Genomic DNA, 131,378 nt, shown 5'->3' on the forward strand with positions numbered 1-131,378 from the left:
AATTTGTGAAATTTCTTAAAAATCGCTTCAAATCTTCCTGTCTATAGTATCTTATCTCCTACAGGTCATAAAGTAACCAGATAAAACACCCTAAATATGAACGCCAGGGGTCCACTAAATAGTTTGATGCCCAATATGTATAGGTTTACCTAAGTATGTGGCATGTAGGAGCCCCAATGTGAACATACCCCCATATGATCTATCATTTCTGTCATTTCAGCTTCTGCAAAATCAAAACATTTACATCATTTTTTCACTTTTAAAAAACATTTTATTGAAGTTTTGCAATAAACATGTAAGATGAATAATGACAAATTATTTAAACATAAGTTGTACAACAATAGTCACATTCGACAGTTTGTCCTTCAAAAAGATAAGAAATGAAGAAAATAGCATACTTACAGAGAAACACAATAAGTGATTTAAATAGAGAAAAGCAAAACAAAAACAAATTAACTAACTTTGCCGAGTGGATAAACTATAAAAAGAAAAGGAAAGAAAAGTTTCCTAGAGAGCAAAATCAAGGATAATTTTGCTTATATGTTCGTGAATTATTGAAATAAATCTATATATGCAGCATTTCATAAATCTGATCCTTATTACTTATATCTATAGCATTAAAGAAAAATGACCATGTATTTTTAAAAGGAATCCTGGATTTAGGTTCACTTGTTTTTGCTTTGATGGCCTCTTGCCAGCTAAGCTGATTAAGATAAGAAATAATTTCTGTTATAGGAAGGGTTTCCTCTTTTAACCAATAATAAAATAACGCTTTTTTAGAGGCAGCCATAAACAAAAATAATAATTTATCAATTTTTTATGCTAAGGAGACTGGTAAAATGCTTGATAACACCTCCTCTTTTTTTAATGTGTAATAGAGCGAAACTAGGAGATAACTTTATATTTAGATTCAACCTGTGGTTCAAGAATCTTTCCACAATGTTCCAGAAGTTACCAATCTTCGGACAAGACCATAGGTAGTGGAATAAATTAACACCAGTTTCGTTACATTTGGGGCAATAAGAGTTTGTTTTAAAGCACTTATTACAAACAAAAAGTTTTCCATATCCTAAATGGACAAGTTTGAATTGCTGAATCCTCCAGCTTTCAGCAAAAATCAGATTGCTGAATTCATGCATAGACTTAACCAATTGCGAAGCGGATATAAAGTGTTGTACATAAACAGACCACTTAGCAGACAAATTCTCAAGGGATGATTATCTTGGGTAAAAACATCCCAGAATGTACCAGAAAGTATGTTGATTTTTATATTATGTGGTTTGTCTTTAAATTCTAATATTGCCTCAGCCAGTCTATGTTTAGCGACCACAAAATTGTCTTTATTGTGAGTCACTGATAAACCACATTGGCAGGCTAAGTAAAAGTATTTATCAAATTCAAGTAACTCAAATTTTTCTTTAAACAATGGCCAGGGAATTAAAGAATAATTGTTTGGATCTAGTAGGTCTTTTATCAATATGATGTTTTTTTTTCAGATGTTAGTAAAAAGGAAGAAGACCTTAATGGGTCAGAGGTTTTCAATAGAAGTTTAACTGGCATGAAGGGAGTTTGAGAGTAACTGAAGCCATGTCTGGAGAATAGATATTTCCATACAAAAATAGTGTCCCGATATAGAGGATTCCTTTTAATATCTCTTGGTAAATTACTCTATTTACTATGTAATGCAGAAAATATATCAGAATAAGGTTCATGGAGTAATTCTACTTCTGGGTTGGTGTATTTGTTACTTTGAAAGATCCATTCAATAAGGTATCTTGTTAGAGCAGACAGGTTAAATGTTCTAAAATTTGGTATTTTTAGTCCACCAAGTTTAGCAGGTCCCCTTAATTTGGACAAAGCTATTTTTGATTTTTTTTTCATTCCAAATAAATTTCACAAGTGCAGAATCTAGCTTTCTAATATCTGAATGTCTAATAAGTAAAGGTAAGTTGATTAAAGAATAAATCAGTTTAGGAAAGATTAAAGTTTTGAAAAAGATCACCCTGCCTTTTAAATTTAATGGGGAATGCATCCATTTTTTACACATTGAGATGATATTATTAATAGTAGGAGTGATGTTCAAGGAATACAACTTATTTAAATCTATGGGAATAGTTAAGCCCAAATATTTGAGTTGTGTTTTTGGGGGTCTTAATTGCAGCTTTTTTTTGTAAACTTTGTTTTTATTGGTTTTTTTCATGTTTCATTGGTGCATTTATTTCACATGTTACATGTATATCATTTTGTTTATCATAGAAAAAAAAGGTTGGGGAAAATAGAAAGAGAGAAGAAAAAAGAAGGGAAAAGGAAAGGGTATAAGAAACAAAAAGCAGGTATTTATCATCCCTTACTAACATTTCAGTTTCACCTTCACTTATTTTTTACTTTTATCCGTTTTAGTTACAGGGGGTCCTACCCATTGCATTGCGCTCGAGAGAGATTGTCCTTATTTAGTATCCAGGTGTCCCATATCTTTAGGTATAGATCAGTTTCGTTGTCCAATTGATATTTGAGAGCTTCGTTGTGTATATATTCGATTTTGTCCAGGACTTTCTCTATGGATAGTAGATTTGATTTCCATTGGGCTGCGATATGGATTCTAGTTGCCATGCATATATGTTGTGTTAGGTGTTGTGCAGAATTGTTGAGGCCTTGTAGTTTGTGTCCTAGGAGCATTGTCTTAGGGCATGGTGGTATGTCCGTATGGAACAATTTAGAAAGGATAGTAGCTACTTTTGTCCAGAGTTCTTGCACTGTTGGGCAGGTCCACCATATATGCCACATAGTGCCTCATGTGGCGCATTTCCTGAAGCAAAATGGTGACGATGTGGGGTAAATTCGGGAAAGTCGTTCAGGGACATAATATGTCCTATGGAATAGTTTGAGTGAGGTTTCCATTATAGTTACGTTGTAGCTACCTTTAAATATATTTTGGTAGTTTTTAAGCCATGTTTCTTGGGGTATTTCTGTTTTTAGGTCTTGTTCCCAGTCTAGCATATGTTGCAGTTTATTTTTTGTATGTATATGATTTAGGTGGTGGTATAGTAGAGATAGTGTTTTCCGGCCCATTGGTGAAGCCTCGCAGATGGTTTCCATTGCTGTTTTATGCATGCTTGTTTTTCCCCATAGTTGTTGTATAAAATGGGTTATTTGTAGTGCATGGAAATGTTCAGTTGAAGGTACCTTGAATTTTTGCATTATTTGGGTTAGTTGTAAAGGGTTTGGATCCGTCTGTGAGTTGGTAAGCAAAGGATATTCCTTGCTCCGTCCACCATTTGAATGAATCCTTATTGTATCCTGGGGTGAAAAGGTTGTTTCTCCATATTGGTGTCAGTCTTGAAGGCTTTGATGCTAGCCCATATAGAGAGAGAGTTAGATATAGAGAGTTAAAAGAGAGTTAGATATAGAGCCAAATAGATTCATTATCTCAGTCTTGTCAACATTTACTTTATATCCTGAAAAGGACTGAAAATTCACAAGCATATCAAAAACGGCTTTAACAGATTTATTGGGATTTTTTATGATTAGCAGCAAGTCATCTGCAAATGCTAGTACCTTAAGTTGCTGCTTGTTAATAGTGATACCTTGGAAAGCCTTAGAAGAATTGAAAGCTCTAATCAATGGTTCTAAAGCTATATTAAATAGCAAGGGAGATAAGGGGCAGCCTTGTCTAGTCCCCTTAAAAAATTTTAAAGGTTTGGATTGGGCACCTCCTAAAATGACTTGAGTTTTGGGATTAGAGTAAAGATATTGAATGTAATGATAAAATGGGCCATTAATACCAAATAAATCCAAACAACTGAAAAGATGGTCCCAAATCAAATTATCGAAAGCTTTCTCAGCATCAATATTAATTATGGAGCAAGGAATCTTATGTTTCTTGGTATAAAATATTATAAGTAAAGCTCTTATGTTCTTAACACCTGATCTATTTTTAATAAAACCGTTTTGAGCTCCGGAGATAACAGAAGGAAGGATCATGGACAATCGATCAGCCAACATTTTTGATAATAACTTAATATCTTGACTTAATAGAGATATTGGCCTATAAGATGAGGGGAGAGAAAGATCTTTATCTTTTTTTGGTACAACTTTAAGGCAAGAAAGTTCACTAGAAGGAAGTTTTTTACCGGATAGAAGAATATCATTAAAAATATTAGTTAGGAAAGGAGACATTTTGTCCTTCAGAAGTTTATAAAAAGTGGGGGGAGGCCATCAGGACCACCCACTTTTCTAGAGTTTAAATTGTCAATGGCATAAGTAACTTCTTCAATTAAAATTGGTCCATTAAGATCTTTTAATTGTTTCAAAGAAATTTGGGGGATCTTGCAGTTAGAAAGAAACAATGTCTTTGTCCCAGAGTTGTTATGATTGTTATGTGAGTATAGCTTTTCATAGTAATTTTTGAATATATCAAGTATTTTATTGGGATCATTAGTTAATACATTGTTTTTATCTTTAATTCTAATTAGTTTAGTATGTCTATTATGTAATTTTGTTAGACTGAAAAGCATATAATTAGCTTTGCTATTTAAATTACTATATTTAGCATGTAAATATGAAGCAAAAAAAGTTGTTTCTAAAGTCAATCCAGGCCTTGAGGTCTTCAGTAACTTTTTTGTATTTTAAAGCATTCTCCAAAGAGGGAAATTGTTTAAGGCGAAGATATAAATCTTTTTGCCTTTTACTTAAGTTTAGAAAGTTTTTTTTGTACCTTACGATAATAATGAGACCTAAAAGATAAAATCTCTCCCCTAATCACAGCTTTCCAAGTTTCCCAAAACAATGGGACATTATCTAAATGGTCTTTATTATCAATTAAAAACATATCCATCTTCATCTTTGATGAAGTCAGGGTTATCTTTCAAAGGACTAGGGAAGGACCATGATACAAAACTTTTAGATGTTGTTGAATTGGAGAACTGGATACAAACTGGTGCATGGTCAGATATATCAATGTTACCTATATCAGCTCTTATAATTTTACTCTTATAATCTTATAATTTTACTCTTTTACTCTTATAATTTTAGTAAATTATTTGACGTCAAAATATAATCTATTCTAGTTCCTATATTGTGGGGAGATGAGAAAAAGGTAAAGTCTTTCTCTGTTGGATGGAAAATTCTCCAAGTATCATTTAGACCACATTTACATCATTTTGTGAGGGACAACGCTACAAAAAAGTATGCTCACCCCAGAAAGCCATATCTTTTTGGAAAGTGCACATCCTCCTGAATCTAAAATGGGTACCCATGTCTTTCTACTCCAAAGTACCAAGCCACAAAGCTTTTCTAAAGTTGGCAATTTTGATAATTCCAAAAATCCTCTCAAAGCTTCCAGTTTGTAACATCTTATCTCCCATGTATCATCAGGTACCAAGATGAAACACCCTGAATTTGAACGTCAGGGGTCCACTGAACAGTATGATGCCTAATATGTATAGGTTTACCTAAGTAGTGGCATGTAGGGGCCCCAATGTGAACATACCCCATACGATCTGCCATTTCTGTCATTTCGGCTTCTGCAAAATCAACACGTTTACATCATTTTGTGTGGGATAACGCTACAAAAAAGTACGTTCACCCCAAAAAAGTAATATATTTTTGGAAAGTACACATTCCCCGAAATCTAAAATGTGTACCCATGTCTTTCTACTCCAAAGTACCAAGCCGCAAAGGTTTCCTAAGTTTGCTGATTTTATGACATTTTCCAAAAATCACCTCAAAACTTCCAATATGCATCTTATTTTCTATAGGTCATTAGGTACCAAGATAAAACACCCTATATATGAACCCCAGAGGTCTACTGAACAGTGTGATGCCCACCGTACATAGGTTTATCAACGCACATGGCACTGAGAGACCCCAAAATATACCTTTTGCACACTAATTTCATGGCTTACCTTTACCTAATTAATTAACACATGGCAGATTTATGTGGGATAGAAACTGCAGAAATTGGGGGGCGTGGCTGAACGCCAACTAAGATGGACGCTTAGCTCAGGAGCTGCGACACAGCTCGATTCAATCGTGAGGAAATAACTTACCAAACATGGGGAAACACAGTAAAAACAGAGATCCCCAGAGGGAAGAACCAAAGGGGAACAGACTTACCGAATCACAGAAGTTTCTGAAAAAGTTTCTAACACCAGCGGAGCAAGACAGCAACGCACACGAGGGTAGCTCAGAGACAGGCAAACCGGATGGCACAGACGCAGAATCTGAATGTGAGTCCATTAATACAGATCAAGGTACTCTTTCATATCTTAAAACTCTGCCTACAAAACAAGATTTCCTTGATTTAGCGACGCAAATTAAAACGACGCTAAAGGAGGAAGTTGGAGACCTAAAGGCCGAGATCACTGCCCTGCATTCCAAGACAGCAGACATAGAACACAGAGCCGAGTCAGTGGAAAACACTTTAGAATCCTTATTAACGGTTACAGAATCACAAAGCAGGGCAATACAACTACTCACCCGCAGAGTCGAGGACCTTGATAATAGAGGGCGACGATGCAATTTAAGAGTGAGAAGCCTGCCTGAGTCGATAGACCAGCTGATTTTGAAACAAACAGTACAAGCAATATTTAATGATATACTAGGCCAACAGCCTGCTAACTATCTGCAAATTGAGAGAATACATAGGGCATTAAGGCCACGAGGTCTCCCCACTGAAAAACCAAGAGACATTATATGCTGCTTATTAAGCTATACAAAGAAGGAAGAGATACTAACTAAAGCACGCCAACTGAAAGTAGTTAAACATGGAAACACAGAAATTGCTATCTTACAAGACCTGTCCTGGTTTACCCTCCAACAAAGGAAACTACTGAAGCCACTGACAGATATGCTTAAAGAGAGACAAATCCTATTCCGCTGGGGCTACCCATTCTCCATCCAAGCAACAATAGAAGGGAAAACACATACCCTAACAACCCCAGAAGACGTACACCCATTCCTGCAAGCATGCAAAGCAGAAAATCTGGATTTGATTGAATGGGTCAAATTTGTGCAGCTTCCCAAACCCACTTCCCTACAACACAAAGAACCATGGATGGAAGTAACTACGCCCAAATCTAAAAGGAGAAAGATGAAACTAACACCAGAAAAGCTACCTCCCCAGGACAAAACTAAGGATACAGGATGAAAATTGATGTGCTATGTAACAAGGGAAACACACCCTCACGAACTTACAAACTTAAGTTTAATAAGTACCTGATGAGCTGAAGCCTAATCTGGTATGGCACACCCACCCCCCCGATATATGGGCAAGACAAATGATTTGTCAAGGAGAAACTGCCTTAGAGCACAAAGCCCAACTTCTGAAAGGTTACATAATATGTTTTTAATAACAATGCTATGGTTTAAACTAATGAATCAGTTTATTGTTATTTGTTTTATACAAGTTGAATTTTGCTATGAATACTGTCTTATCAAGGTAAAACTATACTGTCTGAAATGCAATAAGTACAATGGTAAATGTCATAGATGTGAACAAATATACTTACCACAATTTAGTAATGGATAACACTGTTAAAGTAATTTCTTTAAATGTAAACGGTCTCAATATTCCTGAGAAAAGAAGGCAAATAGTAAATATAATGAGGAAAGGAAAGGGTGATATTATTTTATTACAAGAAACACATTTCAAAAATACTCCACAACCAATGCATAAGCTAGGCACCTTCTCACAATGGTATTATAGTAATAACCCAGATCAAAAAACTAAAGGGGTAGCAATAGCAATACGCAAGAACCTAAACTTCCAACTGGAAAATACCCTAAGTGATCCCAATGGTAGATACCTACTCATTAAAGGTCAGCTATACCACACACCCTGTACTATAGATTGTGTTTATTTCCCAAATAAAAACCAGATTCCCTTCTTGAACAAACTCAAGGAAAAAAATACAGATTTTGCTAATGGGTTATGCATCATAGGGGGTGATCTAAACTTCCCTTTAGACCCACAAAATGACACCTCCAAAGGAAGCTCCGTACTTCCACTTTCTAAATTAAAAACAGCTTCCAAATCCTTGCAGTCTTTACGACTGATCGACACATGGAGATTTCATAATCCAACCACAAAACAATATACACACTATTCAAGCACACAAAACAGTTATGCCAGAATAGACTATGTATTTATTTCACAACACCATCTACACTGGCTAAAAGAAGCCAGTATAGACAATATACTATGGTCCGACCATGCAGCCGTACAAATAAAGCTAAATATCCCCAATAAAACCCCCTCCACCTGGCAATGGAGACTTAATGAAAGCTTACTAGAAGACTTAGACTGCCGCAAAGAAATTATAGATACAATTAAAGATTATAAACAAAACACACAAACAGATGGAACTTCTCATCTTACAAAACGGCAAGCATTAAAATGCGTCTTAAGGGGTATTTTGATCAAACACGGCACACAAATAAAGAAAGATAGACAAAAAAAGACAACCCAGCTAATTAGAGAAATAGGGAAGTTGGAAATTCAACACCAACAAAACCTATCACTAGACACCTACAGACTGCTGACGGAAAAAAGGAGAGAATTAAAACAATTATCCAATAGTGCTACCAAATATGCAATGACCAGACTTAGGCAAAAATATTACGAATACGGGAATAAAACGGGTAAACTGTTAGCTAGAGCATTAAGGCAGAAACAACAAGATACATACATACACAAAGTGAAAAATGAAGAAGGCATTATGCAATTACTACCAAACAGAATTGCAGAAGCCTTCAGACACTACTACAAAAACCTTTACAATATTCCCCAACATTCTAACCAAATGAAACTAGAACATAAGATACAAACTTATCTTACTGAAAATGCATTACCAAGAATAGAGAAACACATATTACAAGAACTTGATTCCCCCATCCAACTTCACGAAGTCATAGAAGTAATTAAAAACTTAAAACTCCAGAAGGCACCAGGCCCAGATGGATACTCTGGTAAATTTTATAAAAACCTATTGGATCACTTAGCCCCTATGCTGACAAACTGTTTTAACGAGATTGGGCCCGAAAAACCCCTGAACGAGGAATTCTTGCTAGCATACATTTCAGTCATACCCAAACCCGGGAAGGATCTCACCAATTGTAGCAGTTACAGACCCATCTCTTTATTGAATCTGGACCTTAAAATATACACAAAGATCTTAGCATCTAGACTCAACCCCATCTTACCAGAATGGATACACAGGGATCAAACAGGCTTTGTCCGAGGCAGGGAGGGTAAAGAGAACACAATGAAGATAATAAACATGATGTGCTGGGCGAAAGAACATCGAACGCACTCTCTGCTTCTTTCAACGGATGCAGAGAAGGCGTTCGATAGAGTTCATTGGACTTTCCTAAAAAAAGTACTTGAAAACTCAGGAATGGGTACAATGTTCATAAATAAAATTATGGCACTCTATACAACACCACGGGCTCAAATTAAAATTAATGGTATACTCTCAGAACCATTTACAATACGAAATGGTACCAGACAAGGGTGCCCACTCTCACCACTCCTTTATGTCCTTTGTATGGAACATCTACTGATTGCATTAAGGCAAAACCCAGATATAACAGGACTTACTATAAAAGGGGAACCGCTCAAAATAGCAGCATTTGCAGATGACCTACTCCTTTTCTTAACGAAACCACTCATCTCCCTACCAATAGCAATGAAGGAACTCAAAAATTATGGAGACTTATCAAACTATAAAATCAATATGACTAAATCGGAGGCACTTCCAGTAGTGCTCCCAGGGAAACTACTTACTCAACTAAAAAACAACTTCAAATTTCATTGGCAAACAGAGAAAATACAATACCTAGGAGTACACATACCGACAGATCTACACAAAATCTATGAACACAACCACAAACCATTGCTATCCAACTTATCCACCCTACTACAAAGCTGGAACCATAACCATTTCACCTGGACGGGACGGATTAGCATCATCAAAATGTCAATACTCCCTAAATTGCTCTACCTATTCCAAACACTACCAATCACTTTGCCCAAATCTTTTTTTCACCAAACGGAACACATGGTGTCACAATTCATATGGACAAAGAAAAAAGCGCGACTCAAAAAAACCATTCTATATAAACCAAAAGAGAAAGGAGGCCTAGGGTTACCAGATTTCTTTTCCTACTACCAAGCAAGTATTGTGTCTAAATTAGTGGAACATACTTATACAGCCAACGATAAACAATGGATAAAAATAGAAAATCAATGGGCAGGCCATCCACTAGCAAATGTAGTCTGGAACAAAGAGAAAAAGAAGGAACTACACATAGGCCAAAACTCACAAATTCAAGCGCTAACAGAAACATGGAAAAATCTTAATAAGGAATATAATCTTATCCCATTCCCATCTCCACTTATACCACTGGGAGACAATTTAGACTTTCCACCAGGAATCATGGACAAAGGCATGAACAATGCGTTTGGAATACAAAATTTACAGTTACAACATGTCCTAGCAACAGCCACAGAACCACCAGCAATAATGATCAACAAAGACACCTGGACTAAGAAAGATTCATGGAGATATTTACAAATAAAGAACTGTCTTAAAGAACTACATAACCTACAGCAACCTCTTAGACCCCTAACGGATCTTGAACGCCTGTGAAATAGGAACACAAGTCCTAAACATCTAATCTCAAGTGTTGACAAAATTATTATCCAAAGTAAATATGCTAACTTACCTCACTTCACCCGCACATGGGCACAGGAACTCCAGATCGACCTAGTGGAAGAAGAGTGGGAAAAAATCTTCAGAACTGTAGCAAAATGCTCCATAAGTAACAAATTCCAAGAAAATTCATACAAGATCTTATCATACTGGTACAGAACTCCAACACAACTTTACAAAATGCGTTTGATACAGAATGATAAATGTTGGAGGTGTAATGGTGAGAGTGGTACACATGTCCAAAGGTGAAAACCTTCTGGGAACGGATTGAACAAATAAGTAGTGAGATCCTGGGTTGCCAGATAAGGTTTTCCCCCCAAATGATACTGCTACTACATACAGATAAAGTCGAAAAAATATTTAAAAGGAGTCTATTGATGCAGTTGATATTAGCTGCTAAAATCCTAATTCCCAGGAAATGGAGAAACGATGACCCTCCCACCGTAGAGGAATGGTTATCGAATGTAAACGAAATCTATCTCATGGAGGAAATCACATCCCCCTTATCACCCACACCACAAAAATTTACTGAAACCTGGCAACCATGGGTCTCATACTTAAACATTCATGACAAATTGTGAAATATGCATTTACCGAATAAGACAAAGCAAAATAATAGTAGATAGTACTAATACAGAATTATCTCATAGCACTAAGTTACTTACCTTGTCCTACTGTATACAAATCTTGCAGAATAGACCTAAATGAAGAAATGTACAATATAAATGTGTTTAAGACCATAAGGAAATATGTATAAAACGAGTTGTTTGTTTTTGTGCATTATTAAAGATTTGAATACAAAAAAAAAAAAAGAAACTGCAGAAATTAAGGGTAATCCCTGAAAACCATATATTTTTAGAAAGTACACATTCTGACAAATCCAGCATGGGTAAATAGTCCTTTCTACACCAAAGTACCAATCTGCAAAGCTTTCCTAAAGTTAGTGACATTTCAGAAAATCGCCTAAAAGTGTTGCAATTTGCCGCATTTATCTCACACAATTTCTTGCATACAAAGGAAAATCATCCCAAATAGGAACACCAGATGTCTACTGAACAGTTTGATGCCCTATAAGCATAGATTTACCAAACTATGCGGAGTACAGGGGCACCCAAATAAAAATAGTACATCTGAATTTTCCGATATGGCACTCCGGCTCGTGCAGTTTTTTCACCCGGTATGTGTATTATGTGTCATAAGACCCCCTAACACTATGGAGACCCTAGAAAACCATACATTTTCCAAAAAGTACACATTCTGACAAAACAAAAATGGGTAAATAGATCTTTCTACTGCAAACTACCAAACTACAAAGCTATGCTAAACAGAACTGTTTTTATGACATTTCTGAAAATCGCCACAAAGCTTGCATTTTACCTCATTATGTACCCCCACAATTTGTAACGTATTAACATAAAACACTCTAAATATGAACGCCAGGGGTCTACTAAACAGTTTGATGCCCTATATGCATAGATTTACCAAACTATGCGGAGTACAAGGGCACCCAAATAACAATAGTGCATATGAATTTTCACAAATGACGCTCCAGCTCGTGCAGTTTTTGCACCCGGTATGTGTATTATGTGCCATAAGAACCCCTAACAGTATGGAGACCCTAGAAAACCATACATTTTCCGAAAGTACACATTCTGACAATTTGTAATTCTTTACAAATCTGTAAATACATCTTTCTACTGCAAACTACAAAGCTATGCTAAACAGAACGGTTTTTATAACATTTCTGGAAATCGTCACAAAGCTTGCATTTTGCCCCATTATGTACCCCACATTTCATAACGTACCAACATAAAACACTCTAAATATGAACGCCAGGGGTCTACTGAACAGTTTGATGCCCTATATGCATAGATTTACCAAACTATGTGGGGTACAGAGGAAGCCAAATTGAAATACAGCAGATAAAATGTCCATGTGCAAAGAACCAAGTACCAAAGAACAATGTGAAATGCAGTAAAATTGCTAAAATCCAAAAAAAAAACCTAAAATCAATTTTTTTTCTTCCTAGTGATAACTGCAGTCAGAATCACAGTTTGAGTAATTTGGCTTGGGCAAATTAGTTTTACAGACAAAGTCAAGCGAACAACAACTATGCATAACTCAAAATGCAATAAAATGGCTAAAAATGCAATAAAATGACTAAAAATGCACCAAAATCCCAGAATGGCAATAAAACATTTTTTTCAGGCAAGAAAAAAAACGATGCAATAAATATTTTTTTTTTTTTTTTTACAAAATTGCATGTGTGTAAGTGTGTGTGTGTAAACATGGCAAAATGTGTTTTGTGTGCATGTGTGTAAGTGCTGTGAATGTGTGAAACCCCCCAACTCCCCCCCAAAAAAATGTAAGTGTGTGTAAGTGTAAGAATAAGTGTGTATTAGTGTAATAAGTGTGTGATTGTGTGTTTCTGTGTGAGCGGCACATGAAGTGAGGGAGGAACCCAGGAAGGAGGGGAAAAGTAGCAAAAGCCTGACACGTAGAATCCAAGTGTCAGGCTTTTCCCATGGGACCCCTGGGCAATCGCACCCCAGGGGCCACTATTTACCCCCCTCTGCATGTTCCCTAGGGGGTTCTTTACCCTGCGCTCGCTCTCTGCACTCAGATTAAGCAGGGAGCGCAGAGAACGAGCGCAAGATAAAGAAAACGTAGCTCCTACGTGCTCGGCGTTTAACATCTTTTTATGCCAGCATGTAGGAGCTACGTGCTTGGCAGGGAAAGGGTTAAATATGTTCCATTTTCCTTCTGTGTCTAACCCTATGAAAAGCCTTTCTCAGTTGACACATTGCAGAGATGCCCTTATACTGGCAAAGTCTGCACGTCTAAAATTTTTTTTAGATGTTTTAGTTACTCCTTTTACTCCTTTATAGAGCTGTCTCTGCAGCATTATCTCAAAGGAGACCATGTTGTGATCACTGTTCCCCAAATTCTCACCCACACAAATGTTAGAGATGTGTTCAGTATTATTAGATATTACCAGGTCCAAAATAGAGTCATTCCTAGTAGGTTCTTGAACCGCCTGAAATAAAAAGTTGTAATTTCGCATATTTACAAACCTACTAGATTTTTCTGACTTAGCCACCCCATTACCACAGTCAATGTCCGGATAATTAAAGTCCCCCATAATAACAACTTGACCCAGTTGTGAAGCCTCCTCCATTTGCAACAATAGCTGGGTCTCATCCCCCTCATCTATACGGGGTGGTTTATAGCATATACCAATGATCATTTTCTTTGTGACCTTCAGTCCTACTGAAATTTCTACCCAAAGAGATTCAACGTTTTTCATTGGTAATGTCTTTATTACATGGCTTTAAATCTGACTTTACATAAAGACAAACCCCTCCACCCTTTTTAATCTCTCTGTCCCTCCTAAAAAGTGTATAACCATTTAAATTCACGGCCCAGTCACATTTTTCATCCCACGGCCCAGTCGCATTTTTCATGCCCTATCTTTTACACTCTACCGAAGATCCATAAGCATCTTACACATTCTCCAGGACACATAGTGAGTGCCAGAGATTCCCTTCTACAACCCTTGTCCGTGTATGTGGATTATTTTTTGCAGCCTCTAGTGACAAAGTCCTCTACTTAAATCAAGGACACTGGCGATTTACTACTCAAATTGCGGCAACTTTACCCTTTACCTGAAGGAACCTTACTAGCCACTATGGACGTTTCCTCCCCTTATACAGTCATCCCAATCAATGAAGGCATTGCCAATGTCAGAGCTTTTCTCATTAAACATCCAGCACCTGACAGACCATCTATTGAGTTTTTAACAACTCTACTCCAACACTGTCTGACTCTCAATTACTTCAAGTTTGAAGTTTCGCATTATCTACAAATCAGCGGGACCAGTATGGGCTCGAATGTTGCTCCATCTTTTGAAAATACAGATTTGTAATGGCACATTACAAACAAACCTACATCCTCCCTGTCTATGGTACCCATATCTACAAACTGTTTCGCTATATAGATGATCTGCTATTCCTGTGGACAGGCACAGTGGACCAATTCTGGAAGATGGTGCACGAACTTAACCAACTCCAGTTAACAATACGGTTCACTGCACACCTTGATGCGAACTCGACTGCATTCCTTGATCTCAACTTGACCGTGAACAATGCGACTTTAACAATACCTTACTACACCACATGTCCTGTCATCCTCCACATACTTACATACTTGTAGATGATGAGGATGGTAAGAAACCATTCAGATACCTGCACACTTCACCAACAGACTGACAATCTTAAAGCCCGCTTTCTTCAATGGGGTTACCAACCAAGAGAACTAGAACACAGCAGGCTGAGAGCCCTTGCTCACACACAAGAACAGGCTCTACACACCAATGACTTTCATCACAATCTATACCCCTAATAAGAGACCTTTGATTGATTCTATTTTTCACCATTGGTCAGTACTAGAGAAGGATCGTACCCTTCCTCCCATATTCAGGTCCCCTCGCCTGAGCGTACAGACGCGGGAGTAGCTTGAGAGACTTGCTAATGAAAACGGACCCTATCCACTGCTACCAGACACCAACTTCACAGTCCTGGCTGCCTACCACTACACTTGGGTGCTACAGATGTCCTAACTACATTACCTGTAACTCTCTCATCACGGGCCCCACTTTTAACCATCCACATTCTGGTCGGCCCATCACAATAAAACACAGGGTTACCTGTACTTCTAAATTCATTATCTATTTTATCAAATGTCCCTGAGGTCTCTTTTATGTAGGTAAGACTATAACGACTTTTCATAGTTACATAGGGTTGAAAAAAGACCAGAGTCCATCAAGTTCAACCCATCCAAGTAAACCCAGCACACACAACCCACACCTACCAATCTATACACTCACATACATAAACTATATATACAACCACTAATACTAACTGTAGATATTAGTATCACAATAGCCTTGGATATTCTGATTGTTCAAGAACTCATCCAAGCCCCTCTTAAAGGCATAACAGAATCTGCCATTACCACATCTCTAGGAAGGGCATTCCACAACCTCACTGCCCTCACCGTGAAAAACCACCTACGCTGCTTCAAATGGAAGCTCCGTTCCTCTAATCTAAAGGGGTGACCTCTGCTGCGTTGATTGTTTTTATGGGAAAAAAGAACATCCCCCATCTGCCTATAATCCCCTCTAATGTACTTGTACAGAGTAATCATGTCCCCTCGCAAGCGCCTCTTTTCCAGAGAAAACAACCCCAACCTCGACAGTCTAAACTCATAGTTTAAATCTTCCATCCCCTTAACCAGTTTAGTTGCACGTATCTGCACTCTCTCCAGCTCACTAATATCCTTCTTAAGGACTGGAGCCCAAAACTGCACTGCATACTCAAGGTGAGGCCTTACCAGGGACCTATAAAGGGGCAAAATTATGTTCTCATCCCTTGAGTCAATGCCCTTTTTATACAAGACAGCACTTTATTTGCTTTAGTAGCCACAGAATGACACTGCCTGGAATTAGACAACTTGTTATCTACAAAAACCCCTAGATCCTTCTCCATTAAGGATACCCCCAACAAACTACCATTCAGTAGATAGTTCGCGTTTATATTATTTCTACCAAAATGCATAACTTTGCACTTATCAACATTGAACCTCATTTTCCAGTTTGCTGCCCAGTTTTCCAATTTTGTCAAATCACTCTGCAAAGCGGCAGCATCCTGCATGGAACTTATAGTTTTGCACAATTTTGTGTCATCAGCAAAACAGTACTGTGTATGCCCACCTCCAGGTCATTAATAAACAAGTTAAAAAGCGAAGGACCAAGGACTGACCCCTGCGGTACTCCACTAACCACACTGGTCCAATTAGAAAATGTTCCATTTACCACCACTCTTTGTAATCTATCCTTCAGCCAATTCTCTATCCAATTACAGATATTATGACTGTATCGGTTAGAAATCCGTACTCTGACAACCGGTGGATGCTTTAGTCCAGGTCTGTGAGGAGATCCCTCAGGAGACCATCTGCCATCTCATCAGGAGCATGCCCAGGCATTGTAGGGAGGTCATACAGGCATGTGGAGGCCACACCAGGGCTGGAACTAGGGGTAGGCAGAAGAGGCAGCTGCCTAGGGCGCAATGATTAGGGGGCGCCAGGCAGAAGCCGCTGCTGCCTACCACTATTTCCCCTACTTTGCCATTGCCCCCGCCGTAATGACAAGCGGCGGGGGCAATGACCCACGGCATCGTACCCCCCCGAACTGCGCATGCGCGCCAACGGAGGGGGCAGGGCGGGCCAGGTGGCCGACCGGGTTACCTAGGGCGCCCAGATGGCTTGGCCCGCCCCTGGGCCACACACACTACTGAGCCTCATTTTGACTTGTTTTAAGGACGTTACATCAAAGTTGGATCAGCCTGTAGTGTTTTTTTCCACTTTAATTTTGTGTTTCCATTGATAAGTTTTGTGTGATTTTGTTGTCAGCACATTCAACTATGTAAAGACCGAAGTGTTTAATAAGAATATTTCATTAATTCAGATCTAGGATGTCTTATTTTTGTGTTTTTATTTTTTTGAGCAGTGTGCAAAAGTATTCGGCCCCCTTGAACTTTTCCACATTTTGTCACATTACAGCCACAAACATGAATTAATTTTATTGGAATTCCACGTGAAAGATCAATACAAAGTGGTGTACACGTGGGAAGTGGAACGAAAATCATACATGATTCCAAACATTTTTTACAAATAAATAACTGCAAAGTGGGGTGTGCGTAATTATTCAGCCCCCTGAGTCAATACTTTGTAGAACCACCTTTTGCTGCAATTACAGCTGCCAGTCTTTTAGGGTATGTCTCTACCAGCTTTGCACATCTACAGACTGAAATCCTTGCCCATTCTTCTTTGTAAACAGCTCCAGCTCAGTCAGATTAGATGGACAGCATTTGTGAACAGCAGTTTTCAGATCTTGCCACAGATTCTCCATTGGATTTAGATCTGGACTGTGACTGGGCCATTCTAACACATGGATATGTTTTGTTTTAAACCATTCCATTGTTGCCCTGGCTTTATGTTTAGGGTCGTTGTCCTGCTGGAAGGTGAACCTCCGCCCCAGTCTCAAGTCTTTTGCAGACTCCAAGAGGTTTTCTTCCAAGATTGCCCTGTATTTGGCTCCATCCATCTTCCCATCAACTCTGACCAGCTTCCCTGTCCCTGCTGAAGAGAAGCACCCCCAGAGCATGATGCTGCCACCACCATATTTGACAGTGGGGATGGTGTGTTCAGAGTGATGTGCAGTGTTAGTTTTCCGCTACACATAGCGTTTTGCATTTTGGCCAAAAAGTTCCATTTTGGTCTCATCTGACCAGAGCACCTTCTTCCACATGTTTGCTGTGTCCCCCACATGGCTTGTGGCAAACTGCAAACGGGACTTCTTATGGTTTTCTGTTAACAATGGCTTTCTTCTTGCCACTCTTCCATAAAGGCCAACTTTGTGCAGTGCACGACTAATAGTTGTCCTATGGACAGATTCCCCCACCTGAGCTGTAGATCTCTGCAGCTTGTCCAGAGTCACCATGGGCCTCTTGGCTGCATTTCTGATCAGCGCTCTCCTTGTTCGGCCTGTGAGTTTAGGTGGACGGCCTTGTCTTGGTAGGTTTACAGTTGTGCCATACTCCTTCCATTTCTGAATGATCGCTTGAACAATGCTCCGTGGGATGTTCAAGGCTTTGGAAATCTTTTTGTAGCCTAAGCCTGCTTTAAATTTCTCAATAACGTTATCCCTGACCTGTTTGGTGTGTTCTTGGGACTTCATGGTGTTGTTGCTCCCAATATTCTCTTAGACAACCTCTGAGGCCGTCACAGAGCAGCTGTATTTGTACTGACATTAGATTACACACAGGGGCACTCTATTTAGTCATTAGCACTCATCAGGCAATGTCTATGGGCAACTGACTGCACTCAGACCAAAGGGGGCTGAATAATTACGCACACCCCACTTTGCAGTTATTTATTTGTAAAAAATGTTTGGAATCATGTATGATTTTTGTTCCACTTCTCACGTGTACACCACTTTGTATAGGTCTTTCATGAGGAATTCCAATAAAATTGATTCATGTTTGTGGCTGTAATGTGACAAAATGTGGAAAAGTTCAAGGGGGCCGAATACTTTTGCAAGCCACTGTATATATATCTTACATACAGCATGTGAGTGTATACATAGGTTGGTATGAGTGTGTTTGTGTATATGTAGGTGTGTGTATATATATATGGGCCGAATACCGCATTTTTTTTGAGTATTCGGTTTCGGGGGAATCCGTGCTCGAACCGAATCCTATTGGAATCCTATTGGAACACGTGACCACCTTATCCAGTCTTCTCGTGCTTTAGACATTGCACAAAAAGGGCTACTTCAGGTGAGCATGCAAGGGTGAACAGGGGTCGGAGGTGCCACTGGGTGGGTAAGAGGATGGCTGCGCTGAGGAGTGCAGTCTGGGAGACACAGTTGGAAGATGCGCTGGCTGGGAGGCACAGTTGGAAGGCACGCAGGCTGGGAGGCACAGTTGGAAGGCACGCAGGCTGGGAGGCTGCACTGAGGAGTGTTAGAATGGGAGGCACAGTTGGAAGGCATGCAGGAGCATGCCCAGGCATTGTAGGGAGGTCATACAGGCATGTGGAGGCCACACCAGGGCTGGAACTAGGGGTAGGCAGAAGAGGCAGCTCCCTAGGGCGCAATGATTAGGGGGCGCCAGGCAGAAGCCGCTGCTGCCTACCACTAGTTCCCCTACTTTGCCATTGCCCCCGCTGCTAATGACAAGCGGCGGGGGCAATGACCCACGGCATCGTACCCCCCCCGAACTGCGCATGCGCGCCAATGGAGGGGGCAGGGCGGGCCAGGTGGCCGACCGGGTTGCCTAGGGCGCCCAGACGGCTTGGCCCGCCCCTGGGCCACACACACTACTGAGCTTCATTTTGACTTGTTTTAAGGACGTTACATCAAAGTTGGATCAGCCTGTAGTGTTTTTTTCCACTTTAATTTTGTGTGACTCCAAATCCAGACCTCCATGGGTTGATAAATTTGGTTTCCATTGATAAGTTTTGTGTGATTTTGTTGTCAGCACATTCAACTATGTAAAGACCGAAGTGTTTAATAAGAATATTTCATTAATTCAGATCTAGGATGTCTTATTTTTGTGTTTTTATTTTTTTGAGCAGTGTGTATATATATATATATATACTGTATATATCTTACATACAGCATGTGAGTGTATACATAGGTTGGTATGAGTGTGTTTGTGTATATGTAGGTGTGTGTATATATATGGGCCGAATACCGCATTTTTTTTGAGTATTCGGTTTCGGGTGAATCCGTGCTCGAACCGAATCCTATTGGAATCCTATTGGAACACGTGACCGCCTTATCCAGTCTTCTCGTGCTTTAGACATTGCACAAAAAGGGCTACTTCAGGTGAGCATGCAAGGGGGAACAGGGGTCGGAGGTGCCACTGGGCGGGTAAGAGGATGGCTGCGCTGAGGAGTGCAGTCTGGGATACACAGTTGGAAGGTGCGCTGGCTGGGAGGCACAGTTGGAAGGCACGCAGGCTGGGAGGCACAGTTGGAAGGCACGCAGGCTGGGAGGCACAGTTGGAAGGCACGCAGGCTGGGAGGCACAGTTGGAAGGCACGCAGGCTGGGAGGCACAGTTGGAAGACACGCAGGCTGGGAGGCACAGTTGGAAGGCACGCAGGCTGGGAGGCTGCACTGAGGAGTGTTGGCATGGGAGGCACAGATGGCAGGCATACAGTCTGGGAGGCACAGTTGGAAGGCATGCAGGTTGGGAGGCACAGTTGGAAGGCACGCAGGCTGGGAGGCACAGTTGAAAGGCACGCAGGCTGGGAGGCACAGTTGGAAGGCACGCAGGCTGGGAGGCACAGTTGGAAGGCACGCAGGCTGGGAGGCACAGTTGGAAGGCACGCAGGCTGGTAGCATGTTCAATGGCAGAGAGAGGCACCTACCTTGGAGTATGGATGGGAGGGAAGACAGGGGGGTTGGCACACAAGCCAGCAATGAATGTCTAAGCCACAGTGAGGCTGCCAGGCTATTCAGGCAACCAGGAGCCCAAATGAAGGGAGACTATGGTGCTGCCTGTACTGGCTTTGGTGTGCATTCCATGTAACTCAGGATGTAATGGGGAGAGAAACAATCTTTCCTGCCATGCCACCATCACCATTGACTTTCATTTGCAGCAATGTAGGTAGTTTTTTGTGGTGAGGGCAGTGAGGCTGGGATATGCCCTTCCTAGTGATGTTGTAATGGCAGATTCTGTTAATGCATATAAGAGGGGCCTGGATGAGTTCTTGAACAAGCTTAGTATCCAAGGCTATTGTGATACTAAAATCTACAGTTAGTATTGATGTTGGTATATATGATTTATGTATGTGAGTGTATAGGACAGTACAGCTATTGCTAATTAGATGGCAATAATGCCAAACAAGTGGCAGGTGGGATGTGGTGATTCAATGCATGCCCAAATGATAGCTGCAATCACATTAGCATATATTTATCATTGTGTTTGTATGTATATATTACAGTCAGAAACAAATACTATGCAGTCATGTCGGAATTGTTCCTATGCTGATTACCACTGGTGCTGTGCTGATTGGTTACCAAGTTTGTTGTAGATCCTCATTAGCAGTGGCACATAATCATTTCATTGCCATCAACATCCAGCCAAAAAGCCTTACTCAAAGTTGGTAAGGGAAAAAATGTTCCTCTAATGTTCTTTTAAGTCTAACTTTGTCAAATCATCAGTCATACTACTACTAGTTGTAATATTTCATTTTACAGTCAGAAACAATATTCCTGAGTCCTGTTGGAGTTGTTCTTGTGCTGATTACCACTACTGCTGTGCCGATAGTTACCAAGTTTGGCCCTGTGTAGATCCTCATTAGCAGTGGCACATCATCATCATTTCATTGCCATCAACATCCAGCCAAAAAGCCTTAGTCAAAGTTGGTAAGGGAAAAAAATGTTATTCTAATATTCTTCTAACTTCTTCTAAGTCTTCTAATAGTTAGTCTAATGTCTAACTTTGTCATAAATCACGAGATGCCATTGCTGCTGACTCTGAGCAGAAAAAGTAGTATGAACTCAGTCACAGTACCATTCTTTATTTTCTGTGGCAGCACTGTTAAGTAATATATATTACTGGGTTTTTTTGGTGCAAAGTGTGATGGAGGAGGCAACGTGGTGGTCTGGTCAGTGACACTGACAGTCTGAGAATAAGATTTTTCAATTTGTCACCTGCAGGTTATAACAACAAGTGCAGCTACTGGAAAAAATCTCAAAAATCACTCCAGTCTGGAAACATTTCACAGTTAAAGAGTGTGATTAAATAAAAGCAAAATGTAGTATTTGCTCTATAGAATTATAGGTACTACTTCTACCATTATCACCTCTACAATGGACAGGCAGCACATCTGCAGAGGTTTCCAGTACGGTAATTCCAAGTATAAAAAAATTCAATGTTTTGCTCCAGGTATTACTACTCCAGGTACTACGTCTACCATTATCACCTCTACAATGACGGCAGCACATCTGCCGGGGTTTCCAGTTCGGTAACTCCAAGTTCATCAGAAAACAGTGAGAAATTCATTTGTGTGAATTGTGGCCGAATTGGCAACTTAAAGGAAGCAACAATTATTGAGTTTACAAAAACTAGACATCAGTGGGCCTCTGATAACCTTCATGCAGTTAAAATTCACAATGCTATTGGTAAGATAATGGCAGTAGATTTGCAGCCTTACTCAATTGTTAAGGATGCTGGATTTACTGAACTGGTGAATCTCCTATAACCAAAGTACAAAATTCCATCCCATGGTTTTTTTCTGACAAAGTAATACCTGACATGTATGATAAGGTGATAAAGCAAGTTAGACATGCAGTTGACAGAGCAAATGTACCAGCTTTCACATGTGACACATGGACATTAGAGTACACTATCCAATCATATAACAGTTTGACAGCACATTGAATTGATGTTGAATTCAGTTGCAGAAGTGCAGTTTTGCAGTGTAAAGCTTTTAATACCAGGCACACTGGCAAGCAAATTGCAGATTCTGAGAATCATGAGAACATGGGACAATCCCACAAAAAATGTGCAGTGTAAATGATATGATAGCAGTATGCAGAAAAACAGTTGGTTATTTTAAAGTTTAAACACTCATCAAGTACAAAAGCAAGATTTACTGAGTTGCAGTCAGAGTTAGGCCTTCCAAATCATAACCTTATTCAAGATGTTGTTACTAGATGGAATTCTTCTTACCTGATCTTCAACAGTCTTCAACTGTTTTCAACTCAGTATGGCATTGTACAGTCTGGGGTATTCAAAAATGGAGTTACAAGTGAGTTTGGACACAGTTAAGGGTGTTATTGATACACAGTTGGGAATCCCCCTTGATAATTTAACCAAAGAGAAAGGAGAAAGGTTGGCATTTGTGAACCAATTCTCAGTAGTGAGTGAACCTGTGAGAAACATTATTAGTAAACACTGGAGGGTATTAAAAATGGGCATATCCAATGTTAAGGAATTTTCTATACCACCTCTAATGGCTTATAAAAGGAACAAAAATTTGAAAGAATTTTTGGTTAGGGCTGATATAGGTCCACAAAAGAAATATACACAACGGTTTTTGGGTACCCCAAAAATGGGAACATTTCCATGCTTATCTTAACACACACATACAGGTAGAACTATTCCAATTAGAATTTTTTTTACATGTGACTCTCATTAAGTGTCCTTGTGGCCTTGCATATATAGTGGAGACAACACAGAAGGTAAAGGATAAAATTAAAGGAACAGTAACACCAAAAAATGAAAGTGTTTTAAAGTAATTGAAATATAATGTACCGTGGCCCTGCACTGGTAAAACGGGGCTGTTTGCTTCAGGAACACTACTATAGTTTATATAAATAAGCTGCTGTGTAGCCATGGGGGCAGCCATTCAAGCTGGAAAAAAGGAGAAAAGGCACAGGTTACATAGCAGATAACAGATAAGACACCATTGTATTCTACACGGTTTATCTGTTAGCTGCTATATAACCTGTGCCTTTTCTTCTTTAGAATGGCTGCCCCCATGGCTACACAGCAGGGTTTATATAAACTCTAGTAATGTTTCTGAAGCAAACACAAAACTTTTTCCAGTGCAGGGCAGCAGTACATTATAGATTAATTTCTTTGAAATATATACATTTTTTGGTGTTACTGTTCCTTTAAGCAACATAAATCCAATATACATTGCAAACAATTGCAATTACCTATATTTGCACATTTTCATCAAATGAAACACTCAATTTCACACTTAAGATATCAAGTAATAGATAATGTCGATCCACTTAGACGGTGTCAAGTGCTTGTTTTTAACAAACACTTGTGTTTTATGTCTTAATTTTGCTGATTATATGTTTTGTTTCATCTTTCTTTAGGACAGTAAGATTTAAAGATGTGGGAGCTCCTGATCCATATTAGTTCTGGGGTTAATTATCCCCAGAATTTGGCATTGGAGCCAGAGTGATATTTGATGGATTAAATATATTGCAATAAGATACTGTCGATTTCAAGATCTGTTCAATTTGTTATGTGATACATGCCACAGGGCACTTATATTGAATACACAGGCACTTAGTTTGTATTTCATTGTCTGCACTAAATATATTCACAGAATACTATGGGTTAAATGGAGGTGAATATGGATGGATCCTCCTCTTCCTGTGGGTATTTAAACACTTGTTTGTATTTGTACTAATAGGCTTGATAAAGGGCTGGATTGAATCCCAAAACGTTGCCATTGGCATTTGAGTAAAGTTTCAGGTTAATATAGATTAAAAGTAAGTCTAAAGGCATTCTTTTTAAGTACTTACTGCATATCTAAATTCCCAGATCCCTGCTTGCTTCTCTGAGATATGGTGCTGACAGCGTACAGCAGTGTGAAGACTACAGTGACATCACTGAAATCTCTCTCCCCTTCCTGTGGGCTGCCAGCGGCAGCCTTCCTATTCTCTTAGCATGTTTGTAACTTGATCCTGTCTCCTGTTCTGAGCTACACATGCCCACCAGCCAATCAGAAGCGGATCTGCCAGAGGGGAGGGGGGGGAGGGAATGAAACACATGTGCAGTATGAAGCAAGGAGGGAAAGGAAGGGAGAATACCTTTTTAGAGATGGCTGCCTGTTCTAGAAAATGTGAAGTGTGACTGATTAAATATTTGATTAGGTGAGCCAAAAGTGTGGCGTTTTTACAAAACAATAGGAGGACTATTGGGCAGTATGCTTTTTAAATTTTGACTTGCATTCTCCTTTAAACCAGGAAATCAGTTTGTGTACATTTCCTCTTCCTTTCTTTTGCTCATTGCTATAGGCACAGCTGCACTTGCAGGATCTGCACCAACGTATGGACTGAGTTCACTTAAGGGAACCGTGAGTGTATGGACTTATTTGCATGACAGATTTAAGGCTGTGCTTTACTCTTACTCCATTTCTTAAATCACAGATTTAACTGTACTCCAAGGGATATTCAGTAACTTGGAATTTATTTTTTTGTATCCAACTTGTGCTTTTTAGTCACCTTTACACAAAGTTGGACCTTCTAAGTTTTTATAAATTTGTGAAATTTATACTGAATATGCTTTGTAATTTTATACTGAAATTGCCACTGAAATTGCCACCAGTGACATATGTGGGGGGGGTGAAGATATGTTAACTGTAATTAAATCATTAAGTCCCACAGAGCAGCCATGTTTGTTCCCCTCTTCGGGGTTTTAATTTAAATGCCTACCAAGTGAATAAATATGCCCAATCACAAACCTGCAACGGCCCTTCTGCTTTCAGCCGGTGTGTGACATAAGCTCAGCTCTGTTGTCTATGTGTAATGGGGAGGGGGGGAGGGAGAGCCCTTAGAAGCAGACAGGCAGGCAGGCCACAGCCCTTTGAAGTAGACAGGCAATGGAAAGATCAAGCCTGCCTGCTATCTAGTTCACAATGCCATGCAATGCAATGCAAGGGAGGGAGGGGGAGCTCCATGAAGCAAACGGCAAGCTGAATCCTCCCAGTTTATGATGGGTTGCCATCATGACCTATAGGTAGGTTTGGAAGTAGGTTCATAATTTTATAAGAATTTTTTTGGTGTCAGTATTACTTTAAGCCCATTTCTGCTGACCAGTGTAAAAATTCTTTGATTTTACAGTAAAACATTAAAACTTTTGAGTGAATATTTTTATGGTAGGCACTGTACATAGACATTTTTCAGTTCTGCACAAAATAAAAAGGAGGATCTACAAATGTTCTGAATACAGATGACGGTCAGTCAGATTACTGTAAAAGGTTACTCATTGCTCCACAGGACAGAAAAGAACAAAAAATCCAAAGTTTTTTCTGTTAAAAAATATCTAAATCTAACACCAAGATGAAAAGAGAAGGGGTGAAAAAGACAGAAGGGGCAGAATGGAATTTGAAAAGGAAAGAAAAAGGAAATTTTGAAAAGGAGAAGAAAAGGAAAGAGCCTTTCTATTTTAAAGAGGAACTAAAAACAATCGGTCCATTAAATGTCATGTTTATTACACACTATATAAAAACAACAAAACACAATATTAAAATGACTTGTGACAGAATAGATACAATTTTTCAAACACAATCTCAGTTGTAGGCCTTAAAAGATGCAGAAGTCAGAAATCAAATCCTAGTCTTTTATCCAGAGCATCCTCTGCAGCCACAGTGTGTGCATTCAATGATCCTTCCCTGTAGAAAACAATCACACACATTACATGTATTTAGTCAGTTCTTTTCACTTAGGCACAAATAATGAGAAAGCCAGCTCAGATGGCATTGTGATGCTACAGATAGCATTATTATAGCCATTTGCAATTTAAGGGAGACTAGCCACCTGTGGTAACAAAGATTAACTGTGGAAACCCCCTGTGGGCCATGGTCCTTAAACAACATGAACACACTGGTAAAATCAATAAGAGGACCGTTCTTGCTTACGGGAACAGGAATTTTGATTAGAGATCACAAATACATAGTAACATAGTAAGTTAGGTTGAAAAAAAGACATACGCCCATCAAGTTCAACCTTAATGCCTATAACCTCTGCCTAGTTGATCCAGAGAAAGGCAAAAACAAAAAAAAAACCAAAAAAAATCTGAAGCCTCTAATTTGCTGCAGAGGGGGAAAAATATCCTTCCTCACTCCAAGATGGCAATTCGTCCAGTCCCTGGATCAACTTGTACTAAGATCTATCGCCCATAACCCTGTATTCCCTTCACTTGCTAAAAAGTAATTCAACCCCTTCTTGAAGCTATCTAATGTAACCAGTACAACTGGTTCAGGGAGGGAACTTCCCAACTTCACAGCTCTCACAGTAAAAGTCCTTGAATATTTAAACCTAACTTGGTCAGTCTTTTTTCATAACTAAGAAGGGGAAGAATAGCTCCCTCCTCTAGTGAAGGATTCCAAGGTCCTTCTCCATTATGGATTTGCCTAGTGCCGTTAACCAACATCTGGGCCAAACATGATGTCACACAGGGGAAAGGGTGGTTGTAGCCCTAGACACCGAAAACGCATTTGATACCGTGGAATGGCCATATCTCCAGGCCCTTCTTTTACGATATGGGCTGGGAAGCCAGTTTATCACATGGGTGAGGGCCCTATATGACTCGCCAAGCACTAGAGTTCTGATTAATGCCGAATTGTCCCAGAAGTTTCCCCTAAAGCGGGGTACAAGGCAGGGATGTCCACTGTAACAGTTTTTATTTGCACTCGCCATAAAGCCCCTTGCCATCAAGATTCACATGAACTCAGCCTGCAGAGAGTGGAGGAAAAGTTCTCACGATATGCTAGTATATCTGGCTAATCCCAAACAGTCCCTCACAGAACTCCTAGCCAAGGTCACAAGTTTTGGGGGTCTATCAGGCCTCAGGGTTAACTAAGCAAAGTCCCTGTTGTTCCCCATAGATAGTGAAAATGCTAGAGACCCGCTACACGGACCCCAACTACAGTGGGTCACCCCCTTCATATACCTAGGCATAGTAATACATAGAGACCTAATGGAATTTACATAACTGAACTTCACCCCTATGCTTAAAGGAGACACATCCTATAAAAATTAAGAATGTACCAGGGAATTATACTCCTCTAGATATAGAAGGATTATGCTAAAAAAAAGTTGTGTTTCGGACTGATTTATTGAAAAATTCCACCAAACCCCAATAGCCCTGCCCATCTGTTCCCCTTCCTTCTGGCTGAATTCTCTGGATGAGCTGGGGAGCCGGCGGCCCTCCGTACCCTGCACTGTAGGATAGGAACCAATCAGCAGCTAGGCTGACCTGATAGGGAACTGAAGCCTGTCTGTGCTTGTGTGACTGCAGGGCTGTGATTGGCTCTCCCCCTCCTACTGTGCTTCTGGCAGGGACCGTTAGGACACGCCCACCCCTCATGTGAAACCCAGACAGGGACCTGAGAGGATCTATAGGGAGCTCCAATAAAGGGGCCATTGTTACAGATAGGGTTAATGTTTAGCCCAAAGGGAAACCAGCACCGGATATTATTCATAATTGCCTAAAGGGTTAGGGGTTTTCCCATTTATCCAATATGTCTCCTTTAAGTCTCTCAGGGCCAAACTACATCATTAGGCCAGCCTGCCACTTCCCCCGCCTGGTCGTATTAATATCCTAAAGATGATCTGGCTACCGAAATTTCTTTATATATCAGCACCAATTCTGCCTACCAAGAAATGGTTTAGTTAAATAGATGCATGTGTAAGAGAATTTATCTGGGTGGGGAACGGCCAAGAATTAAGATGCCAATGCATCAAACCTCAGTCAAGAAACAAGGATTAGCCCTCCATAACTTCTTGTTATATTTCTATGCTAGTCAACTGGTATATGCATGGTGGTGGCTCAATCCAGACCCCAATAACCAAGCCGCAGTAATCTCTTCGTTTGAAGCCTTGGCAAACCAGTTATATAGAGGGCTACCATCAAATATACCCTTTAACACCTCCAATTAAAACAGTAACCCAAGTTTGTTCCAGAACAGTAGGAACCGATCAAAAAGCAACTAGCTGGTCCAAATGAACACCACTTTGGGGTAATAACTCCCATATAACATTTAGGTCTTTCCAAGATGCTAACCTCTGGGCTGCTGCAGGGGTGAAGCACTTAAATGATGTGGTTGAACCAGGAGCTATTAAGTAATTTGCTCAACTAAAAGAAGAATTTTGTCTGCAAAATCACATGTTGTTCAGGTACCTCCAACTGAAACATGTTTCAGGTTCAGTTTCCTAGGGGAGCCCCCATTATAATGGAAAGTACTCTTGAACGATATCTCCATAGGCCCAATCTCTCCAAAATCCAGCAGCAATTCCTCACTGGCATTTCCAAATATTCAGACACATGCATCTTGCCTACTGGGATATACCGAAGGCCTTACTCTATCCTCCAGCATCAGGCTCTGCCTGCAACAACTCCTGCACTATGCCAGAAAGGCCATTCTGACGACTTGGAAAGCCACAGAGCCGCTTACCCTGGGATTCTGGGATCAAGACGGCGGATGACACACTTCCACAGCAGAAACCCACCTACCTGGCATGAGGGTGCCCTGCCAAATTTGAGAAAATCTGGGACCGTTGGCTGGCATACCCACGAACAAGCAGTACGACATATTAACATAGCCCAATTGGTTGCCGAAGAAACCTTCGTTATGTAACCATGTAATGCTAAGCTTGGATTTACCTGTGAAATAGGAACACACACCACCACTTTCTATTATATTTCCGCTCTTTTCTATTCTCTTTAACTTCTTACCGAATTTCCCTGTTTGCATAAAATCAATAAAGAAAACATTTTTATTTCATGAAAATACTCACCACTTCCAGTTTGGTTTTTGGGACCCTGCAAATACAATTGGTTCCAAAGTTGGTGTCTCTTGTCTGTATACAACGCAGGCAACAAAGGTTTTCATACCCCTGCTTCTTCCATTTTGCAATAAGGTTCTTATCAGCATATCCTTCTCTGATGCAGTAATCATATAACTCTGTAAGAAAGGCAAATACAGAAAGAATGTAGAAAAATGTAAAAATCATAAAAAGTAGTGTGAGGCAATACAATTGATTGGCCTGCTGACCTCGTTGCTCGCATTCAACGTGCAGCTGCATAATTTTGACCCAAAAATGTTTTCTGCCCTACCTAATAGCAATCTTTTTTTTTTTTTATAGTTTATCCTTTTATTGTTTTATATAACATACATAAAAACAAAAACAAGAAAAAAACAAAAAGCAGAGAAAAAGAAATAAAAATAGGAAGGGAGGTTATATATCACTGGTAACAGTATTGCGGTAACATATTAAACATGTTTCAGTTCTGTTATGGCAAAAGTAATACATGTATGGGATCTCTTATCCGGAAACCCATTATCCAGAAAGTTCCGAATTATGGAATGGTTGTCTAACATAGACTCCATTATAAGCAAATAAATCTAATTTTTTTTAAAATGATTCCATTTTTCTCTGTAGAAATTAAACAGAACCTTGTATTTAATCCCAACTAAAATATAAATAATCCTTATTGGATGCAAAACAATCCTATTGGGTTTCATTAATGTTATATTGATTTTTTAGTAGACTTAAGGTATGGAGATCCAAATTACAGAAAGACCCCTTATCCAGAATACCCTTGGTCCCGAGCATTCTGGATAACGGGTCCCATACCTGTATAATAAAATAGGTTTAGGTTGGTATGACAAAGATCTCAATTGTACAGCGCTGGTCCATTCAATTATATCTTACTAGGTCTTGATGTAGTGCGGACGTTTTTAAAGTGACTGTTGCATGAAGAGTCTAGTTAGGAAATTAAGGTCATCTGTATGTGCAGATTGGGGTATTGCATTTTATGTCAAGGAGCCTTGTCCACCTAGGCCTGCCTCCCACCATGGGCTCCAAACTTCTTTTTGGAACCTCTGGCTAGCAAAGTAAGTTTAATGAGGGGCAAAACTTGATTTACCAGGGTAATCCAGTTTTGAACTGTAGGAGGTTCAGGTCCCATCCAAGCCATTGCAATCATTTTCCTTGAGTAGTATAGGAGTGTTCTATATCTGGTTCTAGCATGGTTGGTAGTTATTAATTCATTCAGGATTCCCAGTATACACACCTGGGGTGTCAGAATTTTGGGAAATTCTAGTTTGTCTGCTAGGACACACAACCTCAGACCAAAATTTGGCTACATGTGGACACAACCAGGCCATGTGTAAGAAATTTGCCTCCTCCATTCCACATCTATGGCATCGTGCATCAGGGTTGCTTCCCATGGACCTCAGTTGTATAGGCGTGAGATAAAATTGGTGCAGCCATTTAAATTGGACAAGTTTATCTCATACTGAAAATAAGTAATAATACCTTCTATCTGTTGCTTCTTCCCAGTCTTCCTCTGTAAGATCTGGGACATTGGACAACCATTTGTGGTGTGCTGTTTTGAATGGGGATGGAGTTGTTTGTAGTAGACTCTTATACAATGTCAATGTAGGTTTGGTTAAAGTGGGGGACCAGAGTGCAGTTTCAAACTGTGGTTGGGAGGTTTGTATGTCAACTCCACCAAACTGTGCTTGAAATACCTGCCTAAATTGGAAGTATCGGAATTGGGAGAGAGTGGGTTCTGCAAGTTTCTCTTTAAAAAAACTCATATGTTCCCAGTGTAGAGCCATCAAGTGTGTCCTGCAGACGCCTGATCTGTTTGCATGGCCAGTACAAGAAATCAGGGAACTTATAGAAGTGGGGGAGTCGAGAGTTTGCCCATAAAGGTATACTGGGTGTTAAAGTTGGGGGGTGTTGTGGATACATCTTGAGTGCTAGGTTCCAGGCTGTCCTCGGAGTTGCAATTACCGCTGGAAGGTTTTTGTGGTCTGTGGTTGTCTAAGGCCCTCCACTGACCCTACTGTTACTGCTTGCAGATTCATATTTGGGTCAGGGTCAAACCACCATTTAATATATTGCAACTGACTAGCTAAGTAGTAAAAGGTATAAATCTGGTAATCCCAGTCCCCCTTCTTTGGTGGTGGTGGGGGGGGGGGGTTAGTTTCTTCCAAGCAATTCTAGGGGTTTCGTCTCCCCATATAAAATGTATTAGGGTCTGGTTAACGGCTTTTAAAAAGCTTTTTGGGATGTGAATAGGAGAATTGTGGAATGTATATAGAAAGCGTGGCAGGTAAATCATCTTAAAAATGTTAACTTTCCCCCAAAGTGTTAAGGGAAGTTTGGACCACATGGGTAGGATATTATTTAGGGAGGATATGATTGGATCAAGGTTTCTTGTCGTATAGGCGTTTAGGTCTAGGTGGATTTGGATTCCCAAGTACTTAAATGAATCTACTGTCATTACGGGGATATCTTGTGGCAGAGCAGGGAGGGGTGGGGGGGGGGTCGGGTCTACACACATCAAGGCAGATTTATCCCAATTAACTTGCAAACCAGAGAGTTTCCCAAAATGTGTTATGATATTGGCCAGTGTAGTTAATGAGGGGCCTGCGTCTGCCAAGTAGACCAGCAGGTCGTCTGCATATAAGGAGACTCTTTCCTCTATTGGTCCCAAGCGCCAACCTTCCAGTGCTGTGGTTTGTCTAATTAGGATGGCCAGGGGTTCAATAGCCAGCATCCCTGTCTAGTGCCTCGTGTGAGTGGAAAGGGGTTTGATGTTATTCCATTTGCCTTAACTTTAACTGTAGGTTTCTGATATAGCATGCGGATCCATTTTATAAAATTGGGCCCAAAGCCAAATTTGGAAAGCACAGCGCACAGGTAGGTCCACTCCACCGAGTCGAACGCCTTGGCAGAGTCTAGTGAGAGTACTACCAGTGAGCCTGCATTGTCATGTATCGTTTGTAAATTAAAGAATAATCTCCTTAGGTTGACATCTGTTGTCTTGCCAGTCATGAACCCAGTTTCGTCAGGGTGAATGAGGTTTGGCATGACCTGGGCTAGTCTACTTGCAAGAATCTTGGCTAGTATCTTAGCATCCGTATTAAGTAGGGAGATTTGTCTATAGAAATTACAGGTATGTGGGTCTTTTTTCAGTATCAGCACAATAATGGCTTCCATAAAGGAAGGTGGGAGAGAGAAGTTTTGAGTCGCTGTTGTGAGTGTGTTTAGTAAGTGAGGGGTTATTTCATCAGTAAGACTCTTATATTGGTCTGCTGGTAGGCCATCGGGCCCGGGAGTCTTACTGGGAGCTAAGCCATTAATAGCCTGTTGGAGTTCTTGTTTGGTAATGGGAGAATCTAGAGTGCCTCTTTGGGTTACTGTTAATGCGGGTATGGGAATTTTGCTAAGGTGTTGCTGTATTTCTGCCTCGTTATAGGTGGCTCTAGTAGTATACAAAGTTTTAAAGTATGTTGCAAAAACTTCTGCTATTTCTTGAGGTGTGGAGTAGTGGGTGCCATCTGAATCTACTATCAAAGGGATTGCAGTTGAGGGAGCTTGTTATTTGGCTAGATAGGCTAGTGTCCTGCCACTCCTGTCCCCAGTTTCAAATATGTGTTGGTGTGTATATAGTTGAGCTTTACGTGTGAGGAGAGTTTGTTCCTTAGCTAGAGTGTGGTGGGAGTTTACCAATTTGCTGTAGTTGGTTGGGTTTGGATTGGCTGCGTATGTGGACTCTGCTTCTTCCTGCTTTTTCAGCCTCTGCTACTTGAGCTTTGGATTCTATTCTGGCTTTTTTAATTGCACTAGTGAGTTGCCCTCTCATATATGCCTTTGATGCATCCCATACAATCTGTGGAGAGGCTGATCCTTCATTTGTCTCCCAATATTCAGTTACAGCTGTGGTTGCACTTTCTAGCACTGTGTTGTTCTTGAGCCAAATTGGACTGAGTCTCCAGAGATTAGTTTGAGGGGTACCCATTATGTTTAGAGTGAGGGAAAGGGGAGAATGGTCGGACAAGGCTCGAGGGAGGTATTGTGTCTTTGTTATCTTAGGTAGGAGTTCAGATGTTACTAAAGCTAAATCGATTCTTGTGAGAGAATGATGGGTAGAGCAGTGGCAGGAGTAAACTTTCTGGTTAGGATTTTTCCATCTCCAGGCATCTGTGAGTCCTAGCGCTTTTGCCCACATTAGTTTGTTCCCAGTGGGAAAGGGAGGATTTAATGTATCTATTTGCAGGTTAATTAAGGCATAAAAGTCACCCATAATACAGGTGGGAGCTGTAGGGAGGTCAGCTAGTTTTTTTACTGATAATATCTAGTGTGGTTGTGGTAAATGGAGGTGGTATATATAGGTTAACTATAATTAGAGGAAAATTGGCTATAGTGCAATGTACAATGATGAACCTGCCGTAATAGTCCATTTTGAGTGTAATCAGGTTAAATGGGATTGACCTCTTCACTAGGATTGAGACCCCTCTGGAATATGTATGTAGAGTGGAAGGCATAGCCCACCCATCGTCTCTTTAATGCTAAGATTTTTTTGTCCTGTCAGGTGGGTTTCTTGTAAGAGGAGTATAGATGGGAGGTGCCTCTTAAGGTAATTAAACATTTGAGCTCTCTTAAATTTGTCGTTTAGACCCCAGATATTCCAGGAGATGAGTGTAATGTCAGTCATTGATTATAGGTATGTAAAGGGAATGTAGGATGGTGTAATTTGGGGGGTCGCAATCCAGTGAGTAGGTCTCTATATTCTGGAACTTGCTTATCATACCAACTGTAAATGTATTACATTGTGACTTGTTGCCGCTGAGCATTTTGTAAACAAACAAAAAATACAACATCCCAAACAAAAAACCCCTATCCCACCCTACCCACTTTCCCAACTTAGGTGGGTCTATTACCCAAAACTGTGCCATGCTTATAGAAGCTTCTAGGGGGTGTGTCTACACCACACTATTTAACATTTTGAAGAAAATCAAGTTTATAAAGATAACTTCAGTATGAACAAAAAATAAAATAAACAGGAACTACCATTCCCTCAGAGCTCTGTATTAGGGGTAGACCCATATCGTTACTAAGGCTTGCATGAGGTGTATATTCAACGGTTACGTTGCCCTCAGTGTGGATTTAGTGGCCCAGTTAATATTGGATTTATCCGGCGTCTAAGTAAAGTCACTCTTTTAACCTTGTACGATGAACGTTTTATGTCCCTTGTACATTCCAATTGCAGAGAAGGTGGTTCAAAGTGTCCAGTGCGCCAAATCTCAAAACCCAAGGTCCTGGTGCGCTATGGCACTCCTCAGTATACATCCTGTCAGGGAAACGCCACTCACAGACGCGCCTGACACCGGGACGGGGTTCAAGGGGTTACACGCAGTCACCTTTCACACAGGTTAGACTAACATCCAGCACCCCCAAACAAATCACCACCCCAAATACAACTATTCGCTGCCACCATCTATCATTAACAGGCGATAGAAGCCTAGTTACCCAAATATTTCATACACAAACGTTCCTACTGCAGTGAGGGTTAGTTCTACTATACACACACACACCAGCAGCCATGGTTAATTTACATACATACTGCCCTACTGACAGTCCCCTAGCTAATTAGCATGCACACAGCCAAACAATTAGTACACCTCTAGGCCTGAGCAGTCATACAAGTTACGTGGGAATTGATATAGAGCCGAAGGACAGAACTTATTAAATTTTATATTTAATATTACAAGGGTAAACAGTGCATTAAAAGGATATTACAAAAGAGACATGTACAAACAGTAAATAAAATAAAGGGGATAAAAACACAGAGAAACGTTACCGGGATCTTGTGCCCTCCTGAGGCCAGAGTTTAGGAATAGTGAACCCACAATCCAAAAAGAACATGGATGCCCCAAATATGAGTTAACTGGCACCTGGGTCTGTGCCCTTTTTTTATCCTACTGCTGGGACCCTCCCTCATTACTGTATTCATGAGGAGGGAGTGCCCAGGGGTGTGTCACAGGACCTCCCCTGTAGAGAGCTATACTTCTCCTGCCAGTTTCTGGTCATATAATATTGGTACTTGCCAGTACCCAATATTATTATGATAATAGGGGCTTGTCTTAACCCATATGGGGGAGATCAAAATGATACCAAACATGGGGGGTGTCTCATGTCCCAGTCCCCCAGAACCCATCCCTGCTCAGAGAGGGGTATAGGCTGCCCCTGTTTGGTATCATTGGGAAGCCTGGGCCCTCCTCATAAATCCTATGTGAGTTATGAGGATGTGGACCCTAAAGCAGCGGAGATATGGAACCATTTTTCTGATAGCTGCACCCCCCCTGCTGCTCTGGGTCCCCAGTTGGCCTCTTTTATCATAGATCAAAGAAAGCAATAGCCCCAGGTTTCCCGCCCACCAAATGGCTGGATACGGATAGTCTGCTCCCTCTGTTGGAGTTGCCCCCTTCCCGCAGCCCCTAAATGCATATTTAATTAAGGGTCTAGATGCAGGAGACTAGATGGTGATAGGGGTTAACCCGTTGCCAGGTCAGGGCCATATGGTGCCTGGCATGACACATCCCAAAGAAAGTATTCACCCAACTAAATTCATTGACTAGCAAATTCATCTGGGGCACCTCCAGGCCCCGTTTACGCCTAACCACTCTTATGAAACCTAGAGATGCAGGGGGGCTGGCACTCCCAGATATGTACATCTACTACGTGGCTGCCCAGTTAGCACACATCTCTCACATGGTTCGCCCAGATATCTCTCCCCCACTATACCAATTGTGGGCTTTGGTATCTAGCAATCAAGGTTCCCCCTGGCCCTCACTACTGCCCAAAAAATTGCCCAAGAATGCCTCTCCTATGTTGGTACTCCAAAACAGATTACTACAGGCCGGACATAAGTTAGCCAAGGTGGAGCAATATCCACCCCAAACTCCCCTCTGGCATAACCTAGATTTCCCTTTACTGGCACCGCACAACCCTCCCAGAATCTGGTACACGCTCAACCTTACCACAATTGGGGATGTCTGGGCTGACAACAAGTCATACCTCTCCAACAACTATGCAATAACAGACAGCTCCTGTCTGCGCAATGGTTAACGCACCACAAGCTGGCAAGGGCCCTCACCTCCCAATCTGCCCACTCTAGTATCAGGGTAGCCAACTCTCCAATTATTGATACCCTGTCAATACCAGCCCACAAGGGAAAGATCTCGAACCTGTACAAACAACTATATAAACCACAGCACATAGACCCTGAGTTGAGAGTGCGGGATGCATGGGAGGGCGATTTGGGTGTTCTTTCCGACAGCCAGTGGGAGTGGATACTTGCCACCCCAAAACTGGTGTCATTCGCGTACAGGCATAGTCTCCTACAATTGTATCTAATCCATAGAGCTTACTATACTATACTGTGCAAACACTCTATGCTATGAAAGTACTTACTTCACCCTTATGCCTGAGATATGGCACTGAGGTAGCCACACTAATACACACCCTTTGGGACTGCCTGTGCTTAAAACAATACAGGGGTGACATCCTGGGCTGGCTCACAGCTGCTATTCCGGGCTGGGGCACAGGCACGGCCAGAAATTGTCTATTAACAGTTGATTTAAATGAAAACCTGGACAGCCATACAAAAACGTTTATTCTGAAAGCAATGTTTCACGCCAGGAGAATACTTAGCCCGCACTGGAAAGACAAGGATACCCCCAAAATCTCTTGAATGGAAAAAAGCCATGGATGACACCGCAGCCCTAGAACGGACAATCCTGGACAAAACAGGGAAAATACTTATCTATATGCAAATCTGGAGACACTGAACTGACTGCCTCAGCACCCCAATCCCCTTCTCCCCAGGCGACCCCCCACCGATAGCTACTGCCCCTCAGTAAAAACCCCCCAAGGCTCTCAACTAAACAGAACTCTCAGGGACTGAACTCTCATTATTACCAGCATTCATTCATACCAATGCTATTTTTGTATGTTTGTTGTTCAATAAAAATATTATTGAGGAAAAAAAAAACAAAAAACACCCTTTTCCGAATTTTTTTTTTGTGCAAGCGTACGCGCGGCACACGAAAAGTCGTGCGCCGTACAAAAAAAAATTTGTACGGACGCCTGGAAAAGTCGGCGAAAATACGCTCGGAGCTTTCATGCTTTGGTAAATGTGCCCCTTACTAATGCTCTCATTTCCCCCCCCCCAATTACAAAACGGCTAAAAATCAGAATCCAACAATTCGCCAGCTAAAACTTGCAGAGATCATGTAGAAGTCAATGTCAGATGTCCCATCCCTTCCCTGGAGGATCCTTCTTTTGCTTCATAACATTACAGTTTCAAATAGTCGCACAAAAAACAGTGCCAAAAACGCAAAAGGTTTCACAACTATTCTGTGACTTTTTCATTTCAGACTTTTAAATAATTGTCAGACATTTGTGGAAATGAGTTTATCAAAAATTTTTAAAAATAAAAAGCGTTTTGTAAATGTCCCCAGGGCACAAAGATAGAAGAATAATTTCAGATCCATATAAAATTGGGAGAAAGTCAAATGCTGGTCTCATGACTTTTGATATAAAGATTGCTGGTTCTTTTGCAGAAACATTCTGGATTAAAAGTAACCACTGCTTCAGAACAAGGATACAGAACTCTGCTTGCTGGTCCAATTCCTGTGGCATCTGAAAAGCTACCAACCTTGTCAAGTTTTGTTCTGCCCAGCACTAGGTTGGCACCTTTCTAGTTGCTTATATTAGCCACAGCTGTAGCATTGTCTTAATGGTTCTATACTCACTTTTCAGCCACATTTTGAAGAAAAAAAAACAAAACAACACAGCTTGATAAATAGCCCTTAGTTTCAGAATATTGGAACTATGTGGGCATGCCCCCATACCGGATTCTGAAGTGTCTGCGGTAGTGTCTGCATGCCTTGGGAGAGATTTAATGGTTCCATTTACCACCTGAGACCCTAATTCTCTTCTCTGGTTACCAGAAAATGTAAAATCAAGTTCAGATGATTGATTACCCCAGAGCTGATGGAAAAACTAAAGAGTGTTCATATGCCACCTTGCCCATCTCGAAGACATTAAAGGAACAGTAACACTAAAAAATGAAAGCGCTTTAAAGTAATAAAAATATAATGCACTGTTGCCCTGCACTGGTAAAACTGGTGTGTTTGCTACAGTAACACTACTATAATTTATATAATAAGCTGCTGTGTAGCCACGGGGGCAGCCATTCAAGCTGGAAAAAAGGCACAGGTTACATAGCAGATAAGCTCTGTAGAATACAATAGTGTTTTGTCTGTTATCTGCCGGTGCCTTTTCTCCTTTGAATGGCTGCCTCCATGGCTACATAGCAGCTTATGTATATAAATTATAGTTGACTTTCTGAAGTAAACACACAACTTTTACCAGTGCAGGGCAGCAGCACATTATATTTTAGTTACTTTTATACACTTTCATTTTTTGGTGTTACTGTTCCTTTAAGCCATTTAGTGTGATATTTTCTTAAGGCTGAGAGATTAGAACTGTACTTGATCAGAAATGATCAGATTCTGTTTTGACACTCACTATACTGAGCGATTGTTGTAACATCAAAATATCTTGAATCTTCTACTTTAGTGGACACCAGCAAGACGACTTCTACAATAATTGTTGTCTGGAATGAACTCTTACAGCAGCTATGTTTATTACAAGAACTTTTAAACAGTTTGTTTGAGAAACAAAGACTGAAAAAGAGGCAGGTTAACTGTACATGCTGGTACATTCTCTGTATGGTTATAAACTAGCACATGAAAGCAGACATCCTTCAGATCACAGATCACAAGCCAGTAACCTGGGGAACAGCTTTTAAAAATGATGCTAAATATACCATTTTTGAAACAATTTTGCTCCTGAAGCTTTCTTCTCTAAAGCGCTCAGAGAAGGAACCACTTTTCCACTTTTTCCACAATTTTAGAATGACTGATGCTCAAATTACACTGCAATTGGGAACTCTATGAAACTCAAGACGATAGCCCTCAAGAAACATCTTAAGACCCAATAATCTTTGATGTATGAAGCCAACACCTTTTGGAAGAGTATGAAGTCAAAACCTTTTGTTAAGATTTGGCAGGTTCAGACTTTGAAAGGTTATTTTATTTTGCTTGAAGACATGGAAAAGGAAGAGCTGTTCTTATTGTAATTACGGCCATCTCTATGCAAGGATTTCCAATTGGACTTCTCTGGACATGAAATACTAAGAGGTTCTACATAATATAGGGTGACTCTGCTTTCCGTCTCTGGTGCAAATTTTTTTTTTTTAGGAAATGAAAAGATTTTTGCCCTTGGAAACATTCTTAATGACAGAATTTTCAAAATATCTGGGAAGGAAAGAAGTTATATGGTCCTCTTATGATTGATCTTGTAAAAAAAAAAAAAAATATTTTAGGATCTAGAAAATCAGTATGGGAAGAGAAACTAAAAATAATCAGATTTCATGATCATATGAAATTGGGAGATTACTATTTAGAAAACACATCTTGAAGAGTAGAGATTATAGCTTTTCTTTGTTGACTTCTCCTGCCTTCATATTAGATTCTGGTCAACTTTTTGTAGCTGCACAGTCAGAGAAAGCTAACTAAATCAATATATTCTTTTAGTCACCAAACTGTCATTTGTAAATTTGAATGAAAAGCTAGGCCTTGGGTTAGGCAAAAAACAGACAATATTAGAGAAAGCACAAATCATGGGAACAGTATAGGAAATCTCTCTTACACACACACACAAAAGAAGTCCACAACTGGTGAGTCCACCAAATCATTCTTTAAAGAAAAAGAACAAGCAGCATGCATCTATAACTTTATTTTTAAAGCACTACAATGAATCACTTTGCTGTACAATCTTAAAATGTACAGAAGAACACACTGAGGACAAACATTATAATATATAAATTACAGATATTAAACGGACCCTAAGCTATCATTTCAAATTCTTTTCTATTGTGTTTCTCAAGAAAAATAAACTTCACTTACACTATATAAATAATTTAAACCCTGTTTCCTTCAATATTGGAATTACACAATTACAGCAAGCAGGCAGGCACCATTTTGTGTACACCGTTATTAAGGCAAGCTTTGCATTACCGCAAAATCTTATATGTGCCAGAATAGGAAACCCGATGCACGTGTCCATGCACAGGATACACAATTAGATGGTGAGTATCATCCGACTGTATAATCATAAACATACAGCAAAATCCACAATGCAGTGGCATGCTGATGTTGCGTACAGCTGTTCACCCACACCTCAAATTTTATGATTGTTGTCTGGATACATTTTGGTCATGTAGTGTAAAGAAGTGGGCAAAAAAAAAAAATAAAAATAAATAATGAATGTATGTATGTATACACACACACACAGAGCTGTAAACAAAAACTGTGTAAACCAGTAGTCAAGAGCTTGAAAGAGTTTAAATTAGGTGAAGTGAAGTGATAAGCACTGAAGTGAATAAGAATCTTGCAGAAAGTGCTGAGATTCAGCAAAATTCCAAACAGTTCTGGATCCTAGAATTAACCAATTTTAGTTTTCAAGATTCTCTCAATTTAGCAGATTTATTAGAAAAAAAAAATTATGGGCAGAATGTTATTTTGCTGCTTAAAAAAAAAAAAAAAAAAAAAAATTATATATATTATATATATATATATATATATATATAAAAAAAATTTTAATAATATTTCCCTCTCCGGGTTTAAAATCCAGATTACTGTACCTCTACTGATGGCTTTTCTCTTGTAAAATAGGTCAAATATATAGCGAGTTTTCTGATGATGAATCCTGAAGATAGGCCACAAGGACTCCACTTTTCTTTTTCCCTCGTGAGGCTCAGTTTCCGCTGTGTATATAAAACAACTTTTAACATACAAAACAGGGAAGTAATAGAGGGAAAAAAAGGAAAGCTTTTAAGAAATATAAAAGTCAGAGGGGACAGTAGCTGCATTTAATGAATAAACACCATAACAAGTGTTGTAAAACAGCAATTCGGAGCACATTGTGGCAGAGGCCAAAACTAAGGCTGATGCCACACGTGGCGTTTTTACGCTGCGTTTTTTCTCAGCCTCAAAACGCCGCACAAGCCACACAGCCCCTGACTATGGCGTTTTTCAGCCTAGTACTGGTGACGTAGCAAATCCCGTTTCCATGGTGCCAATAGTGCAAAATAGTAAAAAACGCAGCGTATTTCCGCTAGGTCTGGCAGCTGCCTTTGTGTATACATAGGAATAGCTTGCTGTGCAAATACTGGCGTATTTCAGCCAACGCTTAAAAAATCCGTGCTAAGGCGTTTTCTAGCGTATTTCCGCATTGTGTGGTTTGCTTCGAGTCTTTTCAAGTTATTTCTATGGATGATGATATCGGGCGTTTTTCAGCCACTGAGAGAATTAGAAAATATGCAGTGTAAAAACGTCACGTGTGGCATCAACCTTAACCCAAAAAGTTTTTTCAGTAAAGATGCAGGTTTTGAGGGTGTGGCCCCATTGAGTTTTAGTAACAATATTGTTACAGTGGATACAGAAAAGGCAGATGTGCTAAACCAGTTCTTTTCTTCTGTGTATACAATAGAGGAGCCAGAGTGCCAAGCCCCACCCAATAGCGGCACTGTTGCCTCAGCTCCAACTAAGCAGTAGTTGACACAGGATATGGTGCTTAAAGGAACAGTAACACCAAAAAATGAAAGTGTATAAAAGTAACTAAAATGTAATGTGCTGCTGCCCTGCACTGGTAAAAGTTGTGTGTTTACTTCAGAAAGTCTACTATAATTTATATAAATAAGCTGCTATGTAGGAGAAAAGGCACAGGCACATAGTAGATAAGCTCTGTAGAATACAATAGTGTTTTATCTGTTATCTGCTATGTGCCTGTGCCTTTTCTCCTTTTTTCCAGCTTAAATGGCTGCCCCTGTGGCTACACAGCAGCTTATTATATAAATTATAGTAGTGTTACTGTAGCAAACACACCAGTTTTACCAGTGCAGGGCAACAGTGCATTATATTTTTATTACTTCAAAGCTCGTTCATTTTTTGGTGTTACTGTTCCTTTAACCCTTTCACTGCCAGCCGTTTTGGACCAAAGTGAAACTTCTACTGCCACACAGTTTTTGAACATTTTGCACTGTTTCACTTCAGGGGCCTTTCCTCTGGGGGACTTTTAGTTTACCAAGGAAAACAATATATTGTGTTTTTAAGGACAACCTAAGCTTTCAAAATATGGTAGAATTTTGGCGTAATCCCAATTCTATAACAAGACAGTGTCTAAAAAATTTAACACACACACCAGAAACAAAAATTATTTTATGCACAGAAATACAACTGATTTGGAAAGTCCCATGTCTCCTGAATGTACCAATGCCAAATATATATAGTTTTGTGAAGATTTCTTACTTTAATGGGTCAAAAACTCCCAGCAGTACACTACCAAATTTCCAAAGCACTGCTCCAGAAAGCTGCATACTTTATCCCAGAAAATTACACATTTCTGGAAAGAATAGATTCTGGGGAATCCAGATAGGCACAACTGTCTGTCTACTCCAAGCTATCAAGTCACAATGCCTTCCTAAAGTTATAGCAAAACATGTGAAGTTTTAAAAAAAAAAAAAAAAAAAAAAAAAATCGCTTCAAAGCTTCAAAGCTTAGTATCTTATCTCCTACAGGTCATGAAGTAACCAAATAAAACACCCTGAATATGAACGCCAGGGGTCCACTCAACAGTTTGATGTACAATATGTATAGGTTTACCAAAGTATGTGGCATGTAGGGGCCCCAGTGTGAACATACCCCCATATAATCTATCATTTCTGTCATTTCAGCTCCTCCAAAATCAACACATTTACATCATTATATGTGGGATAAAGCTAGTAAAAAGTACGTTCACCCCCAGAAAGTAATATTTTTGGAAAGTACACATTCCCCTGAATTCAAAATGGGTGTCTATCTACTTCAAAGTACCATGCCGCAAAGCTTTCCTAAAGCTGCCAATTTTGATGAAATTTACAAAAATCCCTTCAAAGCTTCCAGTTTACAGCCCCTTATCTCCCACATAGCATTAGATACCAAGATAAAACACCCTGAATTTGAATGCCAGGGGTCCACTGAACAGTTTGATGCCCAATATGTATAGGTTTACCTAAATATGTGGCATGTAGGGACCCCAATGGGAACATAACCCCATATGATGTGTCATTTCAAAAAAAATCAACACATTTACATCCTTTATGTGGGATAATGCTACAAAAAAGTACACTCACCCCAGAAAGCCATATATTTTTGGAAAGTACACTTTCCCCCCGAATCTAAAATGGGTACCCATGTCTTTCTACTCCAAAGTACCAAGCCGTAAAACTTTCTTAAGTTTGCCAATTTTTATGATATTTCAGAAAATCGCCTAAAAAATGTTTACGTTTGCCGCATTTATCTCACACAATTTCTTGCGTACAAAGGCAAATCACCCCAAATAGGAACACCTAAGGTCTACTGAACAGTTTGATGCCCAATATGCATAGATATACCAAAGTCTGTGGTATGTACAGTGGAGGAAATAATTATTTGACCCCTCACTGATTTTGTAAGTTTGTCCAATGACAAAGAAATGAAAAGTCTCAGAACAGTATCTTTTCAATGGTAGGTTTATTTTAACAGTGGCAGATAGCACATCAAAAGGAAAATCGAAAAAATAACTTTAAATAAAAGATAGCAACTGATTTGCATTTCATTGAGTGAAATAAGTTTTTGAACCCCTACCAACCATTAAGAGTTCTGGCTCCCACAGAGTGGTTAGACACTTCTACTCAATTAGTCAACCTCATTAAGGACACCTGTCTTAACTAGTCACCTGTATAAAAGACACCTGTCCACAGAATCAATCAATCAAGCAGACTCCAAACTCTCCAACATGGGAAAGACCAAAGAGCTGTCCAAGGATGTCAGAGACAAAATTGTAGACCTGCACAAGGCTGGAATGGGCTACAAAACCATTAGCAAGAAGCTGGGAGAGAAGGTGACAACTGTTGGTGCGATTGTTCGAAAATGGAAGGAGCACAAAATGACCATCAATCGACCTCGCTCTGGGGCTCCACGCAAGATCTCACCTCGTGGGGTGTCAATGATTCTGAGAAAGGTGAAAAAGCATCCTAGAACTACACGGGAGGAGTTAGTTAATGACCTCAAATTAGCAGGGACCACAGTCACCAAGAAAACCATTGGAAACACATTACACCGCAATGGATTAAAATCCTGCAGGGCTCGCAAGGTCGCCCTGCTCAAGAAGGCACATGTGCAGGCCCGTCTGAAGTTTGCCAATGAACACCTGAATGATTCTGTGAGTGACTGGGAGAAGGTGCTGTGGTCTGATGAGACCAAAATAGAGCTCTTTGGCATTAACTCAACTCGCTGTGTTTGGAGGAAGAAAAATGCTGCCTATGACCCCCAAAACACCGTCCCCACCGTCAAGCATGGGGGTGGAAACATTTTGCTTTGGGGGTGTTTTTCTGCTAAGGGCACAGGACAACTTATTCGCATTAACGGGAAAATGGACGGAGCCATGTATCGTGAAATCCTGAACGACAACCTCCTTCCCTCTGCCAGGAAACTGAAAATGGGTCGTGGATGGGTGTTCCAGCACGACAATGACCCAAAACATACAGCAAAGGCAACAAAGGAGTGGCTCAAGAAGAAGCACATTAAGGTCATGGAGTGGCCTAGTCAGTCTCCGGACCTTAATCCAATAGAAAACCTATGGAGGGAGCTCAAGCTCAGAGTTGCACAGAGACAGCCTCGAAACCTTAGGAATTTAGAGATGATCTGCAAAGAGGAGTGGACCAACATTCCTCCTAAAATGTGCGCAAACTTGGTCATCAATTACAAGAAACGTTTGACCTCTGTGCTTGCAAACAAGGGTTTTTCCACTAAGTATTAAGTCTTTTTTTGTTACAGGGTTCAAAAACTTATTTCACTCAATGAAATGCAAATCAGTTGCTATCTTTTATTTAAAGTTATTTTTTCGATTTTCCTTTTGATGTGCTATCTGCCACTGTTAAAATAAACCTACCATTGAAATGATACTGTTCTGAGACTTTTCATTTCTTTGTCATTGGACAAACTTACAAAATCAGTGAGGGGTCAAATAATTATTTCCTCCACTGTACTGACCCCAAAATGAAAATAGCGCATATGGATTTCTCGCCTGCCAACTCAGCTTTTGCACAGAGCCCCCTGTCAGCGTATTATGTGCCATAACCCCCCTAACTATACAGAGACCCCCAGAAAACCATATATTTTTGTAAAGTACACATTCTGATGAATTCAAAATAGGTAAAGTTATTTTTGTACACCAAAGTTACACCTGGCAAAGCTATGCTAAAAACAGATTAGGAACACTTATACAGGGATAAAATGCGATAAAACCACAAAAATTGTGCAAATCAGTGAAACAACAAAATAAGTCACACGACAGTGTAATTAGTGGCCAGAATATCTGATCCAATAGTCACGCTGTCAAAATAAACAGTTTTTAGGGAAAAGAAACTAAAAAAAAAAAAAAAAGCAGTAAAATGGAAAAAAAAAAATATACAAAAAAAAGAGTTTGTGTATACACGTGTGTACATATGTAAAAGTAGTGTGACAATGTGTATATGAGTGTATAAGTGTTTATTTGTGACCAGATGAAGAAAAAAAAAAAAGTGCTACATTTGTGCTGTATGTAGGTATAAATGTGTGCAAGTGAGTAAATACAACAAATAAAAAACACACTTACCTGTCCAGAAGCAGGGATCGCATGGCTGGTCGTCCTGTGCAGTCCTGGTGAGAGGGGGCGGGAGAAACAGGAACCAGGAAGTTGGGAGCAAGCCGCAGATGCGATGTGATTGCGTCTGCTGCTTGGGGGGGGGGGGGGCTTTGCAACGATCGCGTCACAGGGCCGACATGACAGCCCCCCTGTCATCACTAAAAACTCTAATCTTTATCTGCCAAACGACGTACGGCGCATGCCGTTGGCAGATAAAGCCTTTTCCTGCCACGACGTATGCCGTACGTACTGGGTCCACTTTTGTTTAACTTGTTCATAAATGACTTAAGGTCCCCATACACGGTAAGGTCCGCTCGCTTGGCGAGATCGCCAAGCGAGCGGATCTTCCCCCGATATCCCCACCTACGGGTGGGCGATATCGGGGAGCTTGAAGTTAAAAAAAAATCCAGTTATGTAGGTGGCAATGGGGCAGTCGGTTCGGGGACCGCATCGACGAGCCAATGCAGCCCCCGATCCGACTGAATCTTTTAACCTGGCCGATCGATATCTGGCCAATTTCAGGCCAGATATCGGTCGGCCAGTCCGCTCGTTTCTGCCCCTACAAGGGCAGACAAGCTGCCGAGTCGGTCCAAGGGACTGATATCGGCAGCTATTATCGGCCTGTGTATGGGGGCCTTTAGGGGAGGGTATTATAAGTAATATATCAGTGTTTGAGATTACACAAAACTCTGCAGACCAGTCAATTCTATCCAGGATGTGGCATCCTTGCAGCAAGATCTTGACCAACTGGCAATCTTGGCGGCTAAGTGGCAGATGAGATTAAATGTGGATAAATGTAAGGTCATGCACCTGGGATCTAAAAATATGCAAGCCACTTATACCCTTAATGGGAGTGCACTAGGCAAATCCATAATGGAGAAGGACCTTGGAGTTCTTGTAGATAATAAACTTGGCTGTAGCAAGCAATGCCAGGAAGCAGCTGCAAGGGCAAACAAGGTTTTGAGCTGTATCAAAAGGGGCATAGATTCACAGGAGGAGGGGGGTTATTCTTCCCCTTTACAGAGCACTGGTAAGGCCCCATCTAGAATATGCTTGTTCAGTTTTGGTCTCCAGTGCTCAAACAGGACATTATTTAATTAGAAAGGGTCCAAAGAAGGGCAACTAAGCTGGTAAAAGGGTATGGAAAGTCTCAGTTATGAAGAAAGACTGGCCAAGTTGGGTTTGTTTACACTGGAGAAGAGGCGCTCAAGAGGTGACATGATAACTATGTATTAATATATAAGGGGATCATATAATAACCTCTCTAATGCTTTATTTACCAATAGGTCCTTCCAACTGACACAAGGGCACCCACTCCAATTAGAAGAAAGGAGGTTCAGTTTAAAATATTTAGAAAGTATTTTTTACTGTGAGAGCTGTGAAGTTGTGGCATTCCCTCCCTAAACCAGTCGATACATTATATAGATTTAAAAAGGGGATGGATGGCTTTTTAGCAAGTGAGGGAATACAGGGTTATGGGAGATAGCTCTTAAAGGAACAGTAACACCAAAAAATGAAAGTGTATAAAAGTAACTAAAATATAATGTGCTGCTGCCCTGCACTAATAAAAGTTGTGTGTTTACTTCAGAAAGTCTACTATAATTTATATAAATAAGCTGCTATGTAGCCATGGAGGCAGCCATTTAAAGGAGAAAAGGCACAGGCACATAGCAGATAAAACACTATTGTATTCCACAGAGCTTATCTGTTATCTGCTATGTAACCTGTGCCTTTTCTCCTTTTTTCCAGCTTGAATGGCTGCCCCCGTGGCTACACAGCAGCTTATTATATAAATTATAGTAGTGTTACTGTAGCAAACACACCAGTTTTACCAGTGCATTATATTTTTATTGCTTTAAAGCTCTTTCATTTTTTAGTGTTACTGTTCATTTAATACAAGTTGATCCAGGGACTTGTTCAAATGCCATCCTGGAGTAAGGAAGGAATTTTTTCCCCTCTGTGGCAAATTAGAGAGGCTTTAGATGGGGTTTTTTGCCTTCTTCTGGATCAACTAGAAGAAGTTAGGCAGGTTATATATAGGCATTATGGTTGAACATGATGGACGTATGTCTGTCTTTTTTCAACCTAACTTACTATGTAATTATCCATAAAGGACAGTCCCTATGGGAAGATTTGGTCTAAGAGAAACCTATAAAATATTGTGCATGCACAGGCATGGGATTTGTTATCCAGAAAGTTCCAAATTATATAAAGGCAATCTCCTCTCCCATAGGCTCCATTTAAATAAAATAATTCAAATTAACATATATTTTTATATATTTGTTTGTAATAACACCTACCCTGGCTCAGCCTTGTATGATAAGATACCTGTATTACTCCCAAAGAAAAAAAAAATTAAAAAAAAAAAAAATGCATTTAAACCTTAGCTGCAAATATCAGTTAATTCTTTCAATACAAATTATTTGGTTGTAGTTTATCTTAAGAAAAATGGTACACGAGGCAGCTCTTACTCACTGCCAGCAGCTCTTAACTCACTCCATCCAGCACCCGACCTGTGTGCCCAGGTTCCATGGCGGAAGGTAGGACAGGGGGACCCTTCACCAGGGGAGGGGGGGGAGCAGAGCCACCAGCGCAGCAGCGGCGCAAGTAAAGCACCTCGCTTGCACTAAATGCCACCTCAAATTCCAAGTGGGGCAGAGCGACCCCACATGCAGATCCTGCTCTCTGGAGGGTGGGCCTGCGCCACTGCCTAGCAACCCCACTGCCCCTACCTCCATTCCAACGGCCCACCCAGATGAGGAATCCTCCCTGAGCACCTCAACTACCCCCTCCACCCCTCCATGGATCAGAGTGCCCCCCTATGGGCAATACAGCTTTCCAGCGCCCTGGCCTCCCTGCAAGGGATCCCCTCTCTTGCGGACACCCTGGGTAAGGCTCTCACTAAACTCACAGACCCCCCGGGTAAGCGCAAACGCAGTGCGTCCAAGAGAGTGGACAGCCCTCTCTATAGGTCAGTCACCTGACAGGTCAGAACCCTCTGAGCAGATGAGTTCCCCTTCCGATTCTGACTCTCTATCTGATGACGACGAGAGCGAGGATAAGGATCACGACCTACATCATGACATAGAAGGCATTGTTCGGGCAGTCACCAAGACCCGGACCTTATGGCTGAAGAACTGGTCCGCCGACCTAAGTTCTAAGAAATCCCTCACATCACTTCCATTCAAAGGCTCTCGCCTATTCGACGAGGAATTGGAGAAGATAATCTCCCAGGCAACAGGGGTCTCGATCATCCAATGCCCCCGAGACGGGGGAGATTTTTTCGCACCCAGAAAAATCGACCTGCCAAACGAAGCACTTCCCCTCGACGACCTTCCTTTCGCACCAAGAACTATGACAAGGGGAGACCAGGATGGCGATCAAGCAAGCCTATTTACTCCAATCTTTTCATAGTCCCAAAGAAGGATGGATCCTTCTGGCCCATTCTGGACCTGAAACACCTCAACAAGTCCATCAGGTCAGTTCGATTCAAAATGGAGACACTCCGATCGGTCATCCGCGGGATGGAAAAGGGACGACTAATCTCCCCGTGTGCCAGAGCCCTTACAGGCCTATAATTGCCAGGCTGAGATCTTACTCCCTTTTTAAATATAGGAATGACATTCGCCTTCTTCCAATATGTAGGTACCATACCTGATGAAAGAGAGTCTGAGAATATCAGAAACAAGGGCCACTGTAATTCTGCCCCTAGCTCTCTCAGTACCCGAGGGTGTATTCCATCTGGCCCAGGTGCCTGGTTTACATTTATCTTGTGTAACCCTTTAAGCACCATATCCTGTGTCAACCACTGTGTAGTTGGAGCTGAGTCAACAGTGCAGCTATTGGGTGGGACTTGGCACTCTGGCTCCTCTACTGTATACACAGAAGAAAAGAACTGGTTAAGCACATCTGCCTTTTCTGTATACGCTGTAACCATATTGTTAGTATAACTCAATGGGGCCACACCCTCAACCTGCATCTTTTTACTATTAATATACTTAAAAAACTTATTGGGGTTAGTCTTGGCCTCTGCCGCGATGCGCTCCTCATTTTCTATCTTTGCCTTCCGGATTGCTGTTTTACAAAACTTGTTATAGTGTTTATATTCATTAAACGCAGCTTCTGTCCCCTCTGACTTATATTTCTAAAAAGCTTTCCTTTTTTTCCCTATTAACTTCCTTACCTCAGAGTTAAGCCACATTGGGTGATTCCTAACACTTCTACTTTTTCTTATTAATGGAATAAATTGAAAACAGTAATGATTTAATATCATTTTAAATGACAACCATTTCTGCTCTGTGTTTTTATCAGGGGTTCAACCACTTGCACATTTTCTATACGTTCTGGGTCATTAGAGAACACTAGATCCAATATAGCATGGTTTTTGGTTGGCTCCTCAACAACCTGTGACATAAAGTTGTCATGCAGCAAGTTTATAAACTTGTTCCCATTTACTGTCCTGGCAGTACTATGGCTGCAGTCAATATCAGGATAATTAAAATCCCCCATTATTATCACCTGCCCCAAACTAGCAGCCTTTTCTATTTGCAACAGTAGCTGAGCCTCCTGCTCCTCACTTACATTAGGGGGTCTATAGCATACCCCGACAATTAGTTTGGTAGATTCTTTACTATCTGTGAGAAGCTCAACCCATAAGGATTCAGCTCCCTGTTACCCCCATCACTTCCTCTTTAATATTAGCTTTTAATTCTTGCTTAACGAACAGACACACTCCTTTTTTATTGCCCCTGTCCCTCCGAAACAATGTATAACCCCCAATATTAACTGCCCAGTCATGAGACTCATTCAACCAAGTTTCAGCAACACCAATCACATCATATTTCCGCTCCAATGCCAGTAGCTAAATCTGTATCTTATTAAGGTTATTTATATCTGCTTTATTGATATTGTGAACTTATAACCGGAGTGGAGTGCTGACTTCTGTGTAGTTGGGACAGTTTATCTTGCATCCTGTCTCCATGGTGACTCGGCACGTCACTTTCGGTTTTAAACAAATGCACGTTACATGCCATGAGGACGCCACGGTAACACGCTTAAAGGGAAACGAAAGTCAAAGTCACTTGGGGATGCCAAAATGTTAGGCACCCCCAAGTGACTTTAACCGCTTACCTCGTACCCCGGGCTGGTGCCCCTGTTAGGAGAAAACAGCACCAGCCCGGGGCACCTGGAGCGCAGCGCTTCCGTCTTCCTCGCTTCCTTTTCCTGAGTGCCAGCGGTGGGCGCATGCGCAGTAGAGTGAAAAGCCGACTTTAACATTTAAGTTCGGCTTTTCACTCTACTGCGCATGCGCGCGCAGCGAATCAGCAGCAAGGAAGCGCCGGCAGCTACCCCGGGCTGGTGCTGTTCCTTCCTCACAGGGGCACCAGCCCGGGGTAAAAGGTAGGCGGTCAAAGTCACTTGGGGGTGCCTAACATTTTGGCACCCCCAAGTGACTTTGACTTTATTTTTCCTTTAAGAAAGGCATTGTGGTATTACCGAAACGTCAAGTAGAGGTGGCAAATGGGCTTGATAAGTATTCACTTTGCTATTATGTTGCATCGACTGTATGCTTTTTTTTTTTTATGGACATTTCAATAAATGCTACGTTTTATATATGGAGTGCGACACACACTTTTTTTTTTTTTTTTTTTTTTTAAATGGGCACACACATTTTTTGCAGAAAGCAGTTTAACTATACCCACCCTTTTAAGTGAAACGGGAATTGTTTACATATTGCACGGTGGCTCCGTTTCTAGCATTTTTGCCATGCAGCACTGGTTTGGGCACTCCAGGAAGGAGCTTTTATGTTCTCCCATTGTCTGCAAGAATTTCCGTCAGGTACTTGGATTTCCTCCCAAAATCCAAAACATGCAGGCAGGTTAATTGGCTTTGATAAAATTGAACCTAGGGTATGTGATAAGGTACTTGGGGAAGGGGCAATATAAATAACAATTATACTCAATCTGGCCAACTAAGTCAGTCATTTTTTGTCTGGCCAGTCCTACACTTAATTTTATCCAATTAAGAATTCTACTACAGTATTTAAGAATTTTTTTTTTAAATATTCATTCAAATTCATTCAAAGCTAAGTTTAAGAAAAAGGAGTTAAAAAAAATAATTAAAAGCAACTAAAAAATAAGTACTATTATTATTATGAGAGACAACAACCACACAGCAATGCTCTGTATTTGGTGACCAAATACAGGAGACACTTTTTGGCTTGATGGTTGATGCTAGTGGCAAGGAGAAAAGGGGCCTAGAAATTACAATCATAAGTGGTTTAATTCCATTTTAAGGGAATCTAAATAACTTAACAGTCACAAACTGCACCTGTGTTAGAGTAGTGAGCAGTTACCAAATTACTTTTTAAATGGTGCTAAAAGTCTTCTTGACTGTGCATATATTTTATAAGCTTCTAGAAGCAATACACTTACCTTCTCTCATTTTCTGGTCAAGTTCATCCAAGGTTGGCTCAATGAGCTCCCAACCATCTGGTGGAGGCTTTCTGCTCCGCTTCACTTTTGGCATGTTTGCTTATGATATGGAAGAAAAAACAATGTAACATCAATGCTTTATTCTTTAGGACCATTACCAAGAACCAATCAAAGTTTTAAAAAAAGTTGACACATGCATCCTATTGCAGAATAAAAATAAAATACAGGGATGGTCTCACTACAAGCTTAAAGGAGAAGGAAAGGCAAAGTCACTTGGGGGTGCCAAAATGTTAGGCACCCCCAAGTGACTTTAATCGCTTACCTTGTACCCCGGGCTGGTGCCCCTGTTAGGAGAAAACAGCACCAGCCTGGGGTACATGTAGCGCATCGCTTCCTCCTTCCTACTTGCGCTGCTGCAGTTTGTCCGGGACAGGCGCATGCGCAGTAGAGTGAAAAGCCGACTTCTCTGTTAAAGTTCGGCTTTTCACTCTAAGCGCTCGCAGCTACCCCGGGCTGGTGCTGTCCTCTATGAACAGGGGCACCAGCCCAGGGTAAAAGGTAGGCTATTGAAGTCACTTGGGGGTGCCTAACATTTTGGCACCCCCAAGTGAGTTTGACTTTCCTTCTCCTTTAATACTTACCACTATATTCATAATGAACTGGAAGGTTTTGCCCCATGGTACACCAGGTTTGTGTTTTACTGGGGGAAGATAACCTTGTCATTGCTGCCTACCATTTAGGCTGAAAAATGTTAGTTTTTTTGTGGCTAAAATAGGAGTGTCATTGCTGGTGACAGGTGGTTGCCAGTCAAAGCTCTGACTGCAGCCTGATACGTGGCAGATAATATGCATATGTAACAAATGCCCTTAGCCTTAAAATATTAAATAAGTATAAGTATTTGGAGGGAGCTTCACAATATAATGAAAACAAAGTCAGTTGAAGATGAACGAGCTAATCCAATTACAGTAGAGGGAGCAAAATCAAGTCAACCAAACTGCAGCTTCAATAGCACTCCACATTACTACCTCTTTCATCAGGGAATACTCTGTTAATCACCTGAATTTGCAACAATATCTCATCCCCATTACAACAGTTAATAAAATGCCTTGAGACCGGACCGTTTCTATTCTTCGCAACAATGTATGCAATTTGTTCCCACATTCTACACTTAAGTGAACGAATCGTACAGCCTACGTATTGGATGGAACAGCGAGCACAAGTCAGTAAATATACCACATAATGAGTATTGCAATTTGTGTAAAAACGCATCTCAAATGACCTATTGGTAATAGTACCTTTACTTCCTATATACATCCATTTCAATCGAGGTATCAACACCTCTTGACTTAAGAGGTGTTAGTACCTTGATTGAAATGGATGTATATAGGAAGCCTTGTGCAGGGAATTCCCTTTTGAGAGCAGATTTTTTTGCCATCCAGATCATCTTTTTAGGGGGATGCCTTTAGGTAAGTTTTGTAGACTGTGGAGGAACTGCAGCACTGATGAGGTTTTGTCAAACAGGCCTGTTTTCTGAGTCGTGGATATACTATGAAGCAATTGTTGCCAGCTTTTGCGAAAACCTTGCATATGGGAGATCAATACAACAGTACTGATAACAGGCTGGCGGTTAGGCAAACTATGGCTGCTAACAAAAGAGAGAAATGAAAGAAACTTGAAGTTGAGATGCGTTTTTACACAAATTGCAATACTCGTTATGTAGTATATTTACGGACTTGTGCTCCAATACGTAGGCTGTACGATTTGTTCACTTAAGTGTAGAATGCAAGAACAAATTGCATACATTGTTGTAAAGAATGGAAACAGTCTGGTCTTTTTATTAACTGTTGTAATGGGGATGAGACTTGTGTTGTGCAAATTCAGGTGACTGACAGAGTATTCCCTGATGAAAGAGGTAATAATGTGGACAAGACTCTTACGAATGGTGAAATGGATTTTTATATTAAGCACACACCATCCGAATGGTCTAAATTCTATATTTGATTGTTATGTTCCCTCCAAGTGAGTTTGCTAGGATATCAATTTAATTTGCCTTTTTTCCCCCTTTTGTTTTGGTTTTAATTGTGTAATTAAACCGTGTATTTTCTCTTCATTATATGCCTACGACTAAGTACGCTTGCACACAAAATGCATCAGGCGTGATGGTTTTAAAAGAACAGTAACAAAAAATAATTTTTAACAATATCCCTTCTAAATACTTTATTAAGATATGTAGCATTTACAAAAATGCAATATTCTACATGGTTTTAAAATAAATTACATTAGCAATGCTTTACTGTGCAGAGCTTGAAAAGGAGATACGGTGATTGCTAGACTTCCGGTTTAATCTGGAAGTTAAATGCTGCATTCCTCAGAGTCCATTTTGAGCGATTTATGGGCTATTAGCAGTTGGGGCATGGAGAGGGAGAGGAGAGTTATCAGAGACGTACCGTTTCTTCTTTTTTTCAGCTAAGTCTGCATCGCTGTTTGAAGTGTGCCTGCATGAGGAGAGGGGAACGGAACGGAAGGGAAGCGTGGTACAAGACTTGGGAGTGAACTGCAGCCTGTTCTCTATAAATCAATGCTAAAGTAAGATTTCTAAAAAAAAAAAAAAACACTACTGCTATTAAAATTTCTGTATGACATATTTGATAATCAAATTGTTTAGAAGGGATTTTTGAATGTAAAAAAATTGTGTTACAGTTCCTTTAAGGATGTGAATAAAGGTTGAAGTTTTACGGTATCCTATGGCTGTTCAGTGTGCTATTGAAGCTGCAGTTTGGTTGAACTGAAGATGAATGAGACAACTTTTGTAGATATGGGAATGATATTATAAAAAAAAAAAAAAAAAAAAAAAAAAAAAAAAAGCTCAATAAGCTTCAACATAAGGTAAAAAAAAAACTGCCATTCCCTAAGTAGCAAACCATATGAGGAGACTACTGGTTTTCTAATGCTAAAAGAAAAATATCAAGTGTGGAGCAGCTCATATACAAGGGACTATTAATATCTTCCAAGAACGTTAATGATTTTTTTTTGTTAGCAAAAACGGTACTCTACATAGTTGGTTGAATTGCAGGTCTTTTAGAAGATCCCTGTTGTTTTATAGACCCAGTGAGCCTTTTTGTATGACACTATTTCAGTTTAACAAAACCAACAAACACGCTGTATAAGAAATAATGAACCCACTACATGTAAAGCGTTGAACAAAGTTGTTGTTATACAACTAAAACACATTTTAAAAGCATTCATCAACATACAATGTTTAAGCCTTACTGTTGTACGATTCTACTACCGTACGTAGCCTTCTCTCTCCTTCCGCTTCCTGTATACGCACCCTCTTCCTGTAAGATAATTATTCTGCACGCTGCTTGGGTCCTTTGATTTTCAAGTCGGTGTTCAACTACGTCATATGCCGGATTAGCCACAATACTTTCAGAATCTGCGCATTATTGTGATGTTATAGCTTTAACCATGAATCAGTTACCTTTAAAGAAATACCGCTGTTGCAAACCACACGAGAATAGGCCTCGCAGGCTTTGTATCGTTGCATCAGACAAGCTGCCCGAACTATTGCCTGCGTAAAAAATTAAAGTTTGGCGTTCTCCATAACCCATTAATTAGTGTTCTGATAGACGGTAATGGGGAAATAAATGAATATATAAATAAACCGACATAATGTAAGTTGAAATTAGGAGTCTGTATCTAGGCAGTGTCTAGGGCAGCTGTTTCCAGAGGGCCCTCCTAGAGTGTGCCCGCCAAGGGGGGTGGGCAGAGGAAGAGGAATCTGAGAGACCCGTGAACATGCCGAAAGGAGGTGAGAGGATATAGTTTAGTAGAGATTGTGCTTTTGTTAGGACTATTAAGTTAAGTATAGGGGTCATGAAGAGGCTTGTAAATAATATAAAAAAAAAGAGAGACCCCGTAATTAAAAGATCGGAGATGCGATGATGTCACGAAAATACAATGGGCTAAAATAGATTCTTTGTGAATGTAAACAAAATTTGTGCGATTACCCAAGGAATTATTGTTGTACTCTGCACAGGTTTGTTGGGCACCGTGCATTGTTTCGCTGAGCTGTATTTAGGAAAATCTTAGCAGTGTATATAACGTGTTACTATATTTAATTTAAGCAGTTAAGTGATTTTTAGACACGCCCATAAAAACCGGTTAATTAAGTTTACCTTGACGAAAACCAGACCATCTGTTAAAAACCAGTGGTCTAAAACTATCACATATTTTATAGCGATTTTTTTCCCGTGGGGCTCAAAGAGCTTAATACATTGTAGGTTGAAGAGATGCTTCTTGTATTCGAAAAGCCTGAACGAATATCTGATTTTAAAGATCTAGAGAAGACGCCTCTTAGACTGTTTATGGCAGAGTTCCAAACAGTGGTTGCAGAGCTGTCAAACCCAGGAGACTGTCTCCTTACATCGTTACAGCTTGCGCAGCACGTCACTGATCCGGTGTAGTGTGACATGATAACGCCTGTACACCACGCTTGTGACATCATGGTGCCTATACACTGTGCTTGTGGCATCATGGAATGCTCACAGGGGGAGGGAGGGATTTCCTTTCGACTATTGGTTAATCTGGAATGCTTGACAGCTCTGGTGCTGTGTGACAGTGCATGAGATCCAAAAGATTTAGAAAGGGTTTGCAACAGGATATGAGAACTGGAAGTTCTTCCAGAAAAACAGGGCTTTGGTTATTTATATATAATAAGGCAAGAAAGTTGATTTTGAAGGGAATCTTCCATTTAATTTTAAGTCACACATGTAGAATTGGTTTTATGTGGTATGTGGCATTGGTGTTGATGGGTGAGTGGCTGCTGCATTTTGTACCAACTAATCGGTGCAGTTCTTTTTCTAGGAGACCGGCAATGCAAGGCATTTCAGTAATCCAGTCTTGAGGATACAAAAACATGCATTCATCTTGGCATGTCTGAGGTTTTATTCTTGCAGTGTGTCTGGGATGAAAGAATGCTGATCTGATGGTAGCTGACATCTGATTTTTGAGGGAGAGCTCACTATCTAGAATAGCAAATCAAGATTTACACTCACAGCCACTTAAAGAACCTAGCACATAAAAACAAGCAAAGCATTGTAGTATAAAAACTTCAGTGTAGAAAAAAAGCTAGACATGTATATTAAGACAATTAAATAATAAATTAGGTTAAAGAATCTGCAAGTTATATCCAACTGATAGGTCCCGAATCAACATATGAATAAACAGCAGAAATTTCAGTGGAATAAAAACAACATTTATTGGCTCAAATTAACAGAACAAAAAACTAACATATAAAGTATACTATACCAAACAGTGGATAGGTGCATCTATTACTATCCAACCCTGTAGCAAGCTCATAGTATATCAAAAGCTTAAAATATACATAGTTAAACTTTTTTTTTAACTACCGTATATACTCGAGTATAAGCCGATCCGAATATAAGCCGAGGTACCTAATTTTACCTAAGAAAACTGGAAAAACTTATTGACTCGAGTATAAGCCTAGGCTTTCGAGCGCAACAGATGCAAGACACTTACGTCTCCAAATCCATATACTCGAGTATAAGGCAAGTCCTAGTTAATGAACTCACAAAGGAATTTAGAAAATTGGTATATAACATCTTACATAAGAAAGTTGATCTGTGGCAAGTTTATCCATTTGCATCGTGTGCCAAATTGGTGAGATTTAGTGGTGAGACTTTAGTGGCTGTCAGTGGCCCTGACAGCCCCATGACACAGGGTCCTAGGTTAGCTGAACTCACAGACTGCACACAGAGTGCAGAATAAATATGTTTCACACACTGAAATACAAACTAAAAAATATAAAACAAAAATACAAAATACAGTCAACACCAATACTAAATACAGTGACACCACTTAGACCCAGTTTAACAGTGCTCCCCATTAAGGTCTTGCTATATTTCCATGAAACAGTTGCACTAGGGGTCCAATCATAAAAGTGCTTGACACTTAAAGTAGGGACATGTTGGCAATATAATATATGACATACTGTACTTGGTCACATGCAGAATATTTAAATATATTATTTTTACAATTAGCAAGAGGAAGAAGGTTTTAAAAACTTGCAGTTTTATAAGCGCGATGTAGGAGACGTTTGTGCGACTCGCGTGATGCCAGCTTTTCTGTTACAGAGTCAATAACAGGAGTGCGGGGTGCACAGCATCACGGCCATACATGCATCCGTCCGCGCACGAGTGAGCATGCGTCTGTCCACAGGGGGTGCGATGTGATTGGGTTGGGTCCGTCCATGCATCCTTGCGATCCGTGCGAGGTGACAGCTCTTCTGACACAGAGGCAGTAACAGGCGGGGGGGTAAGCAGCATCGCGGGCGTCCATGCATTCGACCGTGGTGGTGTGGGTGTAGCGGTGCGATGTGATTGGGTCGGGTCCGTCCATGCATCCGTGCAGCTCGCGAGATGACAGCTCTTCTGATACAGAGGCAGTAATAGGAGGGGGGGGGGTGTGCGCAGCATCACTGACTTCATACATCCGTTCATGTGAGTGCGTGTTAGTGCCTGCGTCCGTCCACGGGGGAAGGGGGGATGCAATGTGATTGCCAGACTCTTACTTTCAAATCCATATACTCGAGTATAAGCCGAGGGTGCTTTTTTCAGCACATTTTTGGTACTGAAAAACTCTGCTTATACTTGAGTATATATGGTATGTATATTTTAAGCTTTTGATATACTATGAGCTTGCTACAGGGTTGGATAGTAACCCTGCACACTGTATAAATTAAATGGTAGGGGTATATAAAGGAAGTGACACAAACATACCACACCTCCGCGAAACGCGTTAGGAGAGTGGGTTCCATGAGGCACTGGGATGCACCTATCCATTGTTTGCTATAGTATACTTTATATGTTAGATTTTGTTCTGTTAATTTGAGCCAATAAATGTTGTTGTTTTATTCCACTGAAATTACTGCTGTTTATTCACCTGTATATTAAGTATACACACAGCCCAACATGAGAGGGATAATGTCTTCAGGTCAAGATTCTGCAGTCTATATAAACCTAAAGGCCTCTCATGCAAGGATGGCAAGGTGCATATTTTGTACAAAAAATTTAATTTATAGATTGATAAACAACAGATTGCCTCTTTACCCTTCTTTTTACTTTTTAAAGCATTATGCAAACTGTCATATGACTAAGTATTTTCCTTAAAGAGCTTAAAAACACAGGCCATTAGTGGCAGAGAAAGACACATTATGGCTTGATTCTTTCTCTGAATGGGCACTTAAAAGGGAAGGAAAGGTGTCAGAAATTTCTATGTAAATACAGGTTTAAAGGACAAGGAAAGGCTAAGTCACTTGGGGGTGCCAAAATGTTAGGCACCCCCAAGTGACTTAAATCGCTTACCTTGTACCCCGGGCTGCTGCCCCTGTTAAGAGAAAACAGCACCAGCCCGGGGTACCTGTAGCGGAGCGCTTCCTCCTTCTGCCTTCGTTTTGGAATGACTAAACGACAGGTGCATGCACAGTAGAGTGAAAAGCCGACTTCTCTGTTAAAGTTTGGCTTTTCACTCTACTGTGCATGCATGCGCGACGGAAGGAGGAAGCGCTACAGGTACCCCGGGCTGGTGCTGTTCTTGCCTAACAGGGGCACCAGCCCGGGGTACAAGGTAAGCAATTTAAGTCACTTGGGGGCACCCCCACTTAGCCTTCCTTCTCCTTTATGCACTCACAGAAACGCTGCACTGAGTCCTCTATCAAAAGAAACACAGGATTTCTTGTCTTCCTTTGTGTAAACATGTCCTTCAATAACAGAGTTTCTCTCTCAGAAAAAAGTCTGCCCTAGTCTGCCCAGCTCTCTCCCTTCTCCTGCTCTCCCGTACCATAAGTATTCACTCCCCCTCCCATCAGAATGTGTGATCTGAGCTACAGCATGGAAGCTACTGAGACCAAGCTAAAATGGCAGGTGCTATCTTAAAGGAGAAGGAAAGGCTAATAAAGAGTTAATCTCAAGCTGTAGGCATACCTTCAGTCCTCTCAATAGTGTCCCTTAAGTCTCCCCATATTTTTCCCGTTCAGATGATCAGAAGCCTCATAGGAAAAAAAAAAAAAAAAGCTGAGCTCTGTCAAGAAAGTTGCCATAATGCCTCACTCCTGCACCAAGACCGGTGTACATGCTCTGTTTGTAAGACTGTGAGGAAGCTTCCTGCTGATTGGCTCAGATCACACATTCCTAAGGGGAATAGGCAGTTCTTAGCATTCTTGAGGGAGGGGGGAGCAGGAGAGAGGAGAGAGCTGCGTGTCACTGGCAGAGGAAAACAGACACAACAAATCTTATCACAGAGAACCCAGTGCAGCGTTTCTGTGAGTGCTTATGGCTGTATTTACATAGACCTTTCTGATAAAGCTTACTTAGTTTTTACCTTCTCCTTTAACAGCTTCTAGGGCTGTGTACTCTGGTATGGTTAAGCTTTCTACAGATTAAATATACAGTTCTAGCATGCACTAATGTGGTTAATCTATTGACATTAAGCCTATAATTTAGTGCTCAATAGAGAAGCAAAAACAGGCTAATTTACTGATGATTGTCTCTACATGTGTTTTAGCAGAGAGAGTTCTCTATGGCAGGTTATTTTCCAGTGTTTTGTAGCTATGGCAATTAGCTGCTACTAAATAGCTTGTGTGTCTTTGCCCTAAGGGTACACATCCAGGCACACTAAGGAACACATTTGTGGATGAGTAAATTCAGTTTGGAGAATTTGCGCCATACTTCTGTAGTGTGCCAACATTGTAGCTCCTAGTGCATCAAGGCATTAGAACTTAGTTACCAAGGAAAATGCTACAGGCATAACTAAACCCTATCCTAAATACCCTTGTATGTATATGTGGTAAGGTCCTAATGAACCCAAACTATACTTTTTTTCCCTGCCGTAATGAGGCACCACCTTGTTTCTTACCTTTCCCAAGTATCCTTTCAGATTTTTACTGGACTTATGCTAGTTTAAGACTGTGCTAGAAATGCCTAGGTATATCCAGCTGCACCCAAAACGTGAAACCTGATGTTTCCCTTCCCTGTAACATCACCTTCTTGAAGCATCATTTTATATGTGTATATATATATATATAATATAATATATTTACAGTGGATATAAAAAGTCTATACACCCCTGGTAAAATGTCAGGTTCCTGTGCTGTACAAAAATTAGACAAAGATAAATCACTTTAGAACTTTTTCCACCTTTAATGTGACCTATAAACTGTACCACTCAATTGAAAAACAAACTGAAATCTTTTAGGTGGAGGGAAGAAAACAAAAAAAACTAAAATAATGTGGTTGCATAAGTGTGCAAACCTTTAAACTAATACTTTGTTGAAGCACCTTTTGATTTTATTACAGCATTCAGTCTTTTTGGGTATGAGTCTACCAGCATGGCACATTTTGACTGCAAGACTTGCCCACTCTTCTTTGCAGAAACACTCAAATCTGTCAGATTGCGAGGGCATCTCCTGTGCACAGCCCTCTTCAGATTACCCCAGATTTTCAATCGGATTCAGGTCTGGGCTCTGGCGGGCCATTCCAAAACTTTAATCTTCTTCCGGTGAAGCCATTCCTTTGTTGATTTGGATGTATGCTTTGGCTCGTTGTCATGCTGAAAGATGAAGTTCCCCCTCATGTTCAGCTTTCTAGCAGACGCCTGAAGGTTTTGTGCCAATATTGACTGGTATTTGGAACTGTTCATAATTCCCTCTGTCTTAACTAAGGCCCCAGTTCCAGCTGAAGAAAAACAGCCCCAAAGCAGGATGCTGCCACCACCATGCTTCACTGTGGGTATGGTGTTATTTTGGTGATGTGCAGTATTGTTTTTGCGCCAAACATATTTTTTGGAATTATGGCCAAAAAGTTCAACCTTGGTTTCATCAGACCATAACTCCTTTTCCCACTTGCTTTTGGGAGACTTCATGTGTTTTTGCAAAATGTAGCCTGGCTTGGATGTTTTTCTTCATAAGAAAAGGCTTTCGTCTTGCCACTCTACCCCATAGCCCAGACATATGAAGAATACAGGAGATTGTTGTCACATGTACCACATAGCCAGTACGTACTTGCCAGATATTCCTGCAGCGCCTTTAATGTTGCTGTATGCCTCTTGGTAGCCTCCCTGACCAGTTTTCTTCTCGTCTTTTCATCAATTTTGGAGGGACGTCCAGTTCTTGGTAATGTCACTGTTGTGCCATATTTTCTCCACTTGATGATGACTGCCTTCAGTGTGTTCCATGGTATGTCTAATGCCTTGGAAATTCTTTTGTACCCTTCTCTTGACTGATATCTTTTAACAGTGAGATCCCTCTGATGCTTTGAAAGTTCTCTGTGGACCATGGCTTTTGCTGTGGGATGTGACTAAAAAAATGTCAGGAAAGACCAACTAGAGCAGCTGAACTTTATTTGGTGTTAATCAGAGGCACTTTAAATGATGGCAGGTGTATGCTGACTCCTATATAACATTATTTTGAATGTGATTGCTTAATTCTGAACACAGGTACATCCCCAGTTAGAAGAGGGTGTGCACACTTATGCAACTACATTATTTTAGTTTTCTTCCCTCCACCTAAAAGGTGTAAAAAGTTCTGAAATAATTTATCTTTGTCTCATTTTTTGTACAGCACAGGAACCTGACATTTTACCAGGGGTGTGTAGACTGTGTATCCACTGTATATATATATATATATATATATAACGCCAAATGGGGAGCACACCAGACCATTTCTTTGCAATACCTTGGTGCCCGAGCGGGGTTGTAAAATAGCATAGAGAGGTGTCGGCACTCACAGGATTTACACAATCATATTGAAGGAAATACTCATGGATAATTTTTCAGCTTCCCTTTTTTCCTTGCTTGCCTTGTTCTTTGCATGTCATTGTCAACACCATGTCCGCCCATAGATTTCTGAATCTCCAGTAGTTCTTCCTGTGCTGCACAGAATGTTCATGTTCTAGTAATTTTTTGTACAATTTGTGCCACTTTGATTTCGTTGGATCAAACCCTTCCTTCCTGCACAAGACACTTCCTGTCTTACTGCTAGAGTCTGATGAAAAAGCAAGACACGGTGTACAGTACAAGGCTTTCTTACCATCACTGCATCTAAGCCAATCCCTTAGGATCTTTTCACGTCCATTTGATGATTTTGAATACAAGTGAAACTCACTAAAGGCTTGGCCGTCACAATCCTTGGGCAAATACTGCACCGTTTTCAACAGCTCTTCACTCATTAATCCAGCAAGAACAATGCACTCTCTAGCTTTACCTCTTAGAGTGTCTGGCCATAATGCAGGGTCTTTCCAGTTTACACCTTCTAAACTTCCAAGACTTTCAAAGGACTCACTGGCACCGATGCTTGACAGACTACATGACATACCTTCTTCCATCAATTTGACTTTAGTAACATTAGAGATGCTGCAGGAAGCAGTTTCTTCAACTTCTGCACAAGTAGTGGGACTGGAAGTCTTGTTACAGGAAACAGTTTTGAAGACGTACTGTCAATTGCTCCAATGTTGCAAAAATTGTCCTGTTCCACTATTCCAGAAGAGACTTTGCCTGCATCCACACAATCTTCCCCTGCATCGCGGTCACTTGATTTTTTGAAGAACTGGAGCAATGGTTTCTTGTTTTTCATCCTTTCATCTTCTTGCTCTCTCTCTCGCTTCTGCTTGGGTTTCTGAGATCCAGACTTATGGTGATACATCCTGGTGTGTTGTGTGTTAAGTCCTTAAACCTTTTTAACTCAAAATGAAGGAGATGAAGCCCACTTGTTAGAAAAGTGCAACCAATATACCTCTTCACACACCGCAAATAAGTTTTGCTTATTTTATGGACACAAGGGCAAGTACAAAAAGCAGCAGAAACTTAAATACTTAAATATGGATGCAAAAATTAAGTGCAAAATGAAGCTAAATAAAAAAAAATTAAATCAAAAGTAGTGCAAATTTTGCAAGGTAGAAACCAAAAAATCCGGCACACAAACCAAAGTATCTCAAAACACACAGTAAAGTGCAAAATGAAAATAAAGTGCAACTTTAAGCAATTCAATGAACCTAAATGAACCTAAAAATGGAAACTACCAAAATTGGAATAAAAAAAAAAACACAAACTGTAAAGAGAACACCAAAGTATCACAAAGCACAAAGCAAAATACAAAATGAAAATAAAGTGCAACTTTTTTTTTATAAATGTAAGTGCTACAGAGTAGCTAAGCAATTCAATGAAGAACCTAAAAAGGGAAACTACCAAAATTGGAGCAAAAAACACAAACTGTAAAGAGAATACCAAAGTATCCCAAAACACACAGCAAAATAAAAATAAAGTGCAACTGTTTTTGTTTATAAATGTAAGTGCTAGAGAGTAGCTAAGCAATTAAATGAAAAACCTAAAAAAGGGAAACTACCAAAACCGAAGCCAAAAAAATGGAAACCAAACACCAAAAACCTATTAAACGTAAAAAAAAGTGCAGATAAATAAGTTGAGAAATAAATTAAATAAAAGCAAAACCAATTTAAGTGATTAGAACTAAAGTGCAAAACTATACAATATATATATATATATATATATATATATATAATTACTATTAAAGCCATGGACCACAGCTGCAAACCAAAAATAGCAAGCGCAATAAACGAAAAACTACTTACCTGCTGTTGTCTTCACTTCTCTTTCGCAGGGGGCTTCCAGGCTGAGAAATGAATGACAGCTGCGCCACTCCCACAGCGTACTTGCGTTGCACGGTGCTTCACTGCATACTTGCATTGCACGGTGCCTGTCCAGCTCTTTTGAAAGAAAAAAAAAAAAAAAAAATCTTAAAATCTTAAAATCAAAAGCACTTGCAGTCATGCAAACAATAGGTGGTCAGGAGATTTTCAACACCTAGGAAAAAAAAAATCTGCAAGTGGCCAGAGGATTAGTAACAATTTTTTCAAAAACAATTGTTTTCAGGGGGACTCTAACAGATTAATAAAAAGAATAGGTGGCCAGGAGACATCTAACAGTTTTTTTTTTTAAAAACAATTGGTTTCAGGAGACTTCTAACAGGTTTGTTTCTAAGATTGTCCCATAAAGTTAAAAAAACATTGGTGGCCAGGGCCCCTACACCCTATACATAAATAAACATTGGTGGCCAGGGCCCCTACACCCTATACATAATTAAACATTGGTGGCCAGGGCCCCTACACATAAATAAACATTGGTGGCCAGGGCCCCTGCACCCTATAAGTAATTAAACATTGGTGACCAGGGCCCCTACACCTTATCAATAAACGTTACATTGGCAGCCAGGGCCCCTAAATAGTTTGCAGGCCACCCCCCCCCCCCCCCACACCAAAGACAGTGCCAATACATTAACCCACCATACAGCAAGCTGGCCAGGCGCCCCCATAAAATATGCAGGATTGCAGGCCAGGCCCCCCCGAAGACAGCGCACATTGGTGTTTAGTGGAACTTACTGATACACTTTCTTTCCTTGTAGCCTTCTACAAGGCAACCCATGGCACTGTAGCTAATCTTCCTGGGGCGTGGATGGAAGAGAAAAATTGATGAAAGGTTGCAACGCAGGATAGTCCGGATGGTGGATAAGCAGCCCCAAACAAGTTCCAAAGAAATTCAAGCCAACAATTTCGGCCATGACTGTGTGTGTGTGTGTGTGTGTGTGTGTGTGTGTGTGTATATATATATATATATATATATATATAATATACAAAAATTGCTGGAAAGCTGCACACCAGGATTTCCATAAAGGAGTCGCAGGATCAAAAATAGAATAAATCAGAGGTTTATTGTGACCAACGTTTCAGCTCCACACAGGAGCTTTCGTCGGGGATATAACACCCCCGTGAGGGACAAACGGATATACACCCAAAAAGGGCTCCAATGTTGTTGCTAGGCGACCCATACACAAAACAAGTGACCAAAGAAACAAAAAACAAACTCAAATATACTAAACGCTATAAATCACATATAGCTTGTTCTTGGCAATATATGTGTCAAACACCAATAAAGTGAAAAATTGGCACATGATCGCACTGACTCCCAAAGGCGGCACCTACCAGTTTACCAGAACTCCCGTCCGAACGTGCAGAGGATAACCGTGGCTGCACTGTCATCCCACATGACCAGGGTATAAGAGCAGCCAATGGGCGCTATCCACGAATGTTACTACAAAAATACCTACTGAACTTTTGACATATCTCCTTGAGCTCACACTCACTAGAAACTTTTTTCGATTTGAAAATAAATTTTACCTGCAAGTGGCTGGCATCGCGATGGGTAGTGCCCTTGCACCATCCTATGCGAATCTTTATATAGCCGAGTTTGAGAATGCCCACCTATTACCACTACTTCACAAGTCTATCCTAATATATTTTCGCTATATCGACGACCTCTTTATGATTTGGACAGAAGGAGAGGAAGCCCTTCTCTCCTACCACCGCTATCTGAATAACCTTGATTGTCCTATCAAACTGATATTGAACTTTCACAAAAAAAATATTGACTTTTTAGACCTTAATATCTTTAGAGAAGGTTAATAGACTGGGTACCAGGCTATTCCGTAAGCCGACTGATCGTAACTCCATCCTGCATGCCTCCAGCAAACACCCACCAGCAACGATTAGAGGTATCCCGTACTCCCAGTTCCTCAGAGTTATTAGGAAAAATAGCTCAACCGATACGGCTAATACTCAACTACAAGAAATGTTCGACAGATTTCTAGAACGTGGGTACAAGGAGCAATAAGCTGCAGGCACAACTTCAGAGGGCCCTCTGCCACACTCAAGCAACACGCTGACCAGCCGTCTTCCGTGGAATATTACTCTACATTCCCCAATGTGGGTATGTTGCAGATTGGTTCATTCTGCACTTTTAATTCCGGCATACAATGCTGGTAATTTGTCCGGGTCTTAGACTCACAACAAATTTTTTTTGCTGTCCAGCTAACGATACTGATGATTACGGCTACTGATGCCTACTTGTAAAATTATTTAATTGCGATGCAGTGCTACTTTTGCTGGTAACTTCGCCTAGTGATGCCGTACTCATACCTAATACTAATGCAGTTCCGAGCCACCGACGCTGCTAACCCGGCGTTTTGTGCTGATTTTATATTTAATACCTTTGCGGGTCTGTGCTTACGCAATGCAATATATGCTATAATTTGGCTATACTTATAGGCACCAATCGGTGAGTTGCAGTTCAGCTATGGAGGATCTCCGCTCCCTTATTTCCTTTCAAACTTATATCTCTCCTACTATTTTAGTGCTCTCAATACTCACTCTTACTCTTTCTATTTGTGTATATTTTTTTTATTTTGATGCTCATTCATTTTTGTCTGTTTTTGACTTAATTAGCTTGCAGTTTGTCTCACCTGATGATGTCACTGCTGCTTTCCTGCCACTTTGGGTTTTTCAGGGGGGTTGTTTCCACTCACTGTAACTTTGGCAAAGGCTGTGGACACAGCCGAACCTTTAGTTCCACGTCACAATAAATTACCACTTTTATTTAAGTCCTGTGAGTGCGGAATCTGTCTTTATGGTTTATGTGATATCGGCTATACTGAACCCAGGCACATTAGCTCCACAATTATATGTATATATATATATATTATATATATATATATATATATATATATTCCAAGCAGAGGTAGCACACCATACAAAAAAGTGGTTAATACCTGGGTTCCTGTGCAAAATAGCAATATACAAACATAGAAAATGACGGCACTTACAGGATTTGCATGATTTGAAGTGACAAAAGATCAACAGGAACACATGTCAACAGGAGTAAACAAAATACCAATAAAGCCAACAAAATAATAAGTAAATGGAGATAAAGCAAAAAGAGGGAAAGTAGAGAGAGAGTTAAACACATTGACGCACATTCTGCTTTATGGAGACATTACTACAGCCCATATTGTCCATATGCCCGTATGCCAGCAGCCCCCCAAGCGCCCAGAGCTTACCGAAGATCAGAGTGGGTTAAAGGGAGATAGGCCATGGTAGATGTAGGCATTGTGCTCGGTCCAACTCAGTCCAGCAGTAGCCTGCTAATGCCCCAAAGACCTGAGGTATTCGGCCAATGTTTCCTCGCTAGAAGCTGCCTTGCCCAGCGATTCTCTCGTATACAAACTAAAGCGCCCATGGGTGACTCCTGGACCAACTTAGATTAGACCAGGGTTCCCCACCTTTTGTAAAGGGGCAAGCTGGGAGTGAGTGCAGCAGAAGGATAAGGCAGGTGCCTGAGCATGACTGAGATTACCCCACGCGGGGTAATTCCTGCACATTGCCAGGGATTTTATAGCCTCCCAGGGTAAGCCTGCTACCCCGTCCCCCCACTTACACGCATAGCACACAGGGGACCCATAAAAGGGCAAGAGACATCAGGTATAGTGAATCCATGATGGGGTAAGCGCTAGTGCAGTTTCAGCTGTGTATAGCAAAGAAAGCAAAGGGAAAGTAAAAATAGAAATAAAATAAACTTTTATGCACATTTTATTTATTTTTATTTTATTTTTTAATTTATTTTATGCACATTTAAGCAATCTGCACTCACACTGTTGGTCTCCCTGACGAAAGTTCCAGTATGGAACTGAAACGTTGGATTTAATCAATACCTTTTAAAGAAGCTCCTGTTGACGTGTGTTCTTGTTGATTTTTGCCTCTTCAAATCATGCAAATCCTGTGAGTGTTGTCACTTTCTACATATATATATACAGTGGCTTGCAAAAGTATTCGGCCCCCTTGAACTTTTCCACATTTTGTCACATTTCAGCCACAAACATGAATCAATTTTATTGGAATTCCACGTGAAAGACCAATACAAAGTGGAACAAAAATCATACATGATTCCAAACATTTTTTACAAATAAATAACTGCAAAGTGGGGTGTGCGTAATTATTCAGCCCCCTTTGGTCTGAGTGCAGTCAGTTGCCCATAGACATTGCCTGATGAGTGCTAATGACTAAATAGAGTGCACCTGTGTGTAATCTAATGTCAGTACAAATACAGCTGCTCTGTGACGGCCTCAGAGGTTGTATAAGAGAATATTGGGAGCAGCAACACCATGAAGTCCAAAGAACACACCAGACAGGTAAGGGATAAAGTTATTGAGAAATTTAAAGCAGGCTTAGGCTACAAAAAGATTTCCAAAGCCTTGAACATCCCACGGAGCACTGTTCAAGCGATCATTCAGAAATGGAAGGAGTATGGCACAACTGTAAACCTACCAAGACATGGCTGTCCACCTAAACTCACAGGCCAAACAAGGAGAGCGCTGATCAGAAATGCAGCCAAGAGGCCCATGGTGACTCTGGACAAGCTGCAGAGATCTACAGCTCAGGTGGGGGAATCTGTCCATAGGACAACTATTAGTCGTGCACTGCACAAAGTTGGCCTTTATGGAAGAGTTGCAAGAAGAAAGCCATTGTTAACATAAGAAGTCCATAAGAAGTCCCGTTTGCAGTTTGCCACAAGCCATGTGGGGGACACAGCAAACATGTGGAAGAAGGTGCTCTGGTCAGATGAGACCAAAATGAGAACTTTTTGGCCAAAATGCAAAACGCTATGTGTGGCGGAAAACTAACACTGCACATCACTCTGAACACACCATCCCCACTGTCAAATGTGGTGGTGGCAGCATCATGCTCTGGGGGTGCTTCTCTTCAGCAGGGACAGGGAAGCTGGTCAGAGTTGATGGGAAGATGGATGGAGCCAAATACAGGGCAATCTTGGAAGAAAACCTCTTGGAGTCTGCAAAAGACTTGACACTGGGGCGGAGGTTCACCTTCCAGCAGGACAACGACCCTAAACATAAAGCCAGGGCAACAATGGAATGGTTTAAAACAAAACATATCCATGTGTTAGAATGGCCCATCAAAGTCCAGATCTAAATCTAATCGAGAATCTGTGGCAAGATCTGAAAACTGCTGTTCACAAACGCTGTCCATCTAATCTGACTGAGCTGAAGCTGTTTTGCAAAGAAGAATGGGCAAGGATTTCAGTCTCTAGATGTGCAAAGCTGGTAGAGACATACCGTATATACTCGAGTATAAGCCGATCCGAATATAAGCCGAGGTACCTAATTTTACCTAAGAAAACTGGAAAAACTTATTGACTCGAGTATAAGCCTAGGGTGGGAAATGCAGCCGCTACTGCTAAGTTTCAATAATCAAATTATTTAATAAAAGGACACTCACAAGTGCTTACGTGACTACCATATTAATAAACACAAGGTATGGGCTGGAAAATGAGGCGCATCCAACATAAGATAACCACATGCAAGGTTGTACAGGTTAATATCTCAATTTAATTGCTACATTTTTTTAATCCTATCATTTTTTCTTTTTAGGAAAAAAATGCATGAGCCCGAGGAAAAAACTAACACTGCTCTATGTTGCCATCTTACCTTTCCCTGGCCAAATTTAAGCTTGCATATTTACAGTAGCGTAAAATCCTAGTTCTGCCAAGTGATGTCTGGTGAGAGGTAAGCGGTATTGTGCTTTGTTAGTTTTTCCCCAGGCCAATGCGGAAAATGATGGGCTGCACTCTGCACCATGTCCCAGATAATATATATCCCGGCCAGTGCAGTCTTTTTCACCGGCCGGTTGTTTCAGGCAAGCGGTTTAGCCTTTCCTTCTCCTTTAAAGAAAGGTCTACAGAAAGATAAGGGGTAATTTACACAAAAGCCCATGTGCCCCTCCGACCCAAATTAATATAGCACTGCTGAATGCAGGCAACACTGTATTCTTTGGCAGAACTCAAATTAATTTACTGTGTAGACCTTCTGTGCAAAAGAGTACTGCAACCCCGAAATCTTTACAAACTCTGCCCAATTTTTTTTTAACAAGTACATTTATAAATGTGGTATCATGTGTGTGTTTTATTAAGATCTATGTATGATGATATATATATACAGCTTAGCTATCGATGAAAGCTGAAATAGCGTTAAAAATATGTACCTTACAAAAACTGCCATCCATAAAGAATTACGATTCTCCAAGTAGGTGCAGACCAGGAAGCACACACCGGCGCCCGAGCGCGGCGTGCCCCAACCCGTGCATCTCCCAAGGATTCACACACGGCGCAACTCGTTGTGGGGGGTGAGCGGCGCGCACGTGTGACGAGTAGTCCTGGCGGCGCGCCGTGTGAATGCTTGGGCGATGCAGGGGGCGGTGCGCGGGCGGGCCGGATCCGCCGCTGTGTGCTTCCTGGTCTGTAGCACCTACTTGGTGAATCGGAATTCTTTATGGATGGCAGTTTTTTTAAGTGCATATTTTTAACACTATTCCAGCTTTCATTGCACAGGCGCCGGATCCGCCGGTGTGACAAGCAGTCTTGGCGGTGCTATGTGTGACGTGCGGTGGTGCGACATCAGTGGCAGGATAAGATACCTTTTTAGAAGGATGCTAAATTAACAGCCCCAAGCTATTTGTAAAATGCAGCTCCCAGAATCAGATAGATTTAGCCAGTTTGATGTGTAAATAGTCTGTGAAATGGGAAAGCTGCTTCTATTGTTTATGCCATTATGCCATTGCCTTGGTTTTTATGGCGCATGTGTGACTTGTTTCCATTTCTGATTTTTTTTTTTTTATCTTCCAATAAATGCATTCTGTACGTGCATGAAAACTCCTGTAGTGTGTATGAGCAGTTTTTAATAAGTATGTCCTAATATAGAGCACTCATATTCATTTCATTTGGTATTAGAAAAAAAACAGTTTAAGGATGAGGGGGTTAGTGGGTTTGTTGGTGTTACTCAATGAATCTCTAAAAAGGGTAAGGAGGATACCAATACAATAGATTTGCCCCATTTTGGTGAATATGTTGGGGGCAGCTCTGAACGTGCATGTATAGAGCACTCTGGGAGCAGCTGCTCTATTTTGGTTAGGGTGACACGTGCCAAGAAGGAAGGGAAACTTGTATTAATAGGAGATTTGGTTATTTTAAAAGTGAATAGGGCAATCTTTTGCAAGGACTCTACATGCAGAGCTGTCCATTGTTTACCTGAAGCAAGACATTGGCATGTGGTAGACCAGGTTCTTTTTGGCAGATAATTGGGAATGGATGGGGAAGACCTGGAATTATGGTACACATTAGTACTGATGACAAAGTTAAAGGAGATGTATTGGATAAATGGAAAAAAAAAACATAATTTTGTAGGCAGTTATGGATAATATATGGTGCTGGTTTCACACTGGTCTAAAATTGAATACAGTTTGTAAAAATGGCCCCTTTATTGGAGCTCCCTATAGATCCTATCAGTTCTCCATCTGTGTTTCAAATGAAGCGTGGGCGTGTCCTAACCGTCCCTGCCAGAAGCACAGTAGGAGGGGGAGAGCCGATCACAGCCCTGCACTCACGCAAGCAAAGACATACTTCAGTTCACTATCAGGTCAGCCTAGCTGCTGATTGGCTCCTATCCTACAGTGCAGTGTACGGAGTGCCCCAGCTTCCCTGCACATCCAGAGAATTCAGCCAGCAGGAAGTGGAACAGATGGGCGGGACTAGTGGGGTTTTGGTGGAATTTCTCAATAAATCAGTCCGAAACACAACTTTTGTAAGCACAATCCTATATTTAGAGGAGTATAACTCACTGGTACATTCTTAATTTTTACATGATATGTCTACTTTAAAGGAAGGGGGGAAGTTGCTGTGGTTTGTACTGGCAGAAAGGGTCACTGAATAATGTTCATGGAGATGAACTACAACTTAAAGCACAGACTGCACATTTTACTTTTTTTTTTTTTTTTTTTTTTTAAATAACTTTTAATTCATTCACGCCACAAGATTGTAGCCTTTGCAGATGATATCCTCTTATTCATCGGCAAACCCAGCCAAGACATCCCAATAGTCCTTGAGACCATTAACAGATACACAACCTTCACGGGCCTAAAAATCAATTACGACAAATCAGAAGCTATAAAGCTAAAACATGCCCACACCTCTGACTGGACACACAACTTCCCCTTCAAAAAAGCCCAACACCATATTACATACTTGGGTATCAAATTCACGAACCATCACTCCGACACATACAAACTAAACATAACTCAAGCTATTCTAGATCTCCAGCGTGAACTAAATAAATGGAAGACAACAAATTTAACCTTTCTAGGCAGAGCCTACCTCATAAAAATGATGTATTTCCCCGCACTACTATATAAGATCCAAATGTTACCTTATTACCTTAGGCAAAAAGACCTCAAACTAGCAAACAAAATATTTCGAGAATCCATATGGACAGGCTAAAGACCTAGAATCGCTATGCACAAACTCCAACAAAAGAAAATTAATGGAGGCATTAATTTCCCAAATCTACATACCTACAACACAGCCGCCCTCTTACGTCACGTCGGAGACTGGATATATAACACCGATACATATAGTAACCTAGAAATCGAAAACAGCCTCATGGAAACAACAAACCTCAACTCCCTCCTCCACCTACCCCCAAACGAACTAACAATCAATCAAAAAAATAACCCGCTATTCGCCCATACATACAAAGCCTGGCATACAACCAGACATCAACATAAAATTACCCAAAATCTTTCTCTATACCTACCCTGGACAGGAAATAAGAATTTTCCCAGTGGCTTAATGACAAACATTTTTGCAAAATGGAAACAAGAGGGACTTCACTGCATCAGAGACATACTTAACAGAAAACTCTCCCCCATGACATTCTCAGAAGCAACTGCTAAATTCCCTTTTCTCCGAACCCAACACTTCTATTTCACACAAGCTACCCACTATGCGAGAGAAATTTTGCGGCAACTAACAGAGAAAGATCTCACCAGCCCCCTAAATCATATATGGAAAGGAGTCAACACCTACCACTCCACAGCATCTATCCATAGACTTATCAGACTAGATCTAGATCATTCACATAAAAACACACCTTTGAGGAAATGGACAGACATTATCCCAAACACTGACGGACAGCATATCCTCAAACTTCATTCATATGCCATGAGACTCACTCCCTCCAGTCAGTACCAAATTATGACCCTACAATTACTACACCAATCCTACCTCACCCCCTCACGGAGATTCAAAATGGGGCTACTTGAGGACTCTAAATGCTTGAGGTGCAAAAAAGACGAAGGCACCCTATCCCACTGTATTTGGCAATGTCCAATCATTCAACCCCTATGGACAAAGGTATATGACTATTGGCATCAACTGACAAAACAAAATTTTACACCAGACATCGAATGGGCCGTTTTTAGCAAAATAAAAGGGGGACAACAGATAACCAAAACTAACAGAACACTAGCAGGAAAACTAGCGGCAGCAACCAGAAAAGCCATAATCCAAGAATGGTTATCAACCACACCGCCATCCATGAACCTTATCAAAAGAAAAATGCATTTTCTTTTTCACATGGACTGGCTTGAGGCCTCAACTAACAAAACCACCCAAACACACAGATTCTTTGACGTATGGTCAACCTATATCATGAACCTCCCCCCAGACATCAGACAATTGACAGTGGACACATTTAAACATACAACTTGGTACGACCAAGAGAGCCTCAGAGGTACCAATCCCCTACTACAAGCCACAAAGTCTCCAGAAGGAAACTAACCAATGCTGCCTCCCAGGATCCACATTGCAACAGAAAACAGGTACTTCAAATAGTCAAATCCAGAGCCGGTGAACTGAAATGTAAATAGTTCTCTTCTTTTCCTTTCTTTTCTCTTTATTTTACTGGTTTTATTGGAAAACTTCGTATTACATATCCTCACTTGTTCCAACTTAAGTATAAATCGGATTTTCATCATAACATACTCATGGTAGTCCGGCACACCTAAGTGTGAGACAGCCGACTACCCTGTCGTTTAAATTATGTGTCTGTACAACTGTACAACTGATATTTTCTGTACCAAGTTTCAAGTTACATTATTTTGTCTGCGAAGGACACTACCTTGTATGTATGAAACCCAACTGTTACGCAAAAAAAAAAAAAAAAAATAATAAAAACAATTAAAAAAAAAAAAAAAAATAACTTTTAATTCAATGATTATATAACCTTGTTTCATCTTCAGTGTCCTGGTAAGTAGCAACAGAGATTCTTTTCAAAAATGTCCCAGTACATTTCTCCATTCATCCTTCCTTCAAATAAAGTCCTTTAAGTACCATATGCTGAAAAACAGCCCCACACCATGAGCATTTTGGGTTGGTGCAGTGCCATTTCTCCTCCAAACATGGTGTGTACAATGACATCCAAAGAGTTAAATTTTGGTCTCATCTGACCAGAGTATATTTTCCTAGAATTCAATAGGCTTGTCCAAATGTTGTGCCGCAAACATGAAATCAGCTTCAGCATGCTTTTTCTTCAGAAGTGGAGTCTTGCGTGGCGAGCGTGCATAGAGGCCATGTTCGGTTGAGTGCATTACCTATTGTTTTCTTTGAAACAACTGTATCTGCTAATTCAAGGTCTTTCTGAAGCTCCTCCGTAAGTGATCCTTGGCTCTTGGACAACTGTTATGATTATTCTTTTGACTCCTCTGTCAGAAATCTTGCAAGGAGCACTTGGTCCAAATGGTGCTCACTGGAACATTCAGGATCTTAGAAATATGTCTGTAACCAATGCTGTCAGTATGTTTTGCAACAATAAGGTTACAAAGGTCTTGAAAGAGTTCTTTGATTTACCCATCATGAGATGCTTCTTGTGTGATACCTTGGTAATGAGAAACTTTTTATAGGCCATCAGTTATAACTAAACCAGATGATATTAATTTGCACTGATAGGGGGCAGGATTGATTTCTAAATACATATACATAGTTACATAGGGTTGAAAAAAGACCAGTGTCCATCAAGTTCAACCCATCCAAGTTAACCCAGCACACCTAACCCACACCTACCAATCTATACACTCACATACATAAACTATAAATACAACCACTAGTACTAACTGTAGATATTAGTATCACAATAGCCTTGGATATTCTGATTGTTCAAGAACTCATCTAGGCCCCTCTTAAAGGCATTAACAGAATCTGCCATTACCACATCTCTAGGAAGGGCATTCCACAACCTCACTGCCCTCACCGTGAAAAACCACCTACGCTGCTTCAAATGGAAGCTCCGTTCCTCTAATCTAAAGGGGTGACCTCTGGTGCGTTGATCGTTTTTATGGGAAAAAAGAACATCCCCCATCTGCCTATAATCCCCTCTAATGTACTTGTACAGAGTAATCATGTCCCCTCGCAAGCGCCTCTTTTCCAGAGAAAACAACCTCAACCTCGACAGTCTCACCTCATAGTTTAAATCTTCCATCCCCTTAACCAGTTTAGTTGCACGTCTCTGCACTCTCTCCAGCTCATTAATATCCCTCTTAAGGACTGGAGCCCAAAATGCACCGCATACTCAAGGTGAAGCCTTACCAGGGACCTATAAAGGGGCAAAATTATGTTCTCATCCCTTGAGTCAATGCCCTTTTTTATACAAGACAGCATTTTATTTGCTTTAGTAGCCACAGAATGACACTGCCTGGAATTAGACAACTTATCAACAAAAACCTCTAGATCCTTCTCCATTAAGGATACCCCCAACACACTACCATTCAGTAGATAGTTCGCGTTTATATTATTCCTACCAAAATGCATAACTTTGCACTTATCAACACTGAACCTCATTTTCCAGTTTGCTGCCCAGTTTTCTAATTTTGTCAAATCGCTCTGCAAAGCGGCAGCATCCTGCATGGAACTTATAGTTTTGCACAATTTTGTGTCATCAGCAAAAATAGAAACAGTACTCTATATGCCCTCCTCCAGGTCATTAATAAACAAGTTAAAAAGCAAAGGACCAAGGACTGACCCCTGCGGTACTCCACTAACCACACTGGTCCAATTAGAAAATGTTCCATTTACCACCACTCTTTGTACTCTATCCTTCAGCCAGTTCTCTATCCAATTACAAATATTATGTTCTAGGCCAATATTCCTTAATTTGATCATTAACCTTCTGTGAGGTACTGTATCAAACGCTTTAGCAAAGTCCAAGTAGATGACATCAACTGCCATTCCAGCATCGAGGTTCCTACTCACCTCCTCATAAAAGGCGACTAAATTAGTCTGGCAAGATCTGTTACGCATAAAACCATTCTGGCACAAACTAATAGTATTGTGAACTGCAATGTATTCAAGTACCCTATCCCTTATTACCCCTTCCAAAATTTTTCCTACTACTGATGTCAGACTAACAGGCCTATAGTTTTCAGGCTGAGAACGGGATCCCTTTTTAAATAATGGCACCACATTAGCAATCCGCCAGTCTCTCTGCACCATGCCAGACCTCAATGAATCCTGAAAAATTAAGTGAAGAGGTTTGGCAATCACAGCGCTCAGCTCATTTAATAACCTGGGATGAATCCCATCCGGCCCTGGACCTTTGTTTACCTTTACATGTTCAAGTCTCTTTTGAATTTCCTCCCGAGAGACCCATGCATCAGTAGCTAAATTACTAGAACTGGGCATATTAAAAGGGAAGCCTTCATTATCTGGCTCCTCAGATGTATAGACAGATGAAAAATAAGAGTTCAAAATTTCAGCTTTTTCCCCCGTTCTCATCAACCAACTTACCCCCCCCCCCCCCCGTGATAATAAGGTTCCCACTAGTGCTGGGCGGTATGACCAAAAATTTATATCACGGTATTTTTTTTATTATATCGGTATCACGGTATTTGACGGTATTTTTTTTTCCCCATGCATGATTAGGTGACCACCCCAACCCCAAACACCCCCCCATCCGCACCCCCCACCCCAAACACCCCCCCATCCCCTTCACATAAATATAACTTACTGGCCAGGCAGCCGCAGGCACCCCCGACAGCTCACAGAGCCTCCTGGCAATTTTTCTTACTATTTCCGGATTGCGCGCGTAACGTCAGCGCGCACAACCCGGAAATAGTAAGAAAAATTGCCAGGAGGCGCCCACACCGGTATGCCGGTAAGTTAAAAAATTTTATCATTTTTTAAAAAAAAAAAAAAAAGGTGTTCGGTATATACCGGTATACCGCCCAGCACTAGTTCCCACCCCTTCTTGCTTCATTTTTTTACTATTCACATAATTAAAAAATAATTTTGGATTCTTTTTACTCCTAGCTGAAATATCCCTTTCCATTTCTATTTTAGCTTGCTTGATAGCTTTTTTGCATGCTTTATTTGCTTCCTTGTACCTGATGAAAGTTTCTGCTGTCCCAGCTAACTTGAATGCTTTAAAAGCACGTTTTTTCTTACCAACCTCGACACTAACACTTTTATTCAGCCATAAAAGTTTTGCTTTGCGATGCCCCTCCTTGCTTACAAGGGGTTTATACTGTTGTGTATACCTGCAAAGCAATGTTTTAAAGATGTTCCATTTTCCTTCTGTGTCTAACCCCATGAAAATCCTTTCGGACAGATTTCAGCAGGTTTCTTGGAATTCCATGCCATTTTTGCACCTCCTTTTCTTCATGTGTTAAATACTTATTTCCCTGTGTCATTCCACTTTATTACACAATTTAAAGATTTATTTATATGGTGATTTTTTTTGTAGTATCAGGTTTTTTTGTCCACTGGTTGTAAAGGAATGTATTTTCACAGGTAAAAAAGGAGGCCACAAGGGCCGGGTGAGGCAGTACACAAGCCCTGAGGAAATTGATGCACAGATAAAAGCGGAAAATGAAAAGGCTCAGGTATGTATGATTTAAAAATACTGAAGTTAATTTAATACAGTATAATAAGAACATTTAAATCTCTGCGACTTAGATAAAACTTAATATACATTAATTTAAACATTTATTTTATTAATTTAAACATTTATTAAAATTATATATATATATATATATATATATATGTATATATATATATATATATATATATATGTATATATATATATATCAACAAAGTGTCAGCACTCATAGGATTTTCACACGGAGTCAAATCAAACCATCAAAGCAGTTATGATGCAAACGGTGAAGATTTAATACCAACGTTTCAGTCCGCACTTGGGACTTTCGTCAGGGAAATATATATATATATATATAATATTGTGAACCGGTAACAGGTAAACAGGCGGAAGGGAGATATATTTCCCCTAGGTTCATCTCCTACTCCCTCATGTATAGTGGTGCTGAATGGGTTAATTTCCCAAAGGAATCACCCCTGGGGAATAATTAGCAGACTAGATATGCCTGCAGTCAGAGAGTGAGGGGCTACAGCTGAGACTGAGGACTGAATTTGCTGTGTGAGGATCTGTGCCTGCTTGAAGCAGCTTGGAGCATTTTCTCCCAAACAGAAGGACTCTCAACAGGTACTGTGACTCTGGGGAGTTGTGTTTTTGGTTTAGCCGGCAATCCCAGTAGAGGACCGGTAATAGAGAGGGAAGCACCCTGTGTATTAGTTAGAGCCCAAGTGTGGCAAGGGTTTTGTTTACTTTTGTTTTGCTTATGCTCCTGCTGGATACCAGAGTCAGTCACTATACACAATAAAATGGAAAAGGTGTTCACCTAAAGGACTGTCTGTATGTCTGATCTCGCTTACAATATATATATATATATATATATATATATATATATATATATATATATACACACACACATTTTTCTCCAGATACAATGTGCACTCCGCTTATATTCAATCCAATTTATTGCTATATAAAATTACATTGATGTTTCGGCCCTGGTCAAGGACCTTAATCAAGATGTTACACACAATAAAATACACATATAAAAAATTCCTCCCTTTAAAGGTAACATAACCCCGCCCACCCAGGTAAGCATCAATTATCATACCCTTCACCTCCCGGACCATGGATTTATAAATCAACTCACAACCTATCTGAACTCAAATCATCAAATAGAGCCAAAATATACAACCCACTATATTCTTATAGAAAATACAGAACAAAAAAGAAAACTAAACAAATGCAACAAATATGATGACATATAAGAAAATATCTGGAATTATACATATACTTTATCAGATATACATATGGCAGGGCTTATTGTTGCACATTAGATGTTATGACTCAATCTATCTTACAGGTAAGTAACAGTTCAAGAAGAAATTTAATTGTACAGTTCTTGGATTTGCAGCTTAAAATTGTAGACTCAAAGGTAGGATATTCGTTGTATAATTAAGCGGTCACTACCATTGTCGCAATTTTGTAGAGTTTTGAGAAATAACTCTGATCCCAGTATATGTGAACAGCAGCTATCTGATTTGAAATTGAGGTTTTTATAGCACGGTTACAGTGAGAAGGAGGTGGGATCAGCTCTAGAAAGAGCCAGGAATGTTATTGGAAATAATGAGGAAAGGAAAAAGAATGACAAATATGAGGTTGGTCTTTTCTACTGAGTACAATTAAATTTCCCAGGATCTGGGGCAATCTTTACAAACTAATTGGGTTATTATCAGAGCTAATGATTCTTTGGGGACATTATGCCCTAACCCCCCAGTTATGGGATACCGCAGAGGCAGGAGCTTAAGAGATCTGTTAGTGGTGAGTGATCCGGTTAAATGTTACCAACAAACTGGGATGTTTTAGATGCCCTACTTGTACCTCATGCCGTAATATGACTCTGGGCACCAGTTTTACCCATCCAAGGACGTGGCTGAGATTTAAAATTAGGCATCATATCACGTGTACAACTAAACACGTAATATTACCTGTTTGTGCGGATTGTCATATGTGGGTAAAACTGATTTGATGTTGAGGCTACGTATGGATGCACATAGATCGGCTATTAATACAGCCTTTCGGGATAATAAGTCCTCAACACCAGTAGCTAAGCACTTTCTGGAGGTAGATCATCGATTACCAACCTTAAAATATATCGCTATTGACCACATACCCATGCCTAAACAGGGTGGCAATCTAGGTTGCCACTGCAACGAGAATTCTTTTGGATGAAGAAGTTGGGAGACCTTGGCTCCAAAAGACCTTAATAAATATTGTTCCTTGAACTGTTACTTACCTGTATGATAGATTGAGTCATAACATCTAATATGCAACGATAAGCCCTGCCATATGTATATCTGATAAAGTATATGTATAATTCCAGATATTTTCTTAAATTTGTTTGCATTTGTTTAGTTTTCTTTTTTTTTTTCTCCTGTATCTCTATGATTATGTTCTATAAGAATATAGTGGGATTTCTCCTAAGGACCTATTAAACCTTCAATATATTAAGTCATGGAACAAAGAACTAAACAAAACCCTAGGGGAATCTGACTGGAAGAAAATATGGGACAATATACGGAATAGCTCAAACAATACGATTCTACTGGAAGCAGGTTACAAAGTTCTTTTTAGATGGTATCTTACTCCTAAGAAACTTGCACATATTTATCCCAACACCAGCGAAAACTGCTTTAGAGGGTGCTCCATACCAGGTACTATGGTCCATATATGGTGGACATGTCCGCAAGCAATTAGATACTGGATACGGGTATATAACATGATACTTGCAGTGTTAAATGTGAACTTAAAAAAAAACCCATATGAGGCATTACTGGGAGCACCAGTTCAAGGGGTGACTAAGGCACAGCAGAAATTAATCAACCAGATATTCTTAGCCGCAAGGCAAGTATTGGCGAGGTCCTGGAAGTCCCCTGCTATTAACTATAATCTATTTAAACCTAAAATCAACTGGATATTTGTAAATGAGAAGCTAACTAGTATTGCCCTAGATAAATACCCATTGTTCCTCAAAATTTGGCAACCGTGGATTGATTATAGGTTTGGAGGATTACTTTCCACTTCGATATTATCTGCCTGATTGTAGTGAAATGTTATTAAAGCGATTTATGTTAAAGCGATTTAATACCATACCCCTCGGTTACTAACTACCCCTTGTTTCCCCGGTTCTTTTCTGAAACTGAGAAACACATTAGGGTATATACACGTATGGAAATATATTTGCATTGTTACTACTGAATTGGATATTGTTTTTGCAATTTGTAACACTTGGATATTACTTCATATGTATAGACTATTGTAAAAAACAAAAAAGAATGCAATTTTCTGTCTGAAACGTGAACTACTGTAAAGATTGCTATAAAACAATAAAAAAAATTTAATGAAAAAAAAAAAAAAAAAGAATATAGTGGGATTTATGAATCCATGGTCCGGGAGGTGAAGGGTATGATCATTGATGCTTACCTGGGTGGGCGGGGTTATGTTACCTTTAAAGGGAGAAGTGTATTTTATTGTGTGTAACATCTTGATAAAGGTCCTAGACCAGGACCGAAACGTCAATGTAATTTTATGTAGCAATAAATTGGATTGAATATAAGCGGAGTGCGCATTGTATCTGGAGAAAAATGTTTGCTACAACTATATGCAGCACCCGATCATGAGAGATTACTGGACATTTAAAGGGAGTGCGGACAATTTGATATATATTGTATATAGATATAGGTGTCACTGTAATACAACAATGTGATGCATATGGACCAGTGGTTCTCAACCTGTGGGTTGGGTCCCCTTTGGGGGTCGAACAACCCTTTCACAGATCACAGGGGTCGACTAAGACCATCCGATGGTCTTAGGAATAATTTTATGGTTGGGGAGTAGAGATGTAGCGAACTGTTCGCCGGAGAACTAATTCGCACGAAAATCGGGTGTTCGCAAGTTTGCGAACTTTTAGCGATGTTCGCAATTTTGGGTTCGCCTTAGCTGGAGCCAAATTTTGACCTCTCACCCCAGAGCCAGCAGATACATGGCAGCCAATCAGGCAGCTCTCCCTCCTGGACCACCCCCGGACCACTCCCTTCCATATATAAACCGAAGCCCAGCAGCCATTTTACATTCCGCCTGTGTGTGCTTGTTGAGTTAGCATAGGGAGAGAGCTGTGCAGGGATTTGAGGGACAGTTTAGGTAGCTTTGCTGACTAGTAATCTACTTTCTATTGCTCTGTATGTAGCTGCTGGGGACAGCTGTCCTGCTGATCTCATCTGCTGTAACCCAATAGTCCTTGTAAAAGCAGTTTATTACACAAGTTTAGAAATGTAGTGTGATTTCTGCCCTTTACAGCACAAAACGCAATGTTGTGTCAACAATGTATTTTTCAGAGAAATTTTTGCCCTTGATCCCCCTCCTGCATGCCACTGTCCAGGTCGTGGCACCCTTTAAACAACTTTAAAATCAGTTTTCTGGCCAGAAATGGCTTTTCTAGGTTTTAAAGTTCGCCTTCTCATTGAAGTCTATGGGGTTCGCACTTTTTGGCAGAAGTTCGCGAACGGGTTCGCGAACTTTTTTTGTGAGGTTCGCTACATCTCTATTGGGGAGTCACCACAACATAAGGAACTGTATTAAAGGGGTGTGGCATTAGGAAGGTTGAGAACCACTGATATGGACAATCATATGTTTCTCTTGAACTGTTACATATGTATAATCCTACAAAGCTGAATAAACATGTTTCAACATGTATCACTTATTTCAATTGTTACAATACATAAAAGTCAGTAATAAGCTTATGCCGCATTGATCTTGATCTAACCAAGCACCTATGTGTGCAATTTTCTGTTTAGGATTATTCAATTGCACATTTTATTTATAATTTTATTCATTTATTTTTTTAATTTAAAGCTTCCATTGACAATTTGCTGAATCTGACTGTATCAGATAACTCAGCAATTCATCTTTATGATAACTGTAGTTCATTATAAATTCTTTTAGCAACTTAATGGCTATTCTTTATGCAGCAGACAGATTACTCTTCCACTTATGTTGGACACAATATTGGGGCATTATTTCATTATTAAGCATATAATAGAAAGTTTTTATGAAAGGGTTTATAATAGTTGGGTCAGAATCGCTATTGTTCTTAGCTATACCGGCTACAGATTTCACACAGGATGGCCATTTCACTATAACTTCATAAATTAGCACTTCGCTTGTTTCACAGAACCCTGGTGCTCGGCAAATTAGCCGAGTTTAAAAGTTAAGTATTTTACCAAAAAAGACCATCAACGCCAGGACTTATTTATCAACAAACACTGTGAATTAAAAATATAAGCTACAACAAGTCCGGGACAATCAAGGCAGGTACCTCATCCTGATAGGGGAAATATTCGATTCCCCAATTACTATAGCCACTTATTATGCACCTAACACACAGCAAAATGACTTTCGACCACTTTCTTCAGAAAATAGCCGAATGTCACTCAGGCCCTATTATACTAGCCGGAAATACCAATATGGTTTTAGATACATGCTGGGATAAATCACATCCTAACACTCCACACCCACAGCTGACAACAGATTCCCCAACCCGACTAAAGAAAACGCTGCTACATTACAACCTAATTGATACATGGAGGGAACTCCACCCACACTCAAGAGAGTACACATATTATTCAAATCCACACGGTTCTTATTCACGAATAGACCATATATTAGTATCCCAAATATGAATCCCTAATGTTTGCAAAGCCCATATTCTGACTACCCCCTGGTCAGATCATTCTCCTACTTCCCTCACACTTACTAGTTTATGGCAGAGACCTAGGGAGTTCAATTGGCGGCTGAATGACTCCTTATTGAAAATCAAATCTAACTTTCTACCAATAAAACAAGCAGTTGAAAATTACTTCGCTGAAAATCAAGGATCAGTTTCCTCTCCTATTACGCTCTGGGAAGCCCACAAAACAGTAATAAGAGGGGAAATCATAAAAATAGCTTCCATAAAGAAAAAACAAACTATACAGAAAATTAAAGAACTAGAACAGCAATTACAGGATACAACACGACAAGACCAAATTATGCCTTCTCCATCTTTGAAAGCTACTATAAGCAGCCTGCGTACAGATTTAGACCTCCTTTTATCTCAAGTAACTGAGAAACAATTACAATGGACTAATCAAAGATTCTACTCTCAAAGTAATAAGATAGGAACAATGCTAGCAAGAAAATTAAATCAATCAACCTACCAAACCCCACCACCAACTACAATCCGTACGAGAACAGGATGCTTAACAAGCAACCCCCCAAAAATAGTACAAGAATTCTCTACATATTACTCCTCAATATATACTAATACTAAACCATTTCCTTCATCAACCGCCAACAAACTACTGTCAACGTTACAGCTTCCTACACTATCTGCCATACAATCAAAATCACTAGATGCTAACATTACACATGAAGAGGTAGCAAAAGCAATCAAGGACCTGAAAATAGCTAAGTCCCCAGGACCGGATGGATTCTCAGGCCTTTACTATAAAAAACTTGCCGCTCTTCTAATCCCACACCTAACAAATATGTTTAATACAATCAGACTAGGCGAGACATGCAATGAGGAATCATTAAAGGCGCAACTATCCTTTATACCGAAACCCCGCAAAGATCACTTGGGGTGCACAAACTATAGACCAATATCGGTAATGAACATTGACATTAAATTATTAACTACATTTTTAGCTGATCGCCTCAATAAATTTCTCCCTGGTCTGATTAATTTAGATCAAACAGGTTTCATTCTCAACAGACAAACTCCAGATAATATAAGAAGAACTCTACAACTCATACACAATTTTCAGACCACGAAACAACAAGGAATGTTATTATCTATTGATATCCACAAGGCGTTTGATTCTATTTCGTGGGATTATCTATACTTTATATTGAATAAATGGGGTATAGGACCCCATTTCATTGCAATTCTGAAAATCCCTGTACCGCTTCCCCAAAGCCATCCCGAAATGGGGCCCATACCGAGGGAACCCAATTACAATAGAAAGGGGAACCAGACAGGGATGCCCTCTATCTCCTATCCTATTCGTTTTAGCGATCGAACCTCTAGCTGAACTTATCAGACAAGATAAGAACATTACAGGCCCTCAAATTGGACAAACGATGCACAAACAATGTCTATACGCAGACGACATATTAATGACCATAACAAAACCATTAACCTCACTACCCAACCTAATTCATTTACTAGACACATTTGGGAATGTATCGGGATTAACTATAAACCACAGCAAATCAGAAGCCCTGAATATAACTTTACCACATCAAACCGTCAAACTACTGAAACTAAACTTTGACTTCAAATGGCAGAACTCCTTTATACACTATTTAGGAGTTAATATCCCGCCCCACACATCAACACTATACCAGCATAATTACCCACAACTTTGGAAAATGGCGGGAGAGTACTTACAATCATGGTCCAAGATGGACTTATCCTGGTTTGGGAGAATTCATGCTTTTAAAATGACCCTCTTACCCAAAATACTTTACCTGTTTAGAACGCTACCAATCCCTATCTTGGACAAAGACCTCAAGACCATGCAGAGAAAAATATTCAAATTTATCTGGGCAGACTAGCATCCCAGAATAACCCGACAAACTATGTATAGGCCTAAGCAACAAGGAGGTTTGAGTGTCCCCTGTCTACAAAGCTATTATACAGCAGCACAACTGACCCCATTAATTCATATGCATGCTGTTAACCCTCCTAAATGGGTTGCTATATTAAAACACCAATTACACCCAATCTCCCCATGCGCATTACTTTGGTCTCCCCCTTCAAAACGTCCTAAATACCCGGACCCCTTTTTGACCCACTCTATGTCAGTTTGGGATAGGCATAAACTTTCTGCTAAACTTATGTCACCAGCCCTCCCAGCAACATCACTATTCGGTAACCCGCTTTTTCCCCCGGGACTCTCTTTTGCTGCCTTCCAATGGTGGATGTCAAAGGGATTTAAATTTATATACAATTTCTATTCTCTATCGGGTCTCAAGACATGGCCAATGATACAAAATACCCATGACCCACCCCCCTCAGAGGTCTTTCATTATCAACAAATAAGCCATTTCATCCGAACAGTTATTAAAGATAATTCCACCTTGACCCCTACTTACTTTGAATTGGTTTGTATTAAATACCCATATTCCAAAAGGTTAATCTCCAACCTGTATAATTTGCTATTGAGTACACATTCACAAGATCCCTTACCATACACCCAAGCATGGCATAAGGATCTTAATACCACGATTACTGATGAAAGTTGGACCCAAATATGGCAAACTACAGCCAGCTGTTCTAGAAACACTGTATGTGGTTTCCAACAATGAAAAGTTCTTATGCGCTGGTATATGGTCCCCTCCCGCCTACATAGGATAAACCCCCAATTTAGTAAGGATTGCTTTAGGAGATGTGGACAAACTGGCTCTATGTTTCATATTTGGTGGGAATGCCCAAATGTCCAGAGATTCTGGTCTAGAATATATAATATTATTTACTCTGTAACACAAATAAACCTGAGGAAAGACCCTCAAAACGCTCTCTTGAACGTCAGATTGTCTAACCTTCCCAACTATACTAGACTACTAATACATTTTATCTTTCTGACAGCCAAAATAACAATTGCCAAATTTTGGAAAACAACCCAAATTCCCATTTCCCACTTTAAGAACAAAATGAACTGGGTCATGATTAACGAACGAATAACTAGCATACTTGCGGATAGACATGGCAAATTTATGAAGGTATGGGAACCGTGGTACACCTACTCTTTCCCAAATACAAGTAACCTATACCTATTTTCATCTTAAAATAAAAGACAGAATAATACTAAGAGACATAAGAATAAAAGGAAAGTTTATTTGGGTTATACATGAACCAAACTCCCACAGACGCTAATCATTTTGAATTATGCTTACATTATGGGACCTCAAAGGCACTATTACTTAAAGATTATTGGATCTAATGATTAAAAGAACCGTTAACTCAATGTTTAGTTCACATGTTTATTGTGCTATTTCTTTTTATTCACCCTTTAACCCATTGTTTATTAAAATGGGATCTTTTTCTTTCTTCCTTCTCTCTTTTTTTCCATTCTCTCAGGATATGTCATTTATTATGAAAATGCTTTACCTTGATATCCGCTCTGTAAAAGTTAAAAAGCAAATAAAAACTATTGAAAGAAAAATATAAGCTACATAATGTTAAGATCTCCACTGAGAACTTTGAGAAGTGTCTAAGCAAGGGACTGTAGCGTTATATTGGCTACATTTTCAATACACTCATTTATTGATAAATAAATCCTGGTGTACAGATTTCCTATGCCCCCAACCCCCCCCCCCCCTTCAGTGGTCCATGAAGCAATTCATGTTACCCCTCATTCCGGTACCAATGGTACCAGAATGAAGGAAGGATGCCGTTACTTGGAAGGATGCTGTTCTGAAGCTAGCCTTGGTTCGGCCTTGAGGGTTGTACCACCTGTTGTGTGACATAAGAACAGTTCATTGTTCAAATTGGTAACACCGCTACTAATACATAATTATGCTGTATGCGACCATATCACAGGTCTATAAAAACCCAGTACTGTCTTTGTTCTGTTGGTTTGACTATCTTTTGCTCAGAACCCATGTACATGTGTAATAATCCTAACCTTTTACCTCAAATGACCTTTGGTATCAGACTTTTCCATAATAATATATATATATGTGTGTGTATCTTTCATAACCTATATTTTTGTTGCAGGAAGCAGAATATGAAGAAAGCAGAGGGGGAGCAGCTGGACTTCCAAGCAAAGACAAGCAAGACCAAAGTTCAGATGAGAGTGATGAAGATGAAGACTATCAAGTATGCACAGTGTTTATAATATTAAATGTAATGTTTTAAGTTCTAATTGTAAAATATTGTGGTTGATGAAAATGTTATCCCTTTCATTGCCAGAAAGTTTTCACACTTAAGTTCTCTGACAATACACGTTAATAATTATTATTATATAATTTATATAGTGTTGACCCATTTTTGTAGCGGTTTACAGATATATCATTCACAGTCCATGTTCCAGTGGAGCTTATAGTCTAAGGTGTCTATTACACACTCTATTACACACATCTCACACACTCCCTGGTCAAGTTAAATACAAGCCAATTAACTTACCTTTATGTTTTTCGAGTGTGGGAGAAAACTGGAGTACCCAAAGGAAACCCACAGAATCTCATGGAGAACATACAAGTTCTTGCCTCACTGGGATTAAACTCAGGACCTCAGTGCTGCAAGGCAAAATTAATACCCACTGACCTGCTCATCATATTGCGGTTTCGGATTTTGACAGCTAATACTAACTATAGCCAGAGAATCTGATCAAAATGTAACATCGCACTGTAAAAGAATATCCAAAGGGATAACCTATTGTGTCCAGCTGTGGTAATGTTGGCATAACTGCTTTTTGTTCACCCAAAATTGTTGCAAAACAGCTGCTTACAACAGCAACTAGCAAGTCTTTGTACTCTTTAAATATCCTTCTTAAAGGAACATTTCAGTGTTAAAATGAAACTGGGTTAATAGGCTGTTCAAAATAAAAAAAAAATTTCAATACAGTTAGCTAATGTAATCTATAAAGGCTGGACTGAACAGATGACTAACATAATAGCCAGAACACTACTTCCTCCTGCTGTTATCAGTCAGTAATCAATCAGTGACTTGAGGGGGAGGGCCATATGGAACATAGCTGTTTGTTTCTGAATCTGACCTGTGTGCTAAGGATAAAAAACAAACTAACTGCACAGTTATGTCCCATGTTTTCCCCCTTAAGTCATTGACTAACTTAAGAGGTTAGAGAACTGAAAGGAAGACGTATTGGGGCCCAATACTATCTGTTAAAGTACTTTCATTAGGCAAGATACAAATATAGCGATTTTACATAGCAATAGTAGTACTGAGTCGGAGTCGGAGGCAATTTTGGGTACCTGGAGTCGGAGTTGGCAAAAAATGAAACGACTCCGACTCCTACTAAATTTGCCTTTTTGCCTATTTTGTGTAATTTTATCTTTGTACCCCAGAATATGTAGAAAATATAGTGCTGTATAAATATTTGCCTTTTGGTTTGATAGTTGGATATTTGTAAAGAAAACTATATATTTGGCTTAAAGCTAATGAAGGACTGTTATTTTGCAGTGTTTTCAGTTCATTGTTATGTCTGATTTCACAAAAGTTTTTGGTGCATATTTTGAGTTTTCGCTATGTACAAGGTTAGAATCTCCATAAAGCTATACATACAGTGGTGTGAAAAACTATTTGCCCCCTTCCTGATTTCTTATTCTTTTGCATGTTTGTCATACTTAAATGTTTCTGCTCATCAAAAACCGTTAACTATTAGTCAAAGATAACATAATTGAACACAAAATGCAGTTTTTAAATGGAGGTTTACGTTATTAAGGGAGAAAAAAAACTCCAAATCTACATGGCCCTGTGTGAAAAAGTGATTGCCCCCCTTGTTAAAAAAATAACTTAACTGTGGTTTATCAATTTCAATTTTCAATTTCAATATCAATTTCTGTAGTCACCCCCAGGCCTGATTACTGCCACACCTGTTTCAATCAAGAAATCACTTAAATAGGAGCTACCTGACACAGAGAAGTAGACCAAAAGCACCTCAAAAGCTAGACATCATGCCAAGATCCAAAGAAATTGAGGAACAAATGAGAACAAAAGTAATTGAGATCTATCATCTGGTAAAGGTTATAAAGCCATTTCTAAAGCTTTGGGACTCCAGCGAACCACAGTGAGAGCCATTATCCACAAATGGCAAAAACATGGAACAGTGGTGAACCTTCCCAGGAGTGGCCAGCCGACCAAAATTACTCCAAGAGCGCAGAGACAACTCATCCGAGAGGCCACAAAAGACCCCAGGACAACATCTAAAGAACTGCAGGCCTCACTTGCCTCAGTTAAGGTCAGTGTTCACGACTCCACCATAAGAAAGAGACTGGGCAAAAACGGCCTGCATGGCAGATTTCCAAGGCGCAAACCACTTTTAAGCAAAAAGAACATTAAGGCTCGTCTCAATTTTGCTAAAAAACATCTCAATGATTGCCAAGACTTTTGGGAAAATACCTTGTGGACCGACGAGACAAAAGTTGAACTTTTTGGAAGGTGCGTGTCCCGTTACATCTGGTGTAAAAGTAACACAGCATTTCGGAAAAAGAACATCATACCAACAGTAAAATATGGTGGTGGTAGTGTGATGGTCTGGGGTTGTTTTGCTGCTTCAGGACCTGGAAGGCTTGCTGTGATAGATGGAACCATGAATTCTACTGTCTACCAAAAAATCCTGAAGGAGAATGTCCGGCCATCAGTTCGTCAACTCAAGCTGAAGCGATCTTGGGTGCTGCAGCAGGACAATGACCCAAAACACACCAGCAAATCCACCTCTGAATGGCTGAAGAAAAACAAAATGAAGACTTTGGAGTGGCCTAGTCAAAGTCCTGACCTGAATCCTATTGAGATGTTGTGGCATGACCTTAAAAAGGCGGTTCATGCTAGAAAACCCTCAAATAAAGCTGAATTACAACAATTCTGAAAAGATGAGTGGGCCAAAATTCCTCCAGAGCACTGTAAAAGACTCGTTGCAAGTTATCGCAAACGCTTGATTGCAGTTATTGCTGCTAAGGGTGGCCCAACCAGTTATTAGGTTCAGGGGGCAATTACTTTTTCACACAGGGCCATGTAGGTTTGGATTTGATTTTTTTTCTCCCTAAATAATAAAAACCCTCATTTAAAAACTGCATTTTGTGTTTACTTGTGTTATCTTTGACTAATAGTTAAATGTGTTTGATGATCAGAAACATTTTGTGTGACAAACATGCAAAAGAATAAGAAATCAGGAAGGGGGCAAATAGTTTTTCACACCACTGTATTTGGTATAACCATGCTGTAATGGGCTTTGAAAATCAATTGTGTTATTATGCTTAGAAAATCATTTTTTACATACATTTCTCTGTATTGTGAAAATGTCATCTTTTGTATTTAGAGCCATATATCTTGTTAGAGAAGTAGAATTACACACTAATTCTGGCATATTCTTATTATACTTTTATATAGTGCCAGCATATCCTGCAAGACAAACTTCTGCCCTAGTAGAGCTTGCAATCTAAGACCCTGTCATACACGCTAGTCTCAGTCAGGAGCTAATTAACTTTTCTGGCAAATGAAAAAAACCTTTCTTTAACCCTTTTACTGCCAGCCATTTTGGTCAAAGCGGAACTTGTATTGCCAGACAGTTTTTGAACATTTTGCACTGTTTCACTTTAGGGGCCTTTCCTCGGGGGGACTTTTAGTTTACCCAGGAAAACAATATATTGTTTTTTTCAGAACAACCTAAGCTTTCAAAATATGGTAGAAATTTTGTGTAAATTCTGTAACAAGATATAGGCTTCTAAATGTCTAAAAATGCAAAAAAAATCAAATTTTCCATAATATAAACACACATACTAGAAACCAAAATTATTTTATGCGCAAATATACAACTGATTTGGAAAGTCCCATGTCTCCTGAACGTGCCAATACCAAATATATATAGTTTTATGGAGATTTCTCACTTGTATAGGTCAAAAACTCCCAGCAGTACACTACCAAATTTCCAAAGCACTGCTCCAGAAAGCTGCATACTTTAGATTTCAAGGCCAAAAATTCCAAAAAACAGAAGGTTTATCCCAGAAAATTGTACATTTTTGGAAAGAACAGATTCTGGGGAATACAGAATAGGCACTGTCTGTCTACTCCAAACTATTAAGTCGCAATGCTTTCCTAAAGTTATTGGTTTTTATCAATTTTGTGATTTTTTTTTTAAAAAATCGCTTCAAAGCTTCCAGTCTATAGTATCTTATCTCCTACAGGTCATAAAGTAACCAAATAAAACACCCTAAATATGAATGCCAGGGGTCCACTGAACAGTTTGATGCCCAATATGTATAGGTTTACTTAAGTATGTGGCATGTAGGGGCCCCAATGTGAACATACCCCATATGTACTGTCATTTCTGTCATTTCAGCTCCTGCAAAATCAACACATTTACATCATTATATGTGGGATAAAGCTAGTAAAAAGTACGCTCACCCCAGAAAGTCATATATTTTTGGAAAGTACACATTCCCCCGAATCTAAAATGGGTACCCATGTCTTTCTACTCCAAAGAACCAAGCCACACAGCTTTTCTAAAGTTAGCAATTTTGATGACATTTCCAAAAATCCCCTCAAAGCTTCCACTTTGCAGCATCTTATCTCCCACATAGCATTAGGTACCAAGATAAAACACCCTAAATATGAACGCCAGGGGTCCACTGAACAATATGTATAGGTTTACCTAAGTATGTGGCATGTAGGGGCCCCAATGGGAACATACCCCCATATGATGTATCATTTCAGCTCCTGCAAAATCAACACATTTACATCCTTTATGTGGGATAATGCTACAAAAAAAGTACGCTCACCCCAGAAAGCCATATAATTTTGGAAAGTACACATCCCCCCCCCCCCCCCCCGAATCTATAATGGGTAAACATTTCTTCTTGCTTCAAAGTACCAAGCTGTAAAGCTTTCCTAAGTTTGCAGATTTATATGACGTTTCGAAAATCGCATAAAAATGTTGCAATTTGCCGCATTTATCTATAAAGACAAATCACCCCAAATAGGAACACCTATGGTCTACTGAACAGTTTGATGCCCAATATGCATATATATACCAAAGTCTGCGGTATGTACTGAACCCAAAATGAAAATAGCGCATAAGGATTTCTCGCCTGGCAGCTCAGCTTTTGCACACAGAGCCCCCTGTCAGTGTATTATGTGCCGAAACTTCCCCTAACTATACAGTGACCCCCACAAAACCATATATTTTTGGAAAGTACACATTCTGACAAATCCAACAAGGGTAAAGAGTCCTTTCTACACCAAAGTACCAATCTGCAAAGCTTTCCTAAAGTTATTGGTTTTTATGACATTTCAGAAAATCGCCTAAAAATGCTGCAATTTGCCGCATTTATCTCACACAATTTCTTGCGTACAAAGGCAAGTCACCCCAAATAGGAACACCAGAGGTCTACTGAACAGTTTGATGCCCAATATGCATAGATATACCAAAGTCTGCGGTATGTACTGAACCCAAAATGAAAATAGCGCATAAGGATTTTGCACACAGAGACCCCTGACAGCGTATTATGTGCAGTAACCCCCCCCTAACTATACAGAGACCCCCAGAAAACCATATATTTTTGGAAAGTACACATTCTGATGAATTCAAAATAGGTAAAGTTATTTTTGTACACCAAAGTTACACCTGGCAAAGCTACTCTAAAAACAGATTAGGAACACTTATACAGGGATAAAATGCGATAAAACCACAAAAATTGTGCAAATCAGTGAAACAACAAAATAAGTCACATGACCGTGTAATTAGTGGTCAGAATATCTGATCCAATAGTCACGCTGTCAAAATAAACAGTTTTTAGGTAAAAGAAACTAAAAACAAAGTGGTAAAATGAAAACAAAAAAACCAAAGTGTTTGTGTATACATGTGTGTACATGTGTAAAAGTTGTGTGATAGTGTGTAAGTATGTATATGAGTGTAAATAAGTGTATAAAAGTGTGAAAAATGAAAAAAAAATGCTAAAATGTGTGTAATGTAGGTAATTCTGGAGGCACATCTTCAGTCTACAGTAAGGTTCAAAGCTTGTTTTGGCCACTGCAGTTCATTTGAAAGGGAAATCAATTGCCTATATTAGATTGTAGCTTTCATGCAGGGAGCTCATTTCCCATTCCAATTTAAAGAAAATAATCCCCCACTTACAGTAATATGCTAGTTTTTTCCCCTAGGCCAGTGAGATACTTTATTAAAAAAAACCACAGTGGCCTGGGGTTCTTTACTGTAGTTTGGTGTGCCTACATTTTTTCCTTGATCCAAAGCAAGTTTAATAACCAGCAAGAACCAGAATATATTTAGATTAAGAGCACAAATGCAAATATATGGCTGGTTTCTATGTTTGGGTTATTAGACCTGGAGTAAACCCTGTCCCTCCAGTGGCTGCCTACACATCAATATTACAGCTAAAAAAAAACACATTGTTGGTTCAAGAATAAAATTGTAAATGGTAGAGTGAATTATTTGCTATGTAAACAGCAACACCATAAAATCATAACAGTATCCCTTTAAGAGCACTAAGTACAGATGGAACACAGAAGCTGTAGGCCAGCTACCTCAAGCAAGAGGAGTTCTGGCGCCCAAAGCACATTATACAATAAAAGGCAGTAGGTACTAGCAGCCCAAAAACATTACTAATCTTATATATGAGTGATTCCCATATAGAGGCACATGACTAACATGTCACTTAGAAGCAAGTTTTGGTTGTATAAAAATCAGGTGTACTACCAAACAAAACCTTGTGTAAGATGTCAGTCCACATTGGGGTACCAAATAACCATTGACAGCCCTTATTTGGCATCTCCAAGGAACCTTTTTTATTTTTTCATTTTAATGTGGCTCAAGGGTAAAAAAAAAGGTTGTTGACCCCCTGATAAGACTCCTAATTAGTGGTTACTGACACTCCAAACATTTCATACAGTGAGGAAATTAGTACCGGTACCTAGCACAAATTATGCAATGAAGAACTACAAACACCCAAGAAATTCTACAGTGAGAGATAAGGGATTTTTGGCATAGGACAGTACACAGAATTACATAGAGCAGTGCTGTCCAACTTCTACGGTGCCGAGGGCCGGAATTTCTCTAGCATACATGGTGGAGGGCCGCTAATGGAAGCCAGTTTTGACCACTCCCCTTTTTGAAACCACACCCACTTCAAACCACACCTATTTTATCACAATGGTGGTAGCACAGCAAAATCCCAAATGCTTGGTCCTTACTGTGGGGATATCAACCATCATTCATATGTGAAAGAATTATGTCATATTAAGATATACCCTTAAATTCCATATGCCTCCTCCTCCCCTGTGGATAGCACAGCAACCCCCAGTACATAATTACACACCTTAGGGACCATTTAATGGCTATTTCCAACTGCTAACAAACTCCCACAACAAACCCCTGCCAGGTTCACCTCCCACAAGCAGCATAGGGCAAGCAGAGTATGGCAAACACAGGCAGCACTCTGCCTGTGTGTGCCATACTCTGCCTGTCCTATGCTGTCTGTGTGTGCCATACTCTGCCTGTCCTACCCTGCCTGTGTGTGCCATACTCTGCCTTCTCTATGCTGCCTCTGTGTGCCATACTCTGCCTTCTCTATGATGCCTCTGTGTGCCATACTCTGCCTGCCCTACCCTGACTGTGTGTGCCATACTCTGCCTGCCCTACCCTGACTGTGTGTGCCATACCCTCCCTGACCTATGCTGCCTGTATGTGCCATACTCTACCTGCCCTATGCTGGCTGTATGTGCCATACTCTGCCTACAGTACCTATGTCTGAGGTGTGAAGAAGTGAACAATGGGAGTGATTACAGCCTGAGCCTGAGGTGTGAACACTGCAGGGGGTGAACAATGCAGGTATTAAAAGGTGTGAAAAACACAGGGGATTACATATTTAAACAATACAGCCTGATTACAGCCTGAATCTGAGGTGAGAACCATGCAGGGGGGCCAGTTAATCTCAGTACTGATCCCATTTAATGCTTACTCAAAGGTAAGCCATCAAAGCAGCCAGACAGGTGGGGGGCCACACAGAGGGGGGTCGCGGGCCGCCAGTTGGACAGCACTGACATAGAGGGTGCTGATACTGCAAGCAAGTGGGGTAGATCACAATTTGACTATAGTGAAAAGTAGAAAATTTAAATTTGTCACTATGCACCACTCCCTCCTACCAGTTAGCACAGCACTAACAGATTATAGAGTAGGGTATAGTTCCACCAAGATGGCATTATTACTTTACAGATGTACATAAAATGGCAATATACTACTATCTCTTTTGTTGTTCCATGCTCTCTGCCTTTCCTTTTATTCTATTCTTTAATTCTTCTATAATTTGCAGTCCTTTCTTCCTCTTTCTGTAGATCACTCAATTTCTCTCTAATCCCCTATCTTCCATTCTGTAAGACACTCTCTATTCCCCCTCTTTCCCTCATCATCTGTTTTTTAGTTGTCTTCGTCTTTTTTTCTATCACTTCTTTTCCGCATGCTGTTCTGTTTTTTGCTATGCTTTTTACATAAACTCTTCTTTCTCTGTTTTGTGTGTCGTCCCCACCTTCTCTTATCCTCTCAATTTTTGTTTTTACTTTTTTTCCTTTGTCAACTTTTCCTTTTCCCAAATATTTTTGTGCTCTCATCACCCTACATATTTCATTCCTCCCCCATCTTCTGTTGTGACCCTTCTTTCCTTTTTTTCCCCTGTAATGTCCCACTGGGAGGTTAGTCGCCCTCAGTATATCTCTGCTACTGCAGGTGATTAATCTCCCCAAAAAGCCTTTACGCCGGCAATAAAGGGAATAGCTGGTGGAAAGGCCTATACATCATTTCAGCTTTCCAAAGTCACGTAAAATTTCCTCCTGCAGGCAACTTTATGCAACTTTGGAAAACTGAAGTGTTGTGCAGGCCTTTCTACCAGCTATTCCCTTTATTGCCAGTGAATACGTTTTTCAATGAGATTAGTCATGGTAGCAGAGATTTATCTTGGCTGACTAATATCCCTGTGGGACATTACCCTTAAACTGCTGCTAGGAAAATTTTCGTATCACACCAAGGTCCTTCTTCATTATGGCTTTGCCTAGTGCAGTCCCATTAAGGGTATAAGTGGCTTGCATAATTTTACATCCCAGGTGCATAACCTTATATATATCATCATTGAATCTCATCTCCCACCAGATTGCCAGTTTGCCAACCCCTGGCATTAAACCAATACAATTCAATAGGTGAAATCTGATTGGCTGTTGGTGGCTCTGTCCACCTTTTCAAACCTAAAACTGCAGCCCCCTACTGACCAACTGTGAAGAGTTTGGGGATCCTGGTGTTAATACCGTGAGAATGGCAGCAGGTTGAATTCCATCAACATAAAGAAAAATCTTCAACACACCACTTACATACATGTTCTCAAAGGGTGCTTGACTTCCACAGTCACTCCCAAGCCTTTTTTCCATGTATCTTTGCAAAGGGGAAGAAGCACACCTGTGTGTTGGCAATGCCTTTAATCATTTATTTGCAGAAATGAACAAACAGCACAAGCTTTCTGGGGTGTATGCCTGACACACTGGTGTGCTTCTTCCCCTTTGCAGAGATAGCAGGTTGAATTCCCCCATTGAAAGTCAATAGGTAAAAATCTTATTGGCTGTTTTTTTCTGACATTGAACCACAGTTAACTGGTGCCTAACTCTACAAAGTTTGGGGACCCCAGCATTATTACTCTGAGAATGGCAGCAGGTTGAATTTCCTTTTGGGCATCCAACAAATATCACTTGTGATTCAAGTTTGGGGAGTGTAGCCTCAAAGCTGTAAGATTGGCAGCAGTTTAAATTTCCCCATAAAAGTCACTTGGTGAAATTTGATTGGCTGTTGTTGGCTTCTCCAACAAATGTCGCTGTTTCATTGAGGGTGAGCCCGTGATTATGTTATTCAAGTTTGGAGGGTGTAGCTTTCAAAGCTCTAAGTGTGGCAGCAGTTTGAAAATCTTCCATTGTCAAAGTCAATGGAAAAATTGGGGGGTTCGGAGCGGCACCACAAAAAGACACTGTAGGGCGAAGAAGTGTGGAGAGTTTGTCAACAGTATCCCTAAAACTGTAGGAGGAGCAGCGTTAAGAAAATGGGGGGGGGGGGGGGACAGTAAAAAGAAGTGGAAGTTGAAGAACAGGTTTTTCAAACCAACATAATAACCATAAAACCACTAAACTTTGTTAATGTGAATTGAAAAGTTGCTTAGATTTACATCTTTCATTGCACAAATTACACAATTCTTTCATGGAGATCCCCCGTACCACAAATATTTTGTCACAAGGATTTTTATTTATTTATTTATTTTTAGCAAAAACGTAAAGGAGTTGAAGGTCTGATAGATATCGAGAATCCTAACCGGAATGCACAGTCTTCCAAGAAGGTGACACAGCTTGAAATAGAAGGGCCAAGAGAACTTTCACGAAGAGAAAGGTAAAGGGGGACTCAGTAATTCTGCCCTAGACTGAATGTGTGTTCATTTTGTTTCAGATATGTTTTTTAAGAGGTCTTAAGAACGAGGATGTTCTGTTGTATAATGGTTAAATACACAGGCAAACTTTATTTAAAAGGATACTGAGTGATACAGCTTTCAAAACAAACAGATACAGAGAAAAACCTTTCACTAGTTGTTTGGAAAGGAATGTGAGGAGGTAAATAACAGGGGATTCTGTGTGCTTTACAGAGTTCAAAGAAAAGCTTAACATAATTAAGGCAGTAGAACCTGAATGTTATGTTTGCCAAGGGACTATGCCAGAATGGTGTAAAACCCAGGAAAGAAAATGTACAGTTTGCTTGTGGACTGATAAAAATTGGAGTAACATTTGGGAAAATAAGACATCCTATATCTGAATGAATGAAATATTCTTATTAAATACTTTGTTCTTAACATAATAAGGCTCAGTAGTGTGTATGGCCTCAACGTGCCTGTATGACCTCCCTACAACGCCTGGGCATGCTCCTGATGAGGTGGCGGATGGTCTCCTGAGGGATCTCCTCCCAGACCTGGACTAAAGCATCCACCAACTCCTGGACAGTCTGTGGAGCAACGTGGCGTTGGTGGATGGAGCGAGACATGATGTCCCAGATGTGCTCAATTGGGTTCAGGTCTGTGGAACGGGCGGGCCAGTCCATAGCATCAATGCCGTCGCCTTGCAGGAACTGCTGAAACACTCCAGCCACATGAGGTCTAGCATTGTCTTGCATTAGGAGGAACCCAGGGCCAACCGCACCAGCATATGGTCTCACAAGGGGTCTGAGGATCTCATCTTGGTACCTAATGGCAGTCAGTCTACCTCTGGCGAGCACATGGAGAGTTGTGTGCCCCCCCCCCCCAAAGAAATGCCACCCCACACCATTACTGACCCACTGCCAAACTAGTCATGCTAGAGGATGTTGCAGGCAGCAGAACGTTCTCCACAGCATCTACAGACTCTGTCACGTCTGTCACATGTGCTCAGTGTGAACCTGCTTTCATCTGTGAAGAGCACAGGGTGACAGTGGCGAATTTGCCAATCTTGGTGTTGTCTGGCAAATGCCAAACCTCCTGCATGGACGGGCTGTAAGCACCTGTGGACGTTGGGCCCTCATACCACCCTCTTGGAGTCAAGTTTCTGACCGTTTGAGCAGACACGTGCACATTTGTGGCCCGCTGGAGGTCATTTTGCTGGGCTCTGGCAGTGCTCCTCCTGTTACTCCTTGCACAAAGGCGGAGGTAGCGGTCCTGCTGCTGCGTTGTTGCCCTCCTACGGCCTCTTCAACATCTCCTGATGTACTGGCCTGTCTCCTGGTAGCACCTCCACGCTCTGGACACTACGCTGACGGACAAAGCAAACCTTCTTGCCACAGCTCGCATGCCATCCTGGATGAGTTGCACTACCTGAGCCATTTGTGTGGGTTGTAGACTCCGTCTCATGCTACCACTAGGAGTGAAAGCACCGCCAGCATTCAAAAGTGACCAAAACATCAGCCAGAAAGCATAGGAACTGAGAAGTGGTCTGTGGTCACCACCTGCAGAGCCAGGGGGAATTGGGGATGTCTTGCTAATTGCCTATAATTTCCACCTGTTGTCTATTCCATTTGCACAACAGCATGTGAAATTGATTGTCAATCAGTGTTGCTACCTAAGTGGACAGTTTGATTTCACAGAAGTGTGATTGACTTGGAGTTACATTGTGTTGTTTAAGTGTTCCCTTTATTTTTTTTGAGCAGTGTATTTTATAGGAACCTACTACATTAAGGAATATGAGTTCTATGTGAGGGGCAGTGGCCACCATTTTTCAGCATGTGCTCATTGACCAGAGATTATCTTAACTTTTGCCTATTCCTTAAAATATCATCTGTATCTGTTTTTTGTTACTTCTTACAGTAAACAAGGCAAATTTTTCAGTGGACGCCGATATAGCAAAATGCCAATGTACAAATAAGAACTCTTTATAATGAGTAAATTAGGTCTAAAAAAGACACATGCCAGGTTACACAAGTGAAACTTGTGAAAAATTCCCTTTGCAGCCTTTTTGCCTCAGAAGGGAGAAAAAAAAAAAATCTTCAGCACTACCAAGATGCCAATTGGACCAGTCCCTGGATGAACTCTTGAGTTATTTTTAGTAACTTAGTATTTCATAACTTTTAAAAAGGTATCCCAACCCTTTCTTGAAACTATCTGATTTATCTGCCAGTACAACAGCTTTGGGGTCCTGTGTTGACATGTAACCCTACCCAGACCTGCTATCTGACTCCACCCACAAGGGTTTAACTTACTCAAGGCCCCACAAAACCTGAAGTGCCATCATTCCAGAGGCTGATCAACAGGGTAAGGGGGGAAAATTGCTTTATTGTCAGGGGAGGGAGGGTTTACAGCCACTATGCCAACTTGTATCCCCTTCACATGAATGCAATAGTTTGGCCCTAGGGCCAAATGATCACATTAGCATGATATCGCCCACCCAAGGTGGGCATATCAGGGGAAAGATCCGCCAAGTGAGCAAATCTTATAGTGAATGGCCACAATTACAGGCCTGTAATTGCCAGGCTGAGATTATAACCCTCCAATCCATAGGCACCAAACCTAATGAAAGACTGAGAAAATCATAAAAACTGGCCTGGGGAAGCTAAATTACGTTGTCAAAATACCCTTGGGTGATTGATCTTCTCCAGCATTGTAATCCGTATTTCAAAAGCGTGAACAGACTTTTTTTATATTTAACTTTGAAATTTCGCATGGGGCTAGCCATATTCTTTATTTCCCAGGTTGCCATGTGACCTGTGCTCTGATAAACCTCAGTCATACTTTACTGCTGAGCTGCAATTTGGAATGATATCACCCGACTCCATTTCCCCCCAGCAGCCGATCAGCAGAACAATGGGAAGGGAGCAAGATAGCAGCTCCTAGTAGGTATCAGAATAAGCTGAACCCTCATACTGAGAGGACATGTTTTGGTGTGCTCTGTGTTGTGTTTCTCCCAGGCCCTTGCGGGTCTGGGGGGGGGTTACTTTTCCCTTTTTTTTTTTTTCCCCTCCCAATTTATTTATTTTTCTGTTTGTTTCCCCTCTCTTCCTCTCGCCCTTCTCTTTTATTATGAGGAAGAAGGGAGTTTTGCCTTCAAGCCATGTGCTGAAGACCTGTTTGGGTTCTAGCAGGAGGGCTTCCGCTTCCACCATGGCGGAGCTTGTGGAGAGTGAGAAAGAAAAAAATAAGGCTACTGATGAGGCTGTGATGCAAAGTGATGGCTCTGAGTGCGGTGAGGCACAGAAAAGCCTGGAAATGGAAGTTTCTCTGGAGCAGGGAGCTGGTGTTGGAGTATCTGCGGGGAGCTGTGGAGCTGCAACAGAGGCAACCTCAAACATCAGTGCTAAGGCTCCTGGGAATGGTAGTTCGGAGTCTGGTGAGCAGAAAATGGCCTCTGAAGCTGAGGAGCCAGTTTGCTGTGCACTAAGAGACTGCAGAGAATTAAAACACTCTCTGATGGAGGCAAGGAAGGAGAGAGGCTGGTGAGTGAGGGGGGAATGGGAGCAGAGACTGCAATGGCCAGTAATGGTGGGGGTGCTGCACAAGTTGCATTGCAAGGTGCTTGGATTGCTGAGCCTGTAATGGCCACTAAAGAGATGACGGAAACAGAGACTGTCAGAGTATGAGAGAATCATTAAAGAGACTTAAAGTGTTTGGAGGGGAAACAGACTTCTCTAACTAAAAGCAGTGACTGTTATGGCACCTGCTCTGCCCTATACAGCTCATGGCAGGAGTTACTACCCCCATATATAGCTCCATGGCAAGCCGTACTGGTCCAACCATCAGTTCCCCCCCACAACATACTGGTGGCAGCAATACGACGGGCATATGTTGATGCCCGAAAAACCACTGGGGCTTGCACAATTGACCCTGCCACCCCCCTCTGGGGCAATAAAGTGTTGGGCAACCTGGCAGGATCCCCCCCCCCCCCCCCCCCAGGCAGTGGTTAGAGGCAGGCCTCACTTCCATTCAGGATGTGTGGGACATGGGGGTGACAGCCCCATTCGCATTCTTAAGGCAGCATCGCTCCCTTCCAGCTTCCCAATGGTTACTGTATCACAGGGTGCATACCACCCTTAACTGCCTGCACAAAAGGTCCCTTCTGGCCACCCTTGAAGACCCACTTCTATCACTTATAAGATCGGGCCATAAAAAGTGTAAGATCTCTATCCTATATAAATACATTATGGATGCGAGGCAAAAACTGACTACCATGAAATGCAGGGAATCCTGGGAGGAGGACCTAGGTCCCATATTGGATGATCAATGGAAGGATGTCCTGGCCTCCCCAAAAACTGTGTCCATTAACTGTAGGCATGAGATGTTGCAGCTTTACCTTATCCACCGGGCCTACTACACCCCCGCGAAACTGCATAAGATTTACCCGGAGTCGTCCCCGCTATGCCTTAGGTGTCAGGCGGAGATTGGAACCCTCTTGCATACTCTCTGGTCCTGCCCAATGCTAACTACCTACTGGGCGTCGATCCTTACTAAGCTAAACGTGGTGACAGACTCAGATATCACCCCGTCCCCAAAAGTATGCATCCTTGGCATAACCTCCAGCCTAGAGCTAAACCAAGGTCTAAAAACTCTCATAACTAAGGCGTTATTCCAGGCCCGTAGACAACTAACCCTGAACTGGAAAGGGCAGACAGCCCCGTCCTATGACTCATGAATGCCATGAATGAGGTATGTTTGCAAGAAAAGCATTCTTTACGCAGGAAAGGGAAAAGTGTCACCTATACCAACATTTGGGGGAGCTGGGAAGCACACACCATCCGGCAAAGCTAAATAAAACTCAGGTGTAACCGTGCTGACCCACAGGGAACCAGGGTAACCGAAGTACTCCCTACTGGGGAAACCCATTAGGATACCCCATGAACTAGAGGGAACGACTAATCTCTACACCGTTGTATCTAAGGCGAGTGCTACTTGGATAAATTATCGCACGAATGTGTAAATGTAAGCTGAACCGTGATGTAACAAATGCTTGATACCTTGCCTGTATTAATGCCAATGCTTTGTTTTCAATAAAAACTTGTTGGAAAAAAAAAAAAAAAAAAAAGCAGTGACTGTTAAATCCAGGAATTGAATGTGTTAGCAGGGGAGCACAGAGCCAAGGTTATCAGGGATTTGGCCTTCCTAAACAAGGAGCTGGAGGAGACTGACCAACAAGTTAAAGACATTTTGGACTTTATTGAACCCTGGAAATAACTATATGATAATAGAAAGTGTCAAGGAAAAACTGTTGGATAGGCCAGTTTGATTGTAGCTACATTTTATTCGTACGAAGGCAGTATCTAGACATTCTTAACTAAGAATTGTCTCTGAGCTGATACTACTTTGAATGTCACAAAACATGTTAGTCTTATAGTACTGAAACACTCTTATCAGTAGTAGCTCTGTTATCTCTAAGAACAGAACAGGCAAAGAGGCCCAGTTGACCATTACACCCAACACACCCCAAAGGCCTCTTTTCACAAGTCTGCGGACTCATCAAAATGTTTTTTCAACAGCAAGAAGAAACATTCTTATACAATGTATTTCAAAACCCCTCTAATATTAAATGATATGAACAAGATGGAGTAAAGAAACAAGATGGTTTCTTTTTTCTTTCACATTCCTCCCTTTTGTTCAATTCTTGAACATATATACTCTTCTTACCCAGAACTCTATTCCGCTCACCTAATAACAGGTTCAGTGGCAGTACAGAGTTGCCTATCAGGGTTCCCATCTAAATCAGCAAGTTCTTCCTTACCTTGCTCATACAGGAATTGGATCCTGCTATGGATAAGGTCGGCCAAACACAGAAGGTTGCTGATCAGAAGGGGGCTGTTGTATAATTGATCCAGGAGCTAAATGGGGGAGCACCCTCCCTTCAGCTGCCCCTCCATGTAACCTCTGGATGAAATACTGTATTTGCAGCAACACAAAATCAACCTTGATATAATATAAAACACAAGACCTATTGCAATCCCATACATTCAGTACCATAAAAACTTTTTAAACATTTGATAACCAAGTCCTTATGATTCCCATAAATGAGAAAGGGTTCTGTAGGGCTCAATTGGGTCATGTGAGTCCCCAATCCAGGTACAACTCTCCTTACCTCTGATTGCATAAACCCCACCCTCATCTACTAGTAGGTAATCTAGGGCCATTCTATTCTATAATGCCATCTTCCTGATTTAGGCCAATTCCTCATTTATTGTTTTGATGGAACTTATAGTTTCATTTATTATACCATCCCTTATACTAGCATACTTAATTAATCTATTGACTAATTCTATTCCCCATCCTATCCAGGCAGGGAACCACATCCATCCTTTATCTGAGGTGGAAAATAATTCCCTTTTTTGTTTATTACCCTGGAATGGATACCTTGATTGTCTATGTATGAGATGTTCAGATATTGTCTGATAGTAGGTACAACTCTTCCTATGGTGCAATTTCCCTATGCTCCCATAGGCTTAGTTTCCACATATAATATAGTTCTTATCTAAGTACCCTAGGAATGATTGTACCCTGATACCCCAGCCAACACCTGGAGGCATAGGAAGTATACATTTTTCCCACACCAACATAATCATTACAATTACCATGTGTCTTATTACATTTCTTTCCCATATAATCCATGTAGAAATTCAGAATAGCATTTTCACTATCTGTGTTTCCCACATGAATCTTAGGTAAGTACATTAAGTGATTGTATGATTAGCAAACATGGATCCTACGCATATGGTGGGTGTATCTAGTAACCCTGTTATTTCCAAATATGTTCCCCGATCACTAATTGCATTTTGATACATTTAATTTGTGTCTATTGCAACTTCATAGCTATAATCTGTAAGATTAAGATCATTCATAGAGATAGGTATCCCTACTAAAGGTATCCCCTTGTGGGTGACTGGAACGTGTGAACATCTCCAGCAGTCAGTAGTATTTAACTGCTTTGCAGCCTGCTGGTGTAAGAGCCATATAGAATTTGGCAACCCCCCTTTACTGGTGTAAAGCAATGATAAGGACCTTTACCCAGAATAACAAACACAGTCATTATTTTATTACAGTCCTTTTCTTTCTGATGGTGATCCTCTTCACCCAGAGTAGGCCCACGCTTAGTGTCAAAACCTGAAACTGGGACCGTTGGTTAACAGACTAGTGGGATTACTGTTACCACTCTTGTCTGACTTATTTTAAAGATGCTTTTTTATCCTCTTGATTCCGGAAGGACTGAATCAGTCTCCTTAGTCTTTCTGTTGATGTGCTCTGGTCTTTCATCTCGTTAGGGGGTGTGAGTGCAGGGACAGGCTCAGACTCTGTCACTGTAGATAGCACTCTGCTCTGGCTCTCAGTCACTGGAGATAGCACTCTGCTCTGACTCTGTCACTGGAGATAGCACTCTGCTCTGGCTCTCAAATCTCTTTATCACCACCCAATCTACTGATTGGAGAGAGTGAGTTCCAAATACAGTCTCTGGATCTGATCAAGAATAGAACACTTTTCCATACAGTCAGTAAGAGAAACATGTTCTTCCTACTAATATTTGGATAAACAACCCAATATTTGGTGGTCAACCAAAAAGCACCTCAAAGGAAATAACTGTTGGGGGACCCTTAGGGGTCATAGATGACAATGCAAGGGACAAAGCTTGTACCCAAGTTAGCTTTACCTGTTATTAGTGCTGTGGCTTTTGTTACTGGCCACACTTCAAATCACCCTAAAACATATCTATCCAAACTAATACATAAAAACATTTAAATAGGTGAATACAATCTATCTGTAACCTCTGAAACGGATAGAGTGGTTTAACCAGGTGTTATAATTATGTCATTTTTCTTTTTTTTTTATCTTAAAGCAAACCATAATTTGTTTACCATAAATATAATTCCCCCCCTTTTGGAAACATGAGTTGGGAGGTGCAAAGTATTTGCTAACAAATTAGATAAACAGGAGGTGCACACAAACAACCATAATCATGTTTCCAAATATCATATTATATCTTATACCATTTACTGGTCCATTTAATATGGACTTGTGCACCAGCCTTACGTTTGCAGCGTTTTAAAAATTACTGAAGTGACTGGTGTATGTGGCTGTCAGTTAGAACCATACAAGCAGCCTGTTTATTAGCGGCTTTGTCTGTCTTATCATTCCCTGCAGTAACATTATCTTTCCCTTTGAATATGCCTACAGCCTTTTCTAACAATTACTTAAAGTGATAGTAACACTTTTAATTTTGTGAATCAATACTTTCTCTGATAGCAATAATAACTGTTATCCACAAAATCACTGACAAACATACCAGTTTAGCAATATATATATATACTCATACATATACATACACTTTACCCTTTATGTGGGCATCTATAGTTCCCTTCACCAACTGAGTGTTAAATTTTATCCCACTTAGTCCTCAGTCTGGTTAATAAAGCTACTACTACTGACAGAACCCTTTATTGCTCTCATTTGGTCATAACCCTCTGCTTCTTCCTCACTCCATGTCTTCCTAATCTTAATTACATGGATCCCTACTGTGTGTCCCAATTCTAATAGAATTTCAGCATCCATCTGTCCCAATTAATTTTGACTGAATTTGTATAGGGTATCCCATTTGAGTGTACACCATCACATGGGATAGCCATATCGGTCTGTCTTGTTAATTTAGCCCATTTGTCTATTTAGCCACTTAGATACTCACTTGCCATATTTCTTTCATCACTGCCACCCGGTGACCGTGATATCTCAGGAGCTCCTTTCCTCCCTGTTCCCAGAACAGAGGTATCACAAATCGGGGTATGGCCGCCCCTCATTTTTGGTAAAATGTTCCCCATATGGAACTGGGCTGGAGACGATCACGCTCCCCCCTTTTACACAAAAGAATCTATATATTCCTAATATATAGATTATCACAATATAGTGGGTTTCAAGTGGCTAAAATTCACATACAGGTTAACCCATCTTTTGTTCCCGCCAAAATTTCCCAGAATAGATAGATGCAACCAAATCACATAAGAAGTGTTAGAACTAATTCAATGTGTTTAACCAATGACTGCACTCTATATCTGATGGTAGGCAATCCTTACTAGTATCATTCTACAGTGAATCCTTATTAGTATTGCTACATAGTGTGAGATTAGTTATAGAACAATTATCCCATGAAGGGCAGAGAGAAAGAGAGTTCTTATCATTATTAAACAAAAAACACTTTCACTGACACATTAGTACATTCACAGGTACCTGAACATGAACACAACATTTACATGTTGTAAAGGTATCACAAACTGGGTTATGAACAGCTGTCACACTAACTCACAAGGGTTGGGCACAGACTAACACAGAGACATACAAACAATTTACGGCTGGCCTATCCAAGGTTCGTAGAGTGGGTTACTCTTGTAGATACAGCCAAGCGAGGGAATGAAAGTGATAGTGAGAGCTTATCAGAGACAAATCTTTGGTCTCACCTTTATTGGTGCCTAAGTTCTCAGTATCCAAACATCTCCTCCTGTATGGCTGTCCTCCAATTTCTCCACTCCCGGGATTACTTCGGCACCAAAGCTGTCAAGGAAAAACTGTTGGATAGGCCAGTTTGATTGTAGCTACATTTTATTCGTACGAAGGCAGTATCTAGACATTCTTAACTAAGAATTGTCTCTGAGCTGATACTACATTGAATGTCACAAAACATGTTAGTCTTATAGTCCTGAAACACTCTTATCAGTAGTAGCTCTGTTATCTCTAAGAACAGAACAGGCAAAGAGGCCCAGTTGACCATTACACCCAACAGGCCTCTTTTCACAAGTCTGCGGACTCATCAAAATGTTTTTTCAACAGCAAGAAGAAACATTCTTATACAATGTATTTCAAAACCCCTCTAATATTAAATGATATGAACAAGATGGAGTAAAGAAACAAGATGGTTTCTTTTTTCTTTCACAAAAGCGCTTTGATGAGATGAGGGAGGGGGGTGGGCAATGTTGCATCTCAGAGACTCACAAGGGTTACAGAACTGCTAAAGGAAAATGTCTCTGTTTCTCATGCAAATCGTTCTGTTTCTGTTGGTCAGGCTGCAGGGCCGCCATCAGAAATTACGGGGGGCCCCCCCCCTCCTCCCACTCCCCCAATGGCCCCTCCCCCCAGTGAACCCTCCCATCAATACAAAGGACACACAGACATTGTTAGCCAGGGCCCCCCTAAAACATTGGTGGCCAGGGGTTACGTTTTGCATTGGTGCCAAGGCAGGTACCCCTTAAAGCATTGCTAGCCAGCCCAGGACCCCCTTAAACATTGGTGGTCCTCCCCGCTGCTCCCTCCCGCTCCCCCCACGCGTCCTCCAGTATCCTCAGGCTCCCCCCCCCCAGCGTCCTCCAGTATCCTTTGGCTCCCCTCCTGCTTCTTCCCGGGCCCCCCTAAGCATCCTCCGACTCCCCCCTGTATCCTCCTGCTCCCCCCCCAGCATCCCGCCGCATCCTACAGCTCCCCCAGGCCCCACCAAGCATCCTCCTGCTCCCCCAGGCCCCCCCAAGCATTCCCCAGGAGCACCCCCAGCATCCTCCTTCTTCCCCAAGGGTACCCCCAGCATCGTCCTGCCTCCCACAGCGCCCCCCCTTAGCATTCTCCTGCTTCCCCCAGGCCCCCCCAAGCATCCTCCAGCTCTCCCCCCCCCCCCATCCCCAGCATTCTCCTGCTTTCCCCCAAGGCACCCCCCCAAGCATCCTCCACCTCCCCCCAGCATCCTCCTGCTTCCCCCAGGCCCCCCACCACCAACCATCCCCCCACTGCTTCCTCCGGCTCCTCTGCGTCTGCTCCCCTGCATCTCCTCCGGCTTTGGACGTCAGTCCTCTGCTATGTTGCGCTGCTCCCTGCTACATCTGCACTTATATAAGGTTGCGCCCTGTGCATGTCATATCGGAGAACGCCAGCAATGACAGGACCCAGACTTGATTAAAGGGGGCCAGAGCTAAGAAAACTGTCCCCCCTGTGGCCCCCTGATAACGGCCCTGGGCTGCTGCCTCAGCTGTGCTGCATGTTGGTGTGAGTGAGCTGCATGGTAGGGGGAAGTGGCTGCTGGGAGCAAGTGAGCTGCATGGCAATGGGGAGGGGCGAAAGAGAGGGAAGATTTCCCAGGCCAGCGCTTTGTGGCAAGAAACTTGATTAAGGGACTTATGGGTTTTACCCCTGCGGATGTATATGCCCTGCAGAGCATCACTGACACTGAGCTTCATTTGAGTTTCAAAGTACCCCAGGGCCTGGAGGAATTCTGGAGAAGGTACCATCTACAGAAAGGGGCAAAGGAAAAGGGAGGGTTTCTGGGTAATCCCTGTTTCTAAGCCAGAGAATAAGAACATAACCATTATCATGAAAAGTGAGTCTTTGCACCGAGAAGGCATTGTTATATGGCTGAAGAGGCAGTGCACTGTGTTGTCTCCCTTAGTCCGGATGTTTGATGAGGAGAATTTTTGGGTTGGAGGGTACAAGGTCCAGGTTAAACTGAATTCCCAGGGGTTTGTCCAGCAGCACTTGCCTAATTCTTTCTTTATTGGGAAAAGCAAGGATGTGTGCTACTATGTTGGGCAGCCAAGGCTGTGTTTTAAATGTGGGTCAAAATCCCATTTTGCTGGGAAATGTACTGTGCAGAAGTGTGAATATTGACCACCCCAGCAAGGAGTGTGTGAATAAGATCCGATGCAATCTGTGCTTGGGGGAAGGCCATGCTTATAGGGAGTGCCCCAAGGCCTGGCGCAACATAAAGAAATCCTGCTCAAATATAGAGGAGCAAATGTGTAAATGATGCTGTGCCCATTCAGAAGGGTTTGGGGGGTAGGGAAAACAGAGGAGGTACAAAGGAATACATCTGCCCCTGCAAAGAGGGAAAAAGAAAGTTAGGACTAAGAATGTACTTGGTAAAATGACTTTTGACACTGGGAATAGGTTTGCAGTGCTGCAAGGGGTTTCTTGGGGTGACATGGTGGAGGAAGAGTTGGGGGGGCTGATACTCATGACTGAGGAAGAGGAGAGGGAGAAAAGAGAGTGTTTGTCAGAAAGACAGTGTCAGTAGGAAAAAGAAAGACATTGCTGAGGGGTCCCCGGAGTTAGAGAGGGGGTCTCTGGAGGAAAAGGAGGTGATGGAGGAGGGGGAGGAATTGCCTTTGGGACCAAGGGTTTAGGTGAAGCGTGAGGCCAGTAACAGATCCGGTACCAATAAGAACAAAAAGCACAAAGATGAATCTGTCACTTGATTTCCTTACTATAAATGCCTGTAGCATTAAGAACATAAGGACCCGTTTTGTGCCTTTGAATACCTAAGAAACTCAAAGGCAGATATTATTTTCCTGCAAGAAACCCGACTCTCATCCCTACAGGATATTAGGGAGGCAAAGTGAGATTGGAGGGAGGGCCTTTTTTTTTGGTCCATAGCCTGTGAGCCAGCTGGGGGAATAGCCATTCAGTTCAGGGGCAATAAGCACATTGTGGTTAAGAAGGTGGTGGATATACAGGTGGGTAGATGCATGATGATGGATAGTTCAGTATGTAGGGAAACTGCTAAGGCTCATTAACATCTATCGGCCCCATGCTGTCTCTGATAGCTTGTTTTTTAAAGGAGACATATCCTATAAAAATTAAGAATGTACCAGAGAATTATTCTCCTCTAGATATAGAAGGAATGTGCTTAAAAAAAAGTTGTATTTCAGACTGATTTATTGAGAAATTCCACCAAATCTCCACTTGTCCCGTCCATCAGTTCCACTTCCTGCTGGCTGAATTCTCTGGATGAGCTGGGGAGCCGGCAGCCCTCTGTACACTGCACTGTAGCAGCTAGGCTGACCTGATAGGGAACAGAAGCCTGTCTTTGCTTGTGGGAGTGCAGGGCTGTGATTGGCTCTCCCCCTCCTACTGTGCTTCTGGCAGGGACCGTTAGGACACGCCCACTCTCCATTTCAAACTCGGACAGAGAAGTGATCTATAGCAGGGGTCTCAAACTCGCGGCCTGCGGGCCATTTGCGGCCCTCGGTACAATATTTTGTGACCCGCACCAAGGGGAGGAGCGGTGCAGTGTTGGTGAACTCGGGCTCCGACGGTGTATTCTCAGCGCTTCAGGATGGGCAGGAACTGCCAGTAGTTAGCATGGCGGAAAGGCTGGCTGAGCGGAAGTTGCGTTTAACCTGGATAGGGGCAGTTCTACGGAAAGCTGCTATTGGCGGTAGTGAGCAATTGGCATGTTAGCTGTAGCTGTGTTGCAGTTGCACTTCATTCAGCGGCAATGGCGACACACGGAGCTGGTGGAGATTACCCAGGGGAGGATAAAGAGAAAAACCAGGGGGAAGGCGGTGCCGCCGGGGGTTCGAGCTTTGGTGCTGCAGGGGACCGTAGCGGAACAGGTGAGTAGGTCAAGCGGAATGGCGGTAATTGGGACGGAGGCTGCCCCGGGATGGGCTTCCAACACCAAAGTTAGACGCAGCTCTGACGTCTTGAGGTACGTGCCTGTTTCCTCTGTGGATGAATATCGGGAATGCTGGGAGTTGTAGTTCAGTCGCAGTAGCTCCTTAGCAGCTAATTGTGCACACAGAACGTCGTGCCTTGCATTATATCCCTTGAAAGCCAATTAGAATTAGAACAGACACAAGGGAGAGAAGTTTAGTACAGAATTAGATTTTGTCATACCTTCATCATGACTTGCAGTGAAGAGAAAGATTGATGACGAGCACAGACAATTTCAGGAAAAGTGGGAGACGCAGGGGCATCCCCACATGTCTTATTTGCGCAGAGAAAGTTGCAGTGCACAAGGAATAAAACTTGAAATGCCATTATTCCACTAAACATGCTGAGGAATGTGCAAATCAAGGGGATGAGAGAGCCAAGCGGGTTGCCAGTCTTAAAGCATGTCTAATGAGGCAACAAGATTTCTTCAAGAAAGCAACCAAAGAGAATGTTGCATCAGTCCAAGCTAGTTACATGGTTAGTGAGATGATTGCTAAGGCAGGGAAACCATTCACAGAAGGAGAGTTTGTTAAAAAAAATGTATGTTACAGGTTGCAAGTATTATCTGTCCGGAAAAGAAAGGTCAGTTTAGCAAAATCAGTCTTTCTGCCAACACTGTGGCAGAGCGCATTTCTGACATGTCAAGTGACATCAACTGTGTGAGAAAGCCAAATGTTTTTATGCATACTCAGTTGCTCTTGACGAGAGCACAGACATAACAGGCACTGCTCAGCTCACAATTTATGTCCGTGGTGTTGATTGCAATTTTGAATTGACGGAGGAGCTGCTCACAATAATTCCAATGCATGGCCAGACCACCGCTAATGAGATATTTCATCATCTGTGTGATGCCATTGAGAATGCAGGTTTGCCATGGAAGAGGTTTATTGGAATAATAACCGACGGAGCGCCATCGATGACAGGGAGGAAAAATGGACTGGTGGCACTTGTTAAAAAAAAAACTTGAAAAGGAGGGTGTAGAAGAGGAGGCAATTGCTCTTCACTGCATTATCCATCAGCAGGCCCTTTGCAGCAAATGCCTGCCGTGTGACAATGTGATGTCTGTTGTTGTGAAATGCGTCAACCAAATCAGATCCAGGGGCTTAACGCACAGGAGGTTCCGTGCTTTTTTAGAGGAAATGGGGTCAGAATATGGAGATGTGCTCAGCAGGGGAAATGTCCTGAAAAGATTTTTTGAGTTGAGAGAAGAAGTGAAAAGCCTTCATGGAGAAGGAAGGGAAGGCTGTTTCTGAGTTGAGTGATCACAAATGGCTCATGGACTTCGCTTTTCTTGTTGACGTCACACAAAAGCTGAATGTACTAAACAAGATGTTACAAGACCAGGGGCAGCTCGTCAGCGCTGCCTATGACAACGTGAGAGCATTCTCCACAAAACTTGTGTTATGGAAATCCCAGCTCTCTCAGACAAACCTTTTCCATTTCCCAGCATGCAAGGAACTTGTGGATGCAGGCATACCATTCAGTGGTGAGAAATATGTTGATGCTATTTTTAAGCTAGAGAAGGAATTTGATCACAGATTTGCAGACTTCAAAACGCACAGAGCCACTTTCCAAATTTTTGTGGACCCCTTTTCCTTTGATGTGCAAGATGCCCCTCCTGTGCTTCAAATGGAGCTCATTGACCTGCAATGCAACTCTGATATCAAAGCCAAGTTCAGGGAGGTGAGTGGAAAAGCAGACATGCATGTGCAATTTTTGAGAGAATTGCCCCCCCAGCTTCCCTGAGCTTTCCCGAATGTTCAAGCGCACCATGTGCCTTTTTGGGAGCACATATTTGTGTGAAAAGTTATTCTCCACCTTGAACTTCAATAAGTCAAAGTACAGGTCTAGACTTAATGATGATCATCTTCAAGCCATACTGAGGGTCTCAACTGCTTCCTCTCTAAAGCCAAATGTGGCTCAGATTTGTGAGAAGAAGCGCTGTCAAGTCTCTGACAGCAAGGAGTAGGCAAAATATGCCATGTTCAGAAGAACTGTTCATGATCTTCACTCAATGTTCTATTCAAGTACAAGTCCCTGCTTCTGGAGAGGGATTATGGGACTTTGTGTTCCCCGGACCCTTACCAGAACTGCAAGGTGACTGTTAAGAGGAAGCGGTTTGAGGGTCTTTACAACCTTCAGGGTAAATTGGAAGTTTCCAGGGAGGGTATCCTGGACGTTTTGAAGTCCTACTACACTGACCTTAACAAAGAAAAAGTTTTGGATAGGGGTAAGATAAAAGCTTGCCTAGAGGCGACCGCAAACACTGAAAATTTGGACTTTTTCCCTTTGGTACCAGAAATAACAGAGGAGGAGGTTCTGCAGGCAGTTGAGAAACAGCAGAAAAGGAAGGCCCCTGGGCCAGATGGTTTCACTGCAGAGTTTTACAGCACTTTTATGGAGGAGTTGGTTCCGGTTCTAACTAAAGTCTTTAATGACTGTTTGGTCAAAGGGTGTCTTCCTCCATCCATGCAGTGCTCCTCCCTAGTTTTGATATCAAAGGGGAAGGATTCGAGGCACATTGAGAATTGGAGGCCAATTGCCCTTCTCAACAGTGATAGGAAGATTCTGGCTCGGGTTCTTTCATAGAGGTGGCTGGGTCTCTTCTTTCTGACTCGCAGTTCTGTTCAGTGGAGGGAAGGGATATCTTTTAGCTTTCTTTCTCTGAGGGAGGCACTGGAGAGGTTTAAAACTTGCCAATAGGTCAAATACTTTCTGTCTTTAGACCAAGCAAAAGCCTTTAATAAAGTCAATCATGAGTATCTATGGGCTTCTTTGTATAGATAAGGCATTCCGGATAAATTCATTAGCTGGCTTAAGGTTTTGTACAACGGGGCAAAGAGCTTCCCATTGATTAATGGTTGGAAAGGTGAAGACTTTTTAGTGAGAGCTGGTGTGAGGCAGGGATCTAAGGATCCTGTATGTTTGATCCTTAGATCACTTTCTGAGGAGACTGCAGGAGAGTGGGCTTGGGGGTGTTCCGTTCCCATTGAGTCAATCCGTAGCCTATGCAGTCAATTCAGGTAATATCAAAACCTGAGGAGGAGGGAAAGGTTTGGGAGTGCATCGAAAGTTACTCTGAGGCCTCGGGGTCTCAGATCAACCAGGAAAAATCGTAAGCTTTTTGGGCTCTTGAGGGGGAGCCATGCTTCAGGCTTAAGAAATTCCCAGTGGCCCCAGGTTTAGTTAGAATTCTGGGGATTACAAATGGGAAGGGAGACCTTGCAAACGAAAATTGGGAAGACAAACTTGAATGCTGGTCTGGCAAAGGTTCAGCGATGGAAGCTGACCTATAGAGAAAGGGTTGACATTATAAAGACTTAACTGGTTCCACTTTTTCTCTTAGTTTCCTACATCTTTCTGTTGTCAGAATCTCTCTATGCCTGAATCCAGAGCCTATTCTTCCAGATGCTGTGGGGGAGTAGGTTCAACCCGGTCGGGACATTGTTTTCATTAAAAATAGGGAGGTTGGGTTTTCTGATGTGTATAAAATATGTGGGAAGGGGTTATGTTTGATGTTTGTTTGATAAGTAATTTGTGTTATTTTCTTTGTTCTGTTTTGATTTGTTGATTTGTTTGTTTTTTTTGTTTTTTTTTGGAATATTGATTATTTTTAATAAAATTCCCCCGTAGATATCTAGATAACAGCACTCAGTAGTAAGAAAACCAAGTCAGGCTTGAGACTCCTCCAGTTACATGGGAGTAGGAGAAACAATAGGTTACCTGAAAGCAGTTCTAATGTGTAGCGCTGTTTCCTTCTGAATCAGTCTTGTAACGCTGACTCCACTATTGTATACATTGTGGGAAAAAACTGATCAAGCACATTTGCCTTTTCAGAGTACCTTGTAACAAAAATAAATACATTTTAATGATGTCACGCTCTGTCTGCTTCTGTTTACCATTGATATACTTATTAAAAACTTTTTGGACTCTTGGATGCGATAAAATTCTCATTTTCTATATTTGCCCTCTTTCTTCTTGATTCCTATTAACTTCTTTACTACTAAATTAAGCCACATAGGGTGGCCCTTAAAGGAACAATTCAGTGTAAAAATTAAACTGGGTAAAATAGATAGCCATTGTGCATAATGAAAAATATATGTTAGACAGCAGACTGTTTAATTTGAATACATTAGTTGATACATTTCTTATATTTGGCCCTGTTTAGTAAAATCGCTTAAGAACTGCTAACAATGTATAAAACCAATGTAGCAAACTGTAACAGTTCAGAGACGGCATCTACGGTAATTACTGTGCCAGACTGAAACACCAGAAAAAAGGATCATTAAACTTCAATTTCAGAAGAACAAAAAAATAGAAGGCAATTGAAAAAAAGTATTTATCTCATGTACTGTCTGAAACCAACTGAACTAAAAAAAAATGTTTGCATGGAAAACCCCTTCATTGAAATTCTTCATCTTCTACCCTCCCAACTAGATTGTAAGCTCTACTCTTAACTTATTGCAGCTGTACCTTGTATTTATTGTTATACTTTGTATTTATCGTATTATTTTAATAACCCCGTTTGTATTAATCTATTCTACTGTACAGCGCTGTGTACATAAGTAGTGCTTTATAAGTAAAGATATACATGCATACATACATACATCTTCTCCCTCATTGCAGAAAAGTCTGTTCCTTTTCTGGGAGAGAAGCTGCTTGTCTATATTTAATTGGTGTAATATATCCCGACTATTTTCTTTAATAGCAGTGTGGAGTAAATGCAGCGGAGCAGATACTGACAGCCTAGGTTGGTTTGTAAGATCTAAGGCTTCAGTTTGGGGATCCCATGGTTTAGTGCTGTTTCAACCTAACTTTTGTGTGGTGCTTGGGTCTTTTTGATATTTAAATCAAAGGCAACGCCTATCCTCTTTATTAGGGCAATGACACACCAGAAGATTAGTCGGCGCAATAAAACTCTTGCAATAATGTAAATCGCCAGCCAGTTAGTTTGCGAATTGACCCGAAGTTGCTTCTTGAGGAAACTTCAGGCTGATGTTGCTCCCAAACCATTGGTTGGCGATCACTTCCTTGTGGGCTATTTTATTTTTATATTGTGCTTATTTTTAGTTTTCCCTTGCTGTTTTGCAAAGATGGACATTTTTTCCTCATTGTAGGGTAATTTCTGGCCTCATTTTTAATCCTTAACTGAATTTTAACAAATTTAATTAATAAAGAGATAATAGATACCATAATGAAAATTGCTTCTTACTTCAGTTTGTATTCCTGCTGCTTTATATGCTATTTGCTCTGCATGTGCTTGCCAAAACTTCTTTAAAGCAATGATGCTGGTGGAGAAGTAAGCAACTAAATATTAATGGATTGTATGTATGTATATCTTTATTTATAAAGCGCTACTTATGTACGCAGCGCTGTACAGTAGAATTCATTAATACAGACAGGGGGTTAAAGATAATGGATAAATACAAAGTACAACAATAAATACGATAAATACAAAGTACAACAATAAATACGAAATACGATTGTTGGTATATTGACTTCTTCTGATGATTGCTTCAGACATTAGATAACAATTGGTTTGGTTTTTTTTGTACAGAGAGGAAATTGAAAAGCAGAAGGCAAAAGAGCGCTACATGAAGATGCATTTAGCAGGTAAAACTGACCAGGCAAAGGCAGACTTAGCCCGGCTAGCAATTATCAGAAAACAGAGAGAGGAAGCAGCAAAGAAAAAAGAGGAAGAAAAGAAATGTAAGTATGTTTTAATAAATATGAGTGCTTCTCTCCCCTGACCAGTAGTGTCACACTCATACTCTAAAGGTAAATCAGTGCTATCTCACCCATACTTGGGAATTGTCCTTTTCTCACTCTCCTCAACCTTCATTATCATTGTTTCTAGCTCTTGCATGTAAAGTACTCGGTATTCAAGTCTTATTAATTGCTGTTTACAAACTGACACAGCAGTTTCTTTTATCCTCCACGCCTGTCAACTTTTGCAGTTAAAGTAAAAAATTGTGGGGGTGCAAAAGGGTAAGTCCCTTTCCTCCTTTTTTTTTTTCTCCGGATTGTGTATGTTCTCCTTTTGTTTGTAAAGATGCCTTCTTTTAAGGGCAATTTCATGTTCCTTTAAGTCATTTATTGTGGTAGAACTTTAGGACAAGCTTTTGGGGGACACCCCTTCCTAACAGTGAAAAAAAGAAAAACCTCTACCCAGTCTTTTTCCTTTTTTGTGTATAATGAAAGAAGATATTTTAAATAGCTATAAATAATTAGTATACATTAACGAATAACTGTCAGTGGTTTCAGAGTTTTTTGTAAATGTAACTTAAATTGCCTCTTTTACTTCTCTGTTATGCTGGTTGTGACACTTAAAACAGTGTAGCAGAAGCCAGGTTATTAACAAACCATCTAAAACAAGAAAGGCACTGTGGGAAATGGACTCGAGCTGACTTCAGTTATTTTTTTTTTTGAAGACTCAAAACCATTGGTGCAGAAACAGACTGCTTTCAGTAGCAATTATATTTACTTAATGCTCTCATTGACTTTTATGTAAATTGTAAATGGAGGAAATACACAAAAAGGGGAGGGTGGGGTGGAGTTTAAACACACACGGTGCAGTGACTCTTTGAAACCCAACATTGTAGGGGGACAAATGCCCCTTATGCCAACCCTCCCTGGTTTGTCTCCCATCTTATTTATTATTATTATTCCTGGAACTAATTGTCTTGTGGCATTAAGCCACTGAATTCAGTGGCAATTCCCTTAAAATGTTTGACTACATAAATAGTAAAATATCCTTCACTGTCACTGAAAATACTAATGTTCAATATCCTTTCCCATCTAAAAACTGCAGAAAAGACCCCCCCCTAATTACTTAAGGGGCTCGTCACTAACTTCTGTTAGAAATGGCAGAGAGGGAGAATTTGTGCAAATCAATTGAAACTCTTTATACCACTGGGCAATATCCTGTTACTGTATATCTAGTTTTCCTAAAATGACCTAATTTAAATCTGCAATCTATTCGCTTTCCATCAGTATGATAGCACTGTTTAGCGACAGAGATGTCACCGTATTTTTATAATTGAAATACATTTCATGTCCCTCTGAAGTGAAAATATGCCCTATTTACAATTTTGTTGTTTTTGTAATTGAGTATAAATGTATTTGAAACTCTTAAAAGGGAGGGTTTATTTCTCCTACTAAATTTCTTTTGTTTATTTTTACAGTTAAAGATGCAACAGCAGCAACAGGCAAAGGTTTGCAGTCGATGTCCCTAAATAAGTAACTTTTTCACAGCTGACCAGAAGAGACAGGATTGCACTCCTTGGAACAGTGTTGCCACTTGGTCTGTTGAAGTGACAAACCATCTACCCATGTACCATATTTCCTGTTCCCCATGCACCATCTCTCACTGAGCCGGCACAGCGTTTCCAGCCCAGGCATACAGCAGTCAGAGACTGAACAACACTTTTCATATATAATAAATGAAAGCAAAGTGTCTGAAAGACTTGGGTTCCCAAAGAGAGGGAAATAAAATTTGGAATTCAAATAAACACTGTTCTCCTTTGTTTCTTTACTCCAAGAAAAATATCTAAGTAAAGGCTGTTAAACCTTTTTAAACAGATGTTTAGTACCTTAAATAATGAATTAATCTCTTTACTGTATACTAGTTTCAGATTTTAATGATGTTTAAATCAAATGATTGTTTTTTTTTTTTTTTTTTACGTAAGAGTAAGCTCTTTTCAATGGTGGAAAGGCAATCTATCCTGAATCTCTAAAGTAAAAGGAAGGTGCAAGGGGATGGATTTCAACCAGAAAATGCTTGTATTTGCATTTTCTGACCAAAAGCTGCCTCTTGAGCACTGACAGGTGAGCCTTACTCATTCCTGTTACTTCATGGTCTGGACAGACGCAGGATGGATCAGAGCAAACAATGTGTGTGACATAGGCCTAATCGGCACTCATGTAATATAACATTACTTTTTTTCATCTCAATTTTATATGACTAGGTTAGCAGCCGCCTTTAGGTCTAAACATGTCAAGTATTTTCTTGATAGTAAGCATGGTTAAAAGGGTTACAGTAGCTTTGTTTTTCTTCTGTGTTACTGCTGGCATTTTACTTTGACATTCATGTCATGTCGGTTGGTGCAGATATTTTGACGCAGTTCAGCAATAGAGATACACATTCAGAACATCACCCACATCATGTAATCGATAGTTGCATGAACTACCTATAGGTCCAGTAATAAAATTCTGGGTTTTTTAGAGACTGTCAGTATTTCATGGTCACCAACTTGCCCTAGCCAAAAATTTGCATTTATTTTATTTTTTTTAAATTACACGATGGACAAACTAGAAATGGTGCATTATTATTTGTGTTATCATGAATATTTAAGAATAGCAATGAGGCACATGTTTTCATTGAAAAACATTTGCAGCTGCAGAGTAGCCTTTCAATACTATGTAAAGCCACAATGTTTATCTTTTAGATAGATAGGTCTGCAGGCTATATGGAGTGCATAATATGAGGTCAATAACACCTGGTATATGTTTTATACCTTTACAAGAATGCACTGCTGATTATTTTTCTGACACTGTGGAATAGCATAATGTCATTGCGCCAGGCCTGTGATTTTGAGGTAAATGACTAGAAGACAGAAGCTTGGCACCATTATATTACTTTAATAGTATGGAATGGCATAGTCTCGTTGGTCAGATGGATAGGCCTGTGATTTTGGGGTAAATAGATGGTACATGTGGTGTTTAATTTGGTCTTACCCTATTGAATGTTGAAACCTAATTGGTCATATAGATTGGTGGGCCAGTGTAGGTGGCAGACTGATAATTTGTGACCAAATTCCACTGCCCCCAATAAAATGACTAATTATGTCATTCAATAATCATTGAACTATTTATATGAACTACATATTATAGACTTTATATTGGGATCTGTTTACTTTATGATATAAGCTATCTCCTACATGAACTTTCTAGTGGTGGAATGACCAGTTATTGGATGGGAGCATCAGAGAATATCTCTCTGTGGGCCTCATTCTGTGTTGTTACACGCAGACTCAGAGAGTAATTAAGCATGATTTGAAGAGAAGGGCTGATCATTTCAGTGTAGAGGATTTATTCCAGTACTGTTTTAATAGCCTTATGGCAAGGTCCGTCAAATTATGGAAAACCCCCAGGTCCAAGCTTGGGCTCAACAATAACTATGTCATATAGCAGCTAGACATTTAGTAATGCCAAAAGGGATGTATTTCATAGCCTAAGCTATATATATATATATATATATATATATATATATATATATATAATACAAAAAGGTACCCCGCACTCACAGGACTTTTTTGACCAATAAAAATTGTTTATTTTCATATAAGTCCTGTGAGTGCGGGGTACCTTTTTGTATTATCTTCATTATAATTCTGCACCCAGGCATCCTTACTTCTGAAACGTGAGTGCCTGATCCTCTTGGACTTCTATATATATATATATATATATATATATATATATATATATATATAGTATAAAAAAGACCAGCAACTCCGGGATTTCTTGTGAAAAATCAAAACATATATTCAAAGTAGCATAAACAGCCGACGTAACGTTTCGGTCCCCATCGGGACCTTTCTCAGGGCATCCATGCCTTGTAACACACATCTTTAAATCACCAAAAACCAGTAAATCAATAGGAAGTGACATCACAGTGTACTGCCATAAAGTGGCTGAAGCCATAAAGCAAGTGAAAGTGCTGTAAAGTGTATGGATTTTTTGAGGTTGATTTCCAGTATAGAGAATAACAATCTGGATTTTTTATTTGTGACCATGGATGTCCACAGTCTGTATACGTGTATTCCACACGAAATGGGGGTCCATGCGGTAAGGGACCTTCTAAGTAACAATTCGATGTATGAGGGTCCACCTACAGAATTTGTTTTATCTCTCCTGGAATTTGTACTATATAACAATTACTTCAAATTTGAGAACAATTTTTACTTACAGCTGGCAGGAACGGCAATGGGTTCTAATGTAGCGCCCACATATGCCAATACTTTTATGTATTGGTATGAGACATTGAAGTTACTAAGCCATCCACTTTTTCGTAAACATGGCGGCTACTATAGGCGCTATATAGATGATCTGTTTTTTCTGTGGTACGGCTCTGAGGGTGACCTTACAGCTTTTGTGGATGATCTGAACAGGTTGCCATCCACGATCAGGTTCACAGTACATAGAGATTTTCACAGTGTTAACTACCTGGATGTCACAGTGTATAAGGATTTGACATCACTGCAATTGCACACAAAGATTTATCAGAAGCCAACGGACAGAAATACGTTGCTGCACTATACTAGTAGCCATCCCCGGCACCTGTTGAACTCTTTGCCTAAATCACAGATGCTTCGGGAGGTCCGGTTAACAAGTGAAAGGGATGAGAGAATGGGAGCTCTAGATAATATGGCAACATGATTTCTGGAAAGGGGGTATCCAACCAAGCTGATCACGGATACTAAAATTTGGGCCAAATCCCTGGATAGGGAAGTATTGATGAGTAATACAAGTAAAGCTCAGGATAGCAGGAATGATGACTCCACAGTGTTTTATATGACCACCTATGATGCACATACTCCGTTGATTAAAAAATCTGTATTACAGCATTGGCCAATCGTGAGGTCTGACATTGAGTTAACAGCAATTAATCATAAAAGGATCAAGTTTGGTTACAGGAGGAATAGGAACCTCAAGGAACTCCTCTCCCCGGCTGACCCTGTGAGTAAATATACCCCGCAGATAAGAGTAAACAAAATGGGGGTTTATAAATGTGGCAATTGTGTCATGTGCAACACACTGATTACTGGGGACAAGTTCTTTCACCCGCACACGAGAAAGAGCTATTCCATTAGACATAGGCTGACATGTACCTCCCGTAACATAGTGTACATTATCAAATGCCCATGTGGACTGCTCTACTGTGGTAAGACATGCAGGCAATTAAGAGAGAGGGTCAGTATGCATCGTGCAACAATTAGGGCGGCCCTGGACCCCAATTTAAAGAAGAGTGAGAAAAAAGAGGGTAAACAAGATATCTCTAAGCAACCAGTTGCACAGCATTGGCTTCAAGCCAAACATCCGGCCTCCGCATTTAAGTGTATGCCTATTGACTGTGTTGCAGATCTACCGAGAGGTGGGGACATAGATCGGATTTTACTACAAAAGGAATCCTTTTGGACATATGAACTGAAATGCGTGGCCCCTAAAGGTTTAAAATTGGGGGCCCCCAATTGCCAGGATAGTGAGGTTAGTTGATCAGCTTGCGCAGCGTAATAAAGGATGTATTTAACTTTGGATTTTAATGTAGCAACAGGTTTTGCACGTGCACTTTCTGTATATATGTCGATGTATGGTTGAAAAAGTACTTTATGTTGCACATTAACCTCTCACTGCAAATGTTTACTGTATGGAATTTTATATTAATTTTTATATGACATTATGCATACCTGTAATTTTTGGACTAACAGTCTTCACTAAGTCACTTTATTATGTTAATGCTGCTTAACACTTTATTAGGCTGATGTTGCCTAGCACTGAACACTTTACAGCACTTTTCAGCACTTTCACTTGCTTTATGGCTTCAGCCACTTTATGGCAGTACACTGTGATGTCACTTCCTATTGATTTACTGGTTTTTGGTGATTTAAAGATGTGTGTTACAAGGCATGGATGCCCTGAGAAAGGTCCCGATGGGGACTGAAACGTTACGTCGGCTGTTTATGCTACTTTGAATATATGTTTTGATTTTTCACAAGAAATCCCGGAGTTGCTGATCTTTTTTATACTATTGGAACCCTTTACCGAGCACCCGAGGTATGTTATGTAGCGGTGTGCCATCCTTTGTGTATGTATATATATATATATATATATATATATATATATATATATATATATATATATATATATATATATATATATATATATAATATATATATATCTCATAGTAATGGGAGGGCACTCTCCTAAAAATAAAAATTGCCTGGGTGCCAAGTGTAGTTATCAAAATGTAAACAACGAATGGACACAGCACTCACATGACTTGAAAGAAAACAAAAAATCTTTTATTAGGGCAAAAAAATCAACGTTTTAGTTACAAACCTGGACCTTTCTCAAAACTTCCGTGTTTGTGACAGAAACATTGATTTTTTTGGTCACGAACCCGGATTTTTTTTTTTTTTTTTTAGGTCTGGGTTTGTGACTGAAACGTCAATTTTTTTTTGTACATTTTTTTTTGTGTGTATATATATATATACAAGTGAACAAGTGAACAGAAACATTGGCGTTCTTAAAGGGGGCAGTGGCGTTGCTAGGCAATCAAGTGTAAACAAAACAAGACAAAGCACAAGCCCGTGCCCGAGAGTCAAAGGAAAGTTGAAAAAAATATAAAAAAGTATATTACAAAGGTGTGTATGGTGTTATTTGGTCGCCCTTACCTTTTAGCCCTTCCAGATTACGGCAGCCCGTGAGCTATAAGCTCATTGCTTCAGGATCGTAGGACCAAGACCTGCTCCTGACAAGCAGGAGTTTGTTACATGCGTGCACTTCAAGGACAGTAGTGGGGAGAACGCGCGTTGCTAGGTAGTTTCAGGTCGTGGAGACGCTGCGCTCAGAGAGCGGCAGCACTCCTCTCCCTGAGAAATTGATGCATGGCAAAAGCCCCAAGCTTAGCTCTCCAGTTGCGCTCCGTTTGTGGACCCGAGGGAACGCACATACTCGGTAGGCACCGAGTCACTATGCTAGTTCCCTGGTCCTATTTCACGGGGACACTTTTAAGCAAAAAGAACATTAAGGCTCGTCTCAATTTTGCTAAAAAACATCTCAATGATTGCCAAGACTTTTGGGAAAATACCTTGTGGACCGACGAGACAAAAGTTGAACTTTTTGGAAGGTGCGTGTCCCGTTACATCTGGCGTAAAAGTAACACATCATTTCAGAAAAAGAACATCATACCAACAGTAAAATATGGTGGTGGTAGTGTGATGGTCTGGGGTTGTTTTGCTGCTTCAGGACCTGGAAGGCTTGCTGTGATAGATGGAACCATGAATTCTACTGTCTACCAAAAAATCCTGAAGGAGAATGTCCGGCCATCTGTTCGTCAACTCAAGCTGAATCGATCTTGGGTGCTGCAGCAGGACAATGACCCAAAACACACCAGCAAATCCACCTCTGAATGGCTGAAGAAAAACAAAATGAAGACTTTGGAGTGGCCTAGTCAAAGTCCTGACCTGAATCCTATTGAGATGTTGTGGCATGACCTTAAAGAGGCGGTTCATGCTAGAAAACCCTCAAATAAAGCTGAATTACAACAATTCTGCAAAGATGAGTGGGCCAAAATTCCTCCAGAGCGCTGTAAAAGACTCGTTGCAAGTTATCGCAAATGCTCGATTGCAGTTATTGCTGCTAAGGGTGGCCCAACCAGTTATTAGGTTCAGGGGGCAATTACTTTTTCACACAGGGCCATGTAGGTTTGGATTTTTTTTCTCCCTAAATAATAAAAACCCTCATTTAAAAACTGCATTTTGTGTTTACTTGTGTTATCTTTGACTAATAGTTAAATGTGTTTGATGATCAGAAACATTTTGTGTGACAAACATGCAAAAGAATAAGAAATCAGGAAGGGGGCAAATAGTTTTTCACACCACTGTATATATATATATATATATGCGGCGACACTGGGTTCACCTATACGGTTCAATAAATTACTCCAAAGTGCCCTCTTCTGCTTTAGACTTAGCGATGAGGTCTTATGAGGAAAAGAAAAAAGAGAAAAAAAAAAATATATATATATAGTGTAATACTGTTATTACTTCACAATGTGCACTCTCATGTGCTTTTTAACACCAGTGATGACTTTTACTTGTATCACCCTTTTGTGCCCAGTTGTGATATCCCTTTCCGATTGCCAATCTACTTCCTTGGGTTTATATGGCATCCAATTGGTTCGCTTGTAGCTCACGACTCTCTGCTTTCCCACATCTTATTTTCAGGCAGTGTTAGGAACCACTTCACATAGGTAAATTTCCAACTTTAGCAACTTTAGATTAATTCCACGACCTTTCTGTTTCCCTTCCCCTTCTGTGCATTTACTGTGGGATAAATGCATACGCCATATGTGTAAAAACTTAAATACTTTAATATAAATAAAACTTCCCAATACACTCACAAACAGAGTATAGGATGCGCATGTCAGGAGTCACTGGTATGGATCAGGTGGCTGCTCCTTTTTCTTTCCCTGTTCCCGACCTGCATTCGCCACTTCCGGCTTCCTCCTGAGCGATGACCTCACTACATCCTGGCTATGCTTAAATATCCCACAGTTCAAAATGTCCAAACTTTATTGTACCATTTGTTTGCACAATGTCTCTAAGTCTATAGGCCAGATTTATCAAAATGCGAGTATAGAGCATAATACATAAAAACTCACCCACAATCTATTCATTCATATGGGATTTTAAGAAGTGTATTTATCAAATAGTGAGTTCTACCTTTCACCCATTGATAAATATGCTTCTAAAAATCCCATAGAAATGAATAGAACATGGGTGAGTTTTTATGTATTAAGCTCTAAACTCACATTTTGATAAATCTGCCCCTATGTGTTCACTTTGTGCTTAGAGAATTCAATTAATTCCAGCTTTATAAGTATTAAAACAGCATAAAAAACCAATAGATTTTTATATCAGCATAAAACAGCATAGAATAGCCAAAAAAAATTTTTTTAACCCTTTCATGTAAAAACATTTTTTTAACCCATTCATTAAAAAAAAAATTTTTTTTACATTTTTTTAAAAACACTTTTTAGGAATCACAAAAATGCCCTCAGATTGTAATCAATATTTAGGCCTAGCGGGTTTAATGTTTTTAATTTATATATCCACCAACTTTCTCTACACAATGTATTTCTCAATGTATATCTCCACCTCTCCAATTAGGTTCTATTATCTCTATACCGTAGCATATTAGCCCCTTTGGATTTTGGTTATGTGCCAGTTTGAAATGTTTGGAGACACTATGGGGGGAATTCACAAAAGTGGTGATATTCCGACAAAATAAAAGTGGAGATAGATTTGTCGGATTTTCCACCTAATTCACAAACCTCTATCTCCACTTTGTGAATTTGTCTTTTAAACAGACAGTTTTCAGATTTTGTCATTTTGCCGACATTTTTTTATGAATTTGTCTGTAGCTCTTAGTAAACCTGTCAGGGCCATCAAACCCAGTCCCACAGCTACATGAGCCTTGAGGTAAGGATTTGGTATTTAACTGAAAATGTTATTATTACCTCATTGATTAAGCTAAAACTAGCGTAGCAATGCAAATGTGAGGTAAAAACGTTTTATATATAAGATATAAATTGAACTTTTTTTAATCAGTGTTTTACTTGTTTATAAAATGTTAATGAGGCTTTTTGCACCTATTGTTCTAGGGTTAGACAGAAACTTGTCCCCTAACAATAGTCTTGCTAATCTCCATTCATATGTTAATTACCCCCTACCTTAGGTGTGAAATGGAGACTGGGGGAAACAAAACAAAACATAAGAGCTTAGAATTGATCTAACAGAGTTACACTGAGCTTTACTCCATTTTGAAAATGACGGGGAAAATGTCGGGGAAAAATGTCGTATAAATGTCGTTTAAACGACAAATTCACAAAAGTGTCTGTAAACTGTCTTTCTTTCACCAGAAACGGAAAAGTGGCGGTTGAGTCGGAATTTAGGCGGATTTCTGTTTGTGAATCTGGAGAAAGTGTTTTCCACCACTTTTTCCACCACTTTTACTCCAAAAATGGGTTCTCTCCACTTTTGTGAATTCCCCCCTATGTGTCTCCAGACCTTTCTTAATATTACCAATGTGTTCTCCTAATCTCTCTCTTATGCTTCGTTTGTCTTTCCTACATACTGTAGGCCACAGGGGCATTCTAGCACATAGATAACATTCTTAGTTGTACATCTTATTATTGTATCAATTTGAAACTCCTCATTTGTTACTTTTGATGTAAACTTTTTTGTTTTCTTGCCATATTTACACGCTTTGCAGGTGACACATGGATAATACTCCACTATGCTTTTATCCTTTGATTTTGCTTCCAGTGGTATACAGCTTCTTGTCACCCTTTGTTTCAAGTTGGTTGCCCTTTTAAATATTATTATTATTCCCGGTTCACTTGGTTATTGTTGATATAAATCTGCATCTAATTTCCCAATGTTTTTTGATTATTTTTTTTATTTCCTTACTTTGAGGATTGTATTGTGTTATAAAGTCAATCCTCTCATTTCCCTCTATTTGTTCATGGTCCTTATATACCAGTAGTTGTTGTCTTTCTAGTCTCTTAGTTTTTTCTCTTGCCTCTTTTATAATCTCTCTGTTATCACCTCTGCTTGCTTTTCAAACTCTCCTATTTCACTGCAGTTTTTCCTCACTCTCCTAAACTGACAGTAGGGTATGTTTTTAAGCCAAGCTGAGTCATGGTTACTTGAGGCTAATACATAGTTATTTACATCTACTGATTTAAAATATGTTCTGGATTGTATTTTTGACTGTTTCACGTATAGTTCTAGATCTAAAAAGTTTATTTTTTCTCTACTGTAACTCAGATCAAATTCCAAATTCATATAATTGGAATTCAATTCATTAAGGAATTCTTTTAATTGCGTTTCAGTCCCTCTCCAAATAATAATGATATCATCTATGCAGCGCCGCCATAGGGAGAGGTTTGCCTCCCAGCCTTTTAGATGTTCCCTTTCCCAATACCCCATGAACAGGTTGGCATAACTGGGAGCAAATCGTGTCCCCAGGGTGGTGCCACACAGCTGTAGAAAATACTTGTTATTGAACCAAAAATAATTATGATGCAAAACAAATTCTATTGCTTGTAAAATAAATTCTTTCATACCCAATTTCATATTACCATCCTGCCCTAGGTAATAACTGATTGCTGCTATCCCCTGATCACGCTTGATTGATTTATATAAACTCCTTACATCTAGGATTGCTACCCCTTCTAGCAAGTTAAGTATTTGGGTAGAGTCTCAAAGGTAGCAGGGTAGTTCTCTGACATAATGTTGCAATTTTGTATCTAAAAAGTGAGATAAATTACTTGTAAGTGATTCAATTCCAGAGATGATTGGGCGTCTTATGGATTTTAGGGATTGTATAAAATACCGGAAGCTTGGGGTATTTCATTAAGATGTATTGTGACTCATTTGTTGTTATTACTCTTTTTCTGCTTCTCTTACCATTTTTTCTAATTTATTTTTGAACACATTAATAGGGTCTCGATTTAATTCTTTATAGGTTTCTTTGTCACTTAGCAGTCTTTCACATTCTGCAACATACTTTTCCTTATCCATTATTACAATCCCCCCTCCCTTATCTGCTGGTTTTATGATAATCTCTGTGTTTCTTTCCAAACTTTTTAGAGCCTCATATTCCTCTTTGGAACAATTATATCTTTTCTTTTTGTTGTTCTTTTTTACCATCTCCTCCAAGTCCTGCATTATTAGTTTCTCATATGCTTCAATCCCAAGGGGGTCTGTAAGGAAAGGAAAGGGATATCACAACTGGGCACAAAAGGGTGATATAAGTAAAAGTCATCACTGGTGTTAAAAAGCACATGAGAGTGCACATTGTGAAGTAATAACAGTATTACACTATATATATATTTTTTTTTTTTTTTCTCTTTTTTCTTTTCCTCATAAGACCTCATCGCTAAGTCTAAAGCAGAAGAGGGCACTTTGGAGTAATTTATTGAACTTTATTTGACCTGGAACACGAGGTATCTGAAGTGAGGAGCATACACTGAAAATTGCACTATATCTGTAAAAGTTCACCTATACGGTGACCCAAGCGTCTGCTGTTTACATGCGCATCCTGGCGGTACCCCGAGTCCCACTAATATGTGGGCGTATGCGGCGATACTGGATTCACCTATACATAGTTACATAGTTACATAGGGTTGAAAAAAGACCAGTGTCCATCAAGTTCAACCCATCCAAGTAAACCCAGCACACCTAACCCACACCTACCAATCTATACACTC

General features: G+C 40.5%; 3 protein-coding genes across 4 annotated transcripts; 1 reads left to right on the forward strand and 2 right to left on the reverse strand.

Annotated features, from left to right (window-relative positions):
- Positions 1 to 20,110: 20,110 nt before the first annotated feature.
- Positions 20,111 to 20,680, reverse strand: LOC105948545 (keratin-associated protein 16-1-like). Its single transcript, XM_018097271.1, has one exon. It carries the CDS (start codon positions 20,678 to 20,680, stop codon positions 20,111 to 20,113), a length of 570 nt encoding a protein of 189 aa, XP_017952760.1.
- Positions 20,681 to 26,279: 5,599 nt separating this feature from the next.
- On the reverse strand, positions 26,280 to 56,471 carry bud31 (BUD31 homolog). 2 transcript variants are annotated; one of them, XM_012970415.3, is made up of 5 exons: positions 56,152 to 56,471; positions 52,882 to 52,980; positions 41,385 to 41,507; positions 29,609 to 29,775; positions 26,280 to 26,481 (listed from the first exon to the last, which is right to left on the reverse strand). In XM_012970415.3, the coding sequence occupies exons 2-5, from the start codon at positions 52,973 to 52,975 to the stop codon at positions 26,431 to 26,433; spliced, it is 435 nt and encodes a 144-aa protein (XP_012825869.1). In that variant the 5' UTR covers positions 52,976 to 52,980; positions 56,152 to 56,471; the 3' UTR covers positions 26,280 to 26,430. The 2 variants fall into 2 exon arrangements, with proteins under 2 accessions (XP_012825869.1, NP_001016359.2); NM_001016359.3 differs by having other exon boundaries at positions 26,281 to 26,481; positions 56,136 to 56,177.
- A 186-nt stretch (positions 56,472 to 56,657) lies between these two features.
- pdap1 (PDGFA associated protein 1) lies at positions 56,658 to 120,831 on the forward strand. Its single transcript, NM_001114067.1, has 6 exons — positions 56,658 to 56,692; positions 79,483 to 79,574; positions 89,382 to 89,483; positions 99,647 to 99,768; positions 118,878 to 119,029; positions 120,505 to 120,831. Exons 1-6 carry the CDS (start codon positions 56,680 to 56,682, stop codon positions 120,561 to 120,563), a joined length of 540 nt encoding a protein of 179 aa, NP_001107539.1. The 5' UTR covers positions 56,658 to 56,679; the 3' UTR covers positions 120,564 to 120,831.
- Positions 120,832 to 131,378: the final 10,547 nt, after the last annotated feature.

The sequence above is a fragment of the Xenopus tropicalis genome, chromosome 9 (genome assembly GCF_000004195.4).
Source record: "Xenopus tropicalis strain Nigerian chromosome 9, UCB_Xtro_10.0, whole genome shotgun sequence".
NCBI classification, from domain to species: domain Eukaryota; kingdom Metazoa; phylum Chordata; class Amphibia; order Anura; family Pipidae; genus Xenopus; species Xenopus tropicalis.

Coding starts and splice junctions, on each gene's coding strand:
- LOC105948545 (XM_018097271.1), bottom strand. CDS start 20,680: ATGCTACCAGCCTGCGTGCCTTCCAACTGTGCCTCCCAGCCTGCGTGC.
- bud31 (XM_012970415.3), bottom strand. CDS start 52,975: ATGCCAAAAGTGAAGCGGAGCAGAAAGCCTCCACCAGATGGTTGGGAG. Junction 41,508..52,881: donor TGACCAGAAAATGAGAGAAG/GTAAGTGTATTG, acceptor TTATATACACAG/CGGAAACTGAGCCTCACGAG. Junction 29,776..41,384: donor GAGAAAAGCCATCAGTAGAG/GTACAGTAATCT, acceptor CCTTTCTTACAG/AGTTATATGATTACTGCATC.
- pdap1 (NM_001114067.1), top strand. Junction 79,575..89,381: donor CGGAAAATGAAAAGGCTCAG/GTATGTATGATT, acceptor TTTTTGTTGCAG/GAAGCAGAATATGAAGAAAG. Junction 89,484..99,646: donor ATGAAGATGAAGACTATCAA/GTATGCACAGTG, acceptor ATTTATTTTTAG/CAAAAACGTAAAGGAGTTGA.